This window comes from Erinaceus europaeus, chromosome 11 (assembly GCF_950295315.1).
Source record: "Erinaceus europaeus chromosome 11, mEriEur2.1, whole genome shotgun sequence".
Lineage (NCBI taxonomy): Eukaryota > Metazoa > Chordata > Mammalia > Eulipotyphla > Erinaceidae > Erinaceus > Erinaceus europaeus.
Genome location: NC_080172.1, coordinates 83527716 through 83642386, shown reverse-complemented (window position 1 = coordinate 83642386; position 114671 = coordinate 83527716). Strand labels below are relative to the sequence as shown.

Below are 114671 nucleotides of genomic sequence, written 5' to 3'. Positions count from 1 at the left end.
CAAGGATGTCCCAACTCTTGTGGGAACTAGCCATAGCCTGAGGGGGCAACATGGCAGATGTGACTGCATCTGCACAATTTCCCAGCAGTACACCACCCCCCAGTCCAAGATTCACTCTGCCTTTTCTCTCTGTGATCCTATCTCCCAAATTCACCCACATGTCAGGTATTCATTCTTCTCTTCCAGATTCATCATCCCCACCCTTAAGATGGGGATTGGGGATTTGAACCTAGGTCCTTGCACAGTGTAACATGCAAGCTCTACCAGATGTGCTACCATCTGCCCCACCCCCCCAGCTACTTTTAAAGTATTTTTCATTAGTAACTCACACGATTATAACTGGGGTGTGCATACAGAGCTATTGTTCATAGAGGAGCTAAACTTAATATTGAAAGTATAGTTACTTTTTAAAAAAATTTAAGCTATTAATGAAAGCGAAGTATAGAGAGAAAGAAACAGATCAGAGCACTGCTCAACTCTGGTTTATGGTAGTACTGGGGACTGAACTTGGAACCTCAGAGCTTCAAGCATCAAAGTCTTTTGCAGAACCATTATACTGTCTCCCCAGTGCAGTTCACTGTTTTTTTTTTTTTCCATTAAATTTTGATTGACTAAATTGTGTTAGGTTCAGTGCATTTGAGTATTGCTGTTACCCATATTATTTTTGCTTATAGGAATTTAAATATTGGTGGCATGTGCAAATCTGGACTTCATGATAGAGTTATTGATTTATATTTTTTTCTGGCTTCCTCAATGGCATTCTTTTTTAAACATTATTTTGAGAAGTAGAAAAAGATATACTGAAGTCAGAGCTCCCACCCAGCATAGCTGCTGCTAGTGACCAAACCCAGGACCTTATACTTGCATGTCCTGCATTTCACCCGCTGAACCAACTCCATGACTGAAATAGTAGAATGATTTTCTTTCTTTTTTTTTAAAGATGCTTCCAGCTGTAGATTCTTTTTTTTTAAATAATTTATTTCTTTATTGGGGAATTAATGTTTTACATTCAACAGTAAATACAATAGTTTGTACATGCATAACATTCCCCAGTTTCCCATTTAACAATACAACCCCCACTATGTCATTCATCATCTTTCATGGACCTGTATTCTCCCCACCCACCCACCCCAGAGTCTTTTACTTTGGTGTAATACTCCAATTCCATTTCAGGTTCGACTTGTGTTTTCTTTTCTAATCTTGTTTTTCAACTTCGGCCTGAGAGTGAGATCATCCCGTATTCATCCTTCTGTTTCTGACTTATTTCACTCAACATGATTTTTTCAAGGTCCATCCAAGATCAGCTGAAAACGGTGAAGTCACTGAAAACGGTATAGATTCTTTAAACATTTATTTATTTATTTATTCCCTTTTGTTGCCCTTGTTTTTTATTGTTAGTTATTATTGTTGTTGTTATTGATGTCATTGTGGATAGGACAGAGATAAATGGAGAGAGGAAGGGAAGACAGAGAGTGAAAGAGAAAAATAGACACCTGCAGACCTGCTTCACCGACTGTGAAAGTGATTCCCCTGCAGGTGGGGAGCTGGGCTCGAACCAGGATCCTTACACCGGTTCTTGCGCTTTGTGCCATGTGCACTTAACCAGCTGCGCTACCGCCCGACTCCCAGTAGAATGATTTTCAAATCTAGAAGACAGTTGAATGAGTTGAGGACATGTTTGAGTGAGTCAGAATCCCGTTAGAGTGCTGATCTTTGCTACTGCTACAGAATGAAAACTGCACAGAGTGCTGTCACTGCGTCTACTGGGCACACTTGCTCCTCCCCACCTTCGCTATTTCTCTCATCTAGAGCCATGAAAAGCTTGCTTATACCTTGCCGTGGGTAGTGAATTTGAATAAGAAAAAAAGGAAGAGTACTGTGAATTTCTGAAGTTGTGCAGAGAATTGTGTATCTGATAAGCTTTAGAGAGAGTCACTCAAAATTCCTGAGCTAGAAAACTGGAAGTGGAAACTAGGAGGTTTATTCAGTCTGTTGGTTTGTTAAAAATTGAGTGGTTTCTCGGGTGTGTGTGTGTGTGTGTGCGTGTAAGGAGACAAAAGGTCTAACTGGGTAGGGAAGTGTTGTAGTATAGACATTGCTTTAAACTTTGTGTAAACAGAAAAGATCGCTCTAAGGGAGTGGAGCTAGATCACTATAGACTTTTACTCGGCCTGAATTCCCGAGAACATAGGAAACGCAGAGAGTCCCTGGCAGGTGCTTTAGATCTAGAAGATCAAAGTCCAGTATGCAGAAGGGTCAATAGAAGATGATCCGGAAGTCGCCAGGGTAGGAGGAGATGTTTTTTTAAAGACCTGGGCAGAAGTGTGATTCAGCAAAAATTCTGTTTCTTGCGTAAGGACCATCTTGTTTTTGTGGTGTTGAGATGTATGAAATGGAGATGGCTAGATCTGGGCATTGAGTAGGTGGAAAGTCAGGCCGTTTTCTGGGTGATTCTAAATGAAAACTGCTATAGGGCACTAGGGAGGGGGAAAAGCTTTAGAAGTAAAGGATCTCAAAGGAATAGAGGACTATGTAATAGGGAGTTCAGGAGATGGAGTTGGTAAAGTCAATGTGTAGAATTCTAAGAAATCTTTAGGAAATCCTCACAACTTGGAGATTTGAGTAGGAAATGTAAATGTTATTTTTCTCTTTGTTGAATGCGAGTCGCTGATAGTTCTGCCAGGTTGTGACAAGTAAGCATGTCACTGGTGGCCTTTAACTACGGCAAAATGAAGAATGAACCTTACAAATGGGAGCTATGGGAACTGGAAATGTATAGAAAGGGAATTGGAGCACAGGTAGAATTCACACGAGATGTTTGACAATGGACACACTGAGGATAAAACCTCTATGGCAGAGATTGATTGTGAAGAGGCTGTTTCGTGAAAATATGTTTGAGAAGGTGGGAGAGCAGAATTGAGGTTTTAGGAATTTTTTTTTTTTTTTTTTTTTTTGGTCATTGCTGGGGCTTCACCAGTCTGGGCTTGCTTTTTCAGATATAGAGAGGGAAAGACACCATAATACCCAGCACCAATGCTTCCTCCAGTGCAGTGGGGGCTGGGATCAAACTTGGGTTGTATGCTAGAACTTACCGTCATTATTTTTATTTCTTTATTGTGCATAGAGACAGGGAAATTGAGAGGAAAGGGGGTGATCGAGAGGAGAGACACCTGCAACTTGTGAAGCTCCCCTTTGGCAGGTGAGGACTAGGGCTTGAACCTGGGCCCTGACGCTCTGTAATGTGTATATGTTCAACCAGGTGTGCCACCACCCACCCCCATCATTACTATTTATTTTAGGAGAAGTGTTTTGCTTTTTATTTTATTTTACCTGAGCACTGCTTAGGTTTGGATTATGGTGGTATGGAGGGATTGAGCCTGGAACCTCAGAGTCTCAGGCATGAGTCTTTTTGCATAATTATTATGCTGTTACTTTTTAAAATAATTATTTTTAAAAGAGTTGCTTCTTGGCTCAAGGAAACAGCAGAATGGTCATGCAAAAGACTTTTCATGCCTATGTCCTTAGTCCCTACAATCTCCTATAAGCCAGAGCTGAGTAGTGCTTTGGCCTTCCTAGTTAAGTCTCTCATTAAAAATATTTAAATAGGGGTCGGGTGGTGGCGCAGTGGGTTAAGCACATGTGGCGCAAAGCGCAGGGACTGGCGTAAGGATACCGGTTCCAGTGCCCGGCTCCCCTCATGCAGGGGAGTCGCTTCACAGGCAATGAAGCAGGTCTGCAGGTGTCTTTCTCTCCCCCTCTCTGTCTTCCCCTCTTCTCTCCATTTCTCTGTCCTGTCCAACAACGAACAACATCAACAATGGCAATAATGATATCCACGGCGAGGCTACAACAACAAGGGCAACAAAAAGGGGGAGGGCATGGCCTCCAGGAGCGGTGGACCATTCATGGTGCAGGCACCGAGCCCAGCAATAACCCTGGAGGGGAAAAAAAAAAGTTGTGGTCCAGGAGGTGGCACAGTGGATAAAGCATTGGACTCTCAAGCATGAGGTTCTGAGTTCAATCCCTGGCAGCACATATACCAGAGTGATGTCTGGTTCTTTCTCTTTCTCCTCCTATCTTTCTCATTAATAAATAAATATTAAAAATATTTAAATCGCTTATTAGAGAGATGAGGAATAATTAGGGATTATAGAAATATGTGAGGCTGGACAGTGGCACACTGGTTAAGTGAACATAATACTATGTGTAAAGACCAGGGTTCAGTCTCCCAGTTGCGCCCTACAAGAGGTACAACAGTGTGGCAGGTCCCTTCTCAACTTCTGTTTCTATCCAGAATAAGTATTTTTTTTTTTTTTTTATTCCCACCGCCCAATCTCCATATCCCACCCCCTCCCCCGATAGCTTTCCCATTCTCTATCCCTCTGGGAGCATGGACCCAGGGTCATTGTGGGTTGCAGAAGGTAGAAGGTCTGGCTTCTGTAATTGCTTCCTCGCTGAACATGGGCGTTGACTGGTCGGTCCATACTCCCAGTCTGCCTCTCTCTTTCCCTAGTAGGATGGGTCTCTGGGGAAGCTGAGCTCCAGGACACATTGGTGGTGTCTTCAATCCAGGGAAGTCTGGCCGGCATCCTGATGACACCTGGAACCTGGTGAAGAATAAGTATTTTTTTAAAGAAAGAGATCTGGAAATGTCTTTAATGTAGTGCCAAGGAATGAATTTAGGGTCTTAAAAAAGGTGGGGTGAGGGTGGTGGCGCAGCGGGTTAAGCGCACATGGCACAAAGCGCTAGGCCTGACATAAGGATCCTGGTTCAAGCCCCTGGCTCCCCACCTGCAGGGGGTCGCTTCACAAGGGGTGGAGCAGGTCTGAAGGTATATATCTTTCTCTCCCCCTCTGTCTTCCCCTCCTCTCTCCATTTCTCTCTGTCCTATCTAACAACAACGACAGCAATAACAAACAACAAGGGCATCAAAAGGGAAAAAACAGTCTCCAGGAGCAGTGGATTCATAGTGCAGGCACCGAGTCCAAGCGATAACCCTGGAGGCAAAAAAAGGGAGTCGGGAGGTAGCAGCGGGTTAAGCGCACTTGGTACAAAGCACAAGGCCCAGCATACCAATTCTGATTGGAGCTCCTGGCTCCCCACCTGCAGGGGAGTCACTTCACAGGCGGTGAAGCAGGTCTGCAGGTGTCTGTCTTTCTCTCCCCCTCTCTATCTTCCCCTTCTCTCTCCATTTCTCTGTCCTAATCAACAACAACGACATCAATAACAACAATAACTGCTACAATAAAACAAGAGCAACAAAGGGGAAAATAAATTAATTAAAAAAAAATTATTAGTCAGAGAGGGAAATAGAACCAGAGCATCATTCTGGTGCATGTTGACACCTGGGATCAAACTTGCACCACGTTTGAGAGTCTAATGCTTATCCACTGTGTCATCTCCAAGGTGAATAGGTGAATTCAGTGTCTTAAAGCTTACACCATACTCACCTCACCTATTTTTTTTTAATCTTATTTTATAGTTTTACAAATTGGGAGGTAGGGAGAGACACCACAGCATGCTCAACAATCCATTTAGTTCCCGTGGTGCTACCTGTGGTGCTTCCGTGGGTTGCCAAGGGTTAAATGCAAAGTGCCACCCGTGGTCAGGCAAGTGGAGTCAGAATGAGGTCCTTCACAATGTGATGATATCTCCAAATCTGTTTCACTAACTGCTAGGTTCACCGCATTCTTTTTCAGTTCATCAATCTGACAGACACATATAAGTAAAGATTTTTCAAAGAAATTTATTGAAGAAATTTGATACAATTGCTTATTCTTTTTAAATATATCTGAGGTTAAATAAATATATACATGAATGTCTTCAGTTAGAAAAAAAGGTGAAATATACATTATGGATTCATTGTATTTTACTTAGGCAAACCATAATGGATAACTTTTACTTAATCAAATTGGTTACAACTGTCTTTGAAACCTGACACTCCAAGCTAGCCTTGCACACATTTTAGAAGTGATTTGATGTCATCTATAATCTCCACTAAAGGAGTCAAACTCAAATTCAACTGGGCCATATGTTTACAAACTAGTGAAGACAGGGAGGCAGTGCTATAGGGCAATTTAGAATGTACTATAAAAGAATTGGCAATTTTTCATTCACAGTAGTTTTGATATAAAAGATTCATTCTGTTTAATAGAATAATAATCTTTTATAACCATACATTGATTCAACTCACAAATATCGGGGCACTTACCACTTAGGCAGGAATATCACTAAGTCTGCTGTTCTAAGAAAGACTGCTTGGTAAACCCAATATACCTAATTAAAAACAAACTTTATTGAGGCTAACTTATATATGATAACTGACAAATAAAATTCTAGTAGTAAAATTCAAAATAAATTCCACCCACACACACTATACAGAAAGCTTTATAGTGGCAACATCAATGGAAAGAGATAGAAAGTGATAAAGTGTAGAGAAGATCTATTGAACTTCAGTACTGAGGGGGAGAAAATTTTCAAAGAATATTTAAATCACCTAATGAATATGCCTAGTGTTGTATTTACAGAAGCACCGTCAATATAATGTCTGAAAGTTTTGGATGGAGGTAAATTATGAAGAAGACATGTTCTATCTAGTCTTTAAAGTAAGATTAATAATTACCCATAGAAAAGGGAACAAGGTGGTTTTCCTCTGGCTATATATAATATATAAAAATTCAAGTGACCCAGAATTTAGTCACAGCTTTGACAAATTCCTATTTAGTAACATGAAAAATAGGTCAACATTTCTATGTTTTCACCATTCTTGTGTTAAACAAATTAACTGATTATAAGGCTACTTGAAAAAAATGGAAAAGGTAAATATAAAGTTATTTGTACATAAACACCCAATTTGAGATACCTTCTGCAGTGCATTGCCGATTAGTCATTTTACCGATCCTCAACCCTTTGTATCCACTTCTAACCACAATATCGATTCACTAGTTCAGTAAACATTTATGGAGCATGTAAACATAAATTCATGCTAACTTGGGGGCTAGTGGGATGTACAAGACAAAGCCATTCTTCATTTTACCAACTCCCCAATAGCATAGTCAAAATTATAAATTTTTAGTTATGGGAAGAGTTCAAACAGATTCTCTTTTGAAAGGCTATTCAACGTTATGTAAATCAAAGACAATTTCCTGGGTGGGGAGATAGCATGATGGTTACTCAGACTACCATGCATGAGGCTCTGAGGTCCCAGTTAAATCCCTCTCACTACTGTAAGTCAGAGTTGAGTAGAGCTGTGGAGAAGAAATTTTTTTTTTTTTCCCTAATAAACTAAGTTAACATCTCTTGGGCAGGAGTTCATTTTCTCTTTTCTCTTTGAGTTAGTCCTTATTAAGCAGGTTAGTCTGAATAAAAGCAAAAAATAAAAATAAGGCTTGTTACTTAAAAAATGTCTTAAAAGTTCTTAAAGCAGTTCAGATTGTCTTTCTTTTTTTCTTTTTTTGCCTGCAGCTTAAATTTAATGGAAAAATGGGAAGGTAGGAAATAAGAATAGAGCACAGAAAGAAGGAACACATTTCAACAGCAGATAGTTGTTCTCCTTTACCAATTTTGTCATTGTAAATATGCACTAATTTCACAGGACTGTTTATATCTCCCACAACTAGGACTCTTAAGTCATTATAGGATATCTTTTTTTAAACTTTTTTATTATTATTTTACATTTAGTTATTACCTTTTGTTTTTTTATTATTTTAAATTTATTTATTTATTCCTTTGTTTTATTGTTGTAGTTATTATTGTTGTCAGATAGGACAGAGAGAAATGGAGAGAGAAGGGGAAGACAGAGAGGGGGAGAGAAAGACAGACACCTGCAGACCTGCTTCACCTCCTGTGAAGGGACACCCCTGCAGGTGGGGAGCTGGGGGCTTGAGCCAGGATTCTTGCGCTTGGTGCCATTTGCGCTTAACCCGCTGCGCTACCGCCCAACTCCCAGGATATCTTTTATAAACAGAGCAGCCATTAGAAAATTAGAATACTCCAGCTTTAGAGACTGCACTTCACCCTCAGTGAAATCACTGAAATTCTCTCCCAGTAGTTTCTTCCTTTCTAAAGTGGGGTTGGGAAATTTTCTCCTTAAAAAGGTATTAAAAGAGAAGAGGAAGTGTATTTGAGTTGATCATAAAAATCATGCATAGTTCTTTATAATAATAATGTGATAACAAGAAAAAGGTCACACACATAAAGCTTGGTACATAAATAAAAAGAAAGGTTACACACAAGCCAGATGTTCTCATCAAAAAGACTTACAAGCCAGTTGGCCTGTTAGTAGAACTATGTGCTTTTTCTGTAATACTGTTTTCAGACACCTAAGTTTTCACTGCATTTGCTTGTTTTGATTCTGTGGTAGAGATCCTGATTACTAAAATTTCTGAGGGTCATCAAATCTTTACACAGTCTTCATTGATGGGAAACATTCAAGAAATGTTCTTCAAACTATAAAATAATTCCCTTTATACCAAAGTTCTTGTGAGTCAGAAAAAAATTTATTTCAATGACAGTGAAAGCAAAAAGTCTGTCTCAAGGTTATGCTTTTATTAAGAGGTGAAACTAGCAAATTAGCATTTGGGACTCGGTAAAACTTCAAAATTCTACCCTATTAAAAGATTTGTTACAGATAACATTTAATGTCCAATTTTGCTCCTAGAATAATTTTAAAAATGCAAAGGTTCTCCAGTGACCAAGTACTACAGTGGCAAGACTGAAATGATAAGACCTGTGAATTAGCCTTGTTTTTTAAAAAGTACCTATTCACAGAATTCAAACAAAATAAAGCAAGCCTTAAACTGGATTTAATGTTGGGCAAAAAGCAGAAAAAAAATCACGTTAGAAGCATCCAATGCAAAAAAAAAAAAAAAAGAAGCATCCAATGCACAAAGGTCATTTCTTTTAAAAACTAGGAACTGATTTTTACAAGAGTAAAAAACGTAAAAAAAAAAGAGTAAAAAATTATTTTCATAAAGAATACTATGTAAATAATATGCTGTCTTCTAATTAGATATGAAAAATGAGACAGTAAAAATTCATTTATAAAGTGCCTTAGTGTACCAAAAATGGAGGTCAGATGTCCTTTATTTACAGATGCTTCTTCATCACATTCACAGAAAGGCAAACACTACAATGAAAGGCTGCACAGTAGAGTACAAAGACCTCTTGACTTGGAGTCAGAAGAGCTGGATTCTAATCCTGGTCCTACCACTAATTATCTCAGTAATGAGTAAATAACTTCTCTGAACTTCAGTTTTCTCATCTGTAAAATAAGAGGTAGAAGGAGACTTGTTGTAAGGACAGTCCCCTTAGATGTCAAATTTTCTATTAAGCTATAAGATGCTTTTGGTTTTCAATCCCATCATTATATACCAGGATACCACCATATTAATGATCTCTATAAAATGGACTATATCTACAGTAGATGAAAACATCACAGAACTCTGATAAGCTGCATTTGGGGTCAATGATGTAAATATTTTACAAGGGTTCACACAAGCCACAGTATTTGGCAACTGGTACATATCATAATGACAGTAACATCTGTCAACACTTTCTTATGACTCTGCAGCAGATGTGGTGATGATAATATAAGGATGTCATTCTTCATAAAGGTACACATGGTGTCAGCAAAATAAGGAAGATGTATATAGAAGCCCTTCACTTAATTAGGACAGATTTAGAAAACACAAAACTAGTATAGGTATATTCCTGTATTGGAAAGTTCAAAAAGCAAAGCGAACTTTCTGAAATACAAATTTGTTTTTCAGAGAAAACTTTGTTTTTAAAATGTTAGCAAAGTTATAATCAGATACAGGTTTGGTTTTTTTTTTTTCCTTCTGCCAAAGTTAGCTCAGCAATAGAGAAATTCTAGACTTATTTTATAGTAATAGTCAGGTAGTATTTCTTGAAGAAATTATTTATATACTTCAGCAATACATATGTGCCATGCACACTGATAAGACAAAAGTATTTTCAGCGTGAGGGAAGAAAGTCTTTAAAACACAAATTTTCTACTGCTGCTCACACAGTCTTAAATAAGAACATTCAGTTAAAGCATAAATATTAATATCAACCTGCTAAGTGATATAAGATGGCAATCTCTTAAAACAGGTTCAAAAATTCATTTGATCAGCTTAACATACTATGTACTCTAAGCTTTATCAAAGAAAAGAAAACATACACGTGCACTGTATATTCAGAGGACAAATGAACAGTGATACATATTTTGGCAGAAGCTTCACTGGAATGAAGAGCTTGTGAAAGGCAAAACTGGATATTCAAAATGCATTAGTAAAGTTTACAGGCCAGTGCAAATAGTATTTCCCTCTGTGAAATATCAGTACACTGGCAAATAATAGACTTCTCAAGGCACACACATACAATCTCTGCTTTCAGCTAAATCTGATGCCAAAACCCACAGAACATGTCAGGCTTCTATCAGGTTTGTAGTAGTTTTGAGTCCCAAATATCCACTTACAGTTACAATGAAAAAGCAGTACCATTATCAGGACTTTTATTTCATTTTGTACTCTCCTAAGATATCTCAAACACCTGTTTCTATGAAGTGCACTCTACTGTGGGGACTCTTAGTTGCAGAATTGCCTGAAAGGAAGGAAGAATTGTTTTGAAGATACTATTTAATCTGCAAAATGGAAAACAACCATAGTTCATGGTAATCTGAAATAGTTTTAAAAAAGCATGTTGATAGTGATTAGTTTTCCTAATACAATGCAGCTTGTAAATTATAAGCCAGAAATAGGCAACTACTTCAAAAATTGGACAAAAATCAACAGTGATTTCTTCCATGGCAGTAAAAAAAAGAAAAAAGTGCGTCTTATTCTAACAATCTAGACAATCATTTCTACATTTCAAGATTTCCCACCAACAACTGTTTTTTTTTTTTTTTTTAAAGTTAAAGGGGGTTATATATATACTGTGGTAAAATGAAGCACATGTGGAAAATGCTTACCCAGTATTTTTTCATAAGACATAAGAAAATATTTGAGTGTTCAAGCACCAGTCGTCTCATTATAATTTTATTTTCAAAACCACCAGAACCTAAAAATCAAATTATTTACTAATTTCTAAGCTTCCTATGTAGGGAAGAGTTCTATATTGCCACATTTGTTCTGGATTTAGTTCAAAGTCATTGAAATACTGCTTCAAGATTTTTGAAAGCAATTGTATTTGTGCAATGCTTGCACAGGAAAACAAATGGTATAACATGGCATTTTAAGAATGAAAAATAACATTGTTACAATTACTTCTGTCTTTACTCTGCATGCCTTTTCATTAATAAAATCGGAAAAACATAGGAAGCTTTCACAGACACAGTAGCTTTATAGAAATTAGTAATTGAGCAAATGTTTTATGTTAAAGCAATTCAACTATGTATTATAGATGCATCTGCAGAATTTTGAAAATATAGCCCACAGTCATTCAGTGTGCTAAACTAAATTTGATTTAAAAAGCAAAGTAATACCTTTTATTTTTTTGATGAGATAAAACAAAAATTTTCATAAATCCAAATCCACACTGGAAGTACACAAAAAGACATTCTGTTTGTAATACTAGTAAGAATCTTATTTTGTACAGATTACAGAATATCCATAAAACTCATATACATGACCGTTGATGGTACATTTCTATGCTGGCACATACATTTTCTGATACAAAGGCACTTAGAAAATCCAATATGGTTTGGTTCATAAGTTTGCAAGGTACAAACAATTTTTACAAATGTATGATCATAGTGAAGAACGTCAATTGTGGCATTACATGTAAAATAGAGATTCCCATATCCCGCCCCCCCCAGTAACACTAGTTTTGTAGGAATGAAAGCAGTGGTTTCCAGCAGCTTCAGTGAAGACTTTCCAGATGAATGAAGGCCCACAATTGGAATTTCTTCGTGGTTAGGATGAGGGCATTTGAAATGACAAAAAATAATAAAAATAACAGTAAAAAAGAAAAAACTAACAACTCCCTATAACAAAACAGGAAACCTCAGAAATTAAAGTAGTTTTGAGGGAAAGAACACAAAGGACAAGATTCAAGGTCCGAGAGATCATCTTATTTCTGATCCCTTATCTGTGAGTTCCCAGCAGAGCACAACCAGCTGGTTCTATCTGGTCTACTTGGTGCTGAGGAGTTGTAGTGATGATTTCTCTACTTTAAAAAAAAATGGGTACAATATTTTGGATTGTATAGTACCAGGAAAATTAGGTCCTCAAAAAGCCCAATTTCTTTTCATTCATCACATGGCCGCAAAGTCAATCTGTACATAAAGCTGTCTCACTCCAGCCTGAAAAGTTTAAAGAAAGAAAAATGAGAAAAATCAAGCAAATAACAGACCAAACAGTTTAGAATAGTAGTAGAAAGAACATCTTCTGGGAGTCAAGTGGTAGTGCAGTGGGTTAAGCACATGTGGTGCAAAACGCAATGACCGGCGCAAGGATCCCGGTTCGAGCCTTCGGCTCCCCACCTGCAGGGGAGTCACTTCACAAGTGGTAAAGCAAGTCTGCAGACGTCTTTCTCCCCCTCTCTGTCTTTCCCTCCTCTTTCCATTTCTCTCTGTCCTATCCAACAACGACGACATCAATAATAACTACAACAATAAAAAAAACAAGAGCAACAAGAAAGAACATCTTGAAAAAGGCAAAAATTACTTATTCTGAAAATAAATCTGTATTTCTATCATAAAGCATCAATACTTTTTTTTTTTTTTTTGCCTACAGGGTTATTGCTGGGGTTTGGTGCCTGCACCACAAATCCTTTGCTCTTGGAGGCCATTTTTCCATTTTTGTTGCCCTTGTTGTTTTTGTTACTGTTGTTATAGCTGTTGTTGTTGTTGTTGGATAAGACAGAACAATCGAGAGAGGAGGGGAAGACAGAGAGGGGGAGAGAAAGACACCTGCACACCTGCTTCACCACTTGTGAAGTGACTCCTCTGCAGGTGGGGAGCCAGGTCTGGAACTAGGATCCTTGAGCCGGTCCTTGTGCTTTGCGCCATGTGCACTTAACCCGCTGCGCTACCACCAGGCCCCCTGCATCAATATTTTTGTTTGAAAAATATATTTTCATAACTTATAAGAGAATCTTCATTAACCACTATAATAGCAAACCATGCTATCAGTCAATTTTATAAGTGGCATTAAAATATCAACACAGACACAGAGTATTTTCATCTCCTCTTGGTTTCTAGAAAATACTCACTTGATTACACTTTTATCTCAATTATCAATCTTGTTTACTCTCCTAATGGTTCTCCCTGTTTCGAACATAAAAACCCAGCCTACCCAAAGACTCACTGCATGGACACTTTCTTCTCTATCCATGTCCCTGAGATGACCATATTTAATCTCCAGACTTCCAGTGTATCTATATGCTCACATACTCATCTTTCCAAACTGGAATCTCACATTTACTGTAGTTTACCTGCAGGTCTGGCAACTGTCACAACACAGAGAAGTTGAACACCATTCTTCCAATCACACCTGCTGATTCTGTGTCTTCTATAGATCAATTCCATCCTTAATGTTGAAAACTTAAAGATTCCTTTCTTCCTTCTTTTTTTTTTTTGCCTTCAGGGTTACTGCCGGGGCTCAGTGCTTACACCACAAACCCTCTGATCCTGGAGGCCATTTTCCTATTTTTGTTGCCCTTGCTGTTGCATTATTTATTTATTTATTACCTTTTGTTGCCCTTTTTTTTTTATTGTTGTAGTTATTATTGTTGTCTTCATTGTTGGATCGGACAGAAAGAAATGGAGAGGAGAGGAAGACAGAGAGGGAGAGAGATAGACACCTGCAGATCTGCTTCACCGCTTGTGAAGTGACTCCCCCCCCTGCAGGTGGGGAGCCGGGGGCACTAACCCGGGATCCTTATACTTCAGGCGCTTGTGCTTCGGGCCACCTGATACAGCTGGGCTGCGCTACCGCCCGACTCCTGAAGATTTATTTCTTACACCTGTTAGCAAAACCTTTTCACTTAACTTCAACAGAATGCAAACTGGAAGCTGACTTCTTTCTAGCACTTCCACTGCAACCATCCTCTGCCTTTGCCCTCCTTTCGCCTAGTTCCAGCAGCTAGAATGATGACTCCATTCCCATAGTTTGGAGCTACTCTCTTCCCTGATCCAACTTTCTGACCCTTTTTCCAGCCATGACATCATCTCCCTAGACAATAACTTGGGTCCATCTGCATATCAGACGTCAGGCCCAGGAAAAAACTAGTAAAGTCATGGGCCCTATAGAATATACCTAAAATAGACCTACTAGCTATCTCCTAAACAAAGACCCCAAATCTTCATCTGCAATATTCCAGCGTTTAGGTTCATGATTAGTCAATAATTTGTTTGGCTTTATATGTTAACTCTTCTTTCAGCCACCAGGTTCCAGATGCTACCATGATGCCAACCAGACCTCCCTGGACAGACGACCTCACCAATGTGTCCTGGAGCCCTGCTTCAGAACACCATTCTGTCCCGTGGGGATATAATAATGAACAAAAAAGATTAAAAATGTCCTTGCTGTTAGATATGCTTTGCAGAGCTGGGAGGAGACAGATAGTAAAACACTAGAGCTTGATACAAGAGATGATAATGGTAATTGCCTCAGGACTCCAAATCTTCCTATCAGGCTTGTCTGTCCAAAACACTTATCAGCTTCTGATATTTTACAGCATAAACCTGCTACAATACAGTGTTGCCATCCCCCTTTAAACTGTAATTTCTCCAAGGTAAAGAATTCTTTTCCCACTTGCAGAATTCCAAGTAATACCCAGCACACAGTAAGTGTTCATTAAATATTTGTCAGATGAACTGAAATGCTACTCATTTCTTCCATTAAAGAACAGTAGTTTCTAAATACTGAAGCAACAATCAGTTACAATAAGCACTTTTCTGTCAGTATTATAGGATAAAAGGAAGAAAGAAGAGGGCAGGGAATAAAATATCAATCTCTATCTACCTTTTTGCAGTACTTTCCCCTGCCAAGCATTCAAGGAGGAGATCCCTGTGTAGCATTAGAGAATAACCAAAGGAGTCAAAGATGACTCCAAGGGACTAAAAACCTAGATAGATCCCAGAAGCTTACAAGAGCAGAAAACATACTGATATTTTCCTTATTAAAACCCAAAAATCTTTGCTCTCTTAAAAGCTACAGCTCTGTGTGATTTACATATACAGAAACAATGTGCTAGTTGTACCTTTTTCTAGCAGAAAAAATTAGTACTTGCAGGATTTTGAACAAAAATCAAAACTAAGTCTCCATTTGTTTAGTTTGAAAGTGTTCATAAATACCAGTTTACCAGTTATACTCATTTCACACAATTATTATATACTCATTCAATATTTAAGAAATAATTTTTGCTACATATCAGACGCTACTATTAGGACCATGTGTGAGAAAGAATTTTATATGCTGTTATCAGTTTATGAAATAAATTATTATGATTGATTGCAATTACATTTGATTGTATCAGTCCAGATGATGCCTGAGATAACTTTACTTTCTTTTATCTTTAACAAAATTATTTATGAAAGTTTAATGGCCAAATAAGTTGGGCTCATTTATATCCCAGCTGCATTCATTACCCATAGAAGAGTAGAGAAGGTAATTAAGAAATAAGGTAGCCCAAGGCAATAAAAAAGCAAGGAAAAACAAAGAGACTAGGTAAATTGATCTTTGCATAATCATGAGTTAATTACTCAAGTCCCTATGGGGCTACAGCTTCACACAAAAGCTCAGACCAACAGCTGAAAGTCTCTTTGCTCCATCCATCTGTCCTAAGGAAGGCAGTTTCAAGTTTTCCAGTTTGTCATTTTTTTTTTCTTTTTTTCCAAAACAGAGAGAAAAGTAAATTTCCAAGGAATTCTATGGTAAGTCACCTACTCTCTAAAATGCAAAGTAGGCTTTCTATATAGCTTATTTATACCATAAATACTACATTCAATAAAAACAGTTCCTTCAAGTATTCTAGCACTAGGATAACACCAGGAGGCAGAGGTGGTTAGGTCTTTAAAATGTTAAAAATTATATATATATATATATATATATATATATATATATATATATATATAAAATGTTCACTATGTCTTATATGCTGTGACTAATATATAAACTGTAATTCAACCAGCCATTTCTTAAAACTAGAAGACAGCAATTTTAAATACATATGTTCTAATAAAAACAAGTGTTTTTACCAGAGTGCTGCTTATCTCTGGATTATGGAAGTGTGGGGAACTGAACCTGGGACTTTGGAGGCTTAGGTCTAAGAATCTCTTTGCATAGCCATTATGCTACCTCCCCTATAGTGCCACAGACTTAGAATATCTTCAATAAAAAGTACCCCGCAGAACACATTTGTTACAACGTGCTAGGATATGGGTTCAAGCCTTTGGTTCCCAACTACCGGGAGGGAGGGGGAAGGTTCATAAGTAGTGAAGCAGTGCTTCGAGCATCTCTCTACCTTCCCCATACCTCCCAATTTCTCTTTCATTTACTTAGATTTCCTGCTAATTCTCAAAACTACATTTTCTTTTCTTTTTTTATGTTTATTTTCCCTTTTGTTGCCCTTTTTTTAATTGTTGTTGTAGTTATTATTGTTGTTGCTACTGATGTCATTATTGTTGGATAGAACAGAGAGAAATGGAGAAAGGATTATTTATATAATTGTTGTTATATAGGACAGAGAGAAGTGGAGAGAGGATGGGAAGACAGAGAGGGCGAGAGAAAGACACCTGTAGACCTGTTTCACCGCTTGTGAAGTGATGCCCCTGCAGGTGGGAAGCTGGGGGCTCGAACCGGGATTCTTACGCCGGTCCTTGTGCTTCACGCCACATGGGCTTAATCTGCTGCGCTACTGCCCGACTCCCCTCAAAACTATGTTTTCTATTTTAGCTTCTGGATGATGACAGAATTAAAATATATTTATTTCATGAGAGTGAGAAAAAGCACGTTATTCTTCCATATGAAAACTGAATTATCTCAGAAATAGTAGGTGGATAGGACAAAGCCACAAGTCAAGAACATTAATTTAGGTTTGGTTTCTTTCCTTCTTTTCTTTCTTTCTTTCTTTTTTTTTTCTTCTATAAAACGGAGGTAAGACAATACCACCTGTTTTGTGAGGATAGATTAAGGTACTATAAGGTACTAGGTGACTTCACAGTGCTGTGCACTGAGTAGTCCTCAAGAAAGGCAAATCCTTCCCTGCTACTGACCAATGAGTTCATAACCTTCAAAATTAATTAAAAAATACACCTATCGGGAGTCTGGGCGGTAGCGCAGCGGGTTAAGAGCACGTGGCACGGAGCACAAGGACTGGCTCAAGGATCCCGGTTCCATCCCCTGGCTCCTCACCTGCAGGGGAGTCGCTTCACAAGCGGTGAAGCAGGTCTGCAGGTGTCTTTCTCTCTCCTTCTCTGTCTTCCCCTCCTCTCTCCACTTCTCTCTGTCCTATATAACAACGATGACATCAATAACAACAATAAAAAAAAACAAGGGCAACAAAAGGGAAAATAAATAAATATAATTAAAAAAAATACACTTATCAGGATTTGTTAACTCCAATGTCCTCATGAAGTTGGGTTTCATAGGGCATTGAGTACATACATAATATTAAGGAAATGAAAAGACTTAAGAAGATAACAGAAAGCTGGCAAAGTCAATTTATACAAAAAACAAAAACTAAAGCCCACTACAAATATGAATTTAAAAAACGGAGAAGGTAGAAAAATAGCTAGTCAGCTGAACAGTGGTAGATACGTGCCTTCTACATGTCTTACTCTCATCTTCCAGCAGATATTAAGGATGGGTGAAGTCTATGGTTACAGACCAAAAGGGATTATGAAGAATGTGGAGGTAGAGATTCCTGGAACTTGGGGAACTCCCACAATCCACTCCCCAAATGCCAGAGCACTGTTCAGCTCTGGTTTAAGGTGATATTTCGGATTAAACCTGGGGGCCTTTGAACCTCAGGCAAAAAAAAGTCTTTTGTATAATCATTAAGCTTCCTCCCTGGTCTCACCATTGGACTTTCAAGGAGGCTTTCTGGTTCCTTCCTGGGTAGCAGTGTGAATTTCTATTTTTAATCTAGAGACTAGAGCACAAAATGCTGAAGCAGGAATCTAGAGGAGGCAGGGATATGAAGGCATAACAAATAGGCAGGCACATAGAAAGAGAGGAGAAATTAAAAGTGTAAATTCTTTTTTTTATTAGATTAAATTTTTTTATATTTATTGACTTATTTTCCCTTTTGTTGCCCTTGTTGTTTTTCATTGTTGTTGTAGTTATTATTGTTATTGATGTTGTCATTGTTAGATAGGACAGAAAGAAATGGAGAGAGGAGGGGAAGACAGAGAGGGGGAGAGAAAGACACCTGGCTCCACCGCCTGTGAAGCGACTTCCCTGCAGGTGGGGAGCCAGGGGCTCCAACCGGAATCCTTCTGGTGGTCCTTGAGCTTTGTGCCACGTGCACGTGCGCTTAACCTGCTGCACTACCGCCCAACTCCCCCCCCTTTTTTAGACAGATATATATATATATATATATATTGCCTCCAGGGTTATTGCTGGGGCTCGGTGCCTGCACTACAAATTCACTGCTCCTGGAGGCTATTTTTCCTTTTTTGTTGCCCTTGTTGTGCTTGTTATTGTTGTTGGATAGGACAGAGAGAAATGGAGAGAAGAGGGGAAGACAGAGAGGAGGAGAGAAAGACAGACACCTGCAGACCTGCTTCACCGCTTGCGAAGCGACCGCCTGCAGGTGGGGAGAAGGGGGCTCGAACCAGTATCCTTACGCTGGCCCTTGCACTTTGCGCCATGTGCGCCTAACCGGCTGCGCTACCACCCGCGCCCTAGTATCTCACTTTTTCTTCCTGTTCAAAATAGTAAAATTAAAAACGAAAACAACCCCCCCCCCCCACAACTTTCTATTTTCTTCAATCACCAAAGAATAGCTCATTTTAAAAAAAGCTAATGCAAGAGGAGAAAGAAAAGACCTTTTCTATAGCAACAGAAAAACCAGATCGTTTAAAAAGTGAGTTGTGGTCAGCAAAAATAGGTCATGTAGACAGGATACTGCTTTGTCATGTGTGTGACCCTGGTGTAAGCCTAGTCACTATTGCACTGAAAGAAGCTCTGGTGGTATGGACCCTGCCTCCACTTCTTAAAAAAAATTTTTTTTAAATCTTTATTTATTAGAGACAGCCAGAAATGGAGAGAGGAGGGAGTAGCAGAGGGGTAGAGAGACAGAGAGACACCTGCAGCCCTGCTTCACCACTTGTGAAGCTTTCCCCCAGCAGGTGGGGACCGGGGGCTCAAACCTGGGTCCTTGTGCACTGTAGCATGTGTGCTCAACCAGGTGTGTCCCCTCCCTGCCTCCACTTGTATCAAACAAACAACAAAAATGAATTAGCATTTGGCTGACAATACCAAAGCAATGTATGTACTGAAGAAACTTCAACCACTTCATTTATATTCTAAATTCATACATAGCAAATCAGCTGTTTTAAAGATTAACTGATATTTAATGGAAAATGGGAATAAAGGGGCCACCTGGTTGAGTGCGCATGTCACAATGTGCAAGGACCCAGGTTCAAGCTCTGTGTCCCCACCTGAAGGGGGAAAGCTTTATGAGTGGTGAAGCAGTGCTGTAGGTGTCTCTCTCCCTATCACTCCCTTTCCTTTCAATTTCTGGCTTTCTCTATCCAATAAATAAATAATCAGAAAATGAGAATAAGAAAGACATACTTAATATACAGTTCTAAAACATTAAACAGACTTATAGTTTTATAAACACAATAGGAAGGTAATGTTCTCAATTTTTTGCTGCTGGTCTTTTCAGTTTAAATTATTCTCTCATGGATTTTAACAAGAATTGGCCCAGAAGAGAGCTCACCCTGTACATTGCCCAACTCCTTGTAAAGGGAAACTCCAGAGGTTTGCGCCTTGGCACCCCATGAGAGCACCATATCATGGACGGTGAAGCAAGTGGTACTGTGTTATTTCTCCCCCTCTTTCTGTCTGGCTTCCCTGAAACAGGGAAAAACTAAACACCAACACACACATACACACCCCCACGCACAAGCATGCACTCACACGCACAGACAATTCTCTGGTTGTACTGAGGCTTGCATATGCACTGTCTTTTTCACCCTTTTTATGAGAGAGACAGAGACAGACACACACAGAGGATGCCACAGCTCTAACTTCCCTCAGTGCTGTGGTACTCCCATGTGGTTTGAGGTTCAAACCTGACACGAGTACCTGCCAAGGCACATGTCCTAGTGGTGAAGTTATCTTTTGGCCACAAGTATAACTTAAAAAAAAAAAATATATATATATATATATATATATATATATATATATATATATATATATATATATATATGTGTGTGTGTGTGTGTGTGTGTATGGAGAGAGAGAGAGAGAGAGAAGATAGAGAGCAACTGGAAGAAAACACAGCATTTAAGGTTTCTTCAGTGTGGTGGGAACTAGGTTCCAACCTGGGCTGCATACATGGTCAAGCATCACACTATCCACAAGTAAGATGTTTTGCCAGCCCAAGAACAGTTTTCTAGACTGAAATGCTTAAATGATTAAAGATCAACTATAAGAAAGACACTTAAAAAAACATCATAGGTATCCTAAGGAATCCAACATACCCATCCAAAAAGATCTGTGTACACATATGTTCTTGGCAGCACAATTTGTAATAGTCAAAACCTGGAAGCAACCCAGGTGTCCAACAACAGATGAGTGGTTGAGCAAGTTGTGGTATATATAAACGATAGAATACTACTCAGCTGTTAAAAATGGTGACTTCACCGTTTTCAGCTGATCTTGGATGGACCTTGAAAAAATCATGTTGAGTGAAATAAGTCAGAAACAGAAGGATGAATATGGGATGATCTCATTCTCAGGCAGAAGTTGAAAAACAAGATCAGAAAAGAAAACACAAGTAGAACCTGAAATGGAATTGGCATACTACACCAAAGTAAAAGACTCTGGGGTGGGTGGGTGGGGAGAATACAGGTCTATGAAGGATGATAAATGACATAGTGGGGGTTGTATTGTTAAATGGGAAACTGGGGAATGTTATGCATGTACAAACTATTGTATTTACTGTTGAATGTAATTAATTCCCCAATAAAAAAAAATAGTACTAAAAAATAAAAAAAAAGAGAAAAAAAAATCATAGGGAGTCGGGTGATAGCACAGCTGGTGAAGTGCAGATGGCGTAAACCACAAGGACCAGCATAAGGATTCCGGTTCGAGCCCCCGGCTCCCTACCTGCAGGGGAGTTGCTTCACAGGCGGTGAAACAGGTCTGCAGGTGTCTATCTTTCTCTCCCCCTGTCTTCCCCTCCTCTCTCCATTTCTCTCTGTCCTATCCAACAACAACAACATCAATAACAACAGCAATAATAACAACAACAAAAAACAAGGGCAACAAAAGGGAAAATAAATAAGTATAAAAAATTTTTTTAAAAAATCATAAAAAATAAGTTATTGAGAAAATTCTTCAGCTTTTGGAACTGTGGTTACCAGGGCTTCAAGTCATTCAGTAAGAAACATATCTAAAGCATTAGTGAGAACACAGAAGAATTTGAGTTAAATTAGCTTTTTTTTCTCTTTGGGCAGGTGGTGCTAGGGGTTATATAGCTTGAATTCAGGGTCTCGTACATGGAAAACATATACTCTATTGCTAAGCTGCATCCTTAGCATTAGGTTGTCTTTCTTTCTTTCTCTTTCTATTTTTTAAAAATTTTTATTTAAAAAAGGAAACACTGACAAAAACCATAGAAGAGGGATACAACTCCACACAATTCCCACCACCAGAACTCCGTATCCCATCCCCTCCCCTGATAGCTTTCCTGTTCTTTATCCCTCTGGGAGCATGGACCCAGGGTCATTATGGGTGCAGAAGGTGGAAGGTCTGGCTTCTGTAACTGCTTCCCTGCTGAACATGGGCATTGACAGGTTGATCCATACTCCCAGCCTGTCTCTTCTTTCCCTAATGGGGCAGGGTTGAGGCAGCGGGGCTCCAGGACACATTGGTGGGGTTGTCTGATCAGGGAAGTCTGGTTGACATCATGTTAGCATCTGGAACCCTTGGGAGGTGGCACAATGATAAAGCTTTGGACTCTCAAGCATCTGGAACTTGGTAGCTGACCAAAGAGTTAACATACAGAGCCAAACAAATTGTTGACTAATAGCCAAACAAATTGTTGACTGATTCTTTTTTTCTTTCTTTTTTGATGACTTGAGCCTCACTGCTCCAAGTTAATTTTTCTAGACAGAGAGATACAGAGAGAGAGATGAGAGAAGCAGAGAGGGAGATAATGACAGCACAGGGCTAAAGCTTTCTCGAGTGCAGTAGTCAGTGGGGGCTGGGTTTGAACCGAGGTCCCATCCCAGGTGAGATATCTTGCTGGTCCCCTACCCCAAATTTTATTACTTTGGATAACTAACATCAATAAATCAGATGTGATTAAAAAAAAAAAAAGTCCCCCGAGAAAAATACGTTTAACCACCTTCACTGAAAGCTTCAAGAGTCCCATCTCCACAATAAGTGAAATCAAGTCAGTGACTAGAGCTGATAAAAAGGCTAAAAATATTCTTCAGAGCTTAAACATTTCAAAACCCAAATACAGCTTCCAAAACCAAAGAAGCAGCTGAATAAACTTTCAACTTCAGCCATTTAAAAGCCAAGATTTCTAGGGTTACATGAAGAGCTTTCCCTGCACCCCATCTTGAATTACAGCTTCAGCAGTTCCTAATCACAGACCAGCTGCTTGTGTATTTCTAAACCAAGAAACTGCATTCCTCTGAAAAGGAAAGCTGTGAGTAAGTGCCAAAGTCTTTGGAGATTATGGGGTGTCCTAGAGGTCAACAGAAGCTCATACTGTGAGGGTGGAAGGACACAGGAGAGCCAGGAGAAATACTGAGGTTAACAGAGAGAATGACAATCTAAAAACAGCAGAGAAAAGCAAGGTTATTGGTGGCCAACTCTTTGTGCCAATGAAGTAGGCAGGAGGTGAGGATCCAGACAGGCTGTGATGGCCTTTCACTGTGAACGTCACGATGAAGAAGTTGTTATATCGACAGCATTGGCTGAGATCTACTTCTAAAAATTCTGGAGAAAATAAGGGGCATCGGCACACTGTCTACTGTACATAGATCAACATCTGTAGTCAAGTCTTGCTATCATTGACATACAAAGTTTCTTTTTAAAATATTTTAATGTAATTAACTTATTTTTGATAGAGAGAGAAATCATGAAGTGAGAGGAGAAGAGACATCTGTAGCACTGTTTTACTGACTGTGAAGCTTAGCCCCTGCAGGAGGGAACCAGAGGCTTGAGCCTGGGTCCTTGCACACTGGGATACATGAGCTCTACCAAGGGCACCACCACCTAGCCCCTGACATAAAAGGCTTCTATAATAATTCCTAAATGAATCTGATTATACACTTTTCTTTATGACAGAAGAGTGACAGTTTAATTTAGTTTATGCTGTGGTGCTGAATTTAACTAAACTGCATTAAGGAGGCCAGGTGGTGGTCCACCCCATAGAGTACATACACACTTTGCCATGTGCAGAAAGTGGGCTGGCTTCAACCCCCTGGTCCCCACCTGCAGGGGGAAAGCTTCATAAGCAGTGAAGCAGTACTTCAGGTGTCTTCTTCCTCTCTCCTTATCTCCCTGTCCCCTCTCAATTTTTCTCTGTCCTGACAAATAAAAGGAAGGAGAGGGGAGAAAAACATGGCAGCCAAGAGTGGTGGGTTCATCTTGTAGGCATGGAGCCCCACAGATAATCCTGGTGGCAACTCAAACAAAAGACAGAAAGTAAGAATAACAAATTTAAGGAAGAATTCAGAAGTAATCCAGAGTGCTTATAATACTTATGCAAGTACATAAAATATAACATATTAAAGTAATTAAATAAATTGCATCAGGTTCTGCTGTCTGAGTCTGAAGATACGTCGCTCTCTGTCATACTGACAGATACTGACACACACACACACACACACACACACACACACACATATACATATATACACACACACAAATTACCATCTTCTTATACTTGTAGTTAAAAAAAAAATGAGAGGAAATCCAATATTTGTCCATACCAAGATATGCAAAAGTGATTTTCCTCACAGTTTATGGAATATTTATCTATTTATTTTAATACATTTATTTTTTATTATTATACCAGAGCACTGCTTAGTTCTGGCTTATGTTGGTACTGGGGATTCAACCTGGGAGTTTAGACATGAAAGTTATTTCCATAATGATCATACTGTTTCTTCAGCCCTCAGGCATTTTTATTAAACAATTTTATTATACACACATTCTAAACACTGGGGAAGCAAGCACATTTTATGGAAGTTTCAGACAAATGTACAATGTGATATGTATATCATATGATACAGCAACGCTGCTCTGAGGCGTCTTTAAGACACAGAGAGAAAAAAAAGGAAAAAGAAAAAAGAGAAGGCAAAAATGTATATAGAGAAAAGTAGCAATTGAATAGGACCTTTCTATGAGGATTTCTGTCCCACACAGAAAAGTAAAAACTAAATAGTGTATGAAGTACATAGCAATGAACAGCTGTAGAGAGGTTTGCAAAGTTAATTGGGCTATAGTATATATATATATACTTTGGGTTTTATTCTAGTGGCAATGAGGAATCGATGTTTTTGCTCCCTCCCTCGCCCCCCAAATCCAAGCAGCTTCACCACTCTGGACTGCTTCCCCCCCACCACACAAAGATAAAAAAAAAAATCACCAAGATTTTTTTCAAAAAATATTTCCAGTACAATAGACTGAAAAAGGACTGTGTTCTCTTTTTACCAGGAAGTTACTGACATGCTGTTTTTACTCTCTCAATATATAGTGAATATTAGTCATAAGTAACTGAAATAATTTGGTTGGAGCTATGCACTGGCTATTTCATCATTCCAAATATAACACTAAATGAAAGTCATCAGCACATTAAACTAATTACACAGAAGTAATTATGGCTTTGTTATCACACACACACACACACACACACACACACACACACAAACTATTAACAGAGTCTGCTTTAAGCTAAAGTTACCTGTAAGTTTTTGTTTACTCTAAATGCAGTTTTAGAATTCTTGTCTAACTCAGTAGTAGAGCACATGCTTACATGTATAAGAATCTCAGATTTAGCCCTGACCCACCAACACCTTGCCAAAAAAAAAAAAAAAAAAGAGGTGTTTTATGCTTATTTCATAATGTAGCACATATATAACTAATGTTATTTGGTATATATCTTTTAAAATATGACTAATTTCTCACACCTGTTAAGGGTAAAAAAGCCATACCTGTGTAAAAATGTTGTGTGTTTGGCTTAAAATCCATCTGGCATCAGCATCAGGTGCTACTATTAATTTCAATGTCCCAACATAAACATCAGAACATAAGGTCCAAAAGTGCTGCTCTTGTAAATTGTAAACTCCTTGCAATTGCTGCACCTAAAATATACAGGATATTTATTAACATAATAACCCAAGTATAAATTCTCTTTTCTACTTAAAATATGCAACACACATGCATTTTATTTTCTGGTTTACAAAAAAATTGGAATATACAAAGACAGTCAGTAATTTTTTTTTTTTTTAAATGCTACCAGGGTTACTGCTGGGGCTTGGTGTCGGCATCACACATCTACTGCTCCTGGTGGCCACTTTTTTCCTTCTTTAGTTGAGAGGAGACAGAGGGGGAGAAAGAGATAGACAGACACTTGCAGTACTTGTTTCACTGCTTGTGAAGCTTTGCCCTAAAGATGGGGAACAGGGACTCAAACCAGAGTCCTTGTGCATGGTAATGTGTGTAATTAAGTGGGTGTGCCCGCCACCCATGAACCCTGTAAATGATTTTAACAACTTGAATCAGATTAGGATAAATGTCCATTTATCTTTTCCTTCTAAACTACATATATATGACTACGATTTGGAAATATGATACAAAATCAGACACTGTGTTACCCTCTACAAACCTTGTTTGCAGTATCATTAAATGCAATCCAGAATTTTTTTTTTCCTGCCTCCAGGGTTATCTATGGGCCTTGGTGCCTGCACCACGAATCCATTGCTCCTAGAGACTATTTTCCCCCATTTTTGTTGTCCTTGTTCTTGTTGCTGGATAGGACAGAGAGAAATTAAGAGAGGAGGGGAAGACAGAGAGGGGAAGAGAAAGACAGACACCTGTAGGCTTGCTTCACCGCTTATAAGGTGACCCCCCCTGCAGGTGGGGAGCTGGGTGCTCGAACTGGGATCCTTATGCCGGTCCTTGGCCATGTGGGTTTAACCCGCTGCAACTGCCTGGCCACCGCAATCCAGATTTTTATTGGAGACCATGAATATATTATGAAGAACAAAAACTGCTAAATCTTAAAAAAAAAAAAGTGGAGTATATTTGAATCCAGAAATACTTATGTAACAGATACCATGACAAGTGTTTGAAAAATAAGGATGAAACCCTATCAAAATCTAGAGGGCACAGCGGAGAAGGAATTTTTTTTAAAATTTATTTTATTTATTCCCTTTTGTTGCCCTTGTTTTTTTATTGTTGTAGTTATTATTGTTGTTGTTATTGATGCCATTGTTGTTGGATAGGACAAAGAGAAATGGAGAGAGGAGGCGAAGACAGAGAAGAGGAGAGACAGACAGACACCTGCAGACCTCTTTCACCACCTGTGAAGCGACTTCCCTGCAGGTGGGGAGCCGGGGGTTCGAACTGGGATCCTTAGACCTGTCCTTGCGCTTTGCGCCACCTGCGCTTAACCCGCTGTACTACCACCCGACTCCCGAGAAGGAATTTTTAACATTTTCAAATCTAATCAGAGAGCAAGGGAACAAATAAGCAAAGAAACTAAAAAGAAAGAGAAGATGTAAATTCAAAAGAGGCAAGATGCAAGGAAATAAAGGATAGGAAATGACAATCTAGGACGTGAGGACGATCTGGCTGCGGCATCTGTCACCCCATTGATCGCCAGGGTTGATTCTGCTGATCTGGCTGGCTAGGCGGGTGTCCCCTTCCTCCCTCACTGCTCCACGTGCCCCTCCCTCCCTCTGTCGAAGAGGACGGCCTTCCCTGAATAGAGACTGTCATTCATTGTTGGATAGGACAGAGAGAAATGCTGAGAGGAGGGGAAGACAGAGAGAGGAGGAGAGAAAGATAGACACCTGCAGACCTACTTCACCGCCTGTGAAGTGACTGCCCTGCAGGTGGGGAGCTGGGGGCTCGAACCGGGATCCTTAGGCTGGTCCTTGTGCTTTGTGCTACTGCCCAACTCCCCTAGTCTGGCTTTTTATAATTGCTTATTAGCTGGTCTGTTTCTAGCTTTGTATCTCTTCTACCTATTCTTGCCACTGAATGAAACCCTGTTTAAAAGCTGAGTGACTTCTCACCTCATGCTGAGTAAAAGCCAGGTCTCTCACAGTGACTTACATGAACCCATGTCATATGGCACCCATGTGACCTTATGCACCCCATCTCATACTTCTCTTCTCATTACTCGCTCTCCCTCAGCTTTACCAGCCTCCTCATATTCTCTGAAAAGTCAGGCACATTTGTCTTAGGGTGTTTGTTTGCTCTTCCCTCAGCCTGAAGTATCCTTCCTTCCATCATTTCTTCCTGGTCCACTACTGGTCATCCCTGAAGTATCAACTCATTAAGCCCAGCTCCTGTTCCCCTATCTAAAATGACAATGTTTTCACTTTTATGTTTCTCTGCTTCATCTTCCTTTTTTGGCATACGATAATACACATTATATTACTCACATTTTAATACTGCTTATTTCCTGTCTTCTCTGGTAAAAGTTAAGCAGAATGAAGGCAAGGGTTTATTTTTGTTTTTTAATGTTTTGTATCCTTAGCCAATAAAACAGTACATGGATCTGGGCCAGGTGGTGGCACACTTGGTTGAGTGCACTATGCACAAGGACCCAGGTTTGAGCCTCTGGTTCCCACCAGCAGGGGGAAAGCTTTGCGAGTGGTGAAGCATGGCTACAGGTGTCTCTCTCTCTATATATATATCCCCCTACTTAATTTCTGGCTATTTCTATCCAATAAATAAAGATAATAAAAATAATTAAAAAAAAACAGTACATCGATCAAGTGGGAGGAATAATACTTAATTGATAGAATATCAGACTTGCATTTCTGAGCTTATGGGGTAGATACCCCATGCTGCAGACACCAGACTGGTGCCCTAGTCTGTCTGTCTGTCTGTCTCTCATATGTAACATGAAACAAAAATAAACAAAGAGACAAAACAAAAAAAAACCAATTAAGTCTTCTTTCATAAGATCTCAATTCCTTATGGCAAATTTTCAAAAAACATATTACCTTGCAGTGTTTCCAGAAAATACAAAGGGAGTACAATCATAAGAAATAATCTGGCCCCACAATGATAAAGACAGTAAATCATAAACTAATTTATCCTGTGAATTAAACAGGCTAACCCCATATACCCCATATACATGAAAAAAAAATCATGACTAAACTGAACTTAATCCAGCAGGGAAAGAATAAACAGCTAAACTCTTATTATTTTTTGTTCAGGTAATAGAGTAAAGGAGAAGACCCAGTTATACCAATAAAAGTCTTAGAATTCTGCCAAATAATACCTTTAGCACACCTGCATGTTAGCTGTTGGGCTCAGGCAAAAATTAGTAGTCATGAGCCCCTTGGTATATTACCTAAAATAAACTTCCTAGCTTTTTCCAAAATGGAGACCCCAAATCTCATCTGCTCTATTCTTACCTTTAGGTTCCTGATTATTAAACAATTTGTTCTGCTTTATATCTTTTTTTTTCCATTTTTTATATTTATTTATTCCCTTTGTTGTCCTTGTTGTTTTATTGTTGTAGTTATTATTGATGTTGTTGTTGGCTAGGGCAGAGAGAAATGGAGACAGGAGGAAAAGACAGAGAGGGGGTGAGAAAGATAGACACCTGCAGACCTACTTCACCGCCTGTGAAGCGACTCCCCTGCAGGTGGGGAGCTGGGGGCTTGAACCGGGATCCTTACACAGGTCCTTGAGCTTTGTGCCACATGCGCTTAACCCGCTGCGCTACCGCCCGACTCCCCTGCTTTATATCTTAATGCTTTTCAGTCACCAAGTTACAGATGCTACCACAAAGCCAACCTCTCTTCCCTGGGCAGCACCCATGAAGTTCCACCTGTTTTGTCTGAGCTATCACTCATGGTGCTCCCTGGCGGTGCCTAGAACTAGGATTGAACCCAGGGCTTCACGTAAGGAAAACTTGAGCTCTACCACTGAGCCGTTTCCCAGGCCTCTATCTTTCATTAAAGGAAAGGACAGTTATTTAAATCTGCATAATAGTTTTGTGCCCTTGTTTACTTTGCTTTTGGTGGAAGCCTTCCATAACTGTTTTCCTCTCCCTCATCCCCAACACCCTCTGTTTTTAGCTGAAGACTTAAGTTTTCTAGTTTTTCAGTTTTGCTGAATCTCTGATGTAGACAGGTGGTATATATGCTATTAAAATTGCCTGTTGGGAGTCGGGCGGTAGTGCAGCGGGTTAAGCGCGAGTGGCACAAAGTGCAAGGACTGGCATAAGGATCCTGGTTTGAGGCCCCAGCTCCCTATCTGCAGGACAGTCGCTTCACAGGCAGTGAAGCAGGTCTGCAGGTGTCTATCTTTCGGAGTCTCCCCCTCTCAGTCTTCCCCTCCTCTCTCCATTTCTCTCTGTCCTATCCAACAATGATGACATCAACAACTACAACAACAATAAAACAGTAAGGGGAACAAAAGGGAAAATAAATAAATATAAAAAAAATTATTAAAAAAAAGAAAGAAACAAAATTGCCCTTTTTCTCTGTTAATCTGTCTTTCCTTAGAGGAATGTCTCAACCACGAATCCAGAGAATAGAGTGAATTTACTTTTTGCCCCTCTACCAGTTAAATGAAAACTGCTTTTGCTTTGATCTGAGAATTCAAAGCATTCTGTTTTAATAGCAAGCAGAATTATCTTTCCTAAACAATTTTTGTGCAGTTCTTTTACTTAAAAGCTTCCTACTGAATTGGAATTATATGTAAGCCTCTTAGCAAGACCCAAACCATTATGTGATCTGGCCACCTGCCATTGTTTCCGACCTTTCTAGCCACTCTTGCATCTATTTATTAAGCTTCGGCCACAGTGGTCTTTCCCTTTCTTCAAATACACTGAATTAGTTCTAGCTATAACTTTTCACATTAACGTTTTCCTTTGCTTGGAACACTAGTCTCCAGGATTTTCATATGGTTGACTTCTTCTAGTCATCATGATTTCAACATCCAATGATTATTACTTATTTAGTGATTCTAGTGTATGCCATCTATGCCTATCACATCATCTGCTTTTATTTCTCTTATTCCAATTATCACTGATATATATATTTTTAAATATTTACTTTTATGAGAAAATGTGTGTGTGTAGAGAGAAAGAGAAAGATCAGAACACTGCTTGGTTCTGGCATGTGGTGTTGCTGGAGCTTGAACCTGAAGCCTCTAGGACTTCAGACATGTAAGCAAATCCTCTGAGATAATGCTAAACTATTCAACAGATCCCAGATATTTTCTCACTTACTGATGTAGTATATATGTGCCAATGCATCCCACTAAACTGTAATTCCTTTGAGAACTGAAAGACAGCCTTTTTTTTTTTTTAATTGCATTTCTCAGACCTTAGAAAAGGGCACAAAGTAGGAGCCCGTAACTATATGTTGAACATTTCTATCATTTGTTATTGATGAATATGTTGGAAAAAAAAAAAAAGACTGCTGAGTTTCTAGATGAGGACAACTTCCACCACATTTTCTTTAGTAAAGCTTAATATTTTCCAATGATTTTATTCTGGTTTGTAGATGGCAGTCATGGTCAGCATTCGATCTGGGAGGAAATACTAAATTATACACACATGCTACCCATATTTATACAAGTTTTAAACCCCAGAAGTTTGGAAACAACACAAAGCCCAATGGTTTGGAAGCTTTAAAACATACCCTCTGATAGCACTGAGGCAGATTATTTTCCAACAGGGGAGGAGTTCTCTGCATTAATATTCCAACAGACTCTCTTAAGAGAGGAATAACACTAGAGAAAAGGAAGAAAACATTTTATTAAAGTCACATCCTGACAATCCCATTCTGAAAGATCATAACAATGTATTTCTTAGTAGTATCAATAGAATAAAAACAAGATTAATCAGAATAAGAGGGAAAAGAATCCAGCTATTTGTAAAAGATTTGTTAATGAGAGAGAGAGAGAACCAGAGCATCACTCTGGCATATGTGATGCTGGTGACCAAACTCAGTACGTCAAGCTTACTAGTCTTCTGCTATCTGAACAACCTTCCAGGCTGCAAGAATACAGTTATTATTTCAAAAGTTCACAGGAACAATAAGTTATTTAAAGTAAAAGGGAAGGAGTTAGATAAAATGTGTCAATGTAGGAGAGATTAAGCTTATGAAACTGGCTACTACAGAGGGTATGTAGCGATCTAAATGCAGTGTTGTAGAGACAGCTCACTGGGTAATGTGTCTTGCCATGCATCTAGCCCAGGTTTGAGCCCACACACCGGAAAGCAAGTACTATGGCAGTGGAGGAAGCTCCAGTGCTGTGGTCTCTCTCCCTCTATCTCTGAAAGTGTGTCAGAAATGGTGAGATCACGTACAGATGAGGTCCTGGGTCTGCAAAAGCAAACAAACAAACAAACAAAACTAAACTAAATATAGCATTCATTCAACTGTTATTTAAATTACGACTTCAAATGACTAGAACCTTCCAGGGTAATCTTTAAAGCATATCACAGCCAACTTGTTCCTAGCATTTGCCAAATATTTATCAAAATGATACGGTTAAAGAAAAAACAAAAAGTGCTATGTGGCACATAAGTTCAATTCATCCAGTATTTCCCCAACCAAGTATTAGTTTATTCTTCTTTATGTAAAAGGTATACAGGTTCAGACAGAACCACATATCAAGTGAGTTGGGGTCTCTATGAGTGGGGCTTCAGAGGCAAGTGTACTGCACCAAAGTAAAGGACTCTGGGAGGTGAAGGGGTGGTTTTAGGTCCTGGTGCATTATGTTGGAGGAGGACCTAAACTGAGGTTGAGTGTTTTGCAGAAAATTGAGAAATTTTACACAAGTATCAAAAAACTTTATTTCCTAACCATTAATCAGTAAGAAAAAAAAAAGGTTGTACATGTTGATGTAGCAAGCTTTCAAATAGTTTTTGGAAATTGTACGTTAGGTAGCTTGGAGAATTTGTAAATAAAGTGTAATAGTGAAGATGATACTAACATTTCAAAACTAGAAAACTAGACACATATCAAATTCACCTTTGAGCCTTATTTTTTCATTTGTGAATGAGATTCTGAAGGAAGGTTCAGGTCCCTGTATTTTGTATTATATGTATGTATATCGGTCCTTTTATTGGGGTGGGGGGAGTTAATGATTTATAACAGTTGTTGGAAGGTGGGTACAATTTCTCATCTCCTGTGATAGGTGTCTGCAGAGCACTCAAACCCCATAGCTTAGATCTTTTTCCACCAGAAGAGATGAGAAATAGTAGGGAAGCTGATTTATTCTATCACTAATTAGAACTCCTCAAATGTACTAAGCAATTGACAGAAATAAGCAATTATTAAGTAGTACTATATGTTTTGTTGGTACCACATGGAACACTAGTCTGGAACAGTGGAGATAGAGGCCTAGAGCACTAAGGTAACTTGTCTTGGTATATGCAAACTGAATGGGAGAACACGAATACGAACAGATTTTTTTTTTTTTTTAATAGGAGGAGAAAAGGAGTAGAAAGAGGAGGTGAAAAAAGAAGAGTAGAAGGAATAGGAAGAGGAGGGGGAAGACAGGAGGGAGAAGGCAAGGAGAAAGAGAATGAGGAGGTAAAGGAGGAAGTAAAGGAAGAGGAAGGGAGGTAGAGGAAGAAGAGGAGGGGAGCAAGAGTAGGACAAGTAGGAAGAGGAAAAGACAAATCAACTTTTAATTCCAGTTTCAATTTTGAAAAATTTAAGTCAGCTCTGTATACTGGTAGTGTACCAGAAATGTGTAAGTCTTTGAGAATGAAAAGATAAATAATATGCAAGACTTGAAATAAAGTTCTTTACTTTACAAGCCTATAGAAAGGTCAGCAGAAATCAGGCAACTCTTAGTATGGATCCACCATTTGGAAGAAGGCACGAATGAACTAAAAGCAGCGGTAAAATATGTATGTATCCATTTTAACTCCCCAGGAATTTTTGGTGAACAGCTGTAGCAGTATACTGACAACATATTTTTATGCATGCTTTTTTAAAAAAGTGGACAAAAAGAAGAGAACATAAGCTCTCTTGCAACCGGATGTAAACAATGTGAGCAAAGGTATTACTTAAGTAATAGGCCTGAAATATCTATTTATCAATAACTTTTAATATCTAGGTCTTCTCTAGTTTCCCCCTTGAAGAGCTAAAATGCAGCAAAATATGACTGAGTCTAATCTACAGTAATACTTGAAGAGATCACCCTTAAAATCTCAAGAACAATACAAATTTATCCAAACCTTTGTTCAAAATTTACATAAATATTCCATATGTTTCCCCTTCTAGTGCCTGCTATTCTTTGCTATCACCTTTGCAAAAAAAAAAAAGATAAAAAGGAAAATTATTATTTATTTTAACACTCACTACAAGAATCATAATTTAAAAACATTTTAACAAAATTAACATTAGAAGCAAACATTTACTTTTAATAACTAAAAGGGGCCATTTGACATAATATAAAGACATAATGTGGAAGGACTTTAAAAATTACTTATTTTATTTATTATATATGTGAGTGAGTTTCACTGTGACAGAGATAAAGCAATGTATCACTGTGACATACCTGGTACTGGAGATTGAACTGGGAACCTCAAGCTGCTTTCTCTGTCTCTCTTTCTCTCTCTCTTCTCTCTTTCTATTTGCTAAGGACCAATTATTATTATTATTTTTTAATAAGAATCAATCAAGCTCTATCCTGTTTTCACCATTCTACGTTTTAAAACTGTTGCCTGAGGTGGAATTGTAATAGACTTTTCACATTCAAGAACAGTAATATTAGAATTTCAGCTATAGCAGCTTTAAGTAAATCATGAAACTGGGGGCTAGGGACAGAAAAGGTGCTTGCTATATTACAAGAAATAAGTGAAGAAATAAATGCATTTTAGAACCAAGATCAATTCCTATAATAATTTGAAAGGTCACATAATGTGAAAGAAACCAGGAAACCGTTGTTTGCCCTTTAAAATTACGGTTAGCACAGGAGTTTGTGCCCACATTTTTCTGATTAAATATCATAATGGGGAGTCAGAAACAGACTTTAGCAGGGATCTATCTAGCCATAATGAAAGGATATGGGGAAAAAGACAAGCTTAGCAAATTCCTGACTGAGCTAAGACTTAGAGCTGTATCCAAACCCAGAATGTAAGCATTTGGAAACAATTAGAGGTTCACTTCTGGTTGACTAATTCAATTCTAGCTTTAACAATGGTACCTCACTTTCCTAGCATATGTAAAAAGGAATGAGTCATTGGTATACGAGTTTACCAGTAAAAGAGGGAAATGACTTTATTCATCAAATGCTGATGGTTAATCATATCATAAACATAAAATCAATGTGGATGCTTAAATGCAAACAGATTAAATAAACAACAACCAGTTAGTATGTTCTTGCTGCTAAGTTTGCAACTGAAAATTCATCAGAATCTTAATTCAGAAGCAGCTTTCTGGGCTGGAGTGGTAGCAGATAGCATTATGGCTATGCAAATGACTTTCATACCTAACTCTCTAAACTCTCAGGTTCAGTTCCCAGCAACACTATAAATCAGAGCTGAGCAGTGTTCTGGTAAGTGGATAAAAGAAAGAAATAAAAAAGAAAAAGAAAAAAAGAGAGAAAAAAAGGGAAAAATAAAAAAGCAGCTTTTTAGTGAAAAGTCTTAACATTTCACCAGTAAATTAAACTGTCTAGCAATAATTGCAAACCAAAGAAAATGTATTGTGAAAACTATTCAAGAACAATCAGACTAGTGATAATTATAATTATCAGACCTGAAATTGTGACTTCTATCTGAGAATAAACATATAATAATTACTCAATTAGCCCTTTGAAATGACTGATAGGCTAAATCCTGCAATATGTTATCAGGGATTCTTACAATCTACAGAGAAAAATTATAATCTATAAATAGGGGAAGCTGTATTTTAAAATGAACCCATAAATTTGAAGGTCTGGTATACATGTCATATTCTCGCACAAAAAACAAACAAACAAAAAGCCCACCACTAAGGAAAACAGACCTCAAATTTCAATGTAGTCTACATACAGACATATGGTAAGCTGAAAATATGTACTCATATTTGCATAGATATAATTATTCCATAGTGATGAATAATTACTCATTAACCTAGAATGTCATAACCCTAATATAAAACAGATGACCCAAATCATAGGGATTGTGGTCTACCTTATAGTTATGCAGATTTTCTAAAGTCTAAGGTTTGAATCAGTGCATATTTGTAGAGTACCTATTTCATACAATACTGGTTATAAAGAAGATATGCTAAACTGTCCCTAGAACTTGGAGTCAAAGTCATTAAAAGACCATCTTTTTTCCTTAAACATGTGGAACTTACTTATGACATCTAATACATCTGATCTTCAGACCAAATGTATTAGTAAACAATATCAACTTAGTAAATCGCTATTAATTTCTTATTTAGACAACACTTAATAGCTTTTAAAGTACTCTGATAAAGCATCTCTAATTTAATCCTCACAGCAGCCTTAAGTAACCTTCAGATTCCATTCTGCAATCACAGAATGCCATATATAGTTATACAATAAGTGATTTAGGCCATTCCCTCATTTTGAAGAACTGAAGGCCATTTGAGAAAGATTAAGATAATTTGCTCCCCCCCCCATAAGAGGTGGAGCTGAGTATAATTTTAAGACTACAGCTCTCTGTAGTATAGTCCAGTGTCTATCTTGATTAAATTCTCTAGAGTCAGATCCTATCATATTTTTATTTTTGATGCTCAGCATAATGCCTAAACTTAATAAGCATTAGACAGATATATGTGAAATGCACAATCTATTTAAAAAACTAAAGTACCAGTGAATTATTATAAGATAGCCCTCACTTGACATGAATTAAAAGATTTAGCTAGGGGAAGTGTGTGTGTATGTGTGTGTGTGTGTATGAGAGACAGGAAGAGAGAGACAGAGATCAGAGCATTATCAAGGACTGATTCTGGGGCTTCATACATTCATGTCCTGTACTCTTCAATTGAGCAATCTCCCCAGCTAGGTCATTTCTAAACTGTATATATATATATTTCCTTAACCCATATGGAGAAAATCACAAGGTAAATACTACTATCACCTTTACTGTAAAAATGAAAAATGGAAACAGAAAACTCAGATAACCTGTCCAGGGATAAAGAGTAAAAGGAGGAAACCTGGATTTGAACTCAGGCAATTAAGCTCCATTGCAAATGCTCTGAACAATGACTCTCCAAATTACTTCCAGGAAAGAGATGAAACCAGGGTTTAAAAACACCTTTGGTGAAATAGCAGAGGGGTTCTGCAAAAAGACTTTCATGCCTGAGGCTCCATAGTTCCAGGTTGAATCCTTTCACCACCATAAGTCAGAGTTGAGCAGTGCTCTGGTATCTGTCTTTGTATCTCTGTATCTTTCCATATAAATAAAACTATCAAAATCCTGTGCTCTTCCTCTCAGACCTCTCACCCTGGCTAGCAGGAGCTATCTTCCAGGCACAGAAAAGGCTTGGACCACAAAAAAGCTGAAGGAAAGCGAAACAATAATATCAGTGAAAGTTTTCCTCCACCTGAGAGTTTGGGTGATAAAGTCAAACTATGGGCAGCAACAAGTCCCTGACAGCTATTTTCCATTCTGGAACCATCTTAAACAATAACTTCCCAATTCACATGTTTGTGAGGAACAGACAATAACACTGGGAATAAAAAGCAAAGGAAAACAGATCTTAATGTAGTAATCAGAGACAGACTCTGCGTTCAATAAAAAAAAAAAAGTACTTATTGTATTTATTCACATGCGGTGAGGCAGGTCTGTAGGTATCTATCTTTCTCTCCCCTTTCTCTCTCAAGTTCTTCCTGTCCTATCCAATAAAGTGGAAAAAATGGCCTCCAGGCACAGTGGATTCGTAGTATGAGCACCGAGCCCCAGCTTGGTAACCCTGGAGGCAAATAAATAAATAAATAAATAATAAACTGATCCGCCCTCATTCATAATAGATACATTCTAAGACCCTTAATTGAGGCTTACAAGCATAGATAATACCAAGCCCTCTATATATCAATTTTTACTGTACTTGTATACCTATGATAAAAGTTTAATTTCTGAACTAGACATTGTTTTGAGTCCTGCAATCAATTTCTAATAGGGACGTGGAGGCTTCTTCACACTAGCAAGATCTTCAAGAACTGAAATCGGGGGTCGAGTGGTGAGACACCCAGTTGAGCACACACGTTACCATGGGGGACCAGGGTATGAGCCTATGGTCCCCACCTGTGTGTGCGTGTGGGGGAAGCTTTGCAAATGGTGAAGCAGTGCTGCAGGTGAATCTCTGTCTCCCTCTCAATTTCTCTGCCTCTACCAAATAAGTAAATGAACTAATTAAGGGGAAAAAAAATCCTAATTCATTTCTAACACTACCTGATGATAGCATAAGATTCCACAGGCTAGGGAATGGGTGGTGGCACACCTGATTGAGCACACATCACAGTGTGCAAGGACTCAGGTTCAAGCCCTGGTTCCCACCTGCAGGCAGAAAGTTTTGCAAGTGCTGAAGGTCTTTCTCCCTCTCTATCTCCCTGCTCCAGCTGCTGGCTCTATCCAATAAATAAATAAAGATTAAAAAACATGAGTCCACAAGTTAAAGGCACAGCTTCTCAAGCCTGCCAGCTTTTCAGCATTGCTGCCATTCCGGTTTCTGATCTGCAGGTTACAGGAAGAGGTGCTTATGACTGTCTCCCTCAGACTTCAGGTGCTGGCCTCAAGCCTAGATTATTATTTTTTAAATATATTTTTAAATATTTATTTTATTTATTCCCTTTTGTTGCCCTTGTTTTATTGCTGTAGTTATTGTTATTGATGTCATTGTTGCTGGAAAGGATAGAGAGAAATGGAGAGAGGAGGGGAAGACAGAGGGGGAGAAAAAGAAAAAAAAACCCTGCAGACCTGCTTCACCGCGTGTGAAGAGACTTCCCTACAGGTGGGGAGCTGGGGCTCAAACCGGGATCTTTAACAAATCCTTGCGCTTAACCTGCTGAGTTACTGCCGGACTCCCAAGCCTAGATTATTACCGGTGCTCGGACAGACTGGCTATAAACTAGGGGTTTTCCAAGAAAGCCTCCTCAGGACCCCCTCTTATTAATTTGTTAGAATAACTCTCAGAAGTTAGGAAACCCTTTTACTCACTAAGTCACTAATTTGTTATAAAGGATCTAACGGAGGAATAGGGAGATGGAAGAGAAATACTGGCTAAAGTGGAGGGAGGGAGGGAGGGAAAGGCTTCCCTACTATCTTCAGGTATTCCGCTCTCCACAAATCTGAGTTCATCAACCTGGAGGTTCTGGAAGACCATCCTCTTGGGTTTTAGTGGAGGTTTTGTTACAAAGAAATGCCTGATTAACTCGGGGGGCGGGCCACAGGCAACTGAATTCAACTTCCAGTCCCTCCAAGTATCAACTTTCTAGTCAAGTGGTTGGTTCCCCAGGCAACCAGTCCCCAATCACAGATGCTTCCCCTAAATCACCTCATTAGCATAACAACAGACACCTTTTGTCATTCTTTCTACTTCAGAAATTCCAGGGTTCTGGGATTTGAGCCAGGAATCAAAGATCAAAGGTGTATGAAAAATATATTGCGGTCATGTGGATGATAAAACATATACATTTTTTATAAATCAAACATCGATGGCATAGTAAGAGATAATAATCAATAATAAAAGTTTACAAAACCCATTAATGCAGGCTCAAAATAAACAACATAGTATTTTCACCTCAGTCTGTCTACTTTCTGTCTCAATCCTTTCTCTTTGCTTTAAGTTTATTCTTCCTTATTTTCTTAATGTCTACCCCTCTGATGTTTCTTTTCTGGAGTTATACAGACTTTCCTAGCTCTCTTTTTTCTTATTATTATGGTAAAAAAACAAAAACAACAAACAAACAAACCCCAAGAAATCTAATAGGCTTAAATATACCATCTTAGCCATAAAAGTGTTAGATTTCTTTGTACTAGGTAACATTATTATGAAAATGATCTCTAGAACTCTTTCCTGTTGAAACTGAAACTCTGAATCCATTAAACACTAAGTTTGTCTTGCCTCTTACACTCAGAACGTGGCAACCTTTACGTTTTTCTGGGTTATGTGTCCTCTGGGTTTTCTAAGTGTAATCAAATCGCCTATTTGAAGATGTTTGCTGGCTTCTATTCATGAAGCCTCTTGGGGTCTGTAACATTGCAGTCTTTGGAGCAGTAAATTATGGTCTTGGGGTACCCCCTAGTGCCTACTTGCAGTACTGCAGATTTTAAAGCACTGTCTTTATTAACAGAGATGCCCACCATAACTATACCCCAGTCCTGTCAGCACTTGGATACTTGCAGAACAGACCGTAATTTCCCCAAGAAACTCAGTTTAGCATATGTTCAATGTTTCCCCCCCCAGGGGAAAGATGGGCTGGAATTTCTCCTCTAATACTCCAGCGTGTGTCTGTGTTGTGATTCTAATTAAAGAGCACCAAGCCTCGACATCGCTCCTTTCCCATTAGCTTGGAGTATAGTAGCTTAGCTATTTCCTGAAATTGTCACAGGAATACTTAAAAAAAAAAACAACAACAAAAACTCCCCTTTTGTTTCCCTTGTTTTATAGTTGTAGTTATTATTGTTGTCGTCGTTGTTGGATAGGACAGAGAAATGGAGAGAGGTGGGGAAGACAGAGGGGGGAAAGACACCTGCAGACCTGCTTCACTGCCTGTGAAGCGACTCCCCTGCAGGTGGGGAGCCGGGGGCTCGAACCGAGATCATTGAGCCGGTCCTTGTGCTTTGCTCCACCTGCGCTTAACCCGCTGAGCTACCGCGGACTCCCAGATGTTTATATTCTTTTCAATCTTATGCTACAATAAAATCCATAAAGAATGAACTTGTATTGTTTTGCCAATTTATAATACATTCTTAAAAGTGGGATTGCTTAATCAAAGGTAAATGTGCATTTATTTATGTTTTATAGCCAACCTCTCCACAAGATACCATTCTCATTTTCATCAACAATATGCAAAAAACTGCCTATTATATAACTATACCAAAATATTATACAAACTGTCAGTATTTTCTACCTGATGGATGAGAACTAGTATGTTGATGAAATCTTTTTTTCTTTCTTTATTCCCTTTTGTTGCCCTTGTTTTATTGTTGTAGTTATTGATGTCGTCGTCGTTGGATAGGACAGAGATTAAATGGAGAGACAAGGGGAAGACAGCGAGGGAGAAAGACAGACACCTGCAGACCTGTTTCACCGCCTGTGAAGCGGTGGGGAGCCGGGGGCTCGAACCGGTGTCCTTACGCTTAGCGCCACGTGCGCTTAACCTACGGCCCGACCCCCTGTTGATGAAATCTTAACTTACATTCCTTTTTACAAGTGAGGCTAAACTACTTTTATGTTTACAAGTCATCACAGTTTCCAGTTTTACTTATGAACGAAATAAACTTTGCTATAAGGCATTGGTCTTAGCTCTAGCTGCATCAGGGGGACTAGTTCTCTAATCTAATGATCCCAGTTCGAGCCCCAGGCTCCCCACCTGTACGGCGGTCACTTCACAAGCAGTGAAGCAGGTCTGCAGATGTCTATCATTCTCTCCCCCTCCTCTCTCAACTTCTCTCTGTCCTATCCAACAATAGCAATAGAAAGAACAACAGCAACAAGGGAAACAAAAATGGAAGGGGGGAAGGCCTCCAGGAGCAGTGGATTCGTAGTGTAGGCACCGAGACCCAGTGATAACCCCGGAGGCCAAAAAAAAACCCATATATATATATATGTATATATATATATATTTTTCCTTTTTGTTGCTTTTTATTATTGTGGTAGTTATTATTGATGTTGTAGTTGTTAGATAGGTCAGAAAGAAATAAAGACAGGAGGAGAAGACAGAGGGGGCAGAGAAAGCGACTCTCCTGCAGGTGGGGAGCCGGGGGCTCGAACCCGGATCCTTGCCGGTCCTCGCGCTTTGCACCACGTGAGCTTAATCCGCTGTGCTACCGCCCGACTCCCATATATGTATATATATTTATTTATTTAGATATTTAAATATTTATTTCCTTTTTGTTGCCCTTGCTTTTATTGTTGCTGTAGTTATTATTGTTGATGTCGTCGTTGTTGGATAGGACAGAGAGAAATGGAAAGAGGAGGGGAAGACAGAGAGGAGGAGAGAAAGACAGACACCTGCAGACCTGCTTCACTGACTGTGAAGGGACTCTCCTGCAGGTGGGGAGCCGGGTGTTCGAACCAAGATCCTTGAGCAGGTAGGTCCTTCTTCTTCTAGCGTTTGCCTGAGCAGGTCCTTGCGCTTTGCGTCACCTGCCCTTAACCCGCTGCTACCTCCCGACTCCCATGTTTGTTTTTTTTTTGAAGTATTTTATTTATTTTATTTTTGAGAGAGATGCAGAGAGAAAGACACAGAGAGAAACACCTGAGCACTGCTCAGCTCTGGCTTATGGTGCAGGGGATTGAACCTGGGACTTTGGAGGCTCAGGCATGACAGTGTCTTTGCATAAGCACCATGCTATCTACCCCCGCTGGGTTGTTTTTTTTTAAAGCCCTAGTCCATTTGTAATTTATCTTAATATACATTATGATTTATAGTTGTAAAATTATCTTTCTCTGAATGGTTACCCAATTATGGAAAGTCCATCTTTGCCTAATTCAATATGCTGCCTTTATTTCATTTTTTTCTTTATATTTATTTTATTTATTTATTCCCTTTTGTTGCCCTTGTTGTTTTATTGTTGTAGTTATTATTGTTGTTGTCGTTGTTGGATAGGACAGAGAGAAATGGAGAGAGGAGGGGAAGACAGAGAGGAGGAGAGAAAGATAGACACCTGCAGACCTGCTTCACCGTGAAGCGACTCCCCTGCAGGTGGGGAGCCGGGGTTCGAACCAGGATCCTTACTCCGGTCCTTGTGCTTTGCTCCACCTGCGCTTAGCCCGCTGCACTACAGCCCGACTCCCTGCTGCCTTTATTTCTGACTAAATTTCACTCTGTACAGAAATTTCTCTTTTTTCTAATTCGTTCCTTTGGTTTATTTGCTTTTTCAGATATCTCATTATTTTAATTATAAAACCTTGACATTTTACATCTTCTCTTTTAGGATTTTGTCTATTTTTCCTGCTTTTTTTCCTTGTAAAACTTCAAAGCCAACTTGTCATTACCTACTCTCTAAAAAATATTTTTCACAAACAGTAAACTTCCAATTTTTAAGCCTCAAATATATTCTTTTGTTCAAATTTGTGACTTGTCATCACTGTAACTGTGTTAAACAGCTAGGTTAACAGAGAAACTGCTTCTCTAGCCCCTGCCATTTTGCAGTGACTGGCCATTTGTGATGCTTCCAACTACAGGTGGGGATGGGGGTAGAACCAGGATCCTTGAGGATGGTAATGTGTGTGCTTGACTGGGTGTGCCACCACCTGGCATTAGTTCCTGACATTCTGATAGATGCTACAACTACAAACCCTGAGGACATGAAGCAAAGAGCCAATCACAAGAGGTGAAATACTGTATGTTTCATAAGTGCGCCATTTCTATACACTGCAATTTCAGAGACATAAAATAGTACAGTGGTTACCAAGACTTCTGCACTACTGTTTAAAGGACCTAGAATTTGAATTTTGCAACATGAGAAGTTTTGTAGATGGATGGTGGTGAAGGTAGTATAACACTGTGAATGTACATAATGTCATTGAATTGTCCACTTTAAGAGCTACAGTGGTAAAATGTTGTATGTAGTTAGACACACACACATATACACAGCAGGAAATACATTCCAGGGAGTGGCTACTTGCTGAGTTGAAATGTATAACTATAAAACAAATGACTTGCATCTAAAAAAGTACAAGCAATCTGGTACTTTTGAAATTTAGGATATGAGCCTTCAACTAGATCATCAGAGTACTAATATATTCCACAATTCCGTCTTTCTTTAACTAGGGTTTCTCATCATTCACCATTTGAATGACTATTTTTCAACTTCCCCGGGCACAGTACAGGAACAATCCTTTTCTAGATGAGCAAATTAATGACATACAAGTGGGCCTTCTCTTCTGGTTGAGGAAGACTGTTAGAATATTCATTGGGAGGGGCCAGGTGGTGGCATACCTGGTTGAGTGCACACATTACAGTGCACAAGGACCTGGGTTCAAGTCCCTGGTCCCCACCTGCAGGGGGAAGCTTCACAAGTGTGGTGAAGCAGGGCTGCAGGTGTCTCTCTCTTACCTTCTCTATCTCCTCCTGCCCTCTCAATTTCTCTCTGTCTCTATCTAATATTAATAAATAAAAATTTTTTTAAAAAGAATATTCATTGGGGGAAAGTTATTAGAATCTCATTATAGATGGCTCATTTATAGATGGCTTTTTTTGTTTGTGTTTTAATTACTACCAGGGTTATTGCTTGGCTCCTGGTGGCCATTTTCCTTTTTTTATTTTACTTATTTATTTTTGTTGGATAAGACAGAGAAAAACTGAGAGAGGGAGTCAGAGATGGAGAAAGAGAGGCACCTGCAGACCTGCTCCCCCAAGCATAAAGCATCCCCCTTGCAAGTGGGAAGCAGGGGCTTGATCCTGGGCCCTCATACATGGTAATGTATGCACTTAACTGCGTACACTAGTTCCCCTCACCCCATATATCACTTTCTAAAAAAGGTTTTCTTTAACTTACAAAAGAGATAGCAGTGAGGGAGGGAGACCAAAGTATTGCTCTGGTATAAACTATATGCCTCTCATATCCAAATCCTTACCTCTATCCACTAAGCTACTTCCCTGGTCATTATAAAATAAAATTACTAAGCAGTAAAGTTCTTATATGTGAAATTTTTATAATGTGGGTACATATATAATAAACTTGGAACACTGTTTATCTCAGTCTTCAAAAGTGCAGTTCACAAATTATAACCACTTCAAAGACAAACCACAAAGGAAATTGTTAGGCAACACCCAAAACCATTAAAAAAAAAGTGTTTATAATCTCTCATATATAATTATTATTTAAGATATAAAAGCTTCATGCATCTTAAAAATGTTTCCCTTTAACTATCTGCTTAACTACAGAATCAATAAGATTTACTGAATTCAGTACCAGATCCAAATTCCATGATTTATAAACAATGATGACTGATGGCCATGTCGAATTTCAAATCTGTAAATTTGTTTCACTAATATATACACTTCTGATTTCATATTTCTATTTGTAGCCATTACTTGTTGATTTTTTAAAAAAAGAATCTGTTTATTTACTCATGAGAAATATAGGCAGAGAAAGAAAAAGGCACCACTCTGGCACATGTGCTGCCAGAGATTGAACTCAGGACCTCATGGTTGAGAATCCAATGCTTCATCCACTGCACCACCTCCCGGACCACTACTTGTTGATTTTAAAGCCTGTACTTTAGTGTGACTATAAATGTTGAGTCATTTTCAGCATGACAAGAAATAAATGTATCATTTGAAAAAAGATTATTCCTTTGATTTAGAAAGCTTTTCCTTGTATATACAAATGACTATGGTAAAAAGGAACAAAACACAATAGAGCAATTTGTGAGTTTCAGAAAAATTATTTTAAAAATGGAACAAGACTTCAGAAATGCCACACTAAAAAACAGCTTTGGTCTACATCCTGTTTATGCCTGTTCTCCACTGTGCACAGTTACCCCCTTTATTTAAATGTATCGAAAAACAAGGTACAGATCTATGCAAATGGCATCACTTTTAAACCACAGTGTGATTTAGTTACACCTAACGGTTAAGATTTCTGCACTGTTATGAATCTGCTTTTTAGTACAACTCAACTTACTGATGGGAGAGGAAAAGGGGCAAAGCCACTCTGAAATCTCTGCAAACTTTAAGGAACACATTTTAGAAGATTAGAACAAAACAAAACAAACAAAAAACCCTTTCGTTGTTATACTCAATCTGCAGCTTTTCACTGGGAGATAAGCCATCACAGTACAACAGTTTTTAACCAGACACTGATAAACCCTTGAATGTGTCAGAAAATGTTGAGAGTGGTCCAGGAGGTGGCACAGTGGATCAAGCATTGGATTCTCAACCATGAGGTCCTGAGTTCAATCCCTGGTAGCACATGTACCAGAGTGATGTCTGGTTCTTTCTCTCCTCCTATCTCTCATGAATAAACAAATAAATTGTTTAAAAAAAAAAGGTTGAGAAAACTTGTGGTTTGTTTATTTATTTACTTATTAAAGACACAGAAATTGAGAAGAGGAGAGATAAGAGAGGGACAGAGACACCTGCAGCTCATTTTTACCACTTGTGAAGCTTTCCCCTTGCAGGTGGGGACCAGGGGCTTGAACCCAGGTCCTTGCACACTGTAGCGTGCGTGCTTAATCAGATGCGCCACTGCCTGGCCCCTGAGAAAACTTGTTTTTTAAGGACCCACTTTCAGCTGTGGAAGTGATAATAGAACCCAGAGTGAGCAGCCTAGAAAACACAAATGAACATTTCATGACATGTTCTCAGTTGAGGGACATTTAGATCCTGAGGATACATTCAAAGTAGCATTCTAGTGCAACCTCTGGAAAGCAGTCTGGAGAACTCTCAGAAGGCTAGAAATGGACCTACCCTATGACCCTGCAATTCCTCTCCTGGGGATATATCCTAAGGAACCAAACAACCATCCAAAAAGATTTGTGTAACCTATGTTCATAGCAGCACAATTTAACCAAAACCTGGAAGCAACCCTGGTGTCCGACAACAGATGAGTGGCTGATCAAGTTGTGGTGTACTACTCAGCTATAAAAAATGATGACTTCACCATTTTCAGCCCATCTTGGATGGAGCTTGAAGAAATCATGTTAAGTGAAATAAGTCAGAAACAGAAGGATGAATATGGGATGATCTCACTCTCAGGCAGAAGTTGAAAAACAAGATCAGAAGAGAAAACACAAGTAGAACCTGGACTGGAGCTGGTGTACTGCACTAAAGTAAAAGACTCGGGTGGGTTCTGGTCCTGGAACATGATGGTAGAGGACCTAGTTGGGGTTGTATTATGTGGAAAACTAGGAAATATTATGTATGTACAAACTATTATATTTACTGTCGAATATAAAACATTAATCCCCCAATAAAAATAAATTTAAAAAGTAGCATTATTTATCTTACTCTTAGTGAGCTCAAATATATTTATGAAGGTATATTCAATTTGGCTGAACCCCAAAATAAACTTTTGCTAATTAGGCAAATCCTTATCCAACTTAAAAAATACTTTAGGCTGATGTTGTAAATATTGAATTTAATGTGGGCATCTAGGTAAATTAAGTTTGCTCTTTTAGTGGAGAAACAGATTGTTTTTATTTTGTACTTTATTTTTATTGCTCCCATTAAAAAAAAAAAAGCCTTTTAAAGGCAAAGTCAGAAATGCTAGTTTAGAGAAATCAGGAAAGAACAATTTTAAAATTATACCACTAAGAAAGAGCCATATACATGGATATATATTTCTGTATTCACCCCTTAAACATGTAAAAGCAGACACTTAAGATCCACACTCTTTATTTATTTAAAAAATTTTTTTTTACTCTTTATTTGTTGGATAGAGACAATCAAAAATTGAGAGGGAAGGGGGTGATAGGGAGGGAAAGACACAGAGAGACACCTGCCGCCCTGCTTCACCACTTGTGAAACTTTTTTCTTGCAGGTGGGAACTGGGGGCTCGAACCCGGTCCTTGTGCACTGTAACGTGTGCTCAACCAGGTGCGCCACCACCTGGCCCCTAGATCCAGACTCTATACAACATTCTTATAAGTTGTCCCTGTACCTTATCTTTTTTTAAAAAAAAAATTTATTGGCTTTATTTATCAGATAGACAGCCAGAAATTGAGAGGAAAGGAGAGAGAGAGACAGCTTCACCGCTTGTGAAGCTTTCCCCCTGCAGGTGGGGGCTGGGGGCTTGAACCCAGTTCCTTGTGCACTGTAGTGTGTGTACTTAACCAGGTTTGCCACCACCTGCTCCCTGTACTTTATCTTTGAATGAAGACCTTCCTTTGTAGAAAATCATTCCCAAACTTTGCTAGCTTGAATACATATTATCTTTCATCTAGAATCTGTTTATTCCCTAATGCTGACCAAAGTACAGTCTGTATATACAGTAGAAGCTCAATAATGTGAAAAGAAATGACAAAGAAGGAGGACGTGAATAAGAAGAAAAAGAAACAACTAAGAATGACAGTAAAAGCTTACTACTTAAAAACACAATTTTTAAAAAATCTATGAATGAGGGAAGGAATCAAACCATATGCAACACTAGTGATCAAACTTCTGACCTTATGCTTGAAAGTTCATTGTTCCACCTACTGTGTGTCCCTTTCCCAGGTCACCAGGTTTACTATTAACTGTAGCACTAGGACTTCTGGATATTGTGACTCTGAGTTTTCTTTATTCTTTACTTTTTATCATTTTCCAAGTATCCCCCCGCCCCCAGTTTATTGGGAAGTTAAAGTTGATAAACAGGTACAACCTCTCATTAGGAAGCTATGATGGGTGTCTGCAAAGCACTCCAAGTTTTCTATTACTATAATCAGAATCAACTAATATTTTTCTATTGAATTCATAATTTCCTGTATATTAAGTAAACAAAACACTATAAATGGGGCTCAGAATAAAAAAAGCCCAGAAAAATCCACAAAAAATTGTTGGTATGTTCCCTTCCCCCCCCCGACCTCTGAGAAGAATTGGTTTGCCCCTTGCTAGTTTCGCTTCCCCCCCCCCCCCCCCCCCCCCCCCCCCCCCGCTTTCTCCCTTCTCCCCACCCCCTATGCTAAGGACGGGCAGAGTCCCAGCAACAGCTGCAGAGAGAGGATGATGGAGAAAAGCACATGGTGTGGTGATTTGCCCATTTGTGAATAAAGATTAAACTGCGTTCTCAGCCCAGCCATGTGTCTCTGGTCGTCTCTGTTACCCGCCCGTGAAGCCAGGCCGGATAAAACAACAAAAAATAGCATGGTTCTCTTGACTCATGGATTTACAGGTAATTTTATTCCAATATTTTACAAAGTGTCTTTGTTGACACACTTATCTCCACTTAAATCTTTTAAAAACTACTTTTAGAAAGTTATTTATGAATTTACTTCTATGTATTATTTATGTGGGTGTTTGTATGTGAAGAATGGGAGGAGGAGAGAAAGAGAAAACCTAATAGCATTGATGGGGACTCAAGCTGGGGCCTCACATGGAACTTAATTCTTGAGAAAAAAAAAATTCTACTTAAGAATTTTTTTTTTGTTGTTGTTGGAGTAGGGCACCAAAGTAAAAACCCTGGGCTTAGGGTAAGGGTGGATGTTCAGCTTCATGGGGGAGGGGGAGAGGTGGGGGGGGTGGAGGAGATGAGTCACACAGTCTTTTGGCAGTGGGAATAGTGTTTACTTACACTCCTACTAATTTGTAGTCACATAAATCACTATTTTATTAATATGAGAGGGGAAAAATTGATTGAATGTGTCAAACCTTTTAATGCACAGACCATAGGCTGAGTCTTTGATATGTTGACTCTCTTAAAAGCTTAGACCAGGAAAAACAGAAGCAACCAGTGGCACAGCTATATACAAATAATGTCAAAGGACATAAATAATGGTGATGTTGTATATGATACAGCAAATCCTAAGAAAGGGATTTTTCAAAGTTAACCCAATTGCCAAATAATGTGATTATATCTATTGCCTTCTTAAACCCTTAAACCCAGCAGGAACCTCCCACTTCCTCTATAGAGCCTTTATTTCCCTAGTCCTAGAACCTCTAGGGTGGGACTCACTTTCCTGCATGCTTCTCTCAATTCATATCAAATGATATTGCATCTATTGATCCCAACCTAATCAACGCAACAAGTACCACCTTGGTATGCTTCACTTCAGACTGTGTCCAGAGACATCAGGCATGGAATGTCAACCCTTCAGCCTCATTACTCAGGTAAGACCTTTCCTTTCATAGGATTCTCTAATTCCATTCCAGATGATTCACTTCCTAACAAAGTCCCAAAACCTAGATATAGACCAGGTCCCATAAGATAGGGCATATGTTCACATGTATCCATAAATTAGGGCAAAACATATACCTGAAAGTAAAAGTATACACTAGTCTACAGTGAGTCAGTATGAAGTTCATAATGAAAGTGTCTACTTAGATACCCTCCTCACCTATTTACTATTATACTCCCCTCACTCAATCCCAAACTATCCTTATCAAAGTAAGGACTTCAAAAGCTGAATAAGGGCAAAAGACTGGCATACTTTAACGATGACTCTTTAGTCACTATGAGGTCACTCCATCACCTGGGGCCCTATTTGGGGAGTCCTGAGATTCCCACACAGACATGATGGGCCTAGACCTTGAATAAATCCCTCTCTCCATTGTTATCGGTCATCTCTATTAGAAACAACACAACAGACCCCTTTGTGGGCCCTCATAGAACCTTGCCCTCAACTTGGATCAACAAGGTAGAGAATGTTCCATCCTCCGAAGGGAGGCTGGACAATATACTCTATGTTACACCTGAGGTAGATGGGTCCTGATATTGGGGCAGATTGGAATGTTCCTACTGATGACCACAGAATATGAGGTCAGATCTACAGGGATGTAGAGGTCACATAGGCTCCTAAGCTGAATATGGGCCCCAGATTAGATCAAATTGATGGGGTTTACAGTTAACAATATTTATACACCTTTCCCATATTATGGAGCTACTCTCTTCCCTGATCCAGCTTTCTGGCCCTTCTGCCAGCCATGACATTATCTCCTCAGACAATAACTAGGATCCACCTACATTTCAGGCTCAGGAAAAAACAAACTAGTATAGCCACAGGCCCTTTGGAATATAACTAAAATAGGCCTACTAGCTATCTACAAAATGGAGGACCCCCCCCCCCCCAACTCTTCATCTGCAATACTCCAGCCTTTAGGTTCATGATTAGTCAAAAACTTGTTTGGTTTTATATGTTAACACTTTTCAGCCACCAGATTCCAGATGCTACCATGATGCCAACCAGACTTCCCTGTACAGATGACCCTACCAATATGTCCTGGAGCTCTGATTCCCCAGAACCCTGCCCCACTAGGGAAAAAGAGAGGCAGGCTGGGAGTATGGATCCATCTGCCAACACCCATGTTCAGTGGGGAAGCAATTGCAGAAGCCAGACCTTCCACCTTCTGCATCCCACGATGACCTTGGGTCCATACTCCCAGAAGGTTAAAGAACAGGAAAGCTATCAGGGGAGAGGATGGGAATTGTGTGGAGTTGTACCCCTCTTATCCTATGGTTTTGTCAGTGTTTCCTTTTTATAAATAAAAAAAATTAAAAAAAGGTTTTTTGTTTGTTTTGGATAGAGACAGAATTTGTGAGGGAATGGTGAGATAGGTAAGGAGGGAGAAAGAGAGACACCTGTAGCACTGCTTTACCACTTGTGAAGCTTCCCTCCTACAGGCGGGCACAAGGGGCTTGAACTGGGATCCTTACGCATGGTAACATGTTGCCCTCTACCAGATGCACCATTGCTTGGCACCAAAAATCTACTTTTAATCATACAGTTTTCAGTAGATCCTCAGTCCTGAGTAGTAAGGTTCAAGGTCTACCTGAAAATTAGCTAATACTGGAGAACACTGGTTTCTCTCCATGTAGTGATAAAAATGCTTTCCACTACTTTCAGGTCATTCTTTTCCCATAAACACAATTCTTTTTTTTAAAGATTTTATTTATTTATGAGAAAGGAGAAGCGAGAAAGAATCAGACATCACTCTAGCACATGTGCTGTTGGGGACTAAATTCGGGACCTCATGCTTGAGAGTCCAAAGCTTTATCACTGCACCACTTCCCGGACCATAAACACAATTCTTTTAAGACCCATGTCATCGGATTATTCTACTGCTAACTCTTTTGAGTAACAAAGTAACAAAATTTCCCAATCGCCCACTGAAGAGTTTAACAGGTTTATTATCTTTTCAACACTGCTGTTTTTATTGCTCTTAATTTAAATATTCATGTGGATAATCCTCCCGACACTTGCTCTCTGTCTTTTTAGATCCACCCTATGATCATACCTTAGAATGTCAATTTCAAATATCTCAAATTCAAAATGAACCTTCCTACTTTCAGCTGTCACCCCCTAGGCCCCCTACTCTATTATTTCTATCAGAACTGCAACACACTAAGTCTAGTGCTTTTTCTTTTTTTGGCATCTGTTACATTTACCTCTTCATTTCCTACCACTATAATCCTGACCTTGCTCCTTGCTCACCTGCCAAAACCTCAAATCTGCTAAATCCAACTCTGTCTATATTTTACCCTTTACTAAGTAGCTGAACGAGTCTAGAGAAAACATACTACAGTGGTGGCTGTTTTCATTTTAAACACATGACCACAAACCTCAAAGCGGGCCCTCAGTCCTGCCAGGCACTCAAGCTCCTCCCACTTATGGCAAAAGACCTTGAAAAGGACCTGAGGAACCATGTAGTTGTCTTCTCTTTTTCCTCCCCTCTCAATCTTTACTACTTTTCTTTTTTTTTTTCCCCCACCACTAAGATTGTAACTGGAACTTGGTGCCAGCACAGCTCCTGTCTCCACATCTTTTCTCCCCTTTTTCTTTTTATTGAGGGTTAATGAATCACAGCACATTTGTCTATACATGTGTGTGGTTTAGAATCCCATTAAGAACCCCAGACCTATTTTTCTCCCAGACGCTCTATTCCATTTCCTCCCCAGAATCCCTTGCTTTGATGCAGTCAGTATACAACTCCCAATTTGAGTTTCATCTTGTTTCTCCCTTCCTGACTTGTCTCCCAAGTTCAGCTTACAAGTAGAGTCATCCAGTATTCCTCCCTCTCTTCCTGATCTATGCCACTCAAGACTTTTCCTTCAGTTTCTAAAGGAGGCAAAGATTGAGACTTTTATTTATTTATTTTTTTTAACCAGAGCAGTGCTCAGCTCTGGTTTATAGGTGGTGTGTGGGATTGAATCTGGGACTTTGGAGCCTCAGGCATGAGAGTGTCTTTGTATAACCATTATGCTATCTATCCCCACCCCCAAAGACTGAGATTTTAGTTTCTGTTCTGATGTCTAGGTCTTTTGATAGTTGGCCTTGGGTCACTGACATTGACCATATCACCCTGTCCTTTCTGCTCTCCCTTTTCCTGTTTACTCCTTTTGGTAGAGTTGTTTAAGTTCCCATTTTTTTAAAGTTTTTTTTTTCTTATTATTATCTTTATTTATTGAATAAAGACAGCCAGAAATTGAGAGGGGAGAGACAGAGAGGGAGAGAAACAGCGAGACCCCTGCAGACCTGCTTCACTGCTCATGAAGTTTCCCCCTGCAGGTGGGGTGTGGGGCTCAAACCCAGGTCTTTGAGCACTGTAGCATGTGCACTTAACCAGGTGTGCCACCACCCAGCCCCTAAAGTTCCCATTTCTATTTCATCACTGAATATCTCATTTAGAGTTCCTTTACTTTTTTTTACTGTAGGACTCCTTTCAATAATTCTTGCAAGGTAGGGTTGATGGTGATAAATTCTAGTTTCTGTATGTTTGGGAAACTTTTAATTTCTCCTTCATATTTAAAGGAAAGTTTGGCAGGATAGCATACTCACGTTTGACAATTCTTATCTCTTAATACTGTAAAAATGTCATTTAATTCCCCTCATACTTCTCAGATTTGTGTTGAGAAATCTGGTGAAAGCCTGGAGGGGTTTGCCTTTGTATTTCAACTTCTTCCTTTCCCTCGCAATATTTCTTTCATGTCCTTACTTTTGGAAAGTGTTACTGTTATGTCTTGGCTTTGGCTATTGGGGATTCAGTAATTTGTTTCTGTTCAGCTTCCTGTATATGTATATTTTGACTCCTGCCCAGGAAAATTTTCTGTAATAATTTCCTTAGATATGTTTTCTGCTCCTCACTCCTTTTCTTTGTCCTCAGGCACCTCCAATAACTTTCACATTTTTTTTTTTCTTGTGACAAAACCTGCTATTTCAGAGAATTGCTTTGTCTTTCATAAATCTTTCCTCTTCAGCAGCACTACACTCCAAGAATGTGATGGTTTTACCTTCTGGCCCTGCTAACCTGTGATTTACTCTGCATACAAGACCTCTTAGATAAGCACTAGTGCTCTCCAGAGCTTCCTGTACTTCAAATATTTCCTTTTGGAGTTGTTTTTGTGAATTTTGTAGTTCTATACTGAAGTGAATTTGTGTCTGTATGTTATGGTTGGAGTCTTGAGTTGCCTTCATAACACACTTTCTCAATTCAAACTTTGACATTTTTTCCAAATCATCGTGATTTTGGACGGTTGTGTTCCTGTCCATGTTTTGGTTGAATGTAGTGCAAAATCAGGATATATCAATACTTCCTGAAGGAAGTGCTATTTAAGCTAAACTAAGGTCTGAAGAATGAATAGTTGGGATATATATACTTGTAGGGCAAGTTTAAGGGAGGACAGTATTCAGTATCAGAATATTTTATTTTACATAGAGGAAACAAAAGCAAAACCCAGAATCCAGAAAATCTGTATCATATTTTAAAGAATAAAAATATTTTATTGTGACTAAAGAACAGAGTATAAACTGATAATGGGTAACATGAACATTTACTAAGGAATGTGTATATCATCTTGAGTGTAAAAAGTAGCCATAGAAGAATCTAAAGCATGATGATTTTTTCTTTTTTTTTTAAAATTATTTATTTCCCTTTTGTTGCCCTTTTTTTTTTTTTATTGTTGTGTAGTTGTTGCTATTGATGTCATCGTTGTTAGACTGGACAGAGAGAAATGGAGAGAGGAGGGGAAGACAGAGGGGGAGAGAAAGATAGTCATCTGCAGATCTGCTTCACCACTTGTGAATTGACTCCCCTGCAGGTGGGGAGCCGGGGGCTTGAACTGGGATCCTTATGCCAGTCCTTGCTCTTTGCACCACGCGCACTTAACCTGCCGCACTACCGCCCGACTCCTGAGGATTTTTTCTAACAGCTATAATCTCCACAATGTTGAGAAAAGTTTAGAGGGAGAGATTAGGATAATAGTGAAATGACTATTTTTATTCTAAAAAAAGAAATACTATTCTAATAACTATTAGAAGTCATTAATAATAATACAATACAGTAAAATGAACACTAATCATGCATATAAAGAAGTACATAAGTTAACTACCAGGATTTTAGTTTCTTAGCAGGCATAACATGTATGCTGCCTTTTTTTCTCATGAGAAAAAAAGAGTTGAGATAGAGAGAGTGAGAGAGAAAGAGAGGGAGAGGGGGAGGGGGAGGGGGAGAGAAGTCTGAGCACCACTTTGGTTCATGTGGTGCTGATGATCTAATTAGGACCCCTAGGCACATTTGTGTGAGTCCAATGCTCTACCAGCTTATCTATTTTCTCAGTTGCTATTCTGAGTTTCAGTGATTTATAATGATAAAAACAAGGCATTCCAACACACACACACACACACACACACACACACACACACACACACACACCCCTTCACTACAAATATCATCAGTACGTCCTCTAGTAGATCTTTATTACCATTACAAAGTCTTATCCTGGTGGCAAAATTATATGAATCTAGAAAATCAAGGCAGTCAGGGCCAGTTTGTAACTGGTAACCGGCTTTCATACCTGAGTCATGAGAGTTCCCAGGTTTAGTTTAGTCCCTGGTAACATCTTAAAGCAGAGCTGGCTAGTGCTCTGATAAAAATTAATTAATTCACTGAAAAGAATTTAGGGGCTGGCTGGTGGCATACTTGGCTAAGTAGATATTACCATGCAAAAGAACCCAGCTTCACAAGTAGTGAAGCAGTGCTGCAGGTGTCTCTCCATGTCTCTGTGTGTGTGTATGTCTCTCTCTCTCTCTCTCTCCCCCCTTCTCTCTCAATTTCTCTGTCTGTCATATCCAATAAAATCAAGTTAAAAAATTTAATGGCTTTTAAAAAAGGAAAAAAATAAAGGCAGTCCAACTAAGATATAAGACTATGAAATAAATGTATATTATTCCATTGTTCTGATAAAACTAGAATAGCATGTATCTCACACTGAGGTCAATTTAAGAGATAATGAATATACAATCTAATTCAAAATATTTAGAATCTACACACATACCCTTTGGCCAGATGGTAGATAATAATGAGCTAAAGAACAAATGGAAATCTCCTAAAGAATCTTTCTTTTCTCTTTCTTCTTTTTTTTTTTTCTAACCAGAGCACTGTCCAGATCTGGCTTATGGTAGTACTGGGGATTAAAGCCCGGATCCTCTGGAGCCTCAGGCTCTTTGCATAACCATTAAACTACCTACCCTCGCCACCCTCAAAAATCTATAATCTACATAGGACAACAGATATAAACATACTCCTAATAAGCATATTATAAAACTTTCTCTATGGTTATGTGACTTTATAAACTAAAAAATGTTCTAGAATAGATTTTAATGTAATTCTATAGATGTGAAAAGAATGAGATGCTAATTAAGGCATATGAAATATCTTATATTTCCAGTGTCTTACTCTAGATACACTGTTGGATACTGTTAATTTGATTTTCACACAAAATATTAATTGATAAATATTAAAAAAATGTTAGGAAAGAACAAAAAATTAAAAATGAAATTTTCTAAGAATTGGTTAAACAGAGACAAACATAATTTGGATCTATGTCTTAAGCAACTTATTTATCTGCTTTCATTTTAATATTCAAGAGTAACATACTAACACTTACCTTATAACTATCAGTATGGCTATCAAGATTGAACAAATAGGATCTGCTATCATCAGACCAAAGTTTTGCATCATGATGGCAGAGGCAATTACACCAATACTCCCAAGTGTATCTGCTAGAATGTGTAAAAATACACCTAGAAATAAAGCATAAGGATGAAATAGCATCTTTTGGTGAACTCAACATATAAGTACTTCTTAAAACTATATATTCTTGTCTGTACATATAAATATTAAACTGAAAATCAATAAAAATGTAGATTCACTTTTTTTTTTGTTAGCTTTATTTATGTATTGGATAGAGACAGAAATTGAGAGGGAAGGGGGAGATAGAGAGAAAAAGAGGCAGAGAGACACCTGCAAAGCTTTTCCCTTGTAGGTGGGAACTAGGGGCTCAAACCTGGGTCCCTGTGCACTGTTACATGTGCACTCAACCATGTGTACTACCACCCAGCCCCGACTCACTGTTTTTTAATGAAGTAATAGGACCTTTGAAAGTTAATGTAACCTTTGCCATCACAAACCAGCAGGAGTTAATTTATCTTATTTGTAGTTTAGACTTATACCCACACTATTTTTTAAAAAGTACCGTGTTGGGCAATGAGCCCTAAGTCTCATACATGGAAAATTTGTTTTCCACTCTCTGAGCCATCGCTGGGGTCTATATTTGTTCTTAAAAATTCTTAATATACTGGCATAATATAAATGAAGAAGTAGAGAGATTAATCTATTTTTAACAATCATTTGTGCACCATCATCTCTGATCAGGAGTACAGAAGTCAATAATTTGTTAGAAGAAAAATGCATTAGGCTAGAATCATTACCAAAGAAAACATAGTTTAGAACTACAAATAAAACCTGTAAGCCAGAGCTGACCAGTGCTCTGGTCAGTTTCTCTCTCTCATTAAAATAAAACATTAAAAAGATATATATATTTTTTAATTTTGTGTATATATATATATATATATATATATATATATATAATTACAAATATATGTACACACAGAGATCTCTGCTGGCAATTAAAATCATTACAATTTGAGACTAGAATTTCCTGTGGGCCATTAACTCTAATTCTGGTAAACGTATTGTCTTCAAAGTTCTGGTACATAAAGTTGCATACTAAACTCAAACTTGAGATAAAAAGTAAGTTTATGAGTACTTTAAATTGGATATAACTATATTTTAAAATTTTAGTAATTAAATATCAATTTAGTAGAAAACATGACTGTAAAACTGTAAAAAAAAAAACCAGTAAGTTTCATACACATTACTTTAAAATATTGAACTAAGTCAATAAATTATTTAACACTTATATCTTTAGTAGGTAAAAGTATATATCTATATTACAAAAGATTTAAAAAAATTTCTACCATGCTATGCTAAACACAGAATATTCCCAACTAAAATCAACTATCTACCTGAAAAGAATACTTCTTGTATAACAAAACTTATCTCTTTTAGAAATACTAGTTTTTTTTAATTTTTAAGTATGCACTGAATAACAAAGGCTATGTGTATGTATATATATATATATATATATATATATATATATATATATATATATAGTTTTATACTATGTATTCCATTTCTCTTGGTTACTGCACATAGTAAAGAACTGATTAGATTTAATACACATTGAGTTCAATTAAATTTTAAAATTAAAATTGGGAAATACACGAGGTAGAACAAAAACCTTTAAGGTTTAAAACTCTGAAGTGATATGTGATTTTAAACCTTGACATTTAAAAAAATATGTGTTGCCCAAGTTATTTTATTGTTGTAGTTACTACTGTTGTTGTTATTGATGTCGTCGTTGTTGGATAGGACAGAGAGAGGAGAGAGGAGGAGAAGACAGAGAGGGGAGAGATAGATGCCTGCAGACCTACTTCACTGCCTATGAAACAACTCCCCTGCAGGTGGGGAGCCGGGGGCTCAAACCAGGATCCTTAAGCAGGCCTTTGCGCTTTGTGCCACGTGCGCTTAACCTGCTGCGCTACGGCCCAACTCCCAAACCTCTACATTTTTTTAATGTTTTGGTGGGATCAGAAATGAAAACAGCTCTAAACATTGTAAGGATTTTAAAAAAGAAATTTGTAATCTTTGATTGGAAAGATTTATTTTTTTATTATTATTATTTTTTGAAAAACAGAGAAAGCACCACAGGTCATATGCAGTACTAGGGTTAGAACTGGGGACTCATCATGCAAGCAAGTCCTGCATTCTAACCAGTGAACCACCTCCCTGGCTGCTGACTACACCTTATTTGCTGACATAGAAAGCGACATTATTCACGAGTGCCATTAACTAGATCATGCTTCATTCTTTTGCAGGAAGAGAAATCACTCAAGAAATAAACCTAATCACAATTAACTTATGAAAAAGCTGAAAGCCTTGATAGGATTCTGATATCTTAATTACTCTACAATGTAAAAAGTCGGGGGGGGGGGTCATGTCGAACATATAGTAAGTAACTGAACATTTCAGTTAATTCCATGCTTTATGTGCAAGCATTTATGTAAAACAGTTTTAATACCAGCCATTATCCTTATATTTCAGCTATCTACTAGTCTATTTAGTTCCTACAAAACTGATGACAATTCAGAAAATATACACTAATCTCCACAATAGCTTGTATAAGATAATTAGGAAGGCAAAATGAATTTCCCTACTTTCAACTTGTAGTGATGTCTAAAACTTAAAAAAGCTAATTTAGCTTTGGATACGTATGCATCGTGTGTGTGTGTGTGTGTGTGTGTGTGTGTGGCGCGGTGGTGCTCTGGCTTCTCTCATGAAAGTATCTCAGAAAAAGAAAGAAAGATAAAGAAAGAATGAAAAAAAGGAAGGAAGGAAGGAGGAAGGAAAGAAAGAGAGGAAGGAAAGGAAGGAAGAAGGAAGGAAATTGATACAATAATGATACAAGCTACTGAAAAGGTCAAAGTCAAAAGTTAGTATGGCAGGAAGATGAGGAGAAGAAAGTTAAAATGTGTGACAATGAAGTCTAAACAGAAAGAGTCAAAGACGACATTCCCAAACAGAAACTGCTAGAGTTCATAGACAAGACTGACTTTCTCTGATTTGTAAAATTTATAACAAAACATTTTATATGACATGTGCTCCTGGTTTGGTATGATTACTTAATGTCTGTGGGTATAACTCAGGTCTTACATTTAAAATACGAGCTCCCAGATATCTTTACCCGTTGTCTAACACCTCTCACCAGAGGGGTATTTCCATAACTGATGAAGCCACATCATTTACACTTCAAATCCACAGCTAGCATCAGGGTTCACTCTTGTTGTTATACATTTTAATAGCTTGGATGAGTTGTATTTTAGTTCTAAACTTTTCTATAACAAATACATAGTCAATATTATTTTTGGAAAAAGTACTTAGTTTCTTATAAAGCAAATATCTACTATGGTGCCATGAAGTCACAGCCATGGACATCATTTACTGTAAATAGTATAGTTTCTAAATATTTTAATTTCCTTATAAAATTTCAGAAAACAGCAAAGTTTAAATTAAAAGAATATCTTCTAATATACCAAATAGTGCATATTAGAAAACTACCAGGAAGGCCGCTGGCATTTTAAGCACAAATACTATGTTATGCAGTTCTCTTAAATATGAACTTCAGATGGCTTAAAGGCAATAAATCAGCTTTATAAAATCAAGAAACTCAGAATTAGGAGGTGACGCATCTGGTTAAGGGCAAACGGTATAGTATGCCAAGGACCCAGGCTTAAGGCCCTGGTCCCCACTTACAAGTGGTGAAGCAGGGCTGTAGGTGTCTCTGTCTCTTTCCCTCCCTACTCCCCCTTCCCTCTCAATTTCTCTCTGTCTCTATCCTATAATAAACAAATAAAAATATTTTTAAAATAAAATCAAGGAACTCAAGGGACTTCCAGAGATGTGGCTATGGAGTAGTAATCGCAGCAGTCACTCTCCCTGGTCAACTAGGAAAAGTGATAAAGATCATCTGAAAACTCAACAAAATACTATCAGGATTTCTTTGGAAACTCACCACGCCAGAGGTAAGTACAGATATGTGTGGCTAATAGACAAAAAAGTGGTGAGCTAAAGATTCCCAGGAAAAAAAGGCCGTACGCAGGGACAGCTGGCACAGATTGGGAGAGTAACAGCTGAAACATACCACTTCTGGGTCTGAGTCAAAGAAACAGCTGTGAAAGAAATTAAGTAAAGAAGAGAAAAGGAAGAAAGAAGAAAGAGAGAGAGAGAGAAAGGAAGGAAGGAAGGAAGGAAGAGGGAGAGGAAGAGAGAGAGGAAGGAAAAAGAGAGAGAGAAAGAAAGAAAGTTATGAAGGAAGAAACAAACTAAAAAAGAAAACCACTTAAGCCACAGGGGAGTACAGACACATGTGGCTTGTGGACAGAAAAGAGGTGAGGGGGTGATTCCCAGGACAAGATTCCCAGGACTAAAAACCGGTGCTCAGGGATGGCTGGCACCAAACTGGAAGATTGGCGGCTGAGCTGCACCACCTCAGGTCCGAGTTTAGGCAACAAAGAACTGTTAAAAAGAAAATAAAATAATCTGTTGACAACTATGATTTCCTGAGTTTCCAATGCTGTTGCCCCACAGAGGCTGAAACAGCAGCAGGACTATATTAACATCAGGGACACTGACCAGGCCTGGTGACCCAGAATAAGTATCTCCCCTCCCCATCAAGATATATAATCAGGGAAATCCAACACCTTAGCCACAGCACCTCCTGCTGGCACAACAACTAAAGAACACTACATGCAGAGGCTGAGAAATATACAGAGAGCAATGACAGAAAACTCAAATGACCTGACATAGATATAGCTAGGAAAATAACAGAGACAGAGGTCAGAAAACTCACTATGAAATCAATTCAAGAAACTAAACTTAAGATTCAAGAACTAAGCAATCACTTTACCAAAGAATTACAAAGTACAGGGAGGGGTAAACAAACAAAACTCCAAACAGAACTGCAGGGCCGCAAGGACACTGTGAATGCACTTATGAGAAAGCGAAAGTGGACCACCATCTAGCACTATACATGAAGGTCCAATCAAAATACATTAAAGATCTAGATATTAGAACAGGAACTCTCAAATTTATAGAAGAAAATGTTAGTTAAACTTTGCAGGACCTTCACATCATAGATTTATTTGGAGACTCAACTCCCTGGGCATGGGAAATGGAAACAAGAGTAAATAAATGGGATTACACGGAACTAAAAAGCTCTCACATATCAAAATCAAATTACACAAGGAAAACCAGGCAACCCAGAAAATGGGAGAAGATACTTGCACACCACACGTCAGACAAATGACTGATATCAAACATCTATACAGAACTGGTACAGATCTGTAAAAGCAGTAAAAATTATCCTAAAAAAATGTGGGCCAAAGAGTTAAAGGGTTTTCTAAAGAAGAAATACACATGGCCCACAGACACACAAAGAAATGCTCCACTTCGGGGGTCGGGTGGTAGCGCAGCAGGTTAAGCGCACATGGCTCAAAGCGCAAGGACCGACAGGAGGATCCCAGGGTTCAAGCCCCCAGCTCCATGGCTCAAAGCGCAAGGACCGACAGGAGGATCCCGGGGTTCAAGCCCCTAGCTCCCCACCTGTAGGAGGGTCACTTCACAAGGAGTGAAGCAGGTCTGCAGGTGTCTACCTTTCTCTCCCTCTCTTAGTCTCCCCTCCTCTCTCAATTTCTCTCTGTCCTATCCAACAACAGCAATGACAACAACAATAATGATGACAACAAGGTCAATAAAGAGGGAAAAAATGGCCTCCAGGAGCAGTGGATTCATAGTGCAGGCACCGAGCCCCAGCAATAACCCTGGAGGTTAAAAAAAAAAAAAAAAAAGAAAGAAATGCTCCACTTCACTTATCATTAGAGAAATGGAAATTAAAACTACAATGAGATACCACTTCACATCTGTGGGAATGGCTTCCATCAGGAAACCAAGAAATGACAGGTGATGGAGAGGTTGTGGAGAAAAGGGAACTCTGCTACATTGCTGGTGGGCAAACAGGTATAGCCCCTTTGGAAACTGTATGGAGAGTCCTTACACAAATAAGCACGGAAGTACCTATGATCCAGCAATACCACTCTTAGGCATTTATTCAGTGGACACTCAGACCCTAATTAATAGAGACATATGCACCCTTATGTTCATAGTTGCAATATTCACAATAGCCAAAAGGTGGAAACAGCCCAAATTCCATTCAACACATGACTGGCTAAAGAAGTTCTAGAATATATATTCCATGGAATATTACTCTAAGATAAAAAACGACATTATGTCCTTTGGGACAAAATGGATAAACTGGAGGCGATTATGCTTAACAAAATAAGTAAAGAGATGTAAGACAACTACCAGCTGGTTTCACTCACATGTGGAATCTAGAAATCTGATTTACATACACTTGCCAAAAAAAAAAAAATCCAAACAGAACAGAAGAAACCAAACTTTAAGATTTGGGAGGTGGGAGGGTGGGGATATGAAACTTTGGTGGTGGTGGGTGTGCTGTGGAACTATACATTATAATTTTACATTCTTGTAACAAACTATTAATAGCAAAAATTAACTTGTCATACCTTGTAAAATCTGTCTGCTGGGTCCTGTTGTTTCTTTTAAGGAGGGTCCATCTGTAGAAAGTTAAGTAAAATTATTTTAAAACACAGCTTCACTTCCTGATTGAATTTTTGAAGATCAGAGTACTTTTCATTTAATATATCGTGAAGGGTGCATGACTACAAAATTAGTTTTTTAAACTTAACACACCACATGTAGCTTGCAATATAAATTTTAGAACTGGAAAATTCAGAAGAAAAAAATCGAATCTTTTGTTCAAAATTGTAAGATGTCCTAGAAATGAAACTATCTAAATGCTCATCAAGCATTCAGGATAACTGAATTATGGTATATAGTACTTTCCCAATGGTTTCTAGATTACATATAAGTGCTTTGAAGATAATCAGTGTTAATATCAAAGCAGAAAATATGGGTGAAAAATGAAAATGCTCAGTAATATCTATCAGGAAGAACTAACTTATGACTGACAAAGAGTCTTCCTGGGGTCACACTTCTTTAGCTATTATATCAAAAAACTGACATACTTTTAAGATGATAGTTCTGATAGAACACTGTAACAATTCCAGAAGAGGTATGAAAAAATGAGGTCCGACAATGGTTTCTGTCTGAATATAGCACTGGCATGTAGGGACAAAGATTTATCTTCCTTGAAAATCTTTGCTAATAGCCAAAGTATAACTTTTCAAAAAATACAGCTTTTGATCAAGACACAAATATTTTTGTTTATAGGTAGTAGGTCCAACCAATTCTGCACAGGGTATGATGCTTCACAAGTGGAGGAGCAGTGCTGGTATTTCTATTTTTCTTTCTTTTTCTCTCCCTGTCTCTTGAACTCTATTTACCAAAAGAAAAAAAAAATCCACCAGGAGCCAAGGAACTAAGCAGGCATGAAGCCCCATTGAAAAAGCCCTGGCAAACATAAGTAAAGATTTACTTAAAGCAGTTTCTATAGATCTATGAAAACTACAGAAATGAGGAGCCTGGGTGGTGGCACAACTGGTTGAGCGCGCAGGTTACAATGCGTAAGGACCCAGGTTTGAGCACCCAGTCCCCACCTGTAGGGGGAAAGCTTTGAGAATAGTGAAGCTGTGTTGCAGGTGTCTCTCCGTCTCTCTCCCACTCTATCACTTTCTCCCCTCTTGATTTCCAGCTGTCTCTATCCAATAAATAAATAAAGATAATTAAAAACAAAACTATAGAAATGAAAACTAAAAAGGCCTATTATATCTTTACAGTGCATATAACACATACGGTTTTACTACACTCTTAAAAATTAAGTCTTTTATTTGCTAAAGTGCAATTTCTCCTCATTCATTAACAATTAATTAGTAAGGGGCTGGGTGGTGGCTCACCTGGTTAAGTATATATGTTACAATAAGTGATAGTTTATCATGATACTAAAAAAAAAAAAAAAAAAAAAAAGACTTCCACATCCTTACAACCTTAAACCAACTTCATAATAAAATGTCTTCAGCATGTCATTTAATCATTTAATCTGATTTGTCAGAAAGAAAGTCAATCAATTACAATATAGTCTTTGTTTTTTGCACTAAGGTCTTGCTTAGGCTTGGTGGCTGCATGATTCCACTCCTCCCAGCAGTCATTTTTTCTTTCTTTAAAAGAGAAGGTGAGACACAGAAAGATATAGAGAGAGTAGGGGAGATATCGCAGCAACTCCTTCACTATTCATAAAGCTTCCCCTCTATAGGTGTTAGTTACCATGTAGTAGCCAGGGGCTCAAACCTGTGTCTTTGCACATGGCAATAGGTGCACTCTACTGGGTGAGACACCCACTGTACCTCACCCCACCCCACCTCCATCACCATTGTAATAGCTTTTTAATAAAAGACTTCAAGTTCATTTGCAATTTTTAAGCACTGCTTTTATTATCTTTATTTATTTATTTATTTATTGGATAGACAGCCAGAAATTGAGAGGAAATGGGGAGAGAGAGAGAGAGAGAGACACCTGTAGACCTGCTTCACCACTCATGAAGCTTTCACCCTGCAGGTGGGGACCGGGGGCTCGTACCCGGGTCCTTGTGCATGGTAACATGTGTGCTCAAACAGGTGTGCTACCACCCAGTCCTGCAATTTGTGTTTATATGAAATGTTGTACATTTGAAAGTCGTCATCCTATACTCACCATGAGAATGAAAATGCCCATGTCCATGAGCATGATCATGGCTATGTGCAGCACCATGTTTCAATTCCTGACTGTGGCAATGATCTCCATGGCCATGCGCCTGATCCAAAGCACCATTAAAAAGGGAATGACTGTGTCCATGACCTAAAAGGCAAAGTTAGGGAAAAAATTACGTTATAGGCACTACTCCTGGCACTAAGAACAAAATGAGGTCAAAACGGTGCAAAGCACCACTACACATACTAACAAAGATAAAATATGATGTACTCATATATTTGGACCCAGGAAAAGGTGAGGAAGATGCTGCATTTGATAAAAGGCTTGGTAAAACTACATTAAGGTAGAGTTCTTCAGAAAACTATTAAAAAAGTGTACATTCGTTTGCAGTGAGTACCTCCCTAATACTTCCTCTCCACTTTTCCAAGCTTTGGGTCCATGATTGCTCAACAATTTGTTTGGCTTTGTATGTTAACTCTCTTTTCAGTCACCAGGTTCCAGGTGTCATCAGGATGCTGGCCAGACTTCCCTGGATTGAAGACCCCACCAATATGTCCTGGAGCTCAGCTTCCCCAGAGACCCACCCTACTAGGGAAAAAGAGAGGCAGACTGGGAGTATGGACCGACCAGTCAATGCCCATGTTCAGCGGGGAAGCAATTACAGAAGCCAGACCTTCTACCTTCTGCAACCCACAATGACCCTGGGTCCATGCTCCCAGAGGGAAAGAGAATGGGAAAGCTATCAGGGGAAGGGGGTGGGATATGGAGATTGGGCGGTGGGAATTGTGTGGAGTTGTACCCCTCCTACCCTATGGTTTTGTTAATTAATCCTTTCTTAAATAAATAAATAAATAAATAAATAAATAAATAAAAATAAAAAAAAAATAAAAAAGTGTACATTCCTCTTTCCATGGCAGACCTAAGAACTACTAAACTATCAGGAAAACATCTTATATACCTATTTCCAAAGCTTTGATAGAATGGAAATTATTTCAAAATACCACTTGTAGTTAAAAACCCCACCTACAACTACTAGTAAACCAAATTTAGTACTGCATTACAGTAGGGGTGGGGGAGTGGGAGGGTGAGGGGGGATACAGAGGTGAGTGTACTTCCAGAATAATGGAGAGGGGTGGCTGGCAGGCGAACTAAGTAGCTCTTTCTCCCTCTAAAACAACAAAAATAGTAAGACTCAGCTAAAAAAATAAATCATTCCAGAAATATAACAACCAACCAAGCCACAAAATAAACTGAAAATCTCCTATCCAGGAAATACTACCAAGCTTCAATGAAAGTCTTTTTTTAATTAATGTTTTACCTATAATGATTTCCTTTTTAATTTTCAACTCAGTTGAAAGTAGTTAAAATCCAGAATCACTGCTGACAATGAAGAGATCCTATCTAAAGTGCTTTTTCCAAGACCACACATAATATTTTGTTCAAATACACAGTTTCCTGGAAAAAATACTCTATTTTCAATGTGGTGGCTAGCAACATTCAGAGTTCAAATCTGAGTATTCAACAGCCAGACTCTTCAGGAAACTAGTCAAAGCCATCAAGTAACAACAAACATTACCAGCAACAGTAAACTTTAAAAGGAGAATACAGTAAGACATGAGAGCCTTTAAAGTATAAAAAGCCCGGTTTTTGGTAGAGTGCACATCATACCATGTTCAAGGACCTGGGTTCAAGACCCTGCTTTCCACCTGTGGGGTGAGTAGGGGGGCTGTGGGAGTAGGAAGGGGAGAAGCTTAACTAATGGTATAGGACTCTGACTCCCCCCTCAATCTACACTTCGTCCTCCTTCCCTCTTGATTTCTGTCTCTAGCCAATAAATAAATATGAAAAAAAGAAAAAATTTTAAGTAAATAAAAAAATTCCAGTTTTCAGCAACAACAACAAAAACTGTTAAGGCATACAAAGAAAGAAGATAGTGTATTATAAATACAGGAGAATAAAAATCTAATAGAAAATGTTCCAGAAGATAGAGAGAGACAGGTTTGTGGGTATGGAATAACCAGCCAACATCCATGTCCAGTGGAGGAACAATTACAGAAGCCAGAACTCCTTCCTTTGCACCTCGAAAAGAATTTTGGTCCATAGTGTTGGGAGGGGAATTGGGTGGTAGCGCAGTGGGTTAAATGCACATGGTGCGAAGCCAAGGACTGGTGTAAGGATGCTGGTTCGAGCCCCTGGCTCCCCACCTGCAGGGGAGTCGATTCACAAGCAGTGAAGCAAGTCTGCAGGTGTCTTTCTCTTCCCCTCTCTGTCTTCCCCATCTCTCTCCATTTTTCTCTGTCCTATCCATCAACGACAACATCAATAACAACAACAATAAAAATAAAAGTGTTGGGGGGGGGGTCAGGCAGTAGTGCAGCGGGTTAAGCACATGTGGCGCAAATAGCAAGGACCGGTATAAATATCCTGGTTCAAGCCCCGGCTCCCCTGGAGCTGAAAATATATCAGAAAAAATGCAAGACAGAAAAACAATTATATTTAATATAGAATACTAGAATTTAACATATTTGGGAGCTACTCTCTTCCCTGATCCAGCTTTCTACTCCTTTCTCCAACTATGACACCATTTCCCCAGACAATAACCTGGGTCCACCAGCCTGACACCTACCATTTAGGTGTCAGGCACAGGCAAAAACTAGTAGGGTCATGGGCCCCTTGGAATATACCTAAAATAGACTTCCTACCTTTTTCCAAAACGGAGACCTCAAATCTCATCTGCAATATTCTTGCCTTTAGGTTCATGACTAGTCAACAATTTCTTCTGCATTCTATCTTAACTCTTTGTCAGCCACTAGGTTCCAGATGCTACCATGATGCCAACCTGACTTTCGTAGGCAGATGACCCCACCATGTGTACCATAGCCCCGCCTCCCAAGATCCCTGGCCCACTGGGGAAAGAGAGAGACAGACTGGGAATATAGATCAACCTGCCAACGTCCATGTTCCTCAGAGAAGCTATTACAGAAGCCAGACCTTCCACCTTCTGCACCCCACAATGACCCTGGGTCCATATTCCCAGAGCGATAAAGAACAGGGAAGCTATCAAGGGAGGGGATTGAATATGGAGTTCCGGGGGTGGGCACTGTGTGGAAATGTACCCTTTTTATCCTCTAGTCTTGTCAATATTTTCATTTTATAAATGAAAATTAAAAAAAATATAATATAGAAAAACTCAGTTATATTTAATATAGAATACTACAATTTAACATGCTAACATTTACATATATTATATTTATATATTAGTATGCCTGTAACATGCTAATATTTAATATACTATTTAATACTAAAGATAACACTAGAATTTAATATATTAATGCTAGAATTAAAATACCAAGAAATTAAGTTTACAAATAATTTAAAGTTAAGTTGTAAACTAGGAAAAATAATTGCAATACATAAAACAATTAGTATATAAACACAAAAAATGATTATGAAGAAGATAGTATAAAAACATACTAAAAAGCAAACAAACAAAAAAACATAAATTCAGAAGAGGAAAAAATGGGATAGTCTAAAAGCTTGCAGAAAGGTTTTTAACTTCAGAGAAATAAAAAATAAAATGAAAATGATATACCATTTTAATCAAAATGTTATCAAGAAACATTTTTTTAAAAGATTTATTTATTATCCTAAGGGAGAGGGGAGTGAGAAAGAGAGAGAGGGAAAACAAACCAGAGCATCATTCATGTGGTTAAATCCTGGGACTTTATGTTTGAGAGTCCAATGTTCTATCCATTACACCACCTCTCTAGCCATACAAACAACAGGTTTTTTTTTTTTTTTCTTTTTCCTTTTTTCCTTTTTTACCAGAGCACTGTTCAGCTCTAGCTTGTGGTGGTGTAGGGGATTGAACCTGGGACGTTGGAGCCTCAGGCATGAAAGTCTGTTTGCATAACCATTATGCTGTCTACCCAATAAATAAAATTAACAATAGTTTTAAACTAATACTAATTCTTTGATTACAGATAAGCAGAGAAAAAAGGGGTGTGTATGCACTGAAGAAGTGGAAAGTATGGCTCAGGAAGATATTAGTACATTAATAAGTCTATTAACATGTTAACCTTATTACTGAAAACCAATGCAGTTTAAATTGACCAATTTCAGAGTTATTCTGACAAAATCAAGAAAATGAAAAAAACAAAAGGTTCTAACCATCATACCAGAGCCATGAGAATGTCCATGACCTCCATGCTTGAAAACAAATATTCCCACCAGGTTCACGACAAACCCAAGAATAGAAACAAGAAGCAGTCGCTCATGGTGCACATCTGGGGGGGCTAATGCTCTCTAGAAAACACATAATACAAACAAAAAAGATTGATACACTTTCTCATTAGCCAACTGATACAAAACAAAAAGCAATTCAAATTTTTAGTTATTTTCACCTTTAAAAGTAGACAAAAACTATGTCAAAACATAAAGAAGTAAAACAGTACTCATGTATTATAGAAAATGTACAGTAACTGTTTAAATGAATTTAAAAGCATGAATATTTTATCTAAAACTCACCATTTGTTCATAACTTAAAACAATGCTTTTTTTTTTTTAAGTTCATCACACCTTACATTTTCTCTTTAAGACAGATATACCAAATACTAAAAATTCATTAGTAAATTCTCAAGTTCTATTTTGAGACTTTTCCATGCAGGTGGGGTTAGATAGCATAATGTTATGCAAAGAAACTCTCATGTGTCAGGCTCCAAAGTTCAATTCCCCACACCACCATAAGCCAGAGCTGAGCAGTCCTCTGGTGGGGGGGGGGAATTCCTATGGGACCTTACAGCCCAGATGTGCCTTTACTTTTCTTTCTTTTTTCTCCCCCCCCCCCCACCAAGAGCACTGTTAATTTCTGGCTTATGGTGATGCTGAGGATTGAACCTGGGATCTTGGGGTCTTTAGTGCCTCAAAATGAAAGTCTTTTTGCATAACCACTATGCTTTCTCCAGCCTATGCCTTTACACAGTGCAAACATGCTATTAGCTTGGAAAGCACTATTTACTTAACTACTTTCAAATATTTTCAAATATGCTTTATTTATTCAACTATTTTCTAAACTGCTATACATGCATAATATTATTTTATTTATTTATTATTATTATTTTATTTATTCCCTTTTGTTGCCCTTGTTGTTTTATTGTTGTAGTTATTATTGATGTCGTTGTTGTTGGATAGGACAGAGAGAAATGGAGAGAGGAGGGGAAGACAGAGAGGGGGAGAGAAAGACAGACACCTGCAGACCTGCTTCACCGCCTGTGAAGGGACCTGCCTGCAGGTGGGGAGCCGGGGTTCGAAACGGGAGCCTGCCGCCGGTCCTTGAGCTTAGCGCCACCTGCGCTTAACCCGCTGCACTACAGCCCGACTCCCACATGCATAATATTTTACCTAATCCAAAATTACACTCAATAAATATTTGGCAACAGTTCAAAAAAGCTCTATTAACATGCAGAAATGTAATTCACTGATTCTGGTCATAATCTACTATACCTCCACTCCTTCGGAGAAAATAAAGAAAGCAGTGAAGATCAAAAACAGGCCATTGACAAAGCCAGCCAAAACTTCTGCTCTAACATACCTGCAGAAGAGCAAAGCAAACAAGTGAATTATTAAGTCATTTCTTGAAAAGTAAATAATAACTTTACATATGTCCAGTAATTCTAAAGCATAATTCTTGCTTTAAGTAACTAGCACAGTCCCAGTATTTATAGCATACTATGTTCTATTTTATGAATACTGTACCAACGAGGAAATGAATTTAACTGTAATAAGTTGCGTTTGACAGCAGAATGCCACAAAACCACAGAGGTTTCTGCATGACAATCGAAATATCCTAAGATTAAGTAGGTTTAGAAAGAGCTTTCTCAGAAATGTAAATCTCAAGTTGCTGCTGGAAGAGAACAAGACCAGAGCAGTGAGCAAAGAAGGAAAGAGCTAAAGATAAAAAGTAAAGAAAAGGGCTTGGTAAAAGATTTTTTGTAACTTATTAATCCTCTTCTAAGAACTCCTTATGCTTTCTGCTTTGTACCTTTCAACTTTCAAATCTGTAGAAAATGCAGCTTTAATCTGAAGGAAAATATAATTATTTCTGAATTATCCCAGAATCAACTTGAGACTTATACTTCTATCACTCTTTTTCTAAGATTAATACATTTAGCAAAAACTAATAAATGCCTACTTTTTTAGAGTCAATTCTAGCTTCACATCATTCTAATTAAACTATTTTTAAAAATACCTGTCTTTTTCTCCATGGGCTTCTGAAGCTTTCTGCTTCCTACCTGTGTGAAGCATTGGGGAAAGATTTTATTTTTCTAGAAAGTATTTGGACTTACTTAAAGTCATTAGAAGCAACTCTCACTTGGCAGTTTTTACATGTTTACACATTATTCAAAGGGTGTTGACAGCAGTTTTAATCCTTCTGGATTTTAAACAACAGGAACATAAATACTGCTTTTTTCTACTTTTCAATGTTGAGTTCTAAATAATACCATTTTTACTATAAAGAGAATTCTTTAAAATGTACTCTATCTAGTTATTCTGAAGTCTGCCCTGTCAAGTACATTCCAACATAGCAAATAAATATATGTTCAGAAATCATGCATATTTCTACCTCCCAATATATACAAATGAATTAAATATATTATTTGTTATTATATTATTATAAAAGCATATACTTTTTTCCTGAAGAAAAAGTTATTTTATTTTAAATATTCACAACCTGCTTTCCTTAACCCACACTCGTGAACTTATTTAATTGATTAACACAGTGATTGCCTCCTCAGATAAAAAGCACTTTCTTTCAACCCACCTTTTCAGTCTCATAGTTCCAAATGGCTTGGTAGAGAGCCATTGGTCACGATTTTCACTAGACTTTAAGAGCAAAGGAAAGGGGGCCAGGTGGTGGCGCACCTGGTTAAGCGCTCACATTAGTGTCCAAGGACCCGAGTTCAAGCCCCTGGTAGGGGGAAAGCTTCACAATTGGTGAAGCAGGGCTGCAGGTGTCTCTCTATCTCCCCCCTCCTCTCCATTTCTCTCTGTGTCTATCCAATAATAAATAAATAAATATCTTTGAAAAAAAGTTTTAAAAAAAAAGAGAAAAGGAAGGAATATTTTGCCATCATCTTTTTATCCCTAATGCCTAGTTTGGGTGCTGCAAAAATTCTAATAAATTGTTGAACTAAACTGAATTAAGTTTGCTCACCTTGGTTGCAGGATTAAAAACATGTATAAAGTAGACATACTTATACTATATCTACTTGAACAATGTCTTGAAATTGAAACACAATTTATGAATATGCTGTAATCTAGTTAAATGTTATAGTACTTAGATTCTTTCACCAGGAAAAATAAACTAACAAAGGACAAGAATAGGTACAGATGAATATAAACACATTCGTATGTACCTGCCTACTTCTGAATGTATATTACTCTTATGTTGGCTTTGCTATTTAAAAAATAGGAGTGTAACAAAACACAAAGATGACTTTTATATAAAGAAGTGCTGGAAATTCTTTGTTACCACACAAATTCCCCCCTATTGTTCCTTCTATTCACAAGGGAAGAGTCAGTCTGCTACTGTGATTATATTAAATAGGAGGCTTTGGAGATCAATCCGTTGGCTTAGTCTACTCAGCATCATTTTGATGCAGTGGGACCCATAGATTACTGCTGCTACTTCATTACTGACAGTTCCAAATGTCTCAACTTTTATTTTCTAATTTACTATGCTCAATAAATAAGAGACTAAGAATTCTTTTAATAACAATATTTCCCTTTTATTTATACTATTTAAACAGAAAAATCTACTATGATTCTTCAGATATTCAAAGTTATACCTAAAAAAAAAAAACCATCTTATAGGGGTTGGGTGGTGGTATATCTGGTTGAGTGCACATGTTAACAATGCACAAGGTTCCCTCCAGTCCCCACTTGTAGGGGGCAAGCTTCATGAGTGGTGAAGCAGGTCTACAGGTGTCTCTTTGTCTCTCTCCCTATCTCCCCCTTCCTTCTTGATTTCTGATTGTCTCTATTCAATAAATAAATAAACATAGTAATTTAAGAAATTCTATAGCAGGAAACTATACATTCTACATAGATACCCTAAGAATTAAAGAATTAAGGAGAATTTTTAGTTACCTACTGTTGATCCAGAAAAACTGTCAAATAAGATAGTTCAACTAGATTTTTGAGATGCTATATATGTAAATTACTAGTTTTCTAATACAAAACTCAAATACCCCTTAATGGTTCAAAATGTAATGAATCTTTTGATTATATAGAATCATAGAAACTGCTATTTTATTTTTATGTTGTTTGGATTTATAGAGAAGCAGGACTCCCTTCTCTGTATCATAAAAGTAGTATAAGTTTTACCTGTCTCATTTTCATACTTTTTTAAAATAACCATATAATCATTTTGGTTATACTCCAAATCAGCAAGTCCTGCAAGAAAATTTCAGTGGTCTCTCTCTCTCTCTTTTTAGCACATATCACAATAAACAGTAATCATGCTATTTCTAAGTAACTATTTCTCCATCAACAAATTACTCATTCAGAAGTCATTATTTTATTCATTTTAATATCACTGTAAATTGCAAAGTACTGGACATTTACTGGACCCACAGTAAATTACTTAACAAAATAATATGTGTAGGAAGGAAGGAGTGAATGAGAAGAACTTGCATAATACAGGAAGATCTCAGGGAAGGAGTATAAGAAGGAAAGAGAGAATGGTAAAGAGAGGAAAAAAAACAAACTAAAACTGAAGGCTTTAAAAGAGAACAAAGAAGGGGAAAAGAATCTTAGCATTATGTATTGTAAAGGGCAGGGGGCAAGGAAAGGCAAGATATGTGGAGGGGAGGGAGTGGCACAGAAGGAAGATGGGAGACTATGAGCATAGACCCAAGCAACTAGAGAGAAACAAGCAAGAGGAGCAAGAAGGCTACTTACATACAGAAATACATTGCAAACTATTCTGTGAGCTTAGTATAGAAATCACTCAGACACAATAACTCAAATAGTGGGAAGCCCACTGTTAGGATCAGGTGGTGGCGGCACATTTGAGAGAGCTTACACATCACCATGCTAAATGACCACCGTTTAAACTCCAGGTCCTCATCTGCAGGAGTCAAGTTTCACAAACAGTGAAGCAGTACTACAGGTGTTTTTTTCTCTCTTTCTCTCTCCCTCTCTTCTCAATTTCTCTTTGTTCTATCAAATATAGGAGAAAATAAACTTTAAAAAATACAGCAAAAAAAAAAAAGTTAAGGAAAACAACAATAGCAGCGCAAACCCACTACTTTCCCCAATCAAAGGTGACTGAAGAGGCAAACACTGCTTTTAAGGGTACTTAAAAGAGAACCCAGATGCCCCAATATAGCTCTGTTAGCATAAAAATACCCTATAAATATTTGATGTGTTGTCCAAATTTAGCAAGTCTGAGATTTATATATATATATAAAAATAGAGCTGAAGGTAATAGTCACATTAGAGAATTTTTTTCAAAAAATTAATAGCAAAATATCCCCCCCAAAAAGAAATACTGCTATTTTGATACTGCTTTAACAATGCCTTTTAAAAATTTTATTTTAAAGATTTTATTCTTTTAAAAATTATATACATATTTATTTATTATTGGTTAGAGACAGAGAGAAATTGAGAGGGGCAGTGGAGATGGAGAGGGAAGGAGACAAAGAGACACCTACAGACCTGCTTCACCATTTGTGAAGCTTTTCCCCTGCAGGGGGAGACCAGGGGCTTGAATCTGGGTCATTGTGCACCGTAATGTGTGCACTTAACCAGGTGCATCACTGCCTGGCTCCCCTTAAACTTTTTCTTAGAACTAAAAGGTATGTAAGATTAGATCCCTATTACATATTGTTCAAAACCAGGCAAAATTCAACCACTAACCTAGGAAAGTGAATGTCTATAGAGATTAGTGGCAGGAACTTGGAAGCAGCTTTAAGAGCCCAAGCTATGGAGTCGGGCAGTAGCATATCAAGTTAAATGCAGGTGGCACAAAGTGCAAGGACAGGCAGAAGGATCCTGGTTCAAGACCCTGGCTCCCCACCGGCAGGGGAGTCGCTCCACAGGCGGTAAAGCAGGTCTGCAGGTGTCTTTCTCTCCCCCTCTCTGTCTTCTCCTCCTCCTCTCTCCATTTCTCTCTGTCCTAACAATGACGACATCAATAACAACAACAATAATAACTACAACAATAAAACAAGGGTAACAAAAAGGGAATAAATAAATTTTAAAAAGAGCCCAAGCTAAACAAGTATGTTCAGTTGATAAAAATTCATTGACCTTGAAGTTTATGTATTTGTTTCTGCATTTCTTACACTTCAATAAAGATATATATATATATATATATATATATATATATATATATATATACACACAACTTACCCATAAGAAAAAGCATCATTGTCTCTCCATTTTGAAATAACAGATGCTGCCAATCCAGCCAAAATGGCAGTACTATCAAAAAACATGTGAAAAGAGTCGGAAATCAAGCCTAAGCTGAAAAAGAACAAAACACAGTGGCATATTATATCACAATCAAATCAGAAACCATCCTCTGCTCCTAGAAACTCATCTTCTAAAAATTCAACATTGAGATATGATATATAGAATGGTATAAAGGATAATTTAAAATATGTAAGGAGGAAACCCTCATACTCTGCCCAAAGAAAAGTTCAACTGCTACTGAAAGAGGAATAAAAACAAAGTAATCTGCAGCTGGGAAGAGGACAGGAATCTGCCCACTCTTTAGTCACTGGCAACAGTTTGCTTCCACTGAAAGAGAGACTTAAAAACTAAGTGTAAGCTAATGCAGTAAGTCTTCAGTTGGAAGCAGAGCAAGGCATTTGGTCCTTCTATTGACACAGGCTGCAAGAAATGGTTGGAAAAAGAGGCAAGAACACTACCACCACCTGCTCTAACACAGAAGTGTAAAAGGTATGCCTAACGTTGAGTCTGAAAAAGTAATACCAAATACCCACTTCCTCCCTACAAAAACTTTAACAAGTCTGCATGAAAAACAAACAAACAAAAATCAACTATCACTGAAAGCTGAGCAAGAGCATGAAGGAAACTTGTGGCACTGGCGTATAAGGCTTGCTAAAAGTTGATAGTAGAGCAACATTTAAAAATAACCCTTCAGAGGGCTGGGCGGTGGCACACCAGGTTAAACACTAAGTATAAGGGTCCCAGTTCGAGGCCCTGCAGGGGGTCGCTTCACAAGTAGTGAAGCAGGCCTGCAGGTGTCTACCTCTCTCCCTCCCTATCTCCACCTCCCCTCTCAATTTCTCTCTGTCCTATCCAATAAAAATAAAAAATGGCCACCAGGAGCAATAGATTTGTAGTGTCCACATCGAGCCCCAGCAATAACCCTGGAAATAAATAAATAAAACCCTTCAAATTCCCTGTTAATAATATAATAGGGGGGCTAGGTGTTGGCACACCTGGTTAAGTGTCCATGTTACCATTTACAAAGACACAGGTTCAAGTCCTCGCTCCCCACCTGCAAGAGGGACTTCACAAAGTAGTGAAGCAGATCTGCTGTCCTCTATCTTTTCCTCTCCTTCTCAATCTCTCTCTATCCTATCAAATAAAGAAATAGAAAGGGAAGACAAGTAAAAAGGAAAGGAAAAACTGGCCACTGGGAACAGTGGAGTTGTAGTGCTGGCACTGAGCCCCAGAGATAACCCTGGGGGAGATTGAAAAAAATTATATATATATGCTTTGACCCAGGTTTGAGCCCAGCCCCAAGTACACTTAGGGGAAGCCTGAGTATTGTCGTGTCTTTCCCAGTCTCTATTTCAGAAAAAGTTGAACCAAGCAGAGAAGACCAACCAACAGTCAAAAAAAATTGAAGGTCATCAATACAGATTTTCTTAAGATGGACTGGGAGAAATTTGATAGATACTGAAAATTAATAGGGCTTTAGTTCTTGTCTAGGTTTCCCCCTTAAAGACTGGTGACTGCTTGTGGGTAGTTCAATATCTGCTGTCCTTCAGGTTAAGCCCTCTGAAATTAGCCACCTTCCTGCCACAGACTATCAATTTTTCAGTAAAAAAAAAAAAAAAAGTCAGAATCTCTACATTTACTTAAGTTGAGAGCAGTGATGGAAAACTCATGATATTTGATTCAGAATCCCTTACTTTAAGGAGACTTCCAGAGGCATGGCCCTGGAGTAGCAGCTGCCCAATCAATTAGTTGAAGCAACAACAACAACAAAATCACCTGAAAACCCACCAATTTACAAATGTAACTTAAAATAACAAACAGGAAACAAATCAACAAAACATGAAACACCTCAAAACAGAAATCAGAATGGCTAGAAGTAAACCACATTTATCAATAATTACCCTAAATTTGAGTGGCTTAAATTCAGAGTGACTGAGAGGATGAAAAAGCAAGATCCAGCTATACAATATCTCTAGGAAACAGATTATCTGAAAGAAAGACAAACAGTGTGGTCTGGGAGGTAGCATAGTAGATAAAGCATTAGACTCTCAAACATGAGGTTCTGAGTTCAATCCTCAGCAGCACATGCACCAAAGTGATGTCTGGTTCTTTCTCTCTCCTCCTATCTTTCTCATTAGTAAATGAATAAAGTAAAATAAAATAAGCTCCAAATGACAGGCGGGAACAAGGTATATCATGCCCCAATAACGCCGAAGAAAGTGCAGTAAGTTATTCTGTTGCCAGACAAAACAGACTTTCAGGCAAAGAAAATGGTAACAGACAGGGATGGATACAACATATTGGTCAGAAGATTAATTCAATAGAAATAAAAAAGCCATCAATACATATGCTCGTAATATGCATGTACCCAAATATATAAAACAAATTATAGTAACACAGTAATAGACTTTAACATACCACTCACAGCAAAAAAAGAGATGATAAAGATAAAAATACAAGGAAATACAGGTCTTAAATGAAATCATAGTCGAGATTAACTTGAAAGATATATCTAGAAACTTTCATCCCAAAAGAAAAGAACGTATATTCTTTTCAAGAGTAAATCAGAACATCTTCAAGGATTAGCCATTTGTTGGGAAACAAGGATAGCCTAGACAAATATGTGAATATTGAAATAATAAAAAGTATTTTTTCTAACTATGAGGCAGTGAGGCTAGACATCAACCACAAAAGGAAAATAAGAAATACATTCAAACTATGAAGACTGAACAGTATATTCCTGAAAACTGAAGAAATTAAAAGAGAACTTAAAAATTACTTGAACAGTGAAAATGAAGAGACCAACATACCAGACCCTGTGGGATGCAACTAAAGCTGTCCTAAGGGGGAGGTTCAAAGCAATACAGGCCCTTACTAACAAACAGCAAAGATCTCAAGTAAGATATCTAGCATCATAACTGAATTAACTAGAAAAAAGAGCAACAAAGAGACCCAAAAGTCTGCAGGACGAAGGAAATAGTCAAAATCAGAGCCGAAGCCAGAAAAGATTATCCAAAAGATTAATGAAACAAGAGCTGGTTCTTCAAAAGGATAAATAAAATAGATAAATCACTGGCTAGACTCACAAAAAAGAGAGAAAGCTATAATATTAACAATCAGAAATGAAATTACAACCAAAGATGGGGAGATACAGAGAATTATACGTAAATATGATGAACATTTCTATGCAAATAAATTGGATAACCTAGATGAGATAGATGTATATCTACTATCACACCACCTGCCAAACTTAAGTAAGTAGATAGGGTGCACAGGCCAATAGCTACTATAGAAATTGAGTCAGTAATCAAAAATCTTCCCAAGAATAGAAGCCCAGGTTAGACAACTTTACTAATAAATTCTGTAAGACAATCAGAAAACACTGATTCTCCTCAACTCTTCCAGAAAACAGAAGAGGGGGAATCACTCTGAAAGATATACTATACTGTGAGGCTAACATCACTCTGGTACCAAAAGCAGGAAAAGACTTTATCAAAAAAGAAAACTATAGACCTATATCCCTGATGGACACTGCTGTAAAGATTCTGAACAAAATCTTGGCAAACAGAGTCCAACAACATATCAAGAGAATAATTCCCCAAGGCCAGCTGGGATTCATCCCTGGGAAACAGGAATGGTTCACCACTTGTGTAATCCATCATATAAAAAAAAATGAAAGATAAAAATCATAGTCATAGAAATTGTGACTTAAAAGGCATTTGACAAGATCCAACATCCCTTTACTCCAGAGCAATTCCTCAACATTATAAAGAGCACTTATGACAAAACCATAGCAAACATTGTTCTCAATAGGGAAAAACTCAAAGCTCTCCTCTTGAAATTGGAAACCAGGTAAGAATGTCCACTATCATCACTATTACTCAATACAGTCCTTGAGGTTCTCAACACTGCAATCAGATAAGAAAGAGATATCAAGGTATACATATCAAAAAGGATTCAAACTATTACTACTTGCTGATGACATAGTAATATGCCTAAAACAAACAAACAAACAAAAAAGCTACTGGAGGGGGCCAGGCAATGGTGCGCCTGATTAAGCACATATAGTACAAAGCAAGTATCATAAGGTCATAATGGGATGGCAGAGACAGCATAATGGTTACACAAAGAAACTCTTGTGCCTGAGGCTCCAAAGTCCTAGATTCGGGAGTCGGGCTGTAGCGCAGCGGGTTAAGCGCAGGTGGCGCAAAGCACAAGGACTGGCATAAGGATCCCGGTTCGAACCCCGGCTCCCCACCTGCAGGGGAGTCGCTTCACAGGCGGTGAAGCAGGTCTGCAGGTGTCTATCTTTCTCTCCTCCTCTCTGTCTTCCCCTCCTCTCTCCATTTCTCTCTGTCCTATCCAACAACGACGACAACAACAACAATAACTACAACAATAAAACAACAAGGGCAACAAAAGGGAATAAATAAATAAAATAAAATATTTTAAAAAAATTAAAAAAAAAACAAAAAAAAACAAAGTCCTAGATTCAATCCCCTGCACCACTATAAACCAGAGCTGCGCAGTACTCTGGTGAAAAGAAAAAAAAAAAGTATTGCTGTATGAAATTTAAACTGGTACAGCCTCTCTTCCCAAAATATTAAAATCGATCTTCCAGAATCTTCAAGCTAGCACACCTAGGACAGCACCTGTCTTGCCAAGCAGGCAAGCCAAGTTAAGAGTCCTTGTAACATCACATGGGAGTATGACAGCACTAGAGCACTGGGGGGAAGCTTAGTTGCTGTAGTGTCTTCCCTCCATCATCTGAAAAAAATCAGCCTAGAGCAACAACAAGCAAAAAAAAAAAAAAAGAGAGATGTATCATACAATCCAGCAACTTTACTAAAAAAGTTATCTACTGAAGAAAATAGAAACACTAATCAAAAGGGATATATGTGGGAGTTGGGTTGTAGGTGCAGCAGGTGGCGCCAAGCTCAAGGACTGGCATAAGGATCCTGGTCGGAGCCCCCAAATCCCCACCTGCAGGGGAGTCACTTCACAGGTAGTGAAGCAGGTCTGCAGGTGTCTTTCTCTCCCCCTTTCTGTCTTCTCCTCCTCTCTCCATTTCTCTCTGTCCTATCCAACAACAATGACATCAATAACAACAACAATAATAAAACAAGGGCAACAAAAGGGAAATAAATAAATATTAAAAAAAATCTTAAAAAAAGGATATGTATTCCTATACTTATTGCAACACTACTTATAATAGTCAAAATATGGAAACAATGGTAGTGCCTAGTGAGGATACTGCATATATAAGCAATGAAACTGCTCAGCTACAGTAAGAGAGAGAGAACACCTCTGTAGCAGTTTGAAACGAAACAGATGAACCTGGAGGATATTATCCTAAACAAAGTAGGTCAGAAGACAGACAAATACTAGATTTCACTCGTGTGAAGTATAAAGAAATAAAATAAAGGAACAAACAAAACCAAACCCAAAACAACCCCTTGATTTTGACAGCAAAAGTGAAGCAAAGAGGTGAGGTAGGTATAGAGGTGGGGAGAGTCCACTGAAAAAAGGATTATTACTACTTTGGTGATGGGTGTGGTATTACTGAAGAATTATAAAGCTGTACTTCTAAAGCATACAAAAGTGTTGCAAACCAGCATTACCTCAACTTTTTTTTAATTATAAGAAAAATGGAATATCAACATATCTATTTTTTGGGGGGGTGGGAGGCAGATGAGGGGTCTACCAGGAATCAAACCCAAGGCCTCATACATATATCTTTGTATCTTTAAAGTAAAAAAATAAAACTACAGAAAAGTAAAAAACCATCACCATATATTGGTAAGTAATGTCTTTTGAGGACAGAAATATTCATAAGACGTTAAGATTTTTATACGTTTTAGCTCAATAAAAGAAAAATGTTTGATTATAGGAAACAACTTTGTTGTTTTGTATAAATTCACTTTGCAAGCACATACTATGCCATGTTATATAGAAGTAAAGACAAATCGTCAACCTTGAATATTTCCCAAGCAAACCTTTTCTATCTGAGTAAAGTAAATAATACAGAAGAGTATAAAAACAAATAATGCAAATTACAGGGTATTAGTTAAAAACAACAACAACAAAAAATGGTGTGGTAGAAAATAAACAAGACACTTGACAGGTTCTGCTGCTTCTTTGGGAAGTGAGAAACTTAGGCCAGGGCAACAAGACAGCTCACAAGGACAGTGTGCCTGCTTTGTCACCCACACCACCCAGGTGGTGGGCCTGGAGCAGAGCAGTGAAGCTCTGAATAGGACCTGGACAAGCAATCATCCTCCCTACACCTCAGTTTTCAATCTACAGAAGTTGAATTAGTTTGTCTCTCTCCAGCTCCACTACAACTTCCTACATCTACAGCATCCATAACCTTTCTTCCTTTGGAAAGAATCTTTACTTTCAATTGAACAAAGGTGACATTTGCAAGTAGCCATGACCATGACCATGTGATACATCAGTGAATGGCAGTGAAAAGTGTTTGTGTAGGCAGCCAGATAAATCTCCTTAAGCGACAAAATATATGTTATTTACATCTCTCCATTCTGAATAACCTGAAAAAAAGTTCTTGAACTTTCATGTCCATAACATCTTCAAATTTAATTTTTATAGAATAAAAATGAACACAGAAATGGCAATGACAAAATATTTTTGTTGAGAAATTCAGAAGAGTCAATAATGTAAAGAAATTATTGATCAGTAAGCAATAACAATTGTGATACCCAATTTGACAATGAAAGCCATAAAGAGGTCCAAGTGATTTTTAAATGTGCCAAGGTTTAATAAGAACATATCTGTATTCTGAATTCATGCTAATAAAATTAATATTAGGGGAAATATGGCTGTGGCTTTGGAAGGCTAACATAAAGATACACCTACTGCATAGTCAGACATCAGTTCAAAAGCAATCAGTTTCAAAGCTGGACAATAAAACATAATAAAAGAGAGTAAACTGGAAGAAAAAAAAGAGCCTAAAGTCAGAGGAACAAGCCACCTAATGGCAGGAAAAAAGTACCGTTTTTCCTTCTAGATTAATAATGCTTATTGACAAATGGCTTGGAAACAGTGGTTTTAATAGTTTCCTCAATAAATCTCTGCAGATCAAAAGAACTTATACTTAAATTTGTTAATATACATTTATTTTTTTTAATGAGTGACAGATACAGAAAGATACCAAGGGAGAGACCAGAGCACTGCTCAGCTCTGGTTTGGTAGGGATAAACTTAGCTCTAGTGATGCTAGGGATAAACCTAGGATGTCAAGAGCATCAGGAGTGGAAGTATTTTGCATAACCATTATGCTATCGCCCCAGTTCTATACTTAACTGCCTTTCAAAGAGGTGGCTTGGGGGGGAGCACTTCAAATATATATCCCTTGAACAAAACATTTCATTTGGAGCTTGTGCAATGGGAGGCCACAAATAAATGTGTTATAATGTAAGTGTTACTGTAGCAAGACAACAGAGCACTGAAGCTTCTACCAGTGAGGTAGGGGTCAGGCTCAAAGTAGGGTTGAGTACAGAGCAAAACAGGAATCTTCCCAAGTAAGCTAACTTGCTGGGCATCAAGACACAGTCTTAATATTGTAAGTAACTACATCAAAAATGGCACAATTAAGGAAAAGGAAAATATAAAGCATAATATAGATATTACATATTTATAACAAAGTATGACTATTCCAATACCAGATAATATAATGCTTTAAAACACAATGCAAAAAGGAGGGTTAATATCATGAAATTAAAAATTCTATGATGGCTAGTCTGGTGGCAGCACAGCGGGTTAAGCGCATGTGGTGTGAAGCACAAGGACCAGTTTAAGGATCCTGGTTCGAACCCCCGCTCCCCACTTGCAAGGGGTTCGCTTCACAGGTGGTGAAGCAGGTCTGCAGGTATCTATCTTTCTCTCCTCCTCTCTGTCTTCCACTCCTCTCTCCATTTCTCTCTGTACTATCTAACAACAACGACATCAATAACAACAACAATAATTACAACAACAATAAAAAACAACAAGGGCAACAAAAGGTAAAATAAATAAATTGAAAAATTTTTTAAAAAGTAAAAAATATCATTAAAAAACCCTATGATGTAATACCCTTCAAACACATATATCTGATTCCCAGAAGAATAAAAAAATAGCATTATACATATTAAGATCTTCAGTATATTTCATTAAACTTTCTACCAAAAAAAAAAAAAAATCAAGATTTCTAGTATGTTTCCTTTTGTTATTTTTTTTCCTATTATCTTTATTTATTTATTGGCTAGAGACAGTCAGAAATCAAGAGGGAAGGGGAAGACAGAATGAGAGAGAGACAGAGAAACACTTGCAGCCAAGCTTTCCCCCTGCAGGTGGGAACCAGAGGCTCGAACCTGGGTCCTTGTGTATTGTAACATGTGAGCTCAACCAGATGTACCACCACCTGGTCCCTCTAGTATATTTCATTATGCCTAAACCATTATATGGTTTACTGGCAACTAAAACATTAACCTTTATAACCTGCTGAATATTCTTGATTAAATTCAATTGACATTTTAAAAAAATTTAAAAATTTAATTTTATTTGGGGGGCCAGGTGATAGCGCAGTGGGTTAAATGCACATGGCACAAGCGCAAGGACCAGTGTAAGGATCCGGGTTGGAGCCCCCGGCTCCCCACCTGCAGAGGAGTCGCTTCACAGGCAGTGAAGCAGGTCTGCGGGTGTCTTTCTCTCCCCTCTCTGTCTTCCCCTCCTCTCTCTATCCTATCCAACAACAACGACATCAATAACAACAACAACAGAAAAGAAAGTCCAGAGATTTATCTGCTGTGCTACCTCCTGAACCATTTCAACTGACATTTAATTCGAAAAGAAGCCTTTTCAAACAAAATTATACATTAAAGCATCCTGGGAAATGGCATAGTGGATAAAGTGTTGGACTTAAAGGCAAGGAATCCTTCATTCAATCCCTGGCATTACTCATGAAATGCTTTGGTTCTTCTGTTCTCTCAAAAATAAAAAAGATAGTGTACACTACAAAAAGCAGTGATATAACCTACAGCCTTTGTTCAATCTCAATAAAGATCAATCAACTCTCTCTCTGAAAATGGACTTTAAAGTGTAGAGACAAAAATCTATTTGATAAAAATAAAGCATTAATGTAATAGGTTCATAATAGGGGGTGCAAGACATAAAATTCTGAGTGTTGGATTTTATCCAATTCTTTAAACACACACACGTATGTATATATGGAAGAGACAGAAGAGCAGTACGCAGTGTGGGAGGTAAAATAAACCTGGGATTTTGGAGCCTAGAACTTGAAAATGTTTTTGCATAACCACTGCTATCTTCCCTGTCTTTTTTTGATATCAAACTCTTATAGAGATATCAGATTTAAAGATTCATCAACACATCTAAAAATGTGATGATCAGGTTAATTTAATCAATTCTCTTTTCATCATTGTCATTACTGTCACTTCTCTGTGATGCCTTTTTCAGACATAAAAGGTGAAAGAGCAACAGAGTAACAGAGGGCAAGGCACCACAGCACCAAAGCTTCCTCAGTGTAGTTGGGGCGGGGGCGGGGGGGGGGGGTCGAACCTGGGTCCACACATGATAAGGCAGGTGCCCTCCTAGATGAACTATCCTGCGGGCAACTGAACAAATCCTACAAGACTATAAAGTATTCAAAAGGCAATGTCTGGGCAGTGGTATTTAATTTTCAGTTACCCTAAAATTACCTATTCCAAAACCACCAACAAAGATGATAACCAAAAACCAACAACTCTGATAGGCAAGCTATAAAATAACTCTAATGGGTTCCTATTTCAGACAAGTTTAGAGGGAAAAGGCATGACTGTCGTACAGCATTAGAGAGAAGAACGGACACACAATTCTCTAGGCATCACCTTTCTATCACTAAATCTCGCCTTTCATGAACAAATCGTGAAGTACAATTCAGATATCCCCTTTTCTTAATCTTCAGGGTTAAATACAAATGTCATCCCCCTACAAAGACACAAGGAACAGGTCTCTCTCAATCCTAAAAGGACTTTCCATCTGCCAAACTGAGAAGCGGGCTTGTCACTCTGGTCTGCGGGGGTAGGTGGGGCGTGAACACACATCTGAAGCTCTGCTACACGTGACAGGACCCGGATCTTGAGACATGCCAGCTTAGGGTGCCCAGGAGGAAACAATTCAGCCGCAGAGGTGGTGGCAAAAAGCAAGACCTGAACCTCCTAGTAAGGAGCTACGTGGCACTAGGCAAACAGCGCTTGTTTCCCCACCCTCTGCTTCCGCCCCATCCTCTTTTTTTGTTTACCCCCCCTTCAGTTACCAGTTGCTCCAGATGCCGTAGAGTAGTTCCACAAAAGCGAAAGAAAGGTTCAGACACAGGAAGAAAAACAGGTTCCGGGACGTCTTGTCCGACAGGATAGACCTGGGCATGACAAAGTAGGGAAAAGCCGGGAGAATCAAAAAGGGGTGGCAAGCACCGGGACAGTGGGTTCCCCTTTTCAAGACCCTCCCAGTTCACAAGCTCCTCTCTCAAAGGGAGGGAAGATATTCCTGAAGCTTCCTCCCAGGACCTCGAGCCATCTTCACGTCTGGGCCTTTTTCTCCCCTCCAAACCGGACCTCCACTTCCTGCTCGCTAACCCAGCAGCCCGCACCTAAACCAGCCCGAGATCTTGCCGAACAGATTGAACTTGGGTGGTTTGTATTCATCGTCCTTGATGGACAGAGGCAACATCTTCTCTGCCCGGCGACGGGCCGGGTCTACTCCCCTCTAGAAGAGCGCGATAGGGTAATGCTAGCGAGACTGGTGACGCCTCCGGCGGGGATCCCAGGCTCTGGTCCCGGGCCGCGCGCCGCCGGGAGACACAGACAGACACAGACACTCTGGGGAACTCGCCGACTTCCGGCCGGGGTCGCGCAACGAGTCCTGGGACGGAAAAGAAAGGAGGCGGGGCAGAGGGCGGGGCTACGTGTTGTGGGCGTGGCTTTCAGCGGGGCGGGGAGCTGCTAAGGGCTGTGGCTGCCTCTGAAGGGAAGTGATCCCTACTGGGTGACTGTATGTTCTGCTACCTGGATTTAGGAAGAACGTTGCAGAGATTGGGCTCCCTGAGAGGCTGAGATTCCGCTCACGTTTGTTCTGATCCCACATTACCTTTGTTCCCGGATGCCTGGAGGCCCAGCGCCTGCGCTTCCGCCATTTCCCCAGAGCAACATAACATCCCAGTGTTAGGGGAGTAACTGAGTAAGGATCCGGGAACCACCGCCAGGACACAGGAAGCGCTAGCGATAGTTTTTCTGGATGTTAACTCTGTGGGCACGGAAATTCTAGTGATCCTTTTTACCTCGCCCACCCTTATGGACTGCTACGCAAGAGGCAATCAATCAATGCCTTTGCAGAGTGTTCAATGGGTTCATAAGTCCTTTAGAGGGGACTCCTAAGAGACCGTGAGTGAACTGAGATTTGATTAGTGCATTGATTGACAGTGACACCACTAAACCTCCCGAGTTCGTAGGCCTCTCCTTAGACTTCCAGGTCATCGCTGGGCCACAGCGCTGCTAGAACCCGGGGTAGAACTCGCAGCCCAGTTTCGAGGAAAGTGCTGGAGAGGTGGGCGTGTAGGTGCAGCGCGCAGGTAGGTGAGCCCAGCGCCTCCTGGGCACCCACGGCCACTGCGATCTCCCTCCGGCGCAGTTTGGGAATGTTGTTAGAGTGCAGTCAGCTGGTTCATCACGTGAATGATTAAAAGTTATCTTGGGGAAGGAACTAGGGAAAGGAAGACTGGCTTTGGGAGATGGGCTGTGAACTACAAAACCCAGCTTCTTGGGAGCTGCCTGTTCCTCTAACAGGAAGTGGAGCGTCACCCGCCCCACCTCCCTTAATTTCCAGCTTCAGGCATTCGCTTTGCAGGCGGTGTTTTTTTCCAGGTTGTTCCTCCAGCGAATGAGACTGGCTGAGTGCACACTGCTGGGTTTGGGGGAGGGGTGAGAAGGAGCAAGGGAGATGCCCATTTCGTTTTATGGTAACCAAACTGCAAGCAAATAAATCGGCTGGCCACACTGCAATCTTCTGCACTGGAGGTAGGAAATAGCAAATTGCTCTCGAGTTATTTTATTTATTTATTTACTTTTTTTGCGGGGAGAATCTAGGCATGCTTTGTTCTAGTTCTTGGAACTTTGTCCGTGAGTGAATTAGTAATCCCATGATTTTGTTTTTGGAAATTATAATATATGTGTATTATTCTAAAATTTGTCTAAAATGTCCCTGTTAATTGAAACTGCTGCATAAAACAACTCGATTCCAGAAATTAAGTTCTAGGAAAGAGTGTTTTGTCTTCCGTTTCTTAGCGTGGATGTCATTATTTCAACTTTAACCTAAACAATATTTCAATTCGTTTTTAACCATTTACATATATATATACATATATATATTCTAGAAAGATTACATTTAGCATAGATTTTTTGTATTCTACTCTGTAGCACTGCTGGGAAATCTTTTAAGTGGGGTGCAAACTAGGTTAAAGATAACCATTTCCATGGTAATTGGGTTTTTCTCCAAAACTGTTTTATTTCAATGTTATAATGGGGTTGGGGAGACGGTGTGTGTAAAAACAATTAAATTCCACATTTAATTCCTAGTGTTCTCCTAACTCAAGGTCAGCACCTATCTGAGCCTGCACTTTTGTACCCTGCTTTCAAAAATAGATTCTGCATTTTATGCTGTGTTCTTACAAATGAGAGATTGCTTAGCAGGTTTATGGAGAAATTTGCACTATCCTTTTCTAGAGGTTCTGAAATAATGTGGAGAGACTGAAGCCCAATGTCAGTTATACTGGTTTTCTGTGAATCCCAAATTCTCATACTCCCCAAAGAGATAAGGTTTATGTTCCCTAGAGCGTTCTTCTTTCAGAAAGTGCCCATACCACTAGGCATTTCTGGACAGCATAATTGTCCAGAAATTGTCCATAAGTACTAAAGGCATTTTGTTGGAAATGCAAATTAGGCACCATTTAAACCATAGGAAGTTCTATGGTAGATGTGTCAAATGACTTTCTGACATTTTGCTTGTTTTGTTATTCTGTAGTCCCATATATTACAAATACTGGTTATCATGTTAAAGTTGAATTTTTTGTCCATTGGATATTTGTTTAATAAGTGCCTACTCCGTGCTAGTCAATGCAGATGGAAAGGAAATAGGTTAGTTAAAAAGACACATAAGTCAAAGTTTTTTCCTGGGGGGAGAGGGAGTTATGAAAGAAGAAATTGACAGACATGTGGAGAAGAGCAAATCAACCCAAGGTTTTAGAAGTGTTTGAAATGTGTAGGAGGGCTACTCTTGGTAGTCTTGAGGAGGGATATCTATCATTCACTGTATCTTCCCATATTTAATATGCCATCTTTGTCTCATGGAAAAGCATGACTGGAGAATTAAAAAATAATTCTTTGACTCTGTTTAAGTGGTTATTACAGATGCAAAATCTTGAATGGCTTCAGTCAGAATTGTGCATTTCTTCATATGTCACAAGATTAAATGAGCATGTAAGATTATAAAATGTAGTAATGAACATTTTTAAACTAATAAGTGGATTCCTTCAACTTTTAAATACTTGTGTATATTATCTACTACTAACTGTATTAGATTAGTTATGCAGCCTGTGTGTGTGTGTTTGGGGAAGGGGAGAGACCTGGGCAGTGGGTGGGCACAGGGGATTCAATGATAGGGTAAATACCAGCCACTCAGACATGTCATTGAGTAATGTGAGAAATGAAAGCAGAGTGAATTAAGAAACAGAAGCTCATCTCCAGTAAGAATTTGAGCTCTTTTTCAGCAATAGTAAGGATGCTATTTGTCATTCCTTGGTCGTCAGCCCTCAATAATTCTTTTTCACTCATCAGTAATCAAACCCCATTTGTCTGCAACTCTAGTTTAAATCTGATGGTTTTTAGATGCTTCAAATTGAATGCCTTGTGAAATCTTAGCGAAAAGAGAAGTTTTAATGATGGATAAAGCTACTATAGTGATTTAAAAATCTAAAATTAAATACAGCTGCAGGTCTCCCATACTTTCAGAAGCATGTATGCTCTGGCTTCAAACATGTAAGTATATTAGGATGATGTGAGTTTTTTCTACTTCTGGAACTTCACAAGAAGATGAAAACAGAAATATTGTAATATTAGCATCAGCCTCCCAGCAAAGATATTTTCTACCTCATTACATAAGTGTAGTTTTTAGAACACAGAATAGCATATTTTAATATCTAAAAATGATTTGAAATCTGTGGACAAAGGCAATCAAAGCACTTTTTTGAAGACATCTTGCTGGATGACAAAAATAACACAGAAAATTCTTTTATTTCCCTAAATAGTACTAAGAGAGCCTGTTCCTATCAGTTGCTGAAGCCATAAGGAAAAATTCTTACCTCGAATTTATTATAATGAGGTAAGTAGCATTGTTTTCTTTTTAAAATATTTTATTTATTTTCCCTTTTGTTGCCCTTGTTTATTTAATGTTGTTGTAGTGATTATTGTTATTGATGTTGTCGTTGTTAGATAGGACAGAGAGAAATGGAGAGAGGAGGGGAAGAGAGACAGGGGGAGAGAAAGACAGACACTTGCAGGCCTGCTTCACCGCCTGTGAAGTAACCCCACCCCACCCCCGCAGGTGGGGAGCCGGGTGCTCAGTGCTCGAACTGGGATCCTTATGCCGGTCCTTCCGCTTTGTGCCATGTGCGCTTAACCCTCTGTGCTACCCGACTCCCGCATTGTTTTCTTTTGATTTTTCATTTTCACTTTTTAAAAATTCTGGGAGGGCTGAGGAGATAGCATAATGGTCCTTGAGCTTTGGGCCACATGAGCTTAACCCTGTGTTACCACCCAGACTCCCCAGAAGGGATTTTAAAAAAAATATTTATTATTTATTCCCTTTTGTTGCCCTTGTTGTTCTGTTGTTGCAGTTATGATTGATGTCGTTGTTGTTGGATAGGACAGAGAGAAATGGAGAGAGGAGGGGAAGACAGAGAGGGGGAGAGAAATATAGACACCTGCAGACTTGCTTCATCGCTTGTGAAGCGACTCCCCTGCAGGTGGGGAGCCGGGTGCTCGAACTGGGATCCTTAGGCCGGTCCTTGGGCTTTGCGCCACCTGCGCTTAACCCGCTGCGCCACTGCCTGACTCCCAAGGGATTTTTTTTTATGTAGTATAATTCAGACCTGTGTGGTCTGAGGGTAGAGTGCTACATACAGTCTGCGTCTGTGACAAATGATAGTGCTTTAAAAAGATTTTATATAAGATCTCTATATTACTTCCTTTTAAATCAGTGGTGATAAGTAAAATCTAGTCAGTTAATCATAATTGACTGGAGAAGTGTTAAGAATTATGACGCTCTGCAGAAACATAATGGAGAAAAAACAAATAAGAAGGAAGGCCTGAGTAGGAGAAAAGAAAAAGCCAGACTTTGCTATGTGAATAATGGATTAGGGAAGGAAGTACAGACAAGGGTACTTAATGCCTAATAGCCTTGTTCTGGGTGCTGCTCTTCTTAATTTTAACCTGATTTATCTAGAAAAAAACCAGATTCCCTTGTGGCCAGGAGATGGCATAGTAGATAAGATCCTGGACTCTGAATGAGTGTGAGGTTTTGAGTTTAAGCCATTCCGATGTTCTAGTTTTCCTCTCTGCACCCACTATTAATAAGTAAATCTTTTGTTTTCTAAATAGTTCATTCATGCTAGTTGCCCGTGGGAGGACTATATTTTTAAAATAACCAGTACAGAAATTCTTATAACATGCATTGAGAAATGATGTGTTAAAGCAGTCTTTCAGATGGGCAAAGTTAACTCACTTGGATAGTATGCTGCTTTGTCATGCCTGCGGTCCAGGTTTGTACCTGACCCCCCCACTGAATTGAAGAAAGCTATATTAGTGATTCAGTGCTGTACTTTTCTTTCCTTCTCCCTAGCTGTCTCTTAGCTAAGAAAAAAAAAAAAAAATCAAAAAAGCTGACCCTATATTTTAATGTTTTGGAGCAAATGTAGCTATTTATCAGTATGGTTTAGCAATTCTATTTTAGAAATTTTTTTTTTCTCAACATGCAATAAAGACAAAACTAACTGTGTTTTCTGTATGACAGGGTTTAAATAGGTTGTCAGTGTTATTGTGTATGTAACTTGCAGTGTTTTCAATAGAAAAAAAGACTAATCTTTTTACCCATAATAGCCAGTCTTATAAAATTTTTAAATTATCTTTATTTATTTATTAAATAGAGATGGAAATAGAGATGGAAGGAGACAAGAGAAGGAGAGAGAAAGAGAGATACCTGCAAGACTGCTTCACTACTCGTGAAGCTTTCCCCCTGCAGGTGGGGACAGGGGACTCAAACCTAGGTCCTTGCGCATTGTACCATGTGCGCTCAACCAGGTGAGCCACCACCCAGCCCACTAGCTAGTCTTTAATACAGTTGATCCAAACTGTTATCATTTAAATAACTGATTCAAAAAAGTTCATTCAAAACATAGTACAGGTCTAGGTGGAGGCACAGCCAGTGGTGCACACACATATGAAGGTCCAGGTTCAATTCCCCAGTCCCCACTAGCAGGGGGGAAACTTCACAAGCTATGAAGAGGTGCTGCAGATACCTCTTCCCAACTCTCAGTTTCTCTCTGTCCTATCAAATAAAAAGGTTAAAAAAAAAATCAAAACATAGTACAAAGACCAGGGAGATGGGTCAGTGGTAAAGCTTTTTCCTAGCATGCATGAGACTATATTTTTTTTAAAGTTATTTATTTACTTATTCCCTCGTTATTGCCCTTGTTTTATTGTTATTGATGTCATCATTGTTGGGTAGGACAGAGAGAAATGGAGAGTGGAGGGGAAGACAGAGAGGGGAGAGAAAGACACCTGCAGACCTGCTTCACTGCCTGTGAAGTGACTCCCCTGCAGGTGAGGAGCCGGGGGCTCGAACCCGGATCCTTACACTGGTCCTTGTGCTTAGCGCCATTTGCGCTTAACCCGCTGTGCTACCGCCCAACTCCCAAGACTCTGTATTCTATGTGCAGCAACCGGTGAAAGAAAGGAAGAAAGGAGAGAGGAAGAAAGAAAATACTGTACAATTGATTAGAAGCATAAAAATGTCACAAGATGAATCTGTGACACTATGTGATCCAGTTATTTATTATTATGAGTCTATTCCTAAGTAGTATTTATTATCAACACAATAATGTGTTTTGAGATATTTAGACTTATGCAAAAGTAATGGGAGAGCCTTGGAGAATGAGCTGGGATCCTTCAGAAGTCATTTAGGAAGGAGAGAAAGGCTATATGTCACTTCTGAAATAACAGTGAAAAAAAAAGTATTTCCTGACTATGATGAAAGCAGAAAACTTCCAAAGCTACTACAATATAACTAACACCTGGGAAAGATTTGTGAGGGGCAGTGACGGAGTGGGGGGGATTCTATGGACTGTTTCAGACCTTCTACATTTTGCAGTGAAACAAATTCTAGTTTATGTTTTTCAATTATTATCTGTCTTTTTTTTTTTTTTTTTTTTTTTTTGCCACAAGAGCTATTGCTGGAGCTTGGTGCCTACAGGATGAATCTACTCTTCCCAGCTTGCATTTTGTCCCTTCTCTCCCCTCCCTTCCCCTCCCCTCCCCTCCCCTCCCCTCCCCTCCCCTCCCCTCCCCTCCCCTCCCCTCCCCTCCCCTTCCCTTCCCTTCCCTTCCCTTCCCTTCCCTTCCCTTCCCTTTTTTCTCCTTTATTAGATAGGACAGGGAGAAATTGAGAGGTTGAGAGGGGAAGGTGCGATATGAAGAGAGATCTGAAAGAGTCACCTGAACACCTGCTTCATCCTTTGTGGTGAAGATACCTGCAGGTGGTGAGGTGGGGTTTGTAGCTTTGAGCTTTGAGCATGGTAACTTGTGTGTTCAACCAGGTATACTACTGTCTGGGTCCCTGCTTAAAATGTTAATGAACAAGACCTCCTGGGGCAGCTGTAAACTGATTTTTAGCAGTGTTTTTTTTTTTTTTTTTTTCCCCTTTTTTTACCAGAGCACTACTCAGCTCTGGTTTATGGTGGTGCAGGGGATTGAACCTGGGACTTCGGAGCCTCAGGCAGGAGAGTCTCTTTGCATAACCATTATGCTATCTACCCCTGCCCATTTAGCAGTGTTCTAACGCGTTTTCTTTTCCTACCATTTTTCCTAAAGCTTTTGTCTACTTCTGAATCCAAACTGTATTTTCTTTCTCAGGTGCTATTCATTGTCTAAGTCATGTGGTAATAATTTAGGGAACCACACAGAATATTATCTAACAGCAATGGTTTCTATGGTGAATCAGCTCATTCCATAATAACAGGGAAGTTCAAAGGAACTTAATACAGAGTATCTTTAAAAAATGTGGAAAAAAAAGTTATGCCACATTTTTGGAGTTAAATATGGTTCCACTGTCTAGTGCCACACAAAACCAAACTACCTTTATTTATTTATTGGATAGGGTAATTGAAAAGAGAGGGAGAAATTGAGAGGGAGAGAGAAGCAGAGAGACACCTATAGACCTGCTTCACCACCTGTGAAGTTTTCCCTCTACAGGTGGGGACCAGGGGCTTGAACCCAAGTCCTGTGTGCACTTAACCAGGTATGGCACCATTTGGCCCCCCATAACATCTGCTTTTGCAAGAAGTAAAAGGTTCTTTAATATAGTCAGTGATACAGTAGAGGCAGGAGCAATACTCATGTTATTGATGTCGTCTCGTTATTGAATAGGACAGAGAGAAATGGAGAGAAGAGGGGAAGACAGAGAGGAGGAAAGACACCTGCAGACCTGCTTCACAACCTGTGAAGCGACTCCCCCGCAGGTGGGGAGGGGGGGTGTTGAACTAGGATCCTTAAGCCAGTCCTTGCGCTTAACCCACTGCGATACTGTCGACTCTCAACTCTCGGGACTGAAAACTTTTACCTTGCCTCTTTATTTTAATATAGGAAGTGAATTTCAGGTTAAATAGGATGGGGGTTGTGAGGACTTCTGAATCTGGATAGGTTCTTGGGCAGAATCCCAGTTGTTTGCCCTGAAAGTAAAGGTAATAAGCAGATAAAGCTTGGGGAGGTTGAGTTTCAGCTCTCCTTTCTCAGCAAATCCAATTTTAACATAACAATGGTTCTTGTAAACTCTGGGAAGAGTTGTCTTCTAATCCAATTTATCAGTCTCAGGCCACCTCCTTTCTTTAGGACTTTGTTAAATAGCCTTGTCCTTTTGGGTCATGGTTTCATCTTTTATTTATCAAGTAGCTGAACCACAAGACTAAAAGTAGAAAGGTGACTTATGTGGTCTGTGCTTCAGGCCACGTTTCATAATATTCCCTTCTGGTCCCCAGATGGGGGTGTTGGGAAGGACTTTTGAAGAAATGCTGTAGTATTATGATACCTGATGACCCTTACACAGAAGACTAGTCGTGGATGTTGGCATAGTCATCATCTTCTTCTCTTTCCCTTCCCCTTCCCTCTCCCCTCTCCCTCCTCTCCCCATCCCCCTCCTTTGGAGGGGGCTGGGGTGGGGGTTGTTCCCAGACCTCCTTTTCTTCCCAGACTAATTCCTGAAAGTAGAACTTCTGCTGTAAGGTCAAAGTCACTTTTGCCTTCAATGTAGTCTGACCGCATTCACCAGGGTCTCTATGGCAGAAGTTTTACAGACATCTCTGATGCTGAACAATTCCCTGGTTTTCCTCAGGAATCTGTGGCTTTTACAGCTCTAAGCAACAATCCCAAGCTCCTTTGTTAAAGCTACTCTGATCCTTCTAGCCCCTGGCTCCCCACCTGCAGGGAAGTCCCTTCACAGGTGGTAAAACAGGTGACCCTAACCGGTTCCTCATGAACCCTTTAAATCTGCCATAAGGATTTGATACAGTTGCAAACATGGCACCCACTAGTGTTGCAGCCCTTCATTTCTGTTTGAGTCCTTCTCACCTGCTCCTGCTGTTTACACATAATGACTAACCTTCAGGTAGTGATGTGCCTTTCTTTACCAGCTGTTCTCTGGTGAAATTTGTTGAGTTATTTTATTCTAATATTTGTTTTCTGAGGGAGAGCCAACTTGGTGTGACTAGGCTGCCATAACTCCCTCTGAGCTATTTCTATTGGGTTCACAATAGAGTTCCAGACTTTCATTGTTATCAGAGTATATATGTAGCATTTGTACCAAACTCTATAAAGTTCTTGTTTTTCTTGATCTTCTATAGAAACAAAAGAATTGGGAGTTGGGCGGTAGCGCTGCAGGTTAAGCGCACGTGGCTTAAGGATCCCGGTTCAAGCCCCCGGCTCCCCACCTGCAGGGGAGTCGCTTCACAAGTGGTGAAGTAGGTCTGCAGGTGTCTTTCTCTCCCCCCTCTGTCTTCCCCTTCTCTCTCCATTTCTCTTTGTCCTATCAAACAACAGTGACATCAATAATAACTACAACAATAAAACAACAAGGGCAACAAAAAAGAGAATAAATAAATAAATATTTTTTAAAAAGTTTAAAAAAATAGACATATAGGATCCTGGTGCCATCCCCCTGCTCCCCACCTGCAGGGGAGTCCCTTCACAGGCAGTGAAGCAGATCTGCAGGTGTCTATCTTTCTCTCCTCCTCTCTGTCTTCTCCTCCTCTCTCTATTTCTGTCCTATCCAACAACGATGACATCAATAACTACAACAACAAAAACAACAAGGGCAACAAAAGGGAATAAATAAATATTTTTAAAAAGTTTTAAAGAGACAAAAGAATTACAGTTTTATTGCACTGAATTATTTAATAAATACAACATAAAATATTTATAATATATTTTAAAAGATATAAATTATTCATATCTATCAAAACGTTTTTATACAGGTGAAATAGAAGATTAGAAGTTATCTGAAAGATGAAACTTTTTTGATAGGTATGAAAAATAAACTACTACATAAAAGTATAGATAAAAGTTAATGTCACTTATGAGTATCTTTTATGAGTATCTTTGACAATGTATATTTATAACAATAGCAGTGATCTTTTACTGTTTTTTTCTAGCCTAAAATTTCCAGATATTAGTTGTCGTTGTCTGCTTCAGAGAGTCTAAGCACTACAGGATTTACAAATGCAGTCCCCACTCAGGTATGGAAAATGAACATAAAGTCTTTGTACCATTACTGTAATGCAGTTGTCCAAAGATTCTTTAGTCTGAGTGTTTTTTGTTTGTTTGCCACCAGGGTATTGCTAAGGTGTGGTGCCTGCTTGATGAATCTACTACTGTCAATCACCATCTTTCCTATTTTCTTTCCTTTCTTTTTATTATTTGATAATAAAAAGAAAACAGTTGAGATGGAGGGGGGAGATAAGGAGAGAGGAAGAGAGACACCTATAGCACTGCTTCACTAACTCTGCCTTGCTTTACTATGATCACCTTTCGAGAATAGTAATTGAAGGTTTTAGAGTATAAAGATTTCATTGCATGCCTTCTCTTGTGTGTGCTCAAGCAGACGTGACACCACTTAGCCCCTACTCTCAGTGCTTCTAACTAGTCATTTTCATGCAGAACTGAAAATATGTTTCAGTACCTTTGATTCAGTACTAGGAATATTTTTAAAGTCTTTGAATCTATATTTTTAACATATGAAAATTTGTTTTGGGTTGACCATATTATCAGTATTGTTGTTGTAGAAAGAAGGCGTGCAATAAAATCATTATACTTTAAAACCTTCAATTACTATATTCTCGAAAGGTAAAGCAGAAGTCACTTAAATTTAATTTATCCATGTTTATATTGAGACCATGATGAAAGGAGAAGTACACAGTTGTTTTTCTTAATAGCATAAGTTTCAGATAAAGCCTAGGAGGAAATGAATATTCTTGAAAACTCTCAAAATTGTTGGTACAGGGTAACGTTGCTTTTCAGATCTGGACCACTGGAACTAAAGTTGCTGAGTGACAGTGACCATTACTTCGTCCTTATAAATATGTATTTCCTTTGCCTGCACTTACTTGAGCACACTGTCATATTTTAAAGTATATGTGGTCTCCATTCTTGTAAGCTTAAAATGAAGATATTAAAGACCTGGTCTACAAAGTCTTTGTCCTTGCTCAACTATACAGAGAAAACACCTCACAATATAAAGCATAATCATGGGGCTGTGACTGTCACTTTAACTCAACCATTGCCAAGTCTCCTTCAGGAAAAACATCATTTGGGAAATAGAGTGAGATTTCATTTGAAACCAGATCCTTTCGGCTGGAAGGTCTAGGCAACAATTTTAGATCGTCTGTAGCCTAGCTGCAAATTCCCAATTTAAAACACAAAATACATAACCAAGAGCTTGGGTGTACTTTTGAAGAAGATGGAGAGAACCAAGTATAAACTGTACAAAGGCAATGCTACATAAAGGAGTACAGTAACTAGCTTTGTATAGTTCGTATGCTGTATTATGTTATCATAATAACAATAATTTCTTCTTTCTCACTCTTTAGAGATTTTTTTTTTAACCACAAAGTTATTTTGCAAGTGTTGTTTAAAAATCCACTAGTTGTTTTTTGTTTGCTTGCTTACATTTAGCCTTTCCATAATTAATTTCTTTGAACAACATTTTCCTTTTTCTCTAGTTTCTGGCTTTTGTACTTAATAAAATCATAGAAGAGATCAAGAATATATGCTGAGATATATATATAAGGCTCAGTTACCAAAATTCAAAATAATGCCTATCAGGAAAGCTTGTGGAGGAATAAATAAATTTTGTAATTAAAAGTAGAAATAGGAGAAGGGTAAGGATTAAAAGCAATTTAATGCCAGCAGCTCTCCAGGAGTGGATATTTTGCTGGTTATAATAACTTGTGATTTTCATGCACCACGAGAGAGGATGCTTTGGAATTTTGAGGGCTATACCTCAGTTCAGTCTGGATTTAAATCCAACCAAATCTTCAGTGCCCATAATGATGAATAGACTGGGCTCTTCGTGGCAGATTTTCATGGATATAAATCTTACTGCTATTACATTAAGTTGCTTAGAAGTCTTAAGAAAGTTACTTAGCCTTTGTAAATACTCAAAGTATTGAATGGGAATAATAATAATGATAATAATAAAGATAAAATAGATAAAAAGATCATTTCCCTGATCAAGCACTGTCTTCCTTTTTCAGAATATTTTATTCACCTTATTCATGCTTACAAGATGTCACTGATTTATTCTTTTTTTATCACTTTTAAAAAATATGTATGTGTAGAGTTAAGACGAGAGGTCAGTCTGGCTTACTTTCTGCTGCGAGGCCCCCCATGTGAGTACCAGCATATGTGTATTGATTTAATTTATTTATGAGAGGGATAGAAGGAGGGAGAGAGGGAGGAAGGGAGGGAGAAAGATAGAGAGAGAGTGAGAGAGACTGAGAGAAAGGAGAACCAGACATCACTCCGGTACATGCACTGCTGGGGATCGAACTCAGGACCTCATACTTGAGAGTGCAATGGTTTATCCACTGCACCACCCCCGGACCACTTCTTTATCACTATTATATATTATTTTAGTCTATACTTTATTGTCTGCCTTCCTTTACTATTGATTTTGCTACTAATAGTAGAATCCTTGTCTGTCTTATTCATTGTGGTATTCAGAGAACCTCAACAGTGCTTGGCACCGTTAGTGCTCATTAACTATTTATTTGATTCATTGAATGATCAGATACATACTATGACTTGCAAAGCATAATAGTACAGGCCAGATAAACTCAATACAGTTGTTTTTATCTACTGCTGACACAATTATCTGCTTCATATGTTAGAATTCTGCATGTGATTTTATTGGAGGAAATGTTGACTACTGAAATAAGTTTTTTTTTCTTTTTTTCTTTATTGGGGAATTAATGTTTTACATTCAACAGTAAATACAATAGTTTGTACATGCATAACATTCCCCAGATTCCCATTTAACAATACAACCCCCACTATGTCATTTATCATCCTTCATGGACCTGTATTCTCGCCACCCACCCACCCAGAGTCTTTTACTTGGGTGCAATACGCCAATTCCAGTTCAGGTTCTACTTGTGTTTTCTCTTCTGATCTTGTTTTTCAACTTCTGCCTGAGAGTGAGATCATCCCATATTCAGCCTTCTGTTTCTGACTTATTTCACATAATATGAATTTTTCAAGGTCCATCCATGATCGGCTGAAAACGATGAAGTCACCATTTTTTACAGCTGAGTAGTATTCCATTGTATATATATACCACAACTTGCTCAGGCACTCATCTGTTGTTGGACACCTGGGTTGCTTCCAGGTTTTGACTATTACAAATTGTGCTGCCAAGAACATATGTGTACACAGATCTTTTTGGATGGATGTGTTGGGTTCCTTAGGATATATCCCCAGGAGAAGAATTGCAGGATCATAGGGTAGGTCCATTTCTAGCCTTTGGAGAGTTCTCCAGACTGTTCTCCACAGAGGTTGGACCAATTGACATTCCCACCAGCAGTGTAGGAGGGTTCCTTTGACCCCACACCCTCTCCAGCATTTGCTGCTGTTACCTTTCTGATGTATGACATTCTCATAGGAGTGAAGTGATATCTCATTGTTGTCTTTATTTGCATTTCTCTGACAATCAGAGACTTGGAGCATTTTTTCATGTGTTTCTTGGATCTCTTCTGTGGTGAATATTCTGTCCATGTCCTCCCCCCATTTTTGGATGGGGTTATTTGTTGTCTTGTTGTTGAGTTTGGCAAGCTCTTTATATATGTTGGTTATTAAACTCTTGTCTGATGTATGGCATGTAAAGATCTTCTCCCATTCTGTGAGGGGTCTCTTGGTTTGGGTAGTGGTTTCTTTTGCTGCGAAGAAGCTTTTTAATTTGATGTAGTCCCATAGGTTTATACTTGCCTTAGTCTTCTTTGTAATTGGATTTGTTTCATTGAAGCTGTCTTTAAAATTTATGTGGAAATTAGTTCTTCCAATATTTTCCTCTAAGTATCTGATAGTTTCTGGTCTAACATCCAAGTCCTTGATCCACTTGGAATTTACTTTTGTATTTGGTGAGATACAGTGATTCAGTTTCATTCTTCTGCATGTTTCAACCCATTGTTTCCAACACCATTTGAGACTCTGCTTTCCCCATGTAATAGTCTGGGCACCTTTGTCAAAGATTAGATGTGCATACGTGTGGGGCCTCATTTCTGGGATCTCAGTTCTATTCCACTGGTCAGTGTGTCTGTTCATGTTCCAGTACCAAGCAGTTTTGATGACCATGGCCCTATAATACAGTTTGAGATCTGGGAGTGTGATGCCTCCGGTTCTGTTCTTTTTTCTCAAGATTGTTTTGGCAATTCTAGGTCTTTTCTGGTTCCAGATAAACATTTGTAGCATTTTTTTTTTTCTATTCTCCTAAAAAATGTGCTTGGGATCTTGATGGGGATAGCATTAAATTTGTAGATGGCTCTGGGTAATATATTCATTTTGATGATGTTAATTCTTCCAACCCATGAAGATGGAATATCTTTCCACTTCTTTGTGTCTTTTTCAATTTCTTTGAGTAGTGACTCATAATTTTCAGTATACAAGTCTTTCACTTCTTTGGTTAGATTTACTCCTAGATATCTTATTGTTTTTGTTTCTATAGTAAGAGGAATTGATTTCTGGATTTCAATTTCTTCTAACTTACTGTTTGCATAAGGGAATGCCACTGACTTTTGAATGTTAATTTCATAGCCTGACACCTTACTGTATTGCCTGATGATTTCCAAAAGCTTCTTCCTGGATTCCTTAGGTTTTTCCATGTATACTATCATGTCATCTGCAAATAAGGAGAGTTTGACTTCTTCTCTTCCAATCTGTATCCCTTTAATTCCTTGCTCCTGCCTGATTGCTATTGCAAGAACTTCCAACACTATGTAGAATGGTAATCCCTGTCTAGTACCTGATCTGAGAGTAAATGCTTCCACTTTTTCACCATTGAGTATGATGTTGGCTATAGGTTTGCTATATATAGACTCCAATATCTTCAGGAATTTTCCATCTAATCCCATTTTTTGTAGTGTTTTGATCATAAAGGGATGTTGGATTTTGTCAACGTCTTTCTCTGCATCTATTGATATGACCATGTGGTTTTTGGCCTTGCTTTTGTTGATGTGGTGGAGCACATTGATTAATTTATGTATATTAAACCAACCTTGCATGCCTGGGATAAACCCCACTTGCTCATGATGAACTATCTTTTTGATATACTGCTCTATCCGGTTGGCTAGAATTTTGTTCAATATTTTCGCATCTATGTTCATCAGAGATATTGGTCTGTAGTTTTCTTTTTTGGTTGTGTCCCTGTCTGCTTTTGGTATCAGAGTGATGTTGGCTTCATAGAAGCTGACAGGGAGTATTCCAGTGTCTTCAATCTTCTGGAAGACTTTTGAAAGTAGAGGTATTAGTTCTTCTTTGAAGGTTTTGTAGAATTCATTTGTAAAACCATCTGGTCCAGGAATTTTATTTTTGGGGATATTTTTGATAACTGTTTCAATTTCTTTAGCTGTGATGGGCCTGTTCATGTTATCCACTTCCTGTTTACTTAGTTTTGGAAGTTGGTAGGTATCTAGGAAATCATCCATTTCTTCCAGGTTCTCTAGCTTGGTGGCATATAGTTGTTCATAGAAGCCTCACATGATATGTTGAATTTCTGCGGTGTCTGTTGTGATATCTCCTCTTTCATTTACTATCCGATTTATTTGGGTCTTCTCCCTTTTTTGTTTTGTGAGTCTGGCTAAAGGTTTTTCAATTTTGTTCACTCTTTCAAAGAACCAACATTTACTTTTGTTGATCTTTTGTATGGTTTTCTTATTCTCAATGTTATTTATTTCTGCCCTAATTTTAGTGATTTCTGTCCTTCTGGTTGCTTTAGGGTTCCTTTGTTCTTCTTCTTCTAGGTCTTTAAGATGTGCAATCAGGCTGTTTATTTGTACTTTTTCTTGTTTCCTAATGTGTGCTTGTATTGCTATGAACTTCCCTCTTAGTACTGCTTTAGCTGTGTCCCAAATATTTTGATAGCTTGTGTCTTCATTTTCATTGAAGTCTTGAAACATTTTGATTTCTTCCTTTATTTCCTCTTTGATCCAGAAGTTGTTAAGAAGTGTACTGTTGAGCTTCCACATTTTGGGACTGTTACTAATCTTTTGTTGATTGTTAAGTGTTAGTTTAATTCTACTGTGGTCTGAGAAGATGCTTGGGATGATTTCAATGCTTTTGAATTGGCTGATGGTGTCTTTGTGGCCTAACATATGGTCTATCCTTGAGAATGATCCATGTGGATTTGAGTAAAATGTGTATTCCTGTTTCTTGGGATGAATGACTCTGAAAATGTCCAATAGTTCTAGTTTATCTATCTCTTCATTTAGCTCCCTTATGTCTTTATTGATTTTCTGTCTGGATGATCTGTCAAGTTGAGAGAGAGTGGGGTGTTGAAGTCCCATACTATGATTGTGTTACTGTTAATATATTGTTGTAGCTCTTTCAGTAGAAGTTTGATGTATTCATATGGCTTCTCATTGGGTGCATAGATGTTAATAATTGTTAAGTCCTCTTGATTGACTGATTTTCTGAGCATTAAGTAGTGTCCATTTCTATCTTTTTTAATCTTATCTATTTTAAAGGCTATCGTGACAGATATGAGAATAGCTGTTCCTGCCCTTTTTTTGTGGGCCATTGGCTTGTATGATAGTTTTCCATCCTTTCACTTTAAGTCTTTGTCTTGTTGTGTTAGGTGGGTTTCCTGTAGACAGCATATTGTTGGGTTGTGTTTTCTGATCCATCTTCCTACTCTGTGTCTTTTAATAGGTGAATTCGCGCCATTGACATTTATTGATATCAAAGATTGAAGGTATTTTAATGCCATTCTTGTAGAGTTTTAGAGTGTTTTGATATATGTCCTATTTGTGGTGGTCTGATTGTTTATAGAAGACCGTACAGAACTTCTTTCAGGGCAGGATTGGTGATAGTTGATTCCTTCTACTGTTGCTTGTCTGAGAAGGTTTTGATGCTTCCATCTAGTCTGAATGACAGTCTAGCAGGATATAGCATTCTTGGTTGAAAGCCTTTCTCATTGAGCAGTCGATAGATGTCTTACCATTCTCTTCTGGCCTGTAGTGTTTGTATGGAGAAGTCTGCTGCTAATCTTATGGGTTTTCCTTTGTAGGTGACTCTTTGTTTTTCTCTTGCAGCCTTGAGGATCCTTTCTTTATCCTTATTCCTTTCCATTCTAAGTATGATATGTCTTGGTGTCTTTAGGTCTGAGTTAATTCTGTTTGGGTCCCTCTGGGCTTCTTGAATCTTTATGTCTTTGATGTTGTCTATACTAGGTAAGTTTTCAGCTATTATGGCCTGGAGAATGCTTTTTTCCTCTCCTTCTCTTTCTTCTCCTGGTATGCCAATGTGTATATTGTTTCTTTTGAAGTCATCCCATAAGACTCTGTTGTTGTTTTCAGCATCTCTTAATCTCTTTTTGAGATCTCTTACTTCTTTTTTAGTTGTCTCTAATTCATCCTCAATCTTGCTAATTCTGTGTTCAGCCTCATTTATTCTATTCTCTCTGCCCTCTACTGTTTTCTGGAGTTCATCTATTTTGTTGCCCTGTTCTGATACTGTTTTAGCTTGTTCAGCTAGTTGCATTCTTGGATCAGCGATTTCACCTTTCAGCTCTCTAATAACCATGAGATAGTTAGTATTTTCTTCCATAGTCTCATTTGTTGTTCCTGTATTTCTGACTACAATTTTTTTCATATTCTTTACTCACTCCTGTGATTATTTCCTTAGCTAATGTTTGGATGTTGAACTCGTTATTTTGTGCTTCACCCTCTGGAGGACTTTTAGCTGGACTCTTGTCCTGGTTCGATTCTCCAATATTTCTTCTTGTTGTTTTAACCATTTTATATATTATGTTATGAGTTTTCTTTATCAGTACTTTTCAAATTACTGATCACTATTGCCTGGATTGACTTGTGTCTAAGTAAGTTAATTAAAGGGTTCACAGTGGTGGAAGTTAACAGTTGTTTGAATAGTTTTTTAATCCCTGATTTGGAGCTCAGTGATTTAAAAGCCTCTTTTTTTTTACTCTGCAGGCTATGGGAGCCTGAGGGCTTCTAAACTATAAGTAGGCTTCTTAGCTTAATCACTGACTCCTGACCAAGAGATAAGGCAGGGTGTGGCAGAGATAGTTCTGTGGTTATGCAAAGAGACTTTTACAGCCCCACAGCTATGCCACCAAGGTATAGGTCTTCTTCTGAGTTTCCTGGTTAGATCTCTGTTCCTCAGTGTCCCTCCCTGCTGCTGCTCCATATTCTGAGGGTAGTAGCAGTGGAGACTCAGAGTTGCACTTGGTGAGTCTCTGGGGAGTCCTCTGCTCCCTTCAGCTGTCCCCTTGGTGGAGCAGACTGGAGGTGGTGTCTCAACTGATAAACTGCTGGACTGTTAGCAGTCACTTAATCTCTCCTTAGGCTCCTCTCTCCTCTTTGTCACCAGCCACACGTGTTTGTACTCACCGGTGATTTAGTGGGTTCCTGTGGTTATTCTAGTCCTGTCTTGTTTCGGTCCCGGGTGGTCTCCTTTGGTATTCCTAGTTGATCGTGGATAGGAGAGGAGAGAAAGAGATCTGCTGTTGCTCGTAGTTCCGCCTCATAAGTTTTAAGTTGGTATATTGCATCAGACACATATCAAAACATTCACTTATATACCTTTATCGATGAATTTTCATGTCAGTGATATCCCAATAAAGCTATTGAAAATGAGTACTAAATGAAGTGTGATTCTATTTGAGAAACAATCTTTTCTTCATGTATCTAGTAGTAAAATGAGACTGAATACTATAGTACACTGTTTAGTCCTTCCTTATCATTTTGGAGCTCTTTTCATATATATATAATATATATATATATATATATATATATATATATTTATATTATTTATTTCCCCTTTTTGTTGCCCTTGTTTTTATCATTGTTTTGGTTATTATTATTGTTGCTAGTGATGTTGTTGCCAGATAGGACAGAGAGAAATGGAGAGAGGAGGGGGAGACTAATGGGGAGAGAAAGATAGACACCTGCATACCTGCTTCACCACTTGTGAAGTGACCCTCCTACAGGTGGGTAGCCCAGGGCTCTAACAGGGAAGTAGACCCATAAGGTGAGGACTGTTGACCGTGCTTATTAATCAAGGCAAGTAGACCCATAAGGTGAGGACTGTTGACTGTGCTTATTAATCTTAAACTTAACCACTTTATCAAAGAAAAAAGGGACACTGAATTTGCATCAGCTAAAGTAATATTAATCTCCTTATTTTATTAAGAGAGCAAAATAAAAAAACAGTGCTCAGTAAGAATGCTGATATCCTATATTTTATTTCTATTTATTTTATTTTTTTTATAAAATTTGCTTTTTTTATATTTATTTTATTTATTTATTCCCTTTTGTTGCCCTTGTTGTTTTTATTGTTGTAGTTATTATTGTTGTTGTCGTTGTTGGATAGGACAGAGAGAAATGGAGAGAGGGAGGGGAAGACAGAGAGGAGGAGAGAAAGATAGACACCTGCAGACCTGCTTCACCGCCTCTGAAGCAACTCCCCTGCAGGTGGGGAGCCGGGGTTCGAACCAGGATCCTTATGCCGGTCCTTGTGCTTTGTACCACCTGCGCTTAGCCCGCTGCACTACAGCCCGACTCCCTTTATTTCTATTTCTATTCTAGGTGTTGCCACATCTGCAAGCTTCCTGGAAGAGTGATGGGGTTTCGAGTGCTTCGTTTCTCTTTGGTGATCATCCTTGTATTACTACTAGTAGCTGGGGCTTTGACCACATTGCTTCCTAACATCAAAGAAGACAAGATGCTTACATTGAGGAGGGAAATAAAATCTCAGAGCAAGTCCACCCTGGATTCCTTTACTCTCATAATGCAGACTTACAACAGAACAGATCTTCTGTTGAGACTTCTAAATCATTATCAAGCAGTACCACATCTACACAAAGTAATTGTGGTGTGGAACAATGTTGGGGAGAAGGGACCAGATGAATTATGGAATTCTCTAGGGCCTCACCCTGTCCCTGTAATCTTCAAGCTACAGACTACAAACAAGATGAGAAACCGACTCCAGGTCTTTCCAGAACTGGAAACCAATGGTGAGTTGCAACTAGGTTCTTAACCTGGCAAAGTTGCATCTAGCTAGAGTTGCAGGGGTCAGGGATGAGGTTGGTATGTGGAGTTCTGGCCTTCCATTTGTTTTAATTGTCTGAAAAAAATAGGGAAATTTAATCCTAAGAAAGCATGTTAAAAACCTGCAGGAAATTTCCAAGATACCATGAAGCAGGACCTTGGGGGAATCAGTTACATACATCTTGTATACAACAGTGTGTATAATTTGCCTTAAAATAAAGTGTTATATCTAATAAATTTAATATGACTCTAAGATTGGCAATGTGAAAGAAGATATAATATAATGACATATAGTTGCATTACAGAAGGTAGTAAAAAAATGCCATTTAACTTAAGCTTAATGTACTTTTACCACTACCTTTTTTTAAAAAAAAAAACATTGTTAGCAGTTTTATGAGCATTAGGGTTTAATTTTCCCAAAAGAACCTTAGTGTGTTTTATTTATAAGTTCATAGTTACAAAGATAATGGACAATGTGATAATTTTCTCTTTGGGTACTTACATGCCAAATAAATTCTTTACCTGCTAGACAAGTATCTGTACATTTATTATTTACTAGTTTTGTCTCTAGCTACTTCATTTGAATGACATGTAGGGACAGCATTGCATTTAGTTTGCACTTCCACATTATTCTATTTAATTTATTTCCTTTTATTTCAGCGGTGTTAATGATAGATGATGACACACTAATTAGTGCTCAAGACCTTGCTTTTGCCTTCTCAGTTTGGCAGGTAATATCGATACATCTTTTATTAAAATTCCAGTTTAAAGTCTTAACGAAATATTTAACCAGGGCAACATGGTTTTATGTGGGAGTTACCCCAAAACATGTAGACAATAGTTATTTAAGACTAAATAAATAAGTTTGTAGTCTAGCAGTCGTAATTTCCTTAACTCAGTCTGAAGGCTATAGTGTCTTATATGCATATTTGACTTATATTTAGTATACTGGGTAGAATTCTAGAATTATCTTCCAAAGAACAATGTGGAAATGATCTGGTATAGCAAAGATGAAAGTCCAGAGATATTTCCTATAAGGTCACAGACATGTGTTTCAATACATGTGTATTTTTGTATTAGTAGTGTGTATAACTTGCCTTAAAATAAAAGTGTTATATCTAATACATCTAATATGATTCTGAGATTGATGTTTTGAAATTAATAATAATTCCATTTGTATCATTGTGGAGGTAGTTTTGTTCTCTCCTCCTGCCTTCCAATCCTGGTTGTTGGTAAGTAGGCATAAAATGTTCTCTGTTATATAAAAACAACTCTCTCCTACTAGATTTGTGTTGATAATAGATGGCTTTTACAAGTTACACTACAATTACTGAAAACCAGAACTGCATGCATACACCCTGAAGCCCCTGTGAAATAGTTAAATAATGTGATACCAAATAAGCGCTCTAATTTGCACTGTAGTAACTCTTTATAATTAGCTTCTTGGGATATAGCCACATTAGATATTAATGGTAAGAAGGCACAGGGCTTTACAGGTATCAGCATTCTAAAAACTTTAGTTTTTAACTTCATGCATAGTGCACAGTCCACATTTCTTCCATATCAGCAGTCTTTCCAGCCCTATAAATGGAAGCTTCTTAGTGAAAAGATGTTCTACTTTAGTATACCAGCTGTGAGATTTCTATTTTAGGTTAAATATACATATCTGTACATGTATTACTCACATTACACACACCTTTGCCTAAAATGTCACAAGTCGGGGGAGGTATAAAGACCAAGATTAACTAGAATAATCTATATAAGCCATAATTAAAGATTGATAAATATGATTGTAGGTTTTATTCATAAGAATGTCAAGAAAAACTTTAATCTCTTTTAATGTTAAATCTCAGTGCCTTGCATAGTATAATGATTGGGGAAATATAAGCAAATAAGATTAGAGTAGACATTTTATTATGCCTTTGTGTTTACCCATTACCTTCACTCTAAGTGCTTTCCTTTCTCCTCCCCAGCCGTCTGAAATCTCTGCATCCTCCTAGATTATTTAAGTGGTACATCTTATTTGAAACCCTCTCCTGACAGTGTTCTTCACCTCTGAGCAAGACAGTTGTGATTCTCCCTCAATTAGATTTGCCTAACTTTTGTCTCTTTCTCACAATATAATAACTCTTATTTGCATAGACTGACTTAATTGACATATTTAATTTGTGTGTGTGTGTGTGTCTGTCCTATTTTTGTGTATGTTCAGGAAGTGAGTGAGACTGAAGTTATTTTATGTGATTGAATCATAACTTTTAGCCCCATAAGTCTCCTTGCTTCCTCGTTTTCTTATCTTTATCTTATTTCTAGTCACTCTAATGTTAATATTGTTCTTCAAAGACACACATTTTTTTCTTATACTTTTTATAAAGAAAATAATTTAGAAGAGGAAAAAATATTATATTGTTTAAATGGGATGTTACCTCACATCTGTGAAAATCACTAGTACCTCAAAGACAAGAAATATTAAGTATTGGCACGAATAAGAAAGGAATTGTGTTGGTGAGAATGTGAATTAGAACGCTCAATTTGGGGGCCAGGTGGTGGCGCACTTGGTAAAGTGCACACATTGCAGTGCACAAGGACCTGGGTTCAAGCCCCTGGTCCCCACCTGCAGGTGGAAAAGCTTCATGAGTGGTGAAGTTGAACTGCAGGTGTCTCTCTGTCTCTTTCCCTCACCATCTCCCCCTCCCTTCTCAATTTCTCTGTCTTTACCCAATTATAAATAAATAAAATATTTAAAAAATATAAAGAAAATGGGAGTCGGGCTGTAGCACAGTGGATTAAGCGCAGGTGGCGCAAAGCACAAGGACCGGCATAAGGATCCCGGTTCCAACCCCGGCTCCCCACCTGCAGGGGAGTCGCTTCACAGGCGGTGAAGCAGGTCTGCAGGTGTCTATCTTTCTCTCCTCCTCTCTGTCTTCCCCTCCTCTCTCCATTTCTCTCTGTCCTATCCAACAACAACAACAACAATAATAACTACAACAATAAAACAAGGGCAACAAAAGGGAATAAATAAATAAAATAAATATTTATATATATATATATATATATATATATATAAAGAAAAGAACAGTCATTTTATGAAATGAAGTATAGCAATTTCTCAAAATGTTAAATATAAAAAATCCACATGACTAATTATCCTACTTGGGACTATTTATCAAAAAAGACACCAACAACAATTAAAAGAGCTACACATTCCCATGTTTATTACATCATTTTCTTCTTCTTCTAACGTTTGCCCTTCTTCCGTAGCCAGTCAACAGCGTCAGGTTGAGCCTGATGTCTGTTTGTTGCTGGCTTTGAAAGTGACTGGGATCCATGTGGATTCAGTCGGCTAGGAAGGATCGTCAGTTTACCCAATAAATGGGTACTCAAGGGATGCACGACAAGAAGGTCAATCCAATGCATCCCATCATTATGTGCAATGTCTAAGTTGGAAACAACCTATGGACCCATTGACAGATCACTGAGTAAAGAAAATAGGGTTTTAGGGGCCAGGCAGTTAATAGTGTGCAGAGGTGCAGGTTCAGGCACTTGGTTCCCACCTGTAGGGGGAAAGCTTCATAAATGGTGAAGCAGTGCTGCAGATGTCTGTCTGTCTCCCTCTCTGTCTTCCCCTCCCCTATCAATTTCTGTCTGTCTCTATCTAATTATAAAAAAATAAAACCTCAATTTAAAGAAGATAGGGCATATGTTTAAAAATGGAACTACTCAGTCACACACACATTTAATGATTAAATCTTGCTATATAATCAACAAAATGAGTGAACAAAATGGTATTATATACTTAGTGAAACAAGTCAGCTGAAAAAAAAACAGACATATATTATTTGGTTTTACTCTTGGTATCATAGAGAAAACAAACAGATGAAGTATATGAAGTGAAAATATACTTTTCAACTCTACTAATTAATTACCAGAAGGGAAGGAGGAAAAGTGAGTAAATATTACAGTGAAGGGAAGAATTGGATTTTTATTGGTGAACTTAATGTGACTGATATGCTTGTGTGTATGATGTTTAAAATCCATAATGACTTACATGAACTCTGAAAGTAACATGAATGAATCACATATACAATGAAAATCATACATACAGTTTTATATACTAAGAGATTAAAACAAAATAATCACATTGTATCTCCTTTTCCTGATAATAAATAGAATTCATATGTACAGCTTTTTTTTTTTTTTACAGCAAAGTTTGATCTACTAGACTGTTGACTGGAATTTATTAATATTAGATAGTTTTAGAGTTAGAACATTTGTGAGGTTGAGGTTTTGTTTTGGAAATTAGTATTGTGATGGAATTTGACCTGAATATGCATCAGATAACTAATTTATGAAGTTTCTGAAATTAGATGAAATAAAGATATAGATGCCTGGTGGGGGGGGGAATGAGATTGACAAATCAGTTAAATTCTTGCTATAATAAACCACTGCTTTTGCCAGCATGTCTGCTCTAAAGAAAAGACATACTTAGTTGTTCTCTTCCTACTCTTTCCAGCAATTTCCTGATCATATTGTAGGATTTGTTCCAAGAAAGCATGTCTCTACTTCATCGGGTATCTACAGTTATGGAGGTTTTGAACTACAAACACCAGGATTTGGAAACGGTGACCAGTACTCAATGGTGCTCATTGGAGCCTCATTCTTCAATAGCAAATACCTTGAACTCTTTCAAAGGCAACCTGCAGCTGTCCATGCTTTGATAGATGAAACACAAAACTGTGATGATATCGCCATGAATTTCCTTGTTGCCAGGCACATTGGGAAGACTTCAGGGATATTTGTGAAACCTGTCAACATGGGCAATTTAGAAAAAGAAACCAATGGTGGCTATTCTGGGATGTGGCATCGAGCAGAGCACTTTCTGCAGCGGTCTTACTGTATAAATAAGCTTGTTAGTATCTATGATAGCATGCCCTTGAAGTATTCCAACATTATGATTTCTCAGTTTGGTTTTCCATATGCTAACCACAGAAGTAAAATATGAAATTAAAGTGAACAACAGACATTAAAGCCATCTAGTATGTGAGTAAATTCTTTATGCCATTTTTAAAGCAACATCATGAACTTTTATCATCTCCAGAAGTCGTTACAAACAAACAAAAAAAAGTACAGTGCTTCTAGGATGTAAAATCCACATAAACCTCAAAAGCTAAGAAGCCGGCATTATTTAGACAGGTCTTCTTGTGTGAAGCTTCATCCATGGATATAACTCCCTGGTCAGCAGTTTTATTGTTTACATTCTGAGACTGTTCCACATGTCTTCCTGGCATTTGCCTTAAGGACCTATAGCAAGTGGTTTCCAGGATTAGAAACTACAGAGAAGTAGTTCTCAGCATTTTCAGTCAAGGGTGGTTTTATGTGAAGCTTGAAATGCCTCTGTTGCAAAAGCTTGTGGTGCCGGGGAAAGCCATACAAGGAGGAAATAGTCCCAAGCCTTGTAAAAATAAATATAAAACTTGTGACAATTAGTGCTTCCTTCTGAGCTTTACAACTATAGCCTCTACCAAGCACTAATTTAACCCATCATGGTTTTGTACAACCATCAGTCCTTTTGTTTTTTGTTGCTAAGTCTGTTGTGACTGGGAGGGTTAACTTTATTAACTGAAGAATATCTACATGCTTGCTTGATTTTTGTGAAATTTTACTGCATGGAGCACAAAAAAAGTGAGCTTGTGTTTCTGATATGCAACTTATATGTATGCAACAAGGAGTAAATGTGTTATAAGATTCAGGTAGTGCATTCTGTCACTGAAACTAACCTGGAGTTGTACATCAGTTATTACATTTTATATAAAATGTGTATTGGAAAATGTATAAACTGATTCATTTGAAAAAGTTGAGGATTGTCATAAATTAAAACCCATAGTTAAATTACAAGATCTTTATTGTTAGAACTTGGATTATCTCGTAGATATCAAAGTTATGTGCATTATAAAGTCAGTCTCTTGTACTCAGACTTTTTTACTTAAGAAAAAAAATCCAAGCCATTGTTCACCATGATGAAATTTTGACTATGCATTCTAGAGTAGGAAAAAAAAAAAGAAGAAAACTGAGTCATAGCAGAATTCCCTAAGGAGACTGTAGCTAGTGGTTAAGTTGCCTGCTTTGTTTTATAAAGTAGTGTCTGTTCCACACAGTGTCGTGTTTGGTCTTTATTCACTACTGGTGGCAAGAAATACCTAGGCCTCTCTCTGTCTACCATTTCTTCTCCCTTCTCTATTTTACCCTCCTCTCCCTCCTCCATTTCCTCCCAAGATGCCATTACATTCTCACAGTTGCAAAGTTGTAAAAACATTACACTAATCATTGTACAATGAGATCTTTGTACTTTGTTCAGTATATATATATATATTTTTTCCATCGGTGTCTGTTACGTATCTTAATGCAGTTAGATAAAATGAAAATAATAATGACAATAGTAACTTGAAACCTCACTAAAAATCTTTGTTAATCTGCTTTGTCCAACTTTGATGGTGGTGGTGATTTTTTTTTTTTTTTTTTTTTGCCTCTTCAGGTTCAATTAGCAGATGAGTAAAATAAACTTTCACCATCCAGATGTTTTATGTTAATTCAGTAGATTCATGTTATTTTCAGAGTAGCCCAAGAATAAGAGGCATTGCTAACTATATGCTCTGTGGGAAAATGTTCTAGTAGAAAAAATTTCCAAATTTTATTTCCCATCTGTGTTCTTAAAGCTGTATTAACCATCAAATAAATTGATCTTATGTTTTCTAGACATTGAAGAGGAAATATGAAAGCAAATAAAATTCACTTTATGTGACCAACTAGACTTTACTAAAACTGTTTTTCCGTGCATATTTTCTGTCCTCCAAAGAAGAGAATCTGGGGCAGGAATTTATAAATGAAAAGCAAGCAGTGTAGCTTTAGGCATTAAATTATTCAGCTGGGCACATGGACTCAGATTCTTGCTAGATCTTGCTTAGCCTCTTGAAACCTCAGTTTCATTATACAAAAGAGAGGAGGAGAAAAAGAATTAGGGGTTTGCTTTAGGAATTAAGGAGATAAATCGTATAAATATAGCACAAATGCTCAATTTTTAACATTTTGTTTTTGAGGTAAATTTGGTTTACAAAATTGCATTTTTAAGTGTGTAATTTAATACTGCTTCATGATCTGTCAATAAGCCATACTCACCATCGAAGTAACAATATCCCTCTACTGAACTCCTTTAGACTCACCTCCTTGTAACCCAATCCTCTCTATCTATCAGTCCCCCTTGATAATCTCAACTCTGCAGTCCAAGTCAAAAGACTTGACTTTATTTTACTTTATTTTCTTTGCTTTGTTGTTTACCCCATATGAATGAAGTCATTCTTATCTTAAGTATTTTCAGTATTTTTCATATGACCAATTTAGTGGTAATAAATTCCTTTATTGTTTGTCTGGAAAGCACTTTACCACTTCTTCATCTCTGACTGATAAACTAGATGGATAGGGTATTCTAAGGTGGATATCTTTTCCTTTAACTTTTTTATATATTGCCAGGGCTTGGTGCCTGCAGGACGACTACATCATTGCCAAGTGGCCATTTGTTTCATATCTCTCTTTACTGATAGCAAGAGAGATCGAGAGACGCCTGCAGCACTATTCCACCACTCATGTAGCTTCTCCACTGCAGGTGAAATTTGGCTGGCTTAAGCCTGGGTTCTTAATGCATGCTAATGTGTGCTCTGCCACCTGGCTCTGCTGGGTTTTCATAATGGTTTCCTCTACCCTTGCCTCCAGCTCACTACTTTGATCCTTGCCTTATGTCTTTCTGCTGGTTGGACCCCTCTACTGCATGGTTTAACTCAGTTACTATATTCTTTATTTCTCTGATTTCCATTCTGACTCCTCTCATATATTCACTGGCTTTGTAGATGTTGTCTTCCATTGAACTTCTCATTTCAGTGTATAAAACTAATGCCATAGTTTTTGATGCTCCCCTTTAGGAGATTTACAGGGATTGTTGAATTTATAATTCTCTTCTACTAGCTATCTTGGTCTGATAATGTGAGCAATTTCCTCTTGTTTTCATTATGTTTGATGATCCGTGAGAACTTGCGACCCGAGATTTGTGTTTAAATGTGGGTACTGACCAGAATCAGGGTTGCAAATGATCAACAGTCACAAGGTTGCTGTGGGCAGGGATTCAGGTCAGATATGCAGCTGGGCTTTTAACCTAGGTGATGATAACATCATTTTGACTTTTGATCTAGTGGGGC

General features: G+C 38.4%; 2 protein-coding genes across 4 annotated transcripts; one reads left to right on the top strand and one right to left on the bottom strand.

The window, feature by feature from the left end:
* Positions 1 to 5727: 5727 nt before the first annotated feature.
* SLC30A7 (solute carrier family 30 member 7) lies at positions 5728 to 86208 on the bottom strand. Its single transcript, XM_007528593.3, has 11 exons — positions 85930 to 86208; positions 85597 to 85698; positions 75223 to 75336; positions 70309 to 70396; positions 68985 to 69111; positions 64810 to 64953; positions 62667 to 62717; positions 56072 to 56207; positions 31044 to 31134; positions 25359 to 25508; positions 5728 to 12305 (listed from the first exon to the last, which is right to left on the bottom strand). Exons 1-11 carry the CDS (start codon positions 86007 to 86009, stop codon positions 12258 to 12260), a joined length of 1131 nt encoding a protein of 376 aa, XP_007528655.1. The 5' UTR covers positions 86010 to 86208; the 3' UTR covers positions 5728 to 12257.
* A 67-nt stretch (positions 86209 to 86275) lies between these two features.
* On the top strand, positions 86276 to 112580 carry EXTL2 (exostosin like glycosyltransferase 2). 3 transcript variants are annotated; one of them, XM_007528592.3, is made up of 5 exons: positions 86277 to 87352; positions 89638 to 89711; positions 105970 to 106397; positions 107092 to 107162; positions 110942 to 112580. In XM_007528592.3, exons 2-5 carry the CDS (start codon positions 89707 to 89709, stop codon positions 111428 to 111430), a joined length of 993 nt encoding a protein of 330 aa, XP_007528654.2. In that variant the 5' UTR covers positions 86277 to 87352; positions 89638 to 89706; the 3' UTR covers positions 111431 to 112580. The 3 variants fall into 3 exon arrangements, with proteins under 3 accessions (XP_060058140.1, XP_007528654.2, XP_060058139.1); XM_060202157.1 differs by lacking the exon at positions 89638 to 89711 and having other exon boundaries at positions 86276 to 87352; XM_060202156.1 differs by lacking the exons at positions 86277 to 87352; positions 89638 to 89711 and adding an exon at positions 96303 to 96390.
* The last annotated feature ends 2091 nt before the right edge of the window (positions 112581 to 114671 follow it).

Coding starts and splice junctions, on each gene's coding strand:
- SLC30A7 (XM_007528593.3), bottom strand. CDS start 86,009: ATGTTGCCTCTGTCCATCAAGGACGATGAATACAAACCACCCAAGTTC. Junction 75,337..85,596: donor TACGGCATCTGGAGCAACTG/GTAACTGAAGGG, acceptor GTTCTTTTTCAG/CTTAGGCTTGATTTCCGACT. Junction 64,954..68,984: donor TGGACATTCTCATGGCTCTG/GTATGATGGTTA, acceptor TTTGCCTTTTAG/GTCATGGACACAGTCATTCC.
- EXTL2 (XM_060202156.1), top strand. Junction 106,398..107,091: donor TCCAGAACTGGAAACCAATG/GTGAGTTGCAAC, acceptor CTTTTATTTCAG/CGGTGTTAATGATAGATGAT. Junction 107,163..110,941: donor TTGCCTTCTCAGTTTGGCAG/GTAATATCGATA, acceptor TACTCTTTCCAG/CAATTTCCTGATCATATTGT.